Below are 137,392 nucleotides of genomic sequence, written 5' to 3' on the forward strand. Positions count from 1 at the left end.
CTGAAGGGATGGGGGACCCTGCTCCTGACTCCCTGTTCCCCAGCCTGTGCCGGTGTCCGGAGTTGCCGGCGTGGGCACAGAAGGGTGATGGGCTGGTGCAGCCCTGGCAGCCCTGGGGCCCCTATCCTGGTGTCAGTGGGGCTGCAGGTGCCAGGGGACCACAGCACTGGGGCTGAGCCACAGCTCTGCAGTGGGGAGGCCACGTGCTCAGGGGTGTCCTGAACTGAGCAGAAACTCAAGAAGGGGACAAGAGCAGGTGCAGATCCCACATCAGCTGTAACCGGCAGCTCCTCATTCGGGCCCGACAGAATGTCACCACTTGGTTTTTTTAATTGGAAAACTGAATTAATCTGAACCAAGCTTCTGGATTGCTTGCAGAAGGTTTATTGTTCTCAGTGCAGTTGTCATTAGCAACTGTACACTAGCACTAAGGGTATGACTAATAGATCTTCTTTGAGTGATGGCAATGAAGAAGGAAGTGGACAGTGGTCACTGTGAGTGACAAGTTATGTGCCCTGCCCGTGCTTGCCAGGCTGATGCAGGGTGCCAGGATTTGGCATGGCAGTAAAATCACTGAATCACAAATGCCAGGATGATCCACCACTGCCCTGGGCAGCTATGCCGGGGGTTGACTCTTTCCTTTTCCCACTGGCTGTCATGGGAAGCAGCATCCTACCACCTGGAAAAGGTGTGTGGTGGGGCAGCGTTGCTGGTGACCGTTCCTCACCTGCACACGCTTCCTCTGTGGGTGTGATGCCTTGTGAACAGGGCGGCCCCTCAGTGCACCAAGGGCTGTTTGATCTGGGGAGCTGTTTTTATCCTCCACGCTGCAGTGACCAGAGCAGTTGGCAGCGCACGGGAGATGCCAACACTCTTCAGGAGCAGGGGTCTATCCTGCTCACTCCTCAGAAGAAGGGCTCTGTCCCATTCCAGCTGACAGTGGCACCTGCCCACTTGGTCCTGATTGCCATCTCCAGGGCTGGGCACCTCTTCCCTGGGCTGCAGGCGTCTGCACTTGGGGCCTCTTCCCAGTGATGCGAGTGAGTGTCTGAGGAGGAAATGCTGTTAAAAAAAAAAGTCTAAAAAACCCCAACCCCCCTCAAAAAGGTTTCGCTGAAGGTTAAAAGCAGAAGGTTCTGCAGCCACATGGGTGCAGATGTGCTGCTGCCCTGCCCCAGGGAGCTGGGGGAGCCTGGCAGGGCTCCCAGGCTGGGGCTGCCCTGGAGCCATTGGCCCCCCGGGAAATTCCGAGGGTGCTGTTTGCATGTTTGTTTTCTGAGCAGATGCACAGATAATATCTGTGGCCATGCTGGGTTTCATGATGGTGGATCCTGATTCACCTTTCCTTGCAGATTTACCCCTTTGTTCCAAGGTTCTGATCACTTTACCTGCTGCAGTGAAAGGAGAGCGAGGACGAGGGAGGCATTCATTGACGAAGGTAAGTGGTGCGTGGTGGCAGAGAAACAAGAATTTTGCACCCCAAGCACAAAGCCTGGTTCACAATCCAAGTGATGTTACAGGGGCAGTTCACCCTTCCTGGGTGGGACGTGGAACTTGGGGGGAAACACAAGGGCTGTGGTGGCACCTGGTGCTGTGCAGGAAAACAGAGACTTCAGCCTCAGTCAGCTGGTGAGAGCAGGAAGGTGACCCCCACGTGCCAGCCTCTCTGCGTTGGCATACTGGTTTTGTCTGGGGTGGATTCAACTGTCTGCCCAGTGGCTGGTATGGCACTATGTTTTGGATTTGTGCTGAACACAGGATTGATAATGTAGAGATGTTTTTGGTTTTGCTGAGCAGAGCTTACACAGTGTCAAGGCCATGTTGGCAAGGAGACTGGGGGTGCATGGGAGGTTGGGAGGAGGCACAAACTGACCAAAGGGATATTCCAGAGAATATGACATCATGCTCAGTACAAGTGGGGGGAAGAAGGTGGAAGGGGAGGATGTTTGGGTTGGTCTTCTAAGTAACTGTTCTGCAGGATAGGGCCCTGCTCTCCTAGAGCTGAACACCTGCCTGCCCATGGGAAGGGGTGAATGAGCTCCTTGTTTTGCTTTGCTTGTGTGCACGGCCTTTGCTTTCCCTGTTAATCTGTCTTTATCTCTCTTTTACTCTCCTGCTTCTCTCTCCAGTCCCACTGGTGGGGGAATGAGGAGTGGTTGTGAGGGGCTTGGTTACTGGCCGTGGAGAAAACACAACAGCTGGAGAGAAGGTCGTTTAAATTTTGAATTAATCATGAAACAATCCTGCTTCATGGTGTGTTTAAACTTTCTATTGAGTACTAAGCACAGGAGGGACAGAGGTCTGTGACGCCCACAGCTCACCCCCCGGCAAGCCCGGGTCTGTACCTATCGTCAGGTGTGCCGTCCGGGTCTGCTCCTGCTGCCCGCTGTAGAAGTGGAGGTGGAAGAGCCTCTCGGCTCTCCAGTGGGAGAGCAGCCGGGGGTCGGTGCCGAAGAGGACGCCGTGCCTGCCGGGGACGCCGCACAGCCACACGGGCAGGCGGGGGGTGCGCAGCGCGGGGCTCACCTGGGCAGGGCAGGGCAGGGCAGGGCAGGGCAGGGCAGCCCTGGGAGCCCGAGGGGACCGCGGTCCCTCTGCCCTGGCCCCGCTCTCACCTGCCGCTCTCACCTGCCGCTCCGCCGCCCGCTCCCAGCGCAGGAAGCCCACCGGGCCTCGCTGCCCTCGGGCCTCCCCGGCCCCACCGCCGAGCTCCCGGGGGCTCGCCCGTCCCGTCAGGAGGAGGCTGAGCACGGCCTGCGGGGACAGAGCCCGGGGTCACACCCTGGGGACCGGGGCAAACGCCCTTGGCAGGTGGGGTCCCACTCCCAGCTCTGTCGTGCCTGTCGTGAGCAGGGGGACGCCAGGCTGCAGGTGGCTTTTTTGTTATTATTGTTCTTATCGTCATCGTCACCACCATCATCATCACCATCATCATCTGTTTTTTGCATGCACAGCCATGATTAAAATTTGCAAAATATTTTTATATGACCTTATGCTTTTTTTTCTCTGGATTAAAAAGAGAGAATTTTTCTCCTAAATCAAATGTGGGAAACATTTGATTGTGGATTGTAGCTGATCCTACCTCTGTGCAGGTGACATTTCCAGAACTGACGTTCAACAGAGGAGCTGTGTCACCCAAATCCTCTTGGATCCTGTAGGGCCAAACACAGAATGTCAGGGCAGTGCCAGGCTGGTGCTGGAAGTGATGCTGCATGTCCCTGCCTGGCTGATGGGAAAGGGAGGAAAGGAAAAGCCATTTCAGAAGATGCAACCAAACTAGAGGAAAATATTTAAAAAGTGAAATATACCTTTCAAGTGTCCTAGAGAAAAGTAAACTGTATAAAAATAGGATCACTCCATGGCTTCCTTCACACCTGAACTGGAAAAAGAAATCAGGGATCACAGGGAAGAAATTATGGCCAGTAAATCATGTTTAATTAAAACAATTAATCTGCTTCAATACAGCCTTAGGTGAGTGTGTTGAGCCAGGTGAGTAAGGTGTTATTTCAGGAAGATTTTATAACTAATTTTGTTGAATAGGATCAGGTAAAAAAAGAAACTTCCAGTTATTGGCTAAATGGGTTTTGTACATTTTTTTCCCCCAGATTTTTGCTGAGGCTGCAAGGAATCACATCTTGTATTTCAGTGAAATACAAAATGCTGTCCCATTTACCCAGTGTTTGTGGGATGAGAGAGCTGGAATAGTGGCTAAAGTCCCAGGGATTTCAGTGGGAGCAGGATCTCTTCCCAAAGGAAGATCCATGAACTTTACTGTATGTTACCACCACATCCTGCTGATGGTGGCACTTGCCCTCAAAAGGTCTGATTTGAATGGGAAATAAGATGTAATTCAGCAAGAAAATAACTTGGATAGAGCAAATATCCCCACTTACACAGTTTACGTGGTGGGAGATGAACTCCTGAGCTGCAGCTTTCTCCGAGAACTCAAAGAGCCGGATCTGTCGGGGAAGGTGGTGTAAAGGAGATGTGAATTATATAGAAAAGCTGAGCTTTTGAATCCTGTGGTTCCTTTAGCCAAGTGAAAGAACAGTGCAGGGGTCTGCTCTGCCCTTGCCCAGCCCTGGGGTCTGGCTCTGCAGAGAGTTGGGAGCAGTTTCACACTAACTGGATTCTTGTTTTTGCAGGAGGAGGAAGATCGGCCTTTGACGAAGGGGAGCAGCAGCTCCTGCCGTGACGTGGGTGTGTCTTGGGCTGTGTTGGGACCTGGGTCTGGGGAGCTCACCACTTTGGTGCCCCATAAGTGAGGGAGCAGGTTTAGAGATCCTACATTTCAGGCCAAAGGTGTCTTTAAGGCAGGCTCTGTTGGCAGCAGGCGTTTCTGTACTCACTCTGTCCGTGAAGGCGTCTGCTCTGCAGCCTGCGCGGGGCATCGCGGGGCCAGCTGTGGTGGTGAGGCAGACCACGGCTCTGCCACCTCCTCCTGCTGCCCACAGGGTCTCTGCCAGGGCCACGGCCAGGGCCTGCCCCTGTTCCCGCCGCCCGATCCGGCACAGCCTGTGCCGGGAACACCGGGGGCTGTGACACACCGGGGGCTGTGACACACCGGGGGGGGCATGTGCCACCATCCCAAACCACAGGATTTGGTGGGAAGAAGCCTTGCCCAGGGGTCAGCCAAGGCTTCTCCCCTGGTACAAACCCCCGCCTGTAGCTGCACACCTGAACCTGGGTCTGGTTTGGCTGAACCCAGAAGCTGGTCTGCCTGAGTCCAAAGAAGGCAAGGAAATAATTCCTGTGTGTCCCATGGGAAGGCTCAGCATCTTACCTGTCCAGGTGAGTATATTCTGTGTCTCTTGTGAAGAGCAGGTATGTGATGATGTGTGCTTGTACAGCCATCAGAACTGCTCTCGTTCCCCCCTAGGGACAGAAAGACAAATCCCCTGTGTGAGGAGCAGATGCCATTCCCAGCAGTCCCTGGCCAGTAGGAAAACAGAAAGCCCTCATGGAGAGGAAGCTGTGGGGTGGCCCTGGCTGTGTGTTGGGGACAGCAGGGGTCCCATGGGTGCCCTCCCTCCTTCCCTCCCTCCCTTGAAGTGCTCGGCCCCAGGGAATGTCACCCAGCTCCAGACACCATGTGTGCTTGGAAGCCCCACAGTTTGTTTTTTCTCCCCTCTAGTCTCACAGCAAAGGGTCAAGTGTCCCGAGGCAGCCTGGGGCTGATGGGAGGCTGTGCATGGGGGTGCCTGTGCCTGCTCCCTGCTATGCTCAGGGTCAGGGCTGTGGTACCTCCTGGGAGCAGAGAGCCTTGGAATGCAGGGAGTGGTGCCTGTGGTTGTACCCAGCGTTTCAGCCTCCAGGTGATTTAGGGGATTTACAATTTGAGTGTTTATCTTGGGCTTCTGCTTTTTTGGGTGCAGTGTTGTGATGATAAATAAGGAAGAAGAAAAAACCCTCACTCCTTCGGTAAATGACAGTGTAGGTGACTTCACCTGTTGGATGTCTAGGTGGAGCAGGAAGAATTAGGTAAGTCTAATTCTCGGAAAAGAAACAGGAAAGTCTTGCTGCTTTGTGCATCCTGCTACCCCTCCTGAGCCCTCCCGTGTGAACCTCTCACAGAAGGGTATCACAGCCTGTCCTGCAGCCAGCTGCTGGCTCCAGGCCATCCATCCTGCTCCAGCCTTGGGCCAAAGGCTCCCCTGTGAGGGCAGCTGTGGCTGTGAGGGGGCTGTGGCTGGAGCCCCTGCACCCAGCCCGGTGGGGAACACTGGGCCTGGCAGGTGGGCAGGGTGGGGGTGCAGGGCTGTGGGGCAGGGGTGTAGGGTGTGGGGTGCAGGGGTGTGGGCACAGGGGTGTTGGGGTGCAGATGTGTGTGGGGCAGGGATGTGGGGGCAGGAGTGTGTGCTGCTGAGGCTCCCAGCACTGGCTGCTGTCTCCTGTGCATGTCTGAGACAGGGGGGAGCCGGTGCCAGTTGCTGTGTGACACTTTACCTTTCCTGCCTGCAGCGCGTAGGCCAGGTCAGAGTGTGGCTGGCGGAACCTGAAGTGTGCTGCTGCCCACTCGCAGCTGAACAGGGGGGTTGTGTTCCCAAACAGCAGCTTCTGCAGCCCCTGCCGAGGAAGAGCCAGAGGGGGGGTCAGGTCCCAGCACGGGGGTGACCTGTAAGGTCAGGAGGTCTCGGGGTGCAGGTGGGGTGAGCTCACAGCACTGTCACACTGTCAGACCTCACAGCTTCAGAGCAAAGGGGATGTTTGGGCTCAGTCAGGGACTTCATTCAGTACTCGGCCACTCCAGTGAAGCTCAGTCACAGTGTGTAATAACCTCTGTCTGGGTACAGTGCACTTTTTGGGGAAGGCCTGCACTGCTATCACCCTCAGAACCTCCGAGCTGCTGGACAGCGGCACCGGCAGCAGCGCCCTCAGGCACTCGACAGGAGCTGGAATCGCTCACTGATGGTGTAAAAAGCCTTTTTCAACCCAAACGATTCTATGATTCCATGATCCTGACTCCCATCTGAGGCTGTTTGTCAGGGAGGCCCCAAAGTGCAGGTAAACATTTCCCCTTGTCATTTGACTGGTTCTCTCTAGAGAATTATTGTGGATCAGCTTTAAGGTTGCGTTGCAGCCGTGTTCGTTAAGAGTCTCATAAATAATGCATCCCCATCCCATGCCCTGTTCAGGGGACAGCAGGCTGAAGCCCGCAGCCGCCCGAATGCCGGGAAAGGCTCCCAGACTTTCTCTTCAGGAGATTCAATTACAGCTCATGCTTAATTCAGCAGGCAGGCAGCTCACCATCGCCGTGTCCGGGGAGAGGCGGCGGCCGCCCGTGCCCGGAGGGAGCAGGAGGGGCTGGGGGACGGTAGAGGGGGGCTGCGGCCCCGGGGGCTCCCCAGCTCCGGGTGATCCATCGCCGGCTCTGCCCCGGCCTCGCTGCAAGGAGAGGAGCAGACGGTGCATCACGCCAGGGCTGCTGCTCTCATGCACCCGAAGTTCCCTCCTAATATTCCCAGGGGTGGGCACAGTGCCCGGCCGTGGGCTGGCGGGGAGGGGAGACACACGTGCTGCCCTGGAACATGGGTGCCCTTGATTTCCAGCTGTTCTCGGGCATTCCCAACACATCCCCACCAGCTAGTGACTGGAGCAGGGAGTAACACTGGGAATTACAGAGAATACCCTTCAGTGCCTCCCAACCTAAGGGTGCAGCAAGTTTTCCAAATACTTGCATTTTGGAGGTGTTAGCTTGTTGTCCTTCTTCCTGTGTTCTAAAACTGACTGTGGAAACCACTAATTTTAGACAGAAAGGTTAGTTTGTGTTGGACTGCTCTGCCCCTTTGATTTAGATAAGGGAGACTTTCTTTCAGAATACCTGAAGAATACACCTGTTTCTCAAAGGAGCAGCAGGAGAAATGAATCTTCATAGAGACCTGGGCTGCAGGTATGGATGTGTGACCTCCTCAATGTGCCAACCCAGTGGGACAACCCAAAACCCACCAGACAAACACCAAATGTTACCTTTGGAAAGGAGTTACCTGATGAATTGTATTGTTGATTTCCAAGCTGAAAAGGTAAATAAAGCACAATTTAAAAACCCCAACAGAGGCATTGCTGGCATATGGAGAAACCAGAGTCCAGTCAGAAGACAACTCCAGAACAAAGGAAGAGCTGTAGCACTTGTATTATGGAGTACACAAAGACCTTTTGTCATTGGCACATGAGTTTTGTAATAAAACATAACTTTAAAAATTACATTAAATAACCACCTGGAATTAAAAACGTGATAAAAAACTAGAATAAAAATCTTACCCACGGAAACTAAAGATTTCTCTCCATTTGTTCAGATCAGAGATTCTGCTGGCGATCTCCTCCAGCTCCGTCGGCGCGGCGTGTTCAGCCCCCCTGTCACCCATCGCAGCCTCCTGCTCAGCCCCCCTGTCACCCATCGCAGCCTCCTGCTCAGCCCCCCTGTCACCCATCGCAGCCTCCTGCTCAGCCCCCCTGTCACCCATCGCAGCCGCCGCGCTCCGGTCGATGCTCCGGTCGATGCTCCGGGCGATGCTCCGGGCGATGCTGCGGGCGATGCTGCGGGCGATGCTGTGGGATGGGAGCACTGACGCTGCTGGGGGGCGGCTCCCTGACCCCCCCACCGAGCGGCACCGACCCCCCCGCCCGCCCCCCCGTGACTGAAGCGTGGGCAGAGCCCGTGGGGCCCGCTCCGCTCCGCGCTGTGCCCGCAGCATCGGTGTTTGATGCCGGGAGAGCCGGGGGGCTGCCGGGGCTGCTCGGGGGGGCTGCCTGCGGGCGGCGGCAGGAGCGGGGGGCAGGAGGGTGGGGATTTTCCAGCATGGAGCGGGAGACGCGGTGTTTTCCAAAGCGGAGAGGGAGCGGGGCTATTTTCCAGTGTGGGGCGGGAGCAGGGGCACTTTCATGGATGACGGGGGGCCCGGGGTCCCTGCTGGAGCTCCCCCAGGGAACCCCTCTGTCACTTCTGTCGGTCAAACACACAAATACTGTCACAATTTTATTTTGCTCGTAAGAAGTGTTTTTCCTTAGGAACTGAAGGCAAACAACAGCCGTGCTGATGCTCGGGAGCGGGGCGGGGACAGTGGAGCGGGGCTGAGTGACTCCGGTGAGGACACTCGGACCCCGGGGCGGGGCTGCTCTTGCCTGCACAGCAAAGGGAGGGGTTTGGGTTTGCTGTGTAGTAAACAAGACCATGAGATGCAATACAAATTATATATTAAGAACATACATTACCATTAGGAAGAATATGCATATGGATTAAGAAGAAAACTATGAAAAAATGTTGGTGTCGTGGTGACTTGCAGCAGCCCTGACACATTGTCAAAATCCGTGGAGAAGCAGGGGCAGAGCTGCCTTGGGAAAGTGTTTGGGTAGCGGGGATGCAGCTGACAAACCCCTACAAGAACCCAGTAGTGTTTTGCCATTCACTGTAGAAGTACGAAAAAAGGCATCGAAGTGAGTGAGGCCTCGTTGGCTGGCAGTGCCCGAAGTGCAGAGGGCTCAGATATCTGGGCCCGTTTTGCACCCGGGGGATGGATGGACGCGGGGTGGGATCCCTCCTCACCTGCAGCCAGGCGGGATTGCTCCTCACCCACAGCTGGGCACAGCCCCGCAGATAAATAGGTGGCTGGGGCAGGGGCTGTCTCCTCGTGTTTGCTCTGAGCGCCGTTTGTGTCGTGTGAGGAGCAGCTCGTCTCCAAGGCACTCGGGTAATCCCGTGCGGGTAGTCTTTGCTCCCGGCTCAGCCCGTCGGCAGCTGGGCTGGCTCTGCTGTCCCTGCGGGAGGGTCTGTTGTTTTAAGTGACCTGAGGATGTCTCAGGGTGTGAGGGCTGCTGTGGCCGTCTGTTCTGGCTTCCTGCACCAGACCTTGCCGTGTTCCTTCCTTAGTCCCTGCTGAGCTGCAGTGTGCCAGGGAGCCTGTCTGTTGTGTTGTTGCTGCCCTTTCCAAAGGTTCTGACTTGGTTTGTTGTTATTTGATAAGAGTTTGCAGGGCTGCTGGGTTGCAGGGCTGCTCTCCGGGCAGGGCTCTTGGGAGCTCTGGGAGGGGGCAATGGGAGGTGAAGGTGCCTGGGCTCACTCCCTAAACGCCTTTTGCCTGATGAACTGCAGAGGGGTTGTTAGGCAGTGCCAAGCCCAGCTGCCTCCCTGAGGCAAGCAGGATCATGCAGCACATTCCCCGAGTGCTGCTCTGCTGGGACAGCTTTGTCACCGAGCTGCAGCGACCGAGGGGTAACCAGAGCTCCTGGGACTTTGGGCTCAGAGCAGTTTGGTTTGTTAAAACTAAAACCCCAAAAGAGAGCTTTATGGAGAGAAACAGTGTTGTTGCTGTGCATTTGGTGCCAGGTCAGAGTGCTGGTGGTGGGTGCAGGTGTTTGGGTGTTACCCCCCACTCGCTGTAGCTCCTGTTCCTGCCGAGCACTGTGTGTGTGAGCTGGAGCCAGGGGTATCAGGGCAGAGCCCGGGCCTTGTCCTGTCCCTCGCTGGGTGTCTGAGTTTGCTGTGCGTCCTCATTCCCTGGCATGGTCACAGCTGTGTCCTCGCTTCCACCAGGGCTGAAGGGCAAAGCTGCTGCTGGTGAGTGTGGGTCTCTACTGCAAACCATCTATTGGACTTTCCAGACCCTGTGCAATGCTACTGAGATTTCTAGTTTTCTTCATATCAGCTACTTTTCAGATAGTTTACTGGAAAAAAGGCAAATGTCTTAATAAGGCCTTACCCCAAGAAAGAGGGCATTTCCATCCAGACATTACCATTCAGCATGTCTTCCTTTGTTCACTGCATACACTATAGTGATGCTTACTTGAAATCTTTTTTGTTTTACCTTCTTCAGAGCTAATTGTTTGCAAGTTGGTACATCTGGTGGTTGTTGATGTAGTAGTGACAAATCTCTTTGCTTGAAATGTTGTTAAATCCTGTAATTCTAATACATCAGGTCAACTGCTCCTGTGATCCTCCCTGAATCTTTTGATTTTGAAAAGGGAAATTCAAACCCAGCAAATCGGATTAGCAGGGCATTGAGGAAGTGCACCAGGGAGCAAACCAGGATGGTCCAGAAGGAATTTGCAAACTGTTCACTGTGAGTCTTGAATGTAAAGGTTCCCTCCTTGAAATTAGCGATCTTCTCTGAAAGGTGATGGATCTTCACCTCTGAGGAGAAGAGAATCATGATGAGGCAGCCGCAGGAACCTGAAAGGGAGGGGGACATGCTTGTCACCTTGGCAACCCCTCAGTCATGCTGTGTGTGTGTGTGTGTGCCACAGCCAAAGACCACACGCAGAGTGTTCTTGTGGCCACTGTAACTTAGCTTTAACAGGGATTATTTTTGGAATCCAAGCCAATGGCTATTGAAATTGGTAAGCTTTTCTAATTGAATTAGGCTCAGGACCAGCAATATTGAGCATGGCTGCTTTAGTGCCCCGAGCCAGCAAAATATCCGTGCTCCTGTTCAGCTTTAAGCCACTCATTGTCCCGTTGAGCATAACGGAGCTGTCTGCACATCTAAAGACATACCCAAGTCCTTTATTAAGTTATGATTGCAACATATAATACCTTGTAAAGTCAGGGTAAACCTACTTGTCAGCCAAGCCAGCAGCCTGGAGAGTGGGTGTTACCCTCCCTGGGGGCAGAGGGACAGGGGTGCTCTGTTACCCCTGGGGGCAGAGGGACAGGGGTGCTCTGTTACCCCTGGGGGCAGAGGGACAGGGGTGCTCTGTTACCCCTGGGGGCAGAGGGACAGGGGTGCTCTGTTACCCCTGGGGGCAGAGGGACAGGGGTGCTCTGTTACCCCTGGGGGCAGAGGGACAGGGGTGCTCTGTTACCCCTGGGGGCAGAGGGACAGGGGTGCTCTGTTACCCCTGGGGGCAGAGGGACAGGGGTGCTCTGTTATCCCTGGTGGCAGTGGCTCTCAGAGACCACCCTCACACCCTGCTCAGCCCTTCAGTCCTTGGCAAGGCCATGCTGCTCTAAGGGGTGACCTCACTTCCACTGTCTGGAACCCTCCTGTTGTGGGAGCAGTTGCACCACTGACATCTTTTGGTTGTTTTTCACCTGGTTCCTGGTTATGACTGTGTGTTGGGTGTCGGTGATGTAGCACCACCTCTGTGTCCCTGGGGCTTGTGCACCTTTCTGCAGCAGCTTGACTGTCCCCATCCTGCCACCTGCCCTTGGGGGGGTTTCCCCATTGTATCTCTTAACTCCAATTTAGAGAACATGTGATTTTACACAGCAGAGTCTTCCTGCCTGCCTTGACTTTGCTGGTTTAGAGTCAATGCAGCCACAGTCCTCAACCCTCCTATGGCAATAGATGGGTCACTGTGAGTAGCAAACTCAGAGCAGAGTCAGCCTGGCAGGACAGGGCTGCTGATACTCACAGGCAATGAAGCTCCAGAGGTACAGCCCGACAGGACCGTGCAGTGTTTCGTAGGGGCTGCCAAAAGCATTGAACATGAAGAACCCTGCTCCCACCAGAGCAAAGATGATCAGTACTGTACAGAAGAGAATGACACTAACATGGATACTTGCAGGGATAATTTTGAGCAAATCTGGAAAAACTGGAAACAAAACAACAACATTATTATGTACATTAGGCAAAGCTGTCTCTGAAATCAGGCTGGGGGGGTTCCTGCTGGTTTGTGGTAGCTGTTTTAATCCTGCTCTTCTAAATGCAACCAAAGAAGTTATTAACTAGAAACGGGTTTTCATGGATGTGTTGAGGCAGAAATATTCTGTGAAACTCAGAAGCAGAGACTGGTCAGGAAAGAAAGCTCCAGGGGAAGCCTCTCCTCCCTTTCCTGGAGGTGGTATTTTGGTTTTTTGTCCTTAATATGAATAGGATATTTTGGGGAAAAAAAGTGGGAATCCATATCTGTGGAGGCAGGTCTGCCTTGTGAGGTGGCCCAGAGGGCTCTCACCCCCCAGTATTATGGGCTTGGCCACCACCTCCTCTTTGGGGATGGGGGAAAATAAATCCAGAAACAAACTTCCTGTTTTCATTTATGCTTACAATGTCCCACGGAAGGATGTGACATTGGAAATGAATTTTTACTGTGATTATGAATGCACAAATTCAGGAATAATTTATTTTAAATATTTTTATGCAGCTTTTTAGCTACTATTTCAAACTGTGATCCTGCTTGGCTAGGGCGTAGGGGGACAGTCAGTCAGAGAGCATGAGAGAATGATTTTTAATCCTTCCTGTTTGTTTGGCAACAACAAGTATTGTGGAAGGAACAGTGAAATACACTTTACTGCTCCTGATCCATGGGGTAATAATGCCTCACATCAATTACTTCTCCTTGTAAAGGCTTTACCAGCAAACTGCTCCACAGCTGGAGCCCCTCTGCTCTGGAGCCAGGCTGGGAGAGCTGGGGGGGTTCACCTGGAGAAGAGAAGGCTCCAGGGAGACCTGAGACCCCTTTCCAGGGCCTCCCTGTGCAGATTTCCTACAAGGAATAGCATTAGTTCTGTGATACTACTTATGTTTGGGGAAAACACGCAGAACTGTGGATTTAATAATACAATTTTGTATTGTTTATTTTAAGAAAACAATATATGGCATGGTTTGGAATCCTTCCCATGGCACCTGCATCTAGAGCTGTTTGTCATTGAAATTTTATATGTGACATACCAGGAAAAATTAAATCTAGCAGCAATGTTGTCTTGAAAGGAAAACACTGTATGAACCTGTGTGTGGCAGCAACCTTTAGAAAATGAACTGCTGACCCAGAAACTGATGGGAATGAGCAGGAACAAATGGAGCAGAAGCTTTCCCCATCTGAACTGGGTTTGCTGGCAGAGCAAATTCATATTATAATTAAAAGAGATATAGTGGTCAGAGGGGAGCATTTAATGGGAACAAGCATGGAACTAAATCATTTAGCCTATTTTCTGATCTCCTCAGACATGCTTAAGTGCAGTGAGTGCATTAAGCTATGGCTATGTACTGTGTGTGTTTGTCCTGCTTTCTGGAGTGCTCCTGCCGAGCTCCTGGGGCACTGATGCGATGGGATGGGGCTGCTCCAGCCCCAGGGAGCGGGATCAGCCTGTTGCACTAAGTGCTCTCTGAGGTAAAGGCTCCTGCCTCGGCTGCAGGTTGTCCCCTTCCAGCTGTCACTGACCGAGCCCTGATGAGTGTCAGCTCCTGTGCTGCTGGTGGCTGGGCCAGCCCTGGGTCACAATAGTCTCCCAATCCCTTGGGATTGGATAAACCTCTTTGAAAATTCACTCAGGGTGAAATGTCTGCACGCGGTGATGGCACACAAAGCGACTGAGGAGGAATTTCAGCTGTGTAAACAGAGTAGTGATGGAATTTAGAGACAGCAAATCTTAATATAACACAAAATTAACTTGGTCACTACTTTGGGAAACTGTTACATAATAAATAATTTCTGGTACCTAATCTGGTAGCCTTCCCCAGCATTCAATCACTGGCGTGAGCAATTTGCCAGTGCTGTTGTGGCAGAAGCTCATAAGCTGTCTGCTGTAGTAACTTCGGCTGACACATTGTGCACACAGCAGTGGGCTGTTCCTTACCGCTTGTTCCACGTGCTGCTGGATGCAAAGGTCTCACTTGATCATTTTATTGATCTTATCCTTGAAGACAAATAGATTTTGAACGTAAAGCAAAGCCATTGCTAATGCTTTGACATTCTGTGCGTCAGGTACCCAGTCAGCCAGCCTCCCCCAGCCCTTCCAATTAGTGCTGCAGATTGAGAACTTCAGGGCTGCTTTGTTTCTCGAGGGCAGCCGGTGCCCCAGCTCGTTCATTAGATCCCTGCTGGTTTAGTTCATTCTTGACAGCACAGAGGGTGTAATGTTGACACAGAAAAAGATGGCAGAGGTTAATTAAAACCCCAAAATATTCTTTTTTTTTTTTTCTAAAGTAACAGTATAAAATATTTTGAAATGTGGATATCTGTGTAACTGCAATGTAGATTCTTGAAGACATTAGCCAGGCTTTACTAGCATCAGAAAATAAGTTACTTGGTTCTGAGGACCAGAGCACTGTAAGGGCAGCGTTGCTCTGTGGCACGTCCCGTGTTGCTGGGCTCGGTGTCCGAGCGAGGGGCCGTGCGGGCAGCCCCGTCCCGTGCGGGCAGCCCCGTCCCGGGTGGGCAGCCCCGTCCCGTGCGGGCAGCCCCGTCCCGTGCGGGCAGCCCCGTCCCGTGCGGGCAGCCCCGTCCCGGGTGGGCAGCCCCGTCCCGGGTGGGCAGCCCCGTCCCGCTGCCCCGCTGTGAGCAGCGCGCTGTAAATAACCCAAACGCCATCGCTACTCACATGAGAACTGAAAGGGTCTCCCCCCGAGCCCGCACTGCCGCACACGCTGCCCGGAGAAGAGCCCGTAGTGGATCTCGCCGATGAACTTGTGCAGCTCGGGGCCGGTGGCGTTGACGAGCAGCGCTCCCGTGGTGCAGAGGGTCGTGCCCCTCACCCAGAGCTGGGTGCCCACGGCCGCCGCCGTGCCCAGCGCGCAGGCCAGGCTCAGCACCCCGGCCGTGCAGAAGATCAGCTTCTTCTGCGGGGCTGGCATGGTGGCACCGGGCACCGCCGGGACGCGGCTGTGGCAGAGGCGGTGCCGAGCTGCTCAGAGCCCCGGGCACCCGGCCAGCCCTGCCCCGAGAGAGCCCCCGCGCCCGGCCAGCCCTGCCCCGAGAGCTGCAGCCTCTCCGGAGCCCCAGAGCCCAGCCACGGGCAGGCACTGACTGGAGAACGCTGGAAAGAGTCTTTTTCCCCGTCCCCTTCCGTACAGCTTCGCGGAGAGTTTCAGTGCATCTCCTGTCACTTGATAGCGAGGGTTTAGGATGACTGATCTCTGTAATTTGATGAGTGCTCTGCTTGTCCCAGCCCCCGCGGGAGCGGGGGGTTCAGAGACGGCTTCCCTGGTGCATCTGATTATCTGCTCTCCATAATGGAAGTTCTCAAAAGGTTTATTTTTCCAGGTTTTTTTCTAAAGCCAGCTGTGCTGGTTTTTTTGGTTTTGGTGTTTGTTTTTTTTTTTTTTTCCTCTTTTGGGTATATTTCTCTTTTGCTGTTCCTGAGGTATTGCCCAGCCAGGAGGCCCCTCTGTAGTATCTGGTTGCTCTTCACACAAGCTAAGTCATAGCATAACATAACCCATCCCTTGAAGTGTGGCTAACTTGGAGGCTTAGTGAGGGCCAGAGGTACTGTCTGCATCCATCTACTAACTGCCAGGGACTTCAGTAAACACAGGGTTTGTTTTTTTTCTCAACCAGATCAACTTAGTGCTTTGGTTTGTTGATTTGTTTTGTTTTGTGGTTTTTGGTTTTGGGTTTTTTTTTTGTTGTTTTTTTTTTTTTTTGTTTTGTTTTGTTTTGTTTTGTTTTTTTAAGCTAATGCCTATTTAGAGGAATCAGATTTGTTAGTCCTTGCCTTTGGCAAACACAGCTGCATGTGTGAAAGTAATTCAGTAACCAAAGATGTAGTAGAAGATGTGTTAACAAATATGAGACAGTGTAGGCCAGTACCATACTGGTATTGTATGACTATTGGTATTGTCTAGGTCAACCTCAGCTTTTAAAACGTGTGGTTTGCCTGTTCTTGTCTATGCTACATAAGCTCATTTGGAGAGTATGGTTGTTAATTTTATTTAGACTTATTTGCAACCCACTATCTAATCTTGTATTTCCAAAGAACCTTGTGTTTGTACTGTTCGGGAGATGTAGCACAAAGGGAGGATCCGGCACAAGTACTAGGTAGAAAGGGGAGAAGTTCTCGTGCTTTCTTACTGTAAATCTGATAGAGGAATGCACCCACCGCTCCAGCACCTGCGGAGAGGACAGCTCTGCTGAGCGGCGGGAAGGTGTTCTGTGGAGCAGGGTCGGTCGCAGGCTGTAGTCGCGGCTGCAGCCCCGCCAGGAAGGTGGGCAGGTGTGGGACGTCCACTGACGCTGGAAAAGGGCGCCCTGACGCTTTCATGTTATATTGCTTGTGTTTTGAAGATTCGTTAATCAGAAACTGCACTTCTGTTGACATCGCGTCTCCTGCCCTGCTTGCCCCACCCGCTGGGATCAGTGGATCCACTCGGGTGGTACAGATGGGCCCCTGGGAGCATCCTTCGGGATGAGCAGCGTGCCCAGTGGCAGCTGGAAGGCCGCGGCCGGAGGGACTCAGGCAGGGCCAGCCGAGGCTGCAGCCCCCGGGGATGCGGTCACTGCTGCCGGAGCAGCACCGCGCGTCCCCACAGCCCTTCGGTAGCTCCGGGAGCGGGGCGGGATCCCTCAGCCCCCGAGCAGGGAAGAGAGGGAGAATGCCCTAGCTCCTCCGCTCGGCCTCAGGGCGCTGAGGCTTCACCCGGGAAGTGGGGTCTCTGCTGCTTCCCCTCCCCAGCCGGGAGCTGCGGAGGGCGGCTCGGCCCGGGACCGGGACCGGGCGCTGCTGCCGGGAGCCAGCGGCGGAACGTGCCCCCGGAGCGCGGGGACTGCGGGGCGGTGTGACGGGCGGGCGGTCGCCGCCCCGAGGAATTGGTTTCTCCGCTACAACGACGATGCTAAAGATGGGGGAGGCGACAGGGTGCGGATGCCGCGTCCCTGCGGCTGCTCGGCCGCCCCGCTCCGTTCCCCGGGCGCTGCCCCAGCGCCTCGGCCCCGCCGGCCCGGGGGCAGCCGGGGGTCCCCCCGCGGCCGCCCAGCCCAGCCCAGCCCAGCCCCGGCGCGGTGCGGGGCGGCCCGGCCGGCACCTGGCGCGGGAGATGCGGAGCGGGTGGGCCGAGCCGCGCCGCCCCCGCCCGGCCCCGCAGCCCGCCCCCGGCGCGGGGTGAGCCGGGGGGCCGCCCACGCCGCTCCCGGCGCTCGGGGCCCGCGAACATGAGCGATGATGGCCGCCTTCGGGCTCCTCAGCTATGAGCATCGCCCGCTCAAGCGCCCGCGCCTCGGGCCGCCCGACGTTTACCCGCAGGACCCGCGCCAGAAGGAGGTGAGACCGGCGGGACCCCGCCCGCGGCTCCCGGCCCGGCGCCTCCCCCCAAACTTTTGAGCGGCGCCTGCGGCCGCCGAGCCGCCGCTGACTTGCATTTTCTGCGGCGAGGAGGGGCGGCCGCCCCCGGTCCCCGCTCACCGCCCCCGGTCCCCGCATCGCTGCCGCGGCACCGGGCTCGCCTCTGGGGCGGCGGGGAGGGTGTCGGAGCCGGGGCAGTGAGGGGCACCTCTGGCCCGTGAGGGGTACCGGCATCTGCATGGCAGGCACCCTCTGCCCGTGAAGGGCATCCCTGGCCCGGAGGGAGTGGGGTCCTGCTGAGCTGCCCACCATGTGTCTGACCTAACAGCAGTGACCCACCGTCAGAGGAATAAAAGGGCTGGAGGGTGTTGGAGGTCGGGAAATGCATCTGAAAACAGGGTGGAGGTGAGTGGGGCTGTAGGTTGTCCTCTTCCATGAGGCTGTGGCTGTCCTGCTCTCGGGTACCACAACCAAACCCACGGAGACCTGCTGTCACTGGAGCTGGGGCAAGCGTGTAGCTCAGGTGGGTGCTGTGATGTGGCTTGCTGATCCAGCAAAGCCCCACAGGGCACTGCTCTCCTCAGCTTGGCTTCCCAGTCTTGCTTCCCAGCCGCTTACCCTCCACAGGGGGGGGTGGAAGGAGCCTCTGGGAAGGTTTTGTGAGTGGGATGTCTCCCAGTAAAGTCAGTGGGTCTCTCTGAGATCGGCCTTGCGTGTTGTGTTGTGGCTTGTACGCAAAGCTGTGTGTGCAGGTACCCCTGACCTCTGGAGTCTCCTGTGCTGGTGTTCCTGGCTGCCTCGTCTCCCAGTGACTTTGGTACTCGTGGAAGTCATCAGGCTGGCAGTGAGGATGAGCTCTGGTTGAAGGGAGCAAGTACAGCAGGACAGCCATGCAGCCCTCTGTGCTCCGCTCTCTCCCTGGTCTGTTGTCATGTTGATGAAGCTTCCAGCATGGAGGCTAATTAGTGTAATTTGTTAGCTGTTTATGAGCATCATCATCTGGTTTACATAGGCTGGAGAGCGCTCATCAAAGCCACACTGTTGGTCAGTGCTGGCTGAGAGGGGCTTGGACAACAGGCAGTAGAAGATGTGGATTCAAGTCTGTTGCTGATCCTTGGAGACATACCTCAGTGTTTGTGACCTCTGGCATCTTTCTGTCTCATCACTCTTGTGCCACCATGCATCATACTTACAACCTTGATGGTAACAGTAACTGGAAATAGTCCTTTAAGTGTAATTTCTATGCATGATCCCGGCCAGGCTTGCAGAACTGCATCTGGACTCGGCTATGACAATGTCTAGAGGTGAATTTTTAGCTCTGAACTGTTGAATATTTTTTGTCAGGTGGTGGATTGATTCTTGCAGACACGTTTATAAATATGCAGCCCATTACAATAAGAATGGAAGTGGCAAGTGCCCAAATGGTTAATATTTAAAATAGGTTTCATGGGTGCCTTAATAAGCAGAAAATAACTGCAGTAGGCTTACTGTTGTTGGGCATGGTGGGATTGATTGAGATGTAGTTTGAGGGAAAGTCTTCATTGCACCTGTGTTGGTGAGTTTTATGTGGACTTCTTTTACAGTTCTATTCTGAAAGAATATTTTTGAGGTTGGGAAGAAAAGGCACATCTGTCAGAGATCCAGGTAGTGGTGGTATAACTCTGCACATCGTCTGTTTGCACAGCTCAGATGTCAGAATGAATTGGCCAGTTCCCAGTTTTTCAGAACCTTGACACATCCTCAGCTCCCTGCCTTTATCTCAGTGGCCTGGTGCTGCAGTGAGCAAGTGTTACTGCAGACATGGGGAAGCAGGAGAATACTTCAGTTGAAAGAGCTTGTTCGTATTAATTAAAAGCAAATGAATATGGAATTATACAATCCAGAATAACAATAACCCAACAATAACACCATGGTGCTCTGTTCTAACACTGTGCCCATTTCTTCTCATGTGGATCTGAGTGCACTGATGCAGCTGGCTGGGTAAGTGCCACAGGTGACCTCCTTGTAAGTGCCACAGGTGTCCTGCTCAGAGCAGTGCTCAGAGCTAAGGACCACGAGCAGGCTGCCATCAGGGTCTGCTGCTTGTGGAGCTGGTGCTGCTCAGCTCCTGGGAACTTTGTCCTGAGCTTGTCGGGCTGCCCTTCTCTACAGGTCCCATCTGTACATGTTGTATTCACACCAGGCTGTGTGGGGGGCTTGCATATCCCCCATAAAACAAGTAAAATTCTTTCTGAAAAAAATTAATGCAAGTTGGGCCTGAATGTTCACTTGGCTGTTGAAAATTGCAGAAGGGTTTTAAGCCTTGACTGGGGGCACCTGGGGCCCTGCTTGACATTTGTAAAGGCAGCTCCTGGTCCGTGCAGGAGCCCAAGGAACCAGCGTGTGTGACAGCAGCGTGTGGTGCTGCTGTGCCTCTGCTTAGCACAGGGCCAAGTCAAGTGTGCTTGACCCTCGTAGGATCAGTGTGTACAGCTGAGCTGTGCCAGTGTTCCTGCTGCTGTGCCAGGAGCTTCCCCTCTGCCATGGAACAGCTGTGGTCTGCAGAATGATCCTGAGCTGATACTGGAGCTGGTGCGAGTGAGATGTAACGAGAGCTCCTGCCAGTACCCATTTTATCATTAATTTCTTTGTAAAGGTGTCTCTGTGCCTTGTGTTCGAAGGGGACTTGTCTTCATTTTCAGGTGATGCTTGGTTACACAGCTGTGCCATGCCCCAAGTTCTGCTGCTGAAGCAGTAGGGGAAACCTGAGCTGGTGACTGAGCCAGACAAACCAAACACTGATGTGTTTGTGTTGTCAGCCCCTCACAACTTGTTCCCACAGTGGTGGTAGGTGCAGCAGCACAACAGACTGTTCTTGGTTATTTTTAGCATAATGCTATCTAGACAGCTTGTTTGAAAGAGGAAGTTTAAAGATAACAGAACGAGGGTCAGCCCTGGAAATGGCACTAATAGTAACATATGTCTCCATCTGTTTGCCATTTACCTTTTATTTATTTGCTTATAATCTCTTTGATCACTTTCAGCTCTCCCTGAGTCTGTGTTTTCAGGGCTGGCTGGGGGATAGTGTGGGTGGAGGAGTGTTCCCGCAATTCTGGTTGATTTCATTTAAAATTAAGATGAGGTTTGCTAAGTTCAAAAATCCTGGAGAGCTTAGAGTTCTTCTAAATATGTTTCAATCTGCTGTGTTGCTCTCAAACTTTGGAAAAATACTGAAAAGCATAATGCATGGCAAAGCATAAGAGAAGAAACCAAATGGAAGCTTCTGGGTCACTGTTTTTGGGGAGGCATGTTGCCCAAAACTAGGAATAAAATCTTCTAGTAAAATGGTGACATTCTTAACTTTATTTTCTGTTCTTTGCTTGGTCCCAGCACAGTCAGTCTTTGCTTTTGTAGGTTGTTTCACAGCCATCTCATGGGTTGTTCCAATAGCTCACTATTGGTGGACCACCTGAGCTTGTGTAGGGTTCCTGTGGTTACTGCCTGTGGTGGCAGGTAACTGCTTCCTTGGGAGATCTGTGCCTTCTCTTCAGGGGGAGATCAAGAAAATCCAACAAGTTCCCATTCATCTGGTATAGGAAAACCTCTGTCTGACAGGCAGGTACTCCTGAATTATTGAATAAATGGCACAGCCTCCATGGAAGAATATTAACTTTGGTGGAGGTATAGAGTGAAGACAGGGAAGCATGGGGCTCCCTGAGGAAGTCTGTGAAGACTCGGGTGTGTGTTTGTGCCTAATGCTGCTGATCCTACACCTGCCTGTTCTGTGTCCCTGCTGTGAACAGACCCAGCCAAGCCTGCTGAAGCATCAATCAGCAGCAAAACGAAGGGGAGTTGATAGTGTGGTAGGAGACTAGTAATGCTTCCACTGCAGAAGTAGCTCCAGAAGAAAAGGGTTTAGTTGCAGCAGGGGTGGATGTTCAGCTGACATTACTTTTGCTACAGGTGGTCTCGTTCCTATTTCAGTAGATGTTTCCAAATGGGGGTTATGGGTCTGCAAACCAGAATAGTAATGTTTTAAACATCAACAAAACAATGATACAAACCTGTTTTTGTTCTGGGGAATGGACTTGTGGATTCTGGGTGAAAGAAGGGGCACACAGCAGTGTTCTACTGTGGAGTGACACAGCTGCTTCCCAGGGTATCTCAGGAGAGAAAGGTGTGCTGCTCTCCCACTGCTGCTCAGGGGGCTGTGGACTGGCACCACTTCCATGAGGAAGATTTCAGGCTGGGTGCTGGGGACTGCTCCAGGTTTCACAGAGGCTGCCAAGGTCTTGTTTCCTGGGCCCTTCTCCTGGGCAGAAATCTGTCAGCAAAACCAGCAGCACCCATGAAGTGATGGCCTCAAGCCTCACCTCAAGTGAGGGGAGCACCCGAGGGGGACAGTGTGGCAGCAGTGGCATCACGTTCTCTTCACCAAAGTCCTGGGAGTGTGCAGAGCGTGATGTACCAGCAAATGCAAAACATTTCCTTATAAAAACATGCTTTTCTTAACTTGTCGTTTCATCTTTTGCACTTCCACCCCTCTTTGCAGGATGAGCTCACGGCAGTGAACGTGAAGCAAGGCTTCAGCAACCAGCCCACCTTCCCCGGAGATGAGCACGGCTCTGCCAGGAATATTGTCATCAGCACCTCAAAGGTAAGACAGGGCAGTCTGGGGGCACTTGCTGAGACTGGAACCAAGCTGGCAGTGGTGGTACCTGGGTCTTGAATGCTTGGCTTTCTAGTCAGAAATCTTGATATGAAAGTTAATTACACAATGAATATCAGAATGCTGAGCTGTGCTTCTGCTGCCTGCTGCCATCAGTCTTCACAGGAAAACATGGATGCCAAGGACAAAATGTAATAAGCACATTTCAATGCACAGGAGACATTAATTTTTGCTCTTATTCTTTTATTTGCTTGGCTTACAGAGACAGTAGTGACTCCTTCCCTGGAAGTCTCTGACAATTGCACATCTTTAGCTCTGTCTTGTATCTGTTTCACGAGACTGTTTTCTGCCAGGAGAAACTGGTCACTGTGTTCCAGGTCTCTTGGAAATATAGACTTGGATTGTTTAGTGAAACTTAGCTTAGCTCTCCCATGGTTCTTTTTGAGAGTCAAAGAAGTGTGAGATACACAAGAGCAATAAAAATCACTAAAATATTAGTTACTATACTCCAAACTGAAAATAATAACTGTTTAGAAAGAAACCGTCCCGTATTTCCTCTAGAGATCTGTCTAGATTTATGTACTTTTTTTTTTTTTTTTTTTTTTTTTCCTTTTGGGAAAGCAGGAAGAAAGGGTTTGGAGGGAGAATGTAATCAAGAAACTTATTTTCAGACAAAGTAATTTTCTGGTATTTGATTCTGAAAAATCTCTAACTTTTTACAACTTATTGGAAAACATGAAATTATGTATTTAGTGATGCTCTTAGTAGAAGAAGAGATGCAAGTAAATGACAGGGTTGCTGGCTTTGAAATTTTTAAGGTTTTCCTGTTATATTCTTCAGAGTCTTTTTTTTTTTCCCCTCAAATATTTACCTACTGGCATTTTCTGTCTTCTATATTAATTATTTTTGTTTTTACTATCGAATAGAACTGTTTGAAAAGTAGAACAGAAATTCACAATAAAGTGCTTATAGGTCCTTGGATATTTAAGTGTACAATTACCAAAACAAGTTCAGTATCTCCCAGAAGCTTCCTGTATATTTTAAAATTACCCAACTATGAATGTATTTATTAGAAAATCAAGCATTTTATTCTGACTAACAGGCCTAAACATTCATTCCTATTGTAGTCATTCTGAAAGTGAATAAGCTTACAATGGGAGTAAAACCTCTGGGGTTTTTTTCATGCTGTTTTGTGATTGAGAGTACTGGGAAAGCAAACCTTGCAAAGCTTTTCCTTGTGGAGGTGCCGAGTGGCAGTGGAGGTCTTTGGATAAAAGTTGGACCCTTCTGAGCTTCCCTGAGTCTTTGAAGCTTTGCCTGCTGTAGCTGGTGATGGACAGACGGTGGATGTGGCTCCTGTGACAGTGTGGTTTCATCTAAATGGAAGTGAAAGGTGTGCATTTACCCACTTTGTGCTCTGGCAAAGGGCAGAAGGGCAGAAACGTGCTCTGAGAATGCACTGACCCGGGGCCTGGATCCCAGGCACGCGTTGGCTGGAGGCACGTGGCTCTGGGCACGCAGGGACTGTGCCAGGGGGCAGCTCAGCCCTGGTGTCACTGAGCCCTGGGCCCTTTGGCTGGTTTTCTGACCTGCAGCCTCTGCAGTGACAATGCAGTTGTGTGGTTTGATCTCCTGAGCCTGCCTTTGCTCCCTGCAGGGAGGCAAAGCGTGATCCCATCAGACTGCTGGCCTGCCCTGGAGTGAGCACTGCATCCCTTCAGCTGGAAATCCTCCTGCATTAATGTACAGTAGATACTTAATTACTGGCTTGTCACGTGTTGTGCTTTCCCACACCCCCAGATCGGCGCTTACTTCAGCAGCATCCTGGCAGAAAAGCTCAAACTGAACACTTTGCAGGACACGGGGAAGAAGAAACCCCAAGTAAATGCCAAAGACAACTACTGGCTGGTGACTGCTCGATCCCAGAGTGCCATTCACAGCTGGTTCACAGATCTGGCAGGAAGCAAGCCCCTGACTCTCTTAGGAAAAAAGGTATCAGAATACTCCTTCCTCTGTTTCTTGGATATTAGATTGTGCTGAATTTGGCTGTAAGAACAGGGCAGTATTTTGGAATGTGCTGGATGAGGAGTGGTGCTGGAGGAGCTGCTGCTGTGCAGCATTTTCCCTCTCTGCAAGGAGGGGACCTGGGCAAGGGGAACTTCTGATCTAGCTGACATAAACTTCCTTTGAATAACTATTTCATCTCAGGCACGTTTATCCTATTGAACCCTTACACCAAGCCTTGCTATAGCTCTGTTCCTCAGAGGTTCTGAGGATCAGCTCGCAGGATGGTTCCTGCACTTTGGATGTCAATGGCTCTCAGAGGTTTGCTTGTGGCCCTGTAGGCATCTCTGAGCAGGGGGAGGATGCTTCTGATGAAGCCTGGGGTACTGTGGGGCAGTGTCTCTTTTTTGTGAATCCCTTAGTTGCCATGTGCCTGGACAGTGGGTGTTGTTGGTGCAGTGGGTTCCTGGGCTGAGGAGGTTTGCTGTTCTGGCTGTGCAGGGTTGAGCAGAGGAGGCCTGGGCTGATCTGCCAGCTGCTGTTGGACTGTGTGCTGTAACTTGCTGCCTGTTTTCCCTCCAGGTTCCTATTCTCAGTAAAAAAGAAGATGTTTTTGCTTACTTAGCAAAATACTCTGTGCCTCTGCTGCGAGCAGCATGGCTGATCAAAATGACATGTGCCTACTATGCTGCTATTTCTGAAGCTAAAATCAAGAAACGCCAGGCCACTGACCCAAATATTGGTAAATAAACTTCTTTAATGTCTCCATGCATGATAACAGCATGATAACAGCTCCTCTTGTTTGTAGCTTTGGTGTTACTGGGTGTCCAGAGAGGAATGTTTGTGGTGGGAACTGAAATAAAAATGCTTTTAAATCAGTTTCATTTAGAAATGTGTGTCAGAGTACAAAGAGCCATGGAGCATAACTACAGCTGCATTGGCTGCTTCTGCTTCCAGCTGTTTGCTCCCAAAATGTCCAGGTGCAGCACCTGAGGAGCGTTGGCTGTGCTGTATTTCAGCACACACAGTGGTCACTGTGGGGCTGGCAGGAGTGGCACAGGCTGTGCAAGATAAATGTTGCCTGGGAAGGAACAGAACTGCTAATTTAGAAAGCCTGTATTTTATATCTGTGCCTCTGGTACCAGAAAGGTGGTTGCATTGTTTCCGACTCAGTGGCACAGACACAGTGGTAATTGCTTTTTGAATTTCAAATGAAATACATTTGAAGTAGTGGATTTGAATTTTTTTTTCCTAGAAGCAAGTGAATGTTTAATGGAAATGTGGTTAAACTGCTCTGTGAAAACACTGAACCCCACTAGCTTTATCCAGAAATTCCAGTGGATTTGGGTAGAAAAGCTTCCAATGTATAGTCTGTATATGTTGACAGAGCTGCCAATTACAAATGTAAGAGGAAAAAAAAAGGAATGCACTAGCCAGAGTCTGAGGTGAGCAGTGAACAGTGAAAACAGTTGTGTTTGAGAGTGGTGGTTCCTGTAACTGACAGTCACCAGCCCCAGTTGTCAAAGCAACTGTGATATGGAGGCAGAAAAGAGGCTGCTCTTGTGTAACCTTCTGCTCCTGATACACACAGCTCTGCCAGGGGTTGGTCTCTGAGATGTTCACAGATACCTTGGGTGGTTCCAGTTGCTGCTGAGAGAATTCCTTTGTTACGAGTCCTCTTTTCCTTTCTCACTGTGCTGTGCAGACCTGCTCTGTCCTGCTGCAGAAACTGCTGCTGAGTTGCTGCAGCCCCATCAGAGTGAAAACCTGGAAGAGTTGGCAGTTTGAATGGTTATAGAAGGAATAGCTTTATATTCTACTGCTTATGCAAAATCCCATTGAGTTTTATGTTGGCTCTATTTGGAGGGGGAAGAGGGAGGGCAGTAAAGTTCCAGATGGAAGGAAGCAGTGCAGTATATTTATTTTATCTATTTCCAGGCTGTTTTGTGGCTGAATGCTGAAACCTGATGAGACTGGCAGGTGGTTCCCCAAAGGCCCCCCTGTCAGTGCAGGCTGCTTGCACACCTGAGAGCACCTGTGCTCTGAGGGCAGGGGCACAGGGAGACAGCCTTGAATTCACCACAGGTGCAGCACTGTGCACCTCGGGGGCAACATTTGTGATGACAAAGATAGTGCAACTTTGCTTTGAGTCCCACTGTGAAAGGAACCTTTTATCACTTGGAGTATTCTAATTGCAAACTTATTTTGCAGAATGGACTCAAATTGTAACCAAATACCTCCGAGAGCAGCTGGCAAAGGTTGCTGAGTTCTATCATGGGACTTTGAGCCAAGGCAACGGCTCTGTTGTGATGCCTCCAGAGATGGAACAGGCCCTGAAGCACTGGGAATACAATGAAAAATTGTCATTTTATATGTTCCAGGTAATACTTTTAGGAGTGCATGGATTTTTTTTTTTTTTTTAAGGTTACTATTCTTGGAAAGTTCAATTTTAGGACTCAGTGGTAGCTTTTGTCATGAGTCTTGCATAAATTGTAAATGCTAATTCCTTTTAGAGATTTGCTGGCTGAAAAAGCTCTGATTTTTCTCAGTGTGCCTGATTGCAATTGCAGTAGTGCACTCAGTTATTCCCTCTTCTGTATTATCCCATCTTTTTAAGGGTGTTTTTAGTGGTTGTGGATCAGGCTGAGGCCGCTGGGGCAGGAGGCCTTGGGTGTTGGAGTGGTGTCTGTCTGTGGGTTCCACACAGTTCCAGCCCAGCAGAACTCTCTGGTTGTTTCTGCCCTGGAACAGAAGATGCAGGAGGGTTGCTGGGAGGGGGTTACCTGTGGGGGTTACCTGTGGGGGTTACCTGTGGGGGTTACCTGTCGGGGTTACCTGTCAGCTGCCTGCTGAGCTGGAGCTGTGCAGAGCAGGGGGCTGTACCCAGGTGCTGCCTGCCTGTGGCACTGCCATGGGGGTGGTTGGCTGCAGGGCTGTAGCAGGCTGAGGGAATTGGTGTCTCTGTGCTGACAGGGGTAACGAGGGTAAACCACAGTGAAATAAACTGTGGGATTACACCCCTGTGTGTTGAGTGCTCCCAGGTAACGTGTGATGTGTTATTGGAAATCCTTTAAGGAAGGAATGCTCGAGAGACACGAGTATTTGACGTGGATACTGGATGTTTTAGAAAAAATCAGGCCCACGGATGATGATCTTCTGAAACTGTTGTTGCCGCTGATGTTGCAGGTACATGCAGGTTTTAAAGCCAAAATCAATGTCAGCGTGATTCATACCTGTTAAATGGTTTTAATATTTGTGGTGGTAAAATCTACTTAAACATTTTTACTTAGGACATTTGACAAAATATATTGAATGGTGCATGTTTGGAGTTTATAAACACCTTTAAGATGTTCGTGCTTTATAATCCTTGACTCGATTTGGCAGAAGGATTCTCTTACTGTGACTGGTCCTGGAGGGCAGATGGAATTTTTAAGAGACAGAAGTACAAATTTGCATATGAGCTGCTCTTTTCTTTTATAACTTTTGGCGTCCTAAATATTGGAGGTGTTTCTTTCCAGTTTGTGCATGTCCACTGTTAGATTGTTAAGGAAAATGGATATATGGAGTGTAATAAACTGTGCATTTTTTTAAATTTCAGTATTCAGAAGAGTTTGTTCAGTCAGCTTACCTGTCCCGTCGCCTGGCTTATTTCTGTGCCAGACGCCTGTCCTTGTTGCTCAGTGGTGGGCCCAGCCCTGTAGCTGCCCACTCCCCTCCTCTGATCCTTGGACCAAGTACCCCTGCCCTGGCCGTGCCCAGCCCGAGCACCCCTGGCCCCGGGGTGGGGCTGGCACAGCTGCCCTGCTCCGACCTCCTGGCCTGCCCCCAGCACCGTGCCCTGGTGTATGGGCTCAGCTGTGTGCTGCAGGTAGGACAGTGCTCTGCTGCCCTTTGCTCTCAGGGCTGTAACCATTTTGCTTGTTGGAAAACACTGGGGTTTGAGTGGGACAAGGTGTGCTTGCCGTGGTTTGAAATGTGCCGTGGTTTGAAATGTGCCGTGGTTTGAAATGTGCCGTGGTTTGAAATGTGCCGTGGTTTGAAATGTGCCGTGGTTTGAAATGTGCCTGTGCCCGCTGAGGGGTGTGGGGGCAGCGGGATGGGGGGTGTCTGTGCTGAGGTGTGATGGAGGAACCACCTGGAGAAGCTCCTGGAGCCAGATGTGTGTCTGCACCTCTGCTGAGGGAAGGAGCTGCTCCCCTGCCAGGGATGGCCAGGCCTTCCCTCTGGGATGGAGGGTTTCTGCTCTGTGCATCTCATCCTGTTCTTGTCACCTGTGAACCCGTGTGGTCCTGCCACCCCCTGTGCCTGCTGAGCGTGGCTGGGCAGGGGCAGCACTGACTGTGAGCTCTGACCTAGAGGAGCTCAGAGCTGCTTCCAGCCCGGCCCTTGGTGCCACTGCAGGCCACCCTGGCTGCAGTGCCAAAGTAGTTCCAGGGTTTCTGTGTCAGCATTTCCACGCACTGGAATCTGGACATTTCAATGACTCCTTTGTGCTTTAAAGTCTTGACTAAGAGTTGATTTTAATTAATCTCTTAATTTTTCATATCTAGCTTCTTTCTGTAAGGTGAACACCAAATGACTTTTTTTTTTTTGTAAAGTCCCTTCATATTCCACAGAGAGGATCTGGCTGAAACTAACCTTTGGTGCTGTTCTTTGATGGTGTTATGAAAGCAATACAAATGGGAATTGAACATGTGTATAATGAAGTAATTTTTTTAATAACAAAGGAGGAAAATAAAACAGTAGTTGAATTTCCTCAAATGTAGTTGTGCATAAGCCTGTCTTCTTGTTTCTTTCACTGTAGCAGTTGTTTTTGTCTATTACACGTGTTTAGAAAAAGGAATTACTTCTGTTTTGTACTATTGCTTGCAGACTGTAACTCTTTGTTGCCCAAGTGCCTTGGTGTGGAATTATTCCACAAATGAAAATAAGAACGTTAATCCAGGCTCACCTCTGGATTTACTTCAAGTCGCTCCATCCAGTTTACCTATGCCAGGTGGAAATTCGGCATTTAATCAGCAGGTAAGATCTTTTTCTTGCCAGATTATTAAGGTCTGGTTTATATCCCAGTAATGATTTGTAGTCATTAGGACTTCAGCCAAATTTGGATATTTCCATAGGCCTATTGTCAAGGCAAGTGCTGTGCTGATGTTTGATCTTCATTCTGGGACTGATTTTGGGAAAGTATCAGGACTTTTATTTATGTTCCAGTGTTTTCTGTTATTAAACTGAAATTATTTTAAGATGTAATATGAAAAATAAGAGGAAGCTTGATGTATATTTTGGGAGATGTGACTTTTCAGACATGTTGAAAGTTGAGTTTTGCTGGGTGGAATGGAAGGAAGAGATGTTTTACTGTACAAGATGATTCTTAGCAGACAAGATGATTTGAACAGAACCTTTTCAGTTTGTTGTTCCCAAATGTAGGGGGTGTTGTGGAACACTGTAGGGCCCCTTGCCCCTGCTGAGAAGGCTGTCACAGGCATGACAGGAACACTGACCCTTCCCCCAGCAGCTAATGAGGAGCTCTACTCGTTGCAGGTTCGGGCCAAGGTTTATGAAGTGGAGCAGCAGATAAAGCAGAGGGGCCGTGCTGTGGAGGTGAGGTGGTCGTTTGACAAGTGCCAGGAGTCAACTGCAGGTGAGAGAACCCCAAACAAACGCTGGGAGCTTTAGGGTTTACGGGTGTTCTTCCTTGGGTCTAATCCTGTTGCACTGTGGTTAATCCCAGCAGTAGATTGGCAGGTGAATGTGATGCAGTGTCTTCTAATGCAAACCTTTTTGTTTTCCCCTCCTCTCTGACTCCTGTCTCCAGGGGTGACCATCAGCCGGGTCCTGCACACCTTGGAAGTGTTGGATAGGCATTGTTTTGACAGGTCAGATTCCAGCAATTCCATGGAGACACTTTATCATAAGATCTTCTGGGCAAATCAGAGTAAGGATAACCAAGAGGTAATGGCTGCAATCTTCTCTCAATTTGTAATCTATAAACCATTTTTATTTATGTAAATTGTGTGTGTGTATTTGATAGATATTTTGTGGGAATATTTTTTTTCTTTACAACTGACAGCTGGTTTATTAGGAGACAACAGCTCTTTGCTGTTGTAATTGTATTCTTCAGTGTACTGCATTCAGGAGAAATGATCTAGACAGGTTTGTTTTTTGGGGTGATGCCAAGTAAAATTCCAGATTGCTTGATGACAACTTTTGCATATATTGTAGCAAGTGCTAACTTACTAGGTTATTAATATAGAAAAATATTCTAAAACTACATATTCTTGGGATTTTTGATATTTTTGCCTGTGCTCCTAAAACCATTTCCAGCGATCATGAAATTTAATCAGAAATCTTTAGCATTTTTAAATCCTTTTTGTGTGTGCACAGTGCAGATGATAGTATTACTGGGTCTGTGTATAATGTCAAACTCCTGAATTTCCTTGGGAAATGTTTTGGAAAAAGAAGAAATATCCGACTTCAATAATACACTGTTGGAGTAAAATTTGAAAGTGGGAAATACAAGTGGATCTGTCATAGCTGCTTATGTTAATACTTTAAAATTTGAGTGCAGAGTGGCTTGTTCTGTGGCTCCACCTGTGTTTTGTTGGTGGCTGTGAGCTCAGCCATTGATGGTCAGGGTTCAGGACTCTCTTTGCACAGACATTCTGTGCAAAGTCATAACTGCCAATCAGCATTTTAATGGCTTTGCATTAAACAAACAGAATGTAGTGTTGGGGGAATGACAGCGCTGGAAGCATCTCCAGAGACAGACCTGGCAACAAACTGGAGCTCAGAGCAGGTAGGAAGGAGTAGAACAGTTGCCAGAGTTTTCTTTGTGTTTCCAATACACTTTTCTGGTATTGAGGGAGAAATGGAGGAAGGAGAATTGTAACAGCAGGCAGGACAAGTCCCTAAAAGTTCTTAACCCTCGAATGCCCAGGTGCCATCAGGAGTTCAGCACACAGGTGTGCTGTGTTTTTGAACAGGTAGGGTGTGATATTCTCTATCCTTTGGGTGCTGGCTTTTTGTATTCATTTGCTTTTGGAGTTGAATTATGTGGTTCTGTGCTGTTGCAGGTGTATTTGTATCTTTTTTTTCATTCTTCCTGTCTGTATTCCAGAGGTTTTCCTGACTTCCAGCTACAATTGTAGTAATAGACTCTTTCTTTGTGTTTCAAAAGGCAGTGTTGATAGGGAGACTTCTGAAAGTTATTATTCTGTTCTCACTGCAGGTTGTCTGCCATTATTGCCTTTGTTTTATGGTAATTCATGATTCGAAGTTGGGTTGCCTTGAAAACATGCTGCTTTGGTTGCTAGAGAGCTCTTCAAGCCGTGCTCCCCAGTTTGGAGTACCAGACATTTTCATGAAGGTCTGTCCGGTTCATTTGCAGGGCATCCTCTGACTGCATCTTTATCACACTTTGCCCTGAGGGGAAGAATGCCGGGTGGGAATAAAGCACTGTCGGAGGTGAGGTCAGTGTTTGCACAGCAGGCACAAGAGATATAAGAGAGGGCAGAAGCAAAGAAGCTGCTGACTTCTTTCTGAGAGAAAACTTAGCTTGGAAAGTTTCAGCCTTACCTTACTGCGTTTGGAGCTGATAAGAAATTAGCCGTGCCCGTCCCGGAGCCGGGGGCCGTGCCCGTCCCGGAGCCGGGGGCCGTGCCCGTCCCGGAGCCGGGGGCCGTGCCCGTCCCGGAGCCGGGGGCCGTGCCCGTCCCGGAGCCGGGGGCCGTGCCCGTCCCGGAGCCGGGGGCCGTGCCCGTCCCGGAGCCGGGGGCCGTGCCCGTCCCGGAGCCGGGGGCCGTGCCGAGGCTGCCGAGCCGCTCCGTGGCCACTGGATGTCGACGCCCGCCCGCCCCCGCCGCGCTCCGGTCTCGGCACTGCGGGGATGTCACCACGTGCAACGCTGTTTGTCTTTTTTTGCCTCTTTTTCCTTCCCAGTTAATAAACTTCTGCTTTTCCTTGGCAGAAGAGGCCAGAAGTCACGAAGCTGTGTACACTGTGTTTAGCTGGCACATCGTGTAAGCCTAGAAGAATTTTGATTTTGTAAATAGCATGTCCATCACTAGGATGTCTGCCTACTGACATAATTGTTTAAAGCACAATGCTCTTTGAAGGACAGCTATCTGCTGCTCATGCTTTGCTGTGAACCCAGCTGGAATTTGTTTGGAACCTGTTTCCTGTCCATTTTTCCTGTTGGATTGCAAAACCTTGTCGTGAAGGCTGCAAATGATGCCAGAGGCAACTGGCATCAGTGTATGAGGCTGGCACTCCAAGGCACTGGCACATGCTGGAAGGGAGAGAAGGTGGCTTCTGCTACAAAATACTTGGGTTCTGACAGAGACTGAAAAAAGACACGTATTCTCTGGATGCTGTTTGCATACACAGTACTGATTCCTTCAAAATTGTTTTAATATAGAACTCGTGGCTTCCAAGCCTCAGAGCAAAAGTAGGACTTGGGGAAAGGGGCTGAAATGAGGGAGGGTAGGTGGGTAGACAGGGTAGCTGCAAGGTCAGTTGTCCTGGGCCCTGCAGGGGCAGGGGCTGCTTTTCATCCCATGGCAAGATGCAGAGGAATGGTGCTGAAGGCTGGAATCTGGTAACATTAGTGAGAGAACATGAGAGAGCAGGACAGAAAAACATGTCATAATAGCAGTTTTTGTATTGTTCTGGTGGGAAAGTCTGATGGCCCATAAAGATGTCACATCACAATGATTATGGGAAGAGTGGTGCTGCCTGGTGAGCATGGCCATGTGCAGTGAGCAATGAAAGGACCTCGTCTCTGCTTCTCTTTGCTGACTTGTTTAGAATCCACGATGTGACATAAACCAGTAAATTCACTTTCATTTGAGATGGGATTGCAGAGAAAACTACTGACCTTTTTTCTGACCACAGGTATTTTCCACCTGACATTTCCTTGACTCAGCTCATCTCTTGTGCACAGCTGCAGAATGATTATCACTGTGGTGGTTATTGTGGAGGTGTAAATGCAGTAAACAGTCTGCATTGCTACTATACAGCTTTAAATTGGAGTAAAATTGTATTGCACTTATCCAGACTTGGAGCACCCGGGACTCCTCTGCAGCCCCTCTGAGGGATGAGTCCCCTGAGGGCAGGAGTTGATTTGGGCAGAAACAAAATCTTTGGCAGGGTGAGCTGGAGGATGCAATAGTGACCTTGTGATGTCTGTGACAACTCGTCTGTGAGTCACTTACCTTCCTGGGGTTTAAACCCACTCAACTTTCACCTAACATTTGAACTACCTGAATTTTATTATCTGTCATTGTCTGTCACAGATACCACTAAGGAAGGGAACTGAGAAAGGATTGTTTTTTTTCACCTCCTTATTTGTTTTAGTTTGGAATGGTTGGTGAGACTTTTTAATTTGTCAGTCTCCTGTGTAGCAAAATACAATTTGTTTAAGTATAACTTGCAATACACCTCAGCAGTTGGGGGCATACTTGGTAAATGCAACTTGGTACCAGGATTTTCCAACCAGTGTGCAGTAGTGAATGGAGGGAAGGAGTGAGTGCTTGATTTTTAAGGCCTAATGTTGAATTTCCTGAAATCACTATGTGGAATCCTGAAACTCTATGGATATTTTTGCACTTGGGTTGCTTTTAAAGTTTAGGGCTCTATAGTTGTATTTAGGTCTTGCTTCTCATGAAGCATGAATTCTCATGAATTCAGTTCAGCTGAATTCTTATGATGCCAAGAGATGCTTTTCATTTCAGAATGAAAAACTCCTGTTTTGAACGCGGTTCTCACGAGTGGAGCTTGTGACAAAGGCAGAGAGTTGATATTTGTCTTTCTGAGATCACTTTGCTGGAAATGAAACAAACAAAATCCCCCACCCCGCTGTGAGAAAGAAGCTCTGGCAGGCCCTGGAGTCCCAGAGCTTGGATTTAACATTTGTGACTATGTGAGGGACCCAAATCTGAATGTGTTGGGCTGCACGACAGGAAAGAGAGACAAGATGAGCAAAATAATCTCTGCAGAATCAGAGTTTGTTTTCCCAAGCACTGAGAAAATAGAGCACTTTCTGAGTGGTCTTGTAATAGTTTTAATAACGAAATTAGCATTGGTTCAGTTGCTCGAATTGCTTAGCTACCTGTGTGGGTATTTTCATCCTTTATTATTTCAGTAGAGCCAACAACAGATTCTTGCTCATCTTAGTGTCTGAGGGAGTTAAAGTACAAAATCTCTCTGGAAGGGAAAAACTTATTCTGTGACCGAAATAACTGATGGGGTCCTTAAGAGGAACACAGCTTGCCTTCTGTGTTTATATGGGACCATTTCAAAGCAGGGGTTAATGTTTCGTTGAACATGGTCTCATCCTTTAAAGAAATGTGGAAGTTGTGCTCCAGTACCAGGGTTTCTCTTTGGGCTGGTGTCAGGGCTGCTCTGTACGTGCCTCTGTACTTGCTCTGTACTTGCCCACCTGCCTGTGATGCCCTGGGCCCTCCTGGGCTGCAGTCATGGGTGGTTCATACCCCCTCTTTCACTCTGCACTGCTTGGGGCAGTGCATGTAGTTGATTTTAAACCCCCAAACACTTGAGAGCAGTTTATCCATAGAGCAGTACACACTGAGAGCTCTGGTGTGGTGGGGATACGCAGATGTGTTTCCAAAGGGAATGAGCTGGCCTATCTCCAAACCCATCAGGAGCAGAAATGTTTAATACTATCCTTTTAATACTTTCTTTTGTTATTGTGTAACTTTTTTAAAAACATCCAAGCCAAGACTTTTCTATGTCACCCATCTTCTCCTCCAGTTATAAGCTGGTAGAAATGAGACCTTTGGTTTTCTCTGGAAGGGTCTGACTGGGGCTTTCAAAATCTTATGGCTATTTTGGATCATGGCTAAATGACAAACGTTGGCAGTGAGTTATCTAAACTTCAAGTCTTACTTCAAAGGTGTGTGTGCTGCATGCTGTAGATAATTTCTCCCATTTGATGCCACCTTGATGTGTTTTTGTCACATTGGTACTTGTGGAAGGTTCGAGAATCTTGAGGAACAGTCTTGTCTGTGGGAGAGTTTCCTGCCATCCCAGAGCTGCAGTTCCTGTCTGCCCACACCTGCTCCAGCACCTTGTGTACTGGCTTTCCTACAAAATGTACCCATTAAGTAACATGTGAACTGATCTTTTTGTTTTCTTGCCCCTGAAATTTTTGGGGTAGAAATATGACCTTACTATGTGTCAAACCCAGAGCCCGGTTGCTCGATGCACTCTGAGTGTGTGACTGAGCACGGTGTCGGGAGGGAGGAGGCCCTGAGGGGCAGCTGTTGGGGCACAGGAGGCTGTGTGGGTCCACATTTTGTTAGTTCAAAAGCAAAATAACATATTTGATGGTCAGCCCCCTCAGCTTTACCTGTCTCAGCTGCTGCAGGACCCTGTGCTCCAAGAGTCCAGTGTGTGGGAATGGCTCTGGGGATGCCAACTTGCCCAACAAAAGTCTGCATCAGTGGAGATCAGACTCTTGGGTGTTCTGCATTGTCTTCAGAAATCTGTAGCACCTCCAGCTCTGTGGGTAGCTGAGTGCATCTCACCACAGCAGAGGTGACGTTGCTGTGTTTCTTCATTTGGGTAAGAGAAAAGCCTTTCCCTCCTCCCTCTGCTCCCCCCCAGTCGGGTAGAATTTCTTGCTCGCCATTGAAACATATTTACAGGAAACCTCTCTGACGTGTGTACACAGCAGAGCAGCCTTGTTCCACACACCCTTGTGTTCTGGTTTCCTGAGAGGGACAGCTGGGACAGCTTTGAAGAAGGAACTTTACTTGTGGGTCTGTAATTCCCAATCACTTTGAGAAAAGTGTTCATTTTTTGAGGGTGCTGTGCTTGGCTCTGGCCCTCGTGATGGTCACTGCTCAGTGTAGCTTCCACTGACCCTGAGAGAAGAAGAAAAATCACAACTCTTTAATTTGCAGGTCGGTATGTTGAAGTGTTCAGAGATGGTGACCAGCTTGGGAGGGATGGGCAAGTTCAGCAGAACCAGCTCAGGAGCACACAAGGCAAAAATACTTCCAAAGTGTGGGTGGTTAGTGAGAACAGAGATGGGATGAGCACTCACACTGCATCCCATTGTCCTGAACAGATGGGATTCAAAAGACATATGCTGTTTCTTAAAAATGTCAGAAAGAAACAGAGCTTTTTGGGAATTTTTTTACCTTGGTTATCTGACAGATAACGCCTTTAGATGTGGGAGGATGTTTGGTTTTGTTTGTTGTAATGTGTCAGTGGGATGCAAGTCACAGTCTGGAAACAGATGGAGGAGGTCTGGAGGAATTAAAATAAGGAGCACGTAAATCCCTTGTGGTTAGTGGGCTGGGAGGCTCTGTGGGTGCACTGCTCCTGTTCCTCTTGCTCACACAGCACATCACCCTTCTCTGCTTTTGTGAACTTGATGATAAAGTGAAATTTTGATTTGAGTATCAGCAGTGTGAAAACTGGGATTTCCTTATGTGTCATGTGCAAACACTGTGAATGAAGCAAATGTGTGCAAATGAGAGCAAGTGTGTGCCTCTGTCAGTAGGGAAGACCAAGCTGCAGCTCGTTTGGGTTTTCCTGCTGCAGAGCTCTGGCTGTGCAGGCTGTTTGCTCCGAGCTCAGCCTGGGGCTGTGTGGGTGAGCTGCTTTCTGTCTGTTCTGCCCTGCACAGGTTGCCCCAAACGACGAGGCCGTGGTGATGCTGCTCTGTGAGTGGGCTGTGAGCTGTAAGAGGTCCGGGAAGCACAGGGCCATGGCTGTGGCCAAGCTTCTGGAGAAGAGGCAAGCAGAGATTGAGGCAGAAGTAAGTTGTTTCTACTTGTAGCGTAGTGTGACAGTTTGCTTAAAGAGTAAGGTGTTTCTGAGGAAGCCTCACTTTAATCTCATCTTGTTACAAAAGGAGTGAGTTTGGAGCACTGGTAATCTTTTCATCAATTAATATTTTTAAAATTCTAGACAAATTTAGAATGAAAAAGCCTTCTATTTAAAGTAAGTAACTTCAGCCTGATTCAGAATGGTCTATGGTAGCCGACTTATGTCTCTTTGAAGTCTCTCACTTCTGTGAGCTACTTGTCTGACTAAAGGGGTGCCACAGGAACTGGAGTCCCCTTTTAGAGGGCTGTGGGTCTGGCAGGTGGGACAAGGCCATCAGCTGGAGCAGGGCAGTGTGTCCCTGTGGTGTATCCCTGTGGGGTCACACAGCTCTACAGCCCTGGCACTGCTGGGAGCCACTGCCTTGGCCTCAGGGCAGGGCCAGCTGGGTCTGCACCACACGGGGCTCTGCTGGGGAGGTTTTCCTGGCAAAAAGGGTCCCCAGCAGTGGTGTGTGACTGTGGTGTGTGTGACTGTCAGCCGGGTGTGGGGGGAGCGCTGCAGCTGCTGAGGACACACGGACAGGATGTGCAGAGAGACTTTCGCTTTGCAGAACCTCTTTGCTGTGTCTGCTCTCATCACAAACCAGAGACTGGGGGAAGGGACCTGCAATGTTCCTGCCTCACTGCACCCAAATCCACCTTAAGCAGAGGGGTTTGCTCTGCTCATTGTTCAATTTGGAATTTACACAGGGGAGAATTTTCCTTTTGTGTTCACAGTGTCCTGGAAGTTCTGTATCTTGAATTTTTGGTTTTCTGTGAAACTGTGTCGTTGCAGCTGATGGAATATGTCTCAGGCGTTCCTTTCCACTCAGTAAATACAAAGTGATTAAATAAAACACCTTAGAAATAACCAAAGTAGGTAATGAGAAAAGCCTGTTGTTCTAGAGCGAGTCTGGAGTTTGTGCCGAGGTAGGAAACAGGCACACGTGTGGTGGCCTCAGATGCAAAGGGTGGGAATATTGTGTGCATTTGGGTGCAGAGACATGCTTTTCTGTTTATTTAACTGTGCAGAGATGTGGTGAATCTGAAGTCCTAGATGAAAAGGAATCTCTGTCTTCAGCCTCCTTGACAGGTTCCAGTCTTCCTGTTTTCCAGAATGTCCTGCTAAGGTTTTTGGATACACAAGCTCCCTCGTTATGTGAGTATGAACTAATTTATATTCCAAAGTAGGTCAGAAGCAACTGGTCTTCTGCCTGGCTGCTGAAGTTACTGGTTTGCTGTTGGGGGTGTTTCAGTTTCTGTGATTATCAGCTCATGTGCCCACTTTTTAAATCTCTTCTCTTGTTTCTTTTAAATCTCCTTGGTCCTTGTTATAGGATCCTTCTATGATTTTTGATTTATTTTTTTTTCCCCCAAAAGGAAAATTAACAGAAACTGTGTTTATTTCTGTTTAAGCTGTTTGAGATTTGGGGAAATTACTTGTACTCTGTGCATATTTAACACCAAACACTTGTCTCTTTCTGACACATCCATGCTCTAAGTGACTGGCTTAGAAATGACACTCAAGTGTTGCAGCTGAAAGCTGTTGGCTGACAGATAGTGGATTGAAAAAAGGATCTTTGTTCATTGAGGGCTGCTCCATGACATGTCTTGGTCTGATAAAACTGATAGCATAGCTTGTGTTTCTGGCACCTCCAGTACTGCTGGTTAGGGCAGATTTTAAGAGGTTTGAAACACAGTACTGAAAACTCTCAATGTCCGAAAAAGGAGAAATTTCTTAAAATGTGTTTCAGACTCAGAGATATTGGCAGTGCTCTGCTTTCGTGCCAGTGATGACCCTGGTTTTAATAAACCATCCAACTATTTGTGTTACTAAGCCTTGTGTTTCTGCTGTGCTTCCTTCAGATGTGGTATTGTTCTCCTTGGCCCAGGGAGCTCTGAAAGGCAGGGGAAGGAGCTGGGGATGTTTCCTGTGTTTGAAATGTCCTTTGGTGTTTTGGAACACTGGACAAGTTTTGTGCTGTTTTGTTGGTCTTGCAGTGGTTGAGCTCCCGAGTCTCCAAAAATGAAAAGCAGATACTGGTATATTTTGAGGAGGGCAGCTCACCTGGGCTCAGGTGTGTGTTTGGGATGCTCCACCAACCCCACACCTCATTCCTGAGGGGTGTTGGGGGAGCAGGACCTGGGGCTGCAGGGGGTGGTCAGACCCCACTGCTCCTGGGCAGACTGAGAGCTGCTGTGCTGCAGCCCAGTGAGGATGGCTGAACACACTGTTACATGCTGGGCTAATTTGAACTCTAGAGCATAATTTGCTTTTAAATAAATGGTGATAATTCAGGTTTGGTAGTTCTTTTGCTGCCCAATAGATTTGGCATGATATAAAGCTATTTTCTGTTAACCACACTGTTGCAAACCTTTCTGTGATAAAGAACAAGTCAAATTAAACAAAGCTGTGACAAATGAAAACTTAGTGACAACATTTTATATGTTGTACTTCTCTAGGCTTTGCTTAGTCCTGACAAAATAACATGCATTTATTTTAATTATTGTTTTCCTGACGTGCATGAGCATCTCTAATAGATAAACTACACTACACTGTCAAGCTTTAATGAAAATATTGCCTTTATATCTTGGAGGCCTGGCATGCAGATCCCGAGTTCTCTGCAAATATTTTATAGGATTTTCTGCTATAAATGCAAAAGTGCTGTAGGTAAGACAGCACTTGGGAGGAAAGGCCAGCTGTTTGAACAGTTCAAACCCAAAGATTTATAAGCTGAAACTACAGTTTAACTTCTGTTTTTTTTCTTGCTTGTGTAGCTGACTCAAGCAGTGACCATGAGAAGACGGAGTTTGTGAATTTGGTGCTGCTTTTCTCGGAATTCACTCGGCATGATGTTTTCTCCCACGATGCCTACATGTGCACTTTAATATCTCGTGGGGACTTGTCCATCACTGCAGCTCCCAGACCACGCTCCCCTAATGGGGAAGCTGTAGATGAACATTATTCAAAGGGTCATGATGTGAAACTGGAGGTAATGCTTTGTTCCCATGTTTGGGAACATGGTGTTCCATGCTGTTCCCATGTTTGTTATTGTGTTTCATTAAATGTGGGTTCCCAGTGAAGCATTAGTATTTCAGGTGTGAGATACTGGGGGTCTTTGTGTCTCCTTGTCTCTTCCTCTTTGAGAAAGCTGAAAAGGATCCCTTAACTTTGTTGCTGTGTGTAATTGTAAATATTGCTGATTTGGTGCAGATGGATCAAACTAGCAGCTGTCTGGTGATCTGAATAACTTGGGACAAACTGAAAGACACAGTTCTTAAAGAGGCACAGTGCTTGAGTTTGCTGTGACTTATACTTGTTTTTCTCCCTGGCAATTATTAGGATCATGGTATTGTGGAACATATGGGCATTGACTCAGGAACCACTGGTATTTTTGATGATGTAGAAAAGAGTGACTTTAAGGCAGATTTTGGTTCAGAATTTCCAGTAGGTTTGCCTTTGATTTTCTGCATGCCTGCGATGCCTTTGCTGCCCGTGGCTGCTGTTGTGTTGCCACTGAACATCCCTCCATGCCCCAGCACCACCCTGCTCCTTCCCTCGGCAGCTGATGGCCTTTGGCGTCGTCTCTGTGTCTGTCAGTGCCTCACCTCTGTTCTCTGCATTCTGCTGCTGCTCCCCTGTGCTGCCCTGCTCATCCTCCTGCAGGCACAGACACCCCTGCTCTCCCCCCTGCCCCATCCCCGGTGTGTGAGCAGTGTGTTACACTGAGGATGAAGAAATGTGCAGAGCTCCCCACTTGTTTGACATCAAGGACCCTCACTGATGCCATCTGCTTCTCCAAGGATGGTTCTATGTTTTGGCTCTGTTTTCAAATCTGTTTCCCCTCATTTTCCTTTCTGTTCTGCATGACTCTCGAATCTCCTGTTTCTTCCTTTGGATTTCCCCTTGTTTTGCATGGACTGCCTAGACTTATCACTTGCAGGATATTGGGACCCCGTTTCTGCCTGATAACTGTCATGTTGGTGGTTTCAAGCACGTCCATGCCTACCTACAGTGTCTCTTGTCACCTCCCACTTCCCCTGTCCCATTATTTTCCCTCAGTTGCTGAAACAGCTCATTGTGGTTTCTGTGTCCCAGCAACATGAGGAGTGTGCAGATTGCTTCAGATCAGAATGCTTTTTTCCCTGACTGAATATCTCTAGGTTAAAACTTGTCTAATAACCACGGAGATGTGCACAGGGATATAATATGTACATTTATCTTAAATCTCAGGCTTGAATGCAATTGCCTTGCTTTGTCTGTCTCTGAAAAACCTCAGATGTTTGACAAGTAGCTGCAAGCAAGAGCAAATCCTGTCTTTGTCTGCAGCTGCTGGATTTCAGAAGCTGGAGGTTACACTTACCTTACACCTTTGCTTTACACGTCTCAGATCTCTTCTCCGACGCCTGGGGAGTCTCATCAGAGTGTGACCCCTTCCCTCGAGAGAAGGAGCTCAGTCCCGAGCGGGAAGTCAGCCAAGAGGGAGAGGCTGAGAGAGCTGCTTGTGCCATCCAACTATCACCTCCTTCGGCACCTGCAGTACGCCACACACTTCCCCGTGCCCCTGGTGAGTGACCAGTGACCTTGCCCGTGCCCCTGGTGAGTGACCAGTGACCTTGCCCGTGCCCCTGGTGAGTGACCAGTGACCTTGCCCGTGCCCCTGGTGAGTGACCAGTGACCTTGCCCGTGCCCCTGGTGAGTGACCAGTGACCTTGCCCGTGCCCCTGGTGAGTGACCAGTGACCTTGCCCGTGCCCCTGGTGAGTGACCTGTGCTCGTGTGTCGTGGTGCTGCCTGGTGGGACAGCAGAGCATTTCCAGGGAGGGAAGTGTGGTGGTCACTGGGGTTCAGGGACAGGCACCACAGCAGCCCACCATGACCCAGGCTCTAACAAAAGCTTGCTAAATAGAACGTTTTGGGCTGGAGTTGGGCAGATGGATGAACACCGAAATATCTGAAAGAAGTAGCTCTGAACTGTGTGACAGGAGGTGTCTCTTCTTCCTGCCTACTTGGTGCTGCTTCCAGCACGGATTTTTGGCTGCTGCTGCTGTGCTTGTCTGTAGGCTCATGAGAACTGGAGGAAGCCCCATGAGTAACACTCTAGATCCCAGCCCTCATGCAGATGGGTTCTCATGTTTTCCCCTGTGCTGGAAAAAGGCCCCAGACACTGAACAGGCCTCAAACTGGACTGTACCTACTTAAGAGTTCTTATTATATTTAAACAATGACAATTTTTTAACAATATCAAGTCCTTTCAGTCCATGAAGCTTCATGTGAGTATCATGTGATAATTCCAGTTTTCTTTCCTTTAAATTTCTTAGCCCACAAAGTTTGGGTTGTGATTTATTGCAGGAGAATTGTTATGAAAATACCGAATGAACCATTTTGAATGCTTGCTTTGAGCAAAATATGAATCATGTTTTTTTTTTTTCTCAAGGATTAGAAAAAAGATAATTTGGTTTTGTTTCTGAAATAGTTTTGATTTGCAGATGGAGCTAATCTAAGTAGCTGGATTTTGCCAGTGCAAATTGATTTTTAAATTGATTATTGATTATTGTGCATATGCATAAGTTTTGGAAGTAAATATATATCAGAATATTAATAAACTTAGCTGCTGTTTTATAAATTTTTATGAACAGAAAACAAGCAAAGAGAACAAGCTGGATACTTATACTCTATCTTTGTTTTAAAACTTGCTTGAATTTTCTATAATAACATGTTAGGTTTTTTCCTATTCACTGAAGCAGCAGCAAGGAGAGGCAATGGAACTTGGTAAGAATAAGAAATTTATGTATAAAAACTGCAGGTATGATATAGGCAGATACAATAATTTTTAATCAGTGCAGTTTAAAATCCCTGTCTGGAGTAAATAATGCCCTCTGAAATGCTTTTGGGTTAATCATGTGTGTGAAAAAAACTTGGCAGCTGAAGAACTTCCATTCAGTAATTTCTTCACTTGATTGCACCAAGTCATTTAATATACTAAATACACAATATTTAACTTAGAAAAGGTGAGTTCAGGTGTTTGCCATAAATAATTCTAAAGTATGTTTGAGTCTGAACACGTGTTGTTACACATTGCTGATGATCCCTGGTGGGTCACCACTGCTCACTGAGCAGAGTGGAAGGCTCTGTGAGCTCAGACCCCCTGTGTGAGTGTGGAACACAGCCATGGGCATTTATTGATCAAGTATTTTCCTTCTGCTCGGGCTCACGAATCGTCAGGAGCGTCGTTACCCGCGGTGTTACCCGCGGTGTCTGCGCGCACAGTCACCGAGCAGCTGTCACTGCTGCTGGTGGGCTCACTCTGTGCCCGTGTTTGAGAGCTGGGGAGGTGTATCTGCTGTTCACTGCTGCTGGTGGGCTCACTCTGTGCCCGTGTTTGAGAGCTGGGGAGGTGTATCTGCTGTTCACTGCTGCTGGTGGGCTCACTCTGTGCCCATGTTTGAGAGCTGGGGCCGTGTACCTGCTGTTCACTGCTGTGCTGCAGCTCCACGTCTGTGAGCGCCTTTGTCTGCTTGGGGGCTGCAAACGCCTCTGTGAACTTCAGCCGGAAGGATTTGGAAAGGTGGTAATAGAGAATGGGGTCAAAGCAGAGGTTTGAGACTGCAAACAGCAGGGTGCACTCCTTGGCTTTGAAGAGGGCCCGCCTGAGGGGGCAGCTGGCCGTGGCGTCCCTCTGGCTCAGCGTGTAGGGGATGCGCACGGCGTGGTAGGGCACGAAGCAGAGCAGGTACCCGGCCGTCACCAGCAGGATGTGGGTCAGCGCCGTCCTCACGCTGCCGTAGCTCTCGCTGTACTTGTGGCGGTAGAGCTGCCTGACAACGAGGAAGTTGGAGATCAGGATCACGGCTGAGAAATTCAGGAATATCGCTGTGCATATGAAGTTAGTGAACACGTGCCAGTCTCTCCCAAACTTGGTTTTGAAGTCGATGCATCCTGCGCCGGGCCTCTCCTCGATGTGTTGTATGGGAATAGCCATGTTAGGCACGGTTATGAGGAGAATCATGAGCCACACGACCACGGACAGTGTCTTGGCAAACCCCGGCTCCTGGATGCGGTAGATCTTAGAGCTGTGCATCAACTGCAGGCAGCGATCCATGCTCACAAATCCCAAAAATATGATTGATAAATACATGTTCAGATAGATGAAACAGGCTGTAACTTGGCAGTGGAATATTCTCAGATTCCAGGACGCAATTCCTAGGTCAACAATAATCTTCATTGGCAAAGTCAAAGTTAATAAGAAATCTGCAGTGAGGAGGTTGATTAAGTAGATGTTCATAGGCTTGTGTTTCTGATGCTTCTGTGTGAATGCCCACAGTGCAAAAAAGCTTCCAATAATTCCCATAAGAAAAATCAAGTAGTAAAAATAGGTAAAAGGTTCCATGTCTTCATAGATATGGCATTCTGAAATATTGCTTGACATTGTAAACTCCTGTGTGAGTTGGCTTTGCTGACTTGAGGTATCAAGGACCTACGAAAAGAACTGAGAGGACATCAATGACATCTGCCTTTCCTAAGAGACAGTTGTTATTCTCTTAGAATTTTGCTTGATTAATCTCAAGGAAAAATGCAATTAGGAAGAAATATTTTTCTTGCTCTTCATGCTGCTTCCCAGATACTCAGGAGGGCTTGGTTCTCATGTTGGAAGACTTAGGAATATATTAGGATTTGTTCCTGAGCCTTCTGAGCAGCTTTTCCTCTAGAGTAGCCTTTCTGGGAGGGTTTGGTTCGACACTTGCCCTCAGCCAAGGTGCCAGAGAAAAAGGTTTGAATCTATTTAAGCATCTAGTTAATAATGCTAAAACTTCATAACTTTTTTTTTTTTAAGGATTGAAACTATGCCTATAAAAAAGTAATCTTTGTACCAGCCTTGTTCTATAAGAATGTGTTGGGAGTTCTGAGTGAGTGCACTGGCAGACCAATATGGGTATGTCTAATGGGTGAGCAAACGGTTCTGATCAGTCCTGAGGTTTGCACACTGCTCTCTCTTCCCACTTGAACAAATTAATTGTATGTTTTTATGAAACTTTTAGGAAAAGCACATTTTGAAAGAAGCAGATAATAAGTAATGTTGCTCACTACCTTTGTAGGCTTCACTAGAAATTAAAGGGAAGAAAAGTAAAAAATATTGGTCCTATTTCAACTAAATATATGACTCTATGACTGAGGGGCTTGTTTGATTGCCACACTGCAGGCTGCTGCATAGAATGGCTGTGGGAAAAGCTGTTCCTTCGAATTTCTTGGAATGAAAACCAATACGTTTATGTCTTGAGTAGCATCAGAATGCAACAATTCTATTTCTTTATATTGTTTCTAATTTTAATACACAATATAAGAGAGCTACTGCAACTGCACGTATGATTTCTGCTGTAAAATATGTATGCAAAATTTGTAAAGCAAAACGATTGCAGATACTCCAGTGGTTTGAAAGGGGGAGGAAGCAGTTTACTCCTGGCTTTCTGCAGGCCTCTGTTGTGCTGAGCACAGGTACCTGGGTGGAATGGAGCGTGGTGTGTGTGGTGAGGAGAGGGCAGGCGGTGCTGGGCTCGCTGCTCCCCGGGCACTGGAGCTCCTGCCCTGCCCTCGGTGCAGCCCGGCTCGTCCCGTCCTGGGCGAGGAGCCCCCGGCACACCGAGCCCCGAGGGGCTGCCGGACCGGAGCCCCCGGCACACCGAGCCCCGAGGGGCTGCCGGACCGGAGCCCCCGGCACACCGAGCCCCGAGGGGCTGGACCGGAGCCCCCGGCACACCGAGCCCCGAGGGGGGCTGCTGGATCGGAGCCTCCGGCACACCGAGCCCCGAGGGGCTGCCGGAGCGGACCCCCGCGGGCACAGCGTGGCTCCGCCCGGGGACACTGGCACCGGCAGCCAGGCTGGTTTGCTGAGCCCGAGCCCGGCCCCGTGCGTGTGGCACAGCCGGCTCTCTGACTGAACATCCATGGCATCGAAACGGGCTGAAACAGAGACCGAACCCACGTACCTGTCCCTGTGGCCTGGGCTCTCCTGGGCATCGGTCTGCAAAGGTCTGATGTGTCGCAGCGACCGCTCCCCCAGCCCGGTGGTGCGACCTTCTCCTCCGGCTGCCTCTGCGGGGATCTGAAAACGTGGCTGTGGTTTTTAAATGAGGCGACTGACGCAGTTTAACCCAGAGTTCAAATGGCTAAATCACGTGGAAGTTACCGAAAGAGTGGGACAGAAAGACGTAAGTGCTCACTAAGTGCTCACGGAACAGCCCCGGGCCCTCTCTTTCCTGTTCCTGGGGAGCGGCAGGCGAGGCTGTGCCCCGACACCCACCCTGCTGCCCACGGGCACTGGTGGGTGGGGAATGGGCTGGGGAACAGCCGGGTCAGGCGTGGTGCTGGGCCAGTCTCAGAGGTCTGTGTGATTCCCATTAAGCTTTTGTGGAGGGCAGATGGTCAGAGGTGTTCGATCTGTAGGTGCCAGGGACAGGAGCTGTCCGGGATGGAGGCTGGAGCTGTGGCCTGGCTGACCCCCTGGCATTGCCCTGTGCAGTGTGTCCTGCTGCTTTCAGGCCTGAAGGTTTAAATGTTTATCATGTGTTTACATATGTAATGGTCATGAGATGTGTGGCTGGGTCAACCTCAGTGTGTGGACTTTGTTGTGTGGTTCCCAAAAGTTCATCTGCTCAGTCCCAGATCCCTGACGTGGAGCTGTGAGTGTGTGACATCAGTGGCTGTTTCTTTGCTTTTGTTTTTATAAATCTGAAACTCTGTTGCACCCTGCCTCCCCTCCTCCATATATTTTACATTTAAAATCTGTCTGGAATCAGGATTTTGCAATGTAGTTGGTCCTCGCTCATTGTGATATACCTGCATGAAATTCCAGGTTTTGGGAATCTCGCGAGTGTTTGCTTTAGAGTTCCACTCTAATTTGTGGATTTTAAGGCATATAGGGATTCTGTTGATCTCAATTAATATTCTAAACCTTTGGACATTTACCAAGCACCATTAAAAATAAAAATGGCACATTAGGGAAGTAGGGGAAATATTTTTATTTATTTTTGGTATGCCATGGGAAAAGGTCTGACACCATGCTGGGGGTGAGGGACTGACAGCGACACTGAAACTCTAACTGGTGGCACTTGGTTGCAGTTGAGAATCCACAGGAATTTACAGACCCTGTACCAGAGCTTTGGGAAGGAACAGATGAAGAATGTCTGGTTTTATGTTTAGTCATAAGCTGAAAGTTCAGACCATATTTGTCAAAATGTTTGCAAAACGTCGTGATCCGGCATGATCCCATGTCCAGTTGTGAGCAAACATGGGCTCATTTTATGGTGTTCTGCTTATGCAAAGCTGATCTTGCCATACTTATAGGGTTTTTTTTAAACCCAAACTGCAGCAGTGTTAGTTGCTTCTGTCTCTGTGTCTTTGTTGTTCTCCCCTTTTCAGTAGTCAGTTTACAACTCGGGAAACTTCCAGGTCTAAACAAAGTATGTGATAGTTGGGTAAACCTTTAGTGTGAAATGGTCTGCCCTTTCCGTAGAGGTGTTTTAGGAGGAGAACAGATATGTGAATATGAGTTACCCGGGTGTGTGAGGAGCTGGCTTGGGGTGTCTGAGACATGATGTGCTGGGAAAGATGTGAAAGGATTAATTTACCCAGTGCTGAAAAAAATTGGCTTCAGTTCATCCAGCGAAGTGAGGAGCAAGGCTGGGGAGATGGAGCACGGGCTTGGTTTGACACTGGTCTTATTTGGGACTTGTCACTCACAGGGTGGTTTGTAGCAGGAGCAGGGGCACAGGAGCGTTTCTTGACTAGTGAAGCTCTTGGAGGAGGAGTTTTTCAAAGTGAATTATATGTAGCATTCCTTTGAACAAGGGTGTTGATCACCACCCTTTCCCTGGTGCCTGCATGTAGGTTCTTGTTGTTCTAATATCAGTGATCTGCTGGGGTGAGGAAGCAATATAAATAATGTTTTCAAAGCTTGCAAAGCAATTAAAAAGTTATTCAAATATATATTGGGGAAGAGTTTTCATCTGCCTATGCCAGTGATCTTTCGCGGCCACAATTATGTAGATTTACGTAGGCAAATAAATACCAAGCCCTGCCATGCAGGGAACTGAATGTTTTTGCCATAAATGACAAAAGATCTTCCACAAAGCACCAGATTCCCTTTCCCAGCAGGTTGGCTCCCTTGTTTAGAGGGCAGAGCCTTCAGAGTCTGTTTAATGGAGTTGGGGAGCTCTGAAAGAACCACATAAATAATCTTTTATGTATTTTCTTAACAAACACAACCAGAACACAGCCTTGTCCTGTAGTCCCTGTGGGCAGGTTTGGGCTGGGGACCCCCAGCCCCTGCAGTCCAGTGAACACCCAGGCTGGGGTGCTGGTCCTGCTCTCCAGGCAAGTGAGAAACACGTGGAGGTGGATTTGCTTCACAAAGGTGTGTGTGAACCCAGCAGAGGTGTCCAGACCTTTAGCTGGAATACAGTCCTGTGGGATGGTGGAATCCTGCTGCTGCAGACCAGTGATCTCGGGCCAAGAGAAGTTACCCTGGTCTTGGAGAAGGTGCAAGGACCAGATGTTTGAAAATTTTTCACTCTTATCTGTTAGGACTAAAATGAAACACAGTGACAGAAGGGTGAAGCACATGTTATTTCTCTTCCTGTAGTTTCTTTGTTAAGTAAAATGAAAGCATTCAGCCTCCAGAGCTGCTGCCTGAAAGCTTTAGTGGAGACTTTATGCCCTGGTGGGTTTTCCCTGTACGATGATAAAATCAATTAAAAAAAAAAAACCGCACTGAAAAATACAATTATAAAAGATATTATATTTGTACAGAGCAGATTGGTGGCTTCCAGCTGCTACCTTGGTACAGACAGAAATGCTTTATCACTGTGTCAAAAGCATGGGAAAACCAACGAACCATTCTTTCTGGATTTAAATGCACCTGGATTTTCTAGACAGTGGTACCTGTGTGTTCACAGACGGCTCTGTGATGTTCTTGCCTCTTCCTGCACCAGCAGAGTTTCTGCAGTTTGGTGTGGATGTGTTTGTGTTCATGTTAGTTCAGGGAAGTCCTGAGGAAGACTGTACAGTGTAACTGTGCTCCTTACTTTATAGAAGGATCCTCTTGAAACCCTTGCTTAGATTGAACATCACATCTTATAGAAATATTCTGACATTTTTTGCCCAAGGGTGACAAATAGTTATGTTTAGTTCTTAATTTTATAGAATATGTCCCTTAAGAAAACTTCTATATGTTTATATGTGTGTATATATATATAACCAAAGATATTTCAGGCTTTGTATGTACCTGTGAGGATTTGCTGTGTGGTTTTTTGATTTTTTCTTTTTAAATTTATTTTATTTGTCATCTTCCCCCCCACCAGTTGTTGTCATAGAATCCTTCCTTAAGCTGTGCATTGCCACCAACCCTTTGCTCTGTGACCCAGGAGATACACGAGTGAGATTCCCAGCACAGTCTGGGTCCCCTTGGTTGGGCTGGTGGAGGCCAAGTCTGAGAGACTGGTGCTGCCCATCCTCGTGCTGCCTGCGAGGGCTCTGCCTGCTCGAGGGGGAGCTGTTGGGTGTTCCCAGGGCTGTCAGGCTGCTCTGGTGGTTGTCGTGTGTCGTGCCTGGCTTTGTGAGAAACAGCAGAAAATTGGTTTGGTTTTGGGTCTTTTGGATGATCGTTTCAGAGACCTATGGCCTGGAGCTCTAGAACATGCCATTCCAGGTACTCCTCTCTGTGTTTTGAAGATCCAGGTGGGTTGTGTCACATCCTAATGCAATCACAGCGTCAGTGAAACAGCACATAGTGAATACATTGGCACATGCAATAATGGTTATATACAGAGAAAGAGCACTTGGTGTTTTGTGTTGAAACCTCTTTTGTTTGTTGCTGGTTCTCATCTGTTGTGTTTCTTTGGGACATTTGCATTCGTGAATGACTTCCTGAAACGTGCACAGTTGTACAGACCTGAAACTACAAGATGTTTATACTTTCCCGAAGTGTATTTGATCTTCTGGACTTAGAAATTTCAACCTCACTCGAAGCTTTCAGCTTGAGATGCAGTTTTTGATACAGCTTTTCTTTAAAGGGGAGGCAGAGGAAGAAATAAATAATGGGGTCAAGGCAGATGTTCGCAGCAGACAGCACCAGAGTGAACTCCTTGGCATAGTACAGTGATTTTTGGGACTGGCAGGTGAACTGGGAGCTGGTCTGGCTCAGGGTGTATGGGGTCCTGCAGAGGTGGTAGGGCACAAAGCAAATGACAAACACAAACATGATGCTGAATATATTCCGGCTGGTTTTTCTCTTGGCCGTGTCTGAGCTCCTTCGGAATTTTTTGTAAGAGCTGTATATTTTTTTGGATATAGCAGTGTAAAATATGATTAGCAGAACAAAAACAACCCAGAAAATCCCTGTGCAAATATAAGTTGTCGCTGTGTGCCACTGTCTGCCAAGCTCACTTTTAAGACCTATACATTTTCTGGAATAATTGTCTTTAGTGATTTCATTAGTTAGAATCATATTTGGAAATGATATAAGCATTAACGACAGCCATATGATTATAGAGACCACCTTGCTGTAGTTCACTGTGTGAACAAAGGAGGTGAACAAAGGTTTTACAATTTTGTAGTATCTGTCAAACCCTATGAGGCCGAAAAAGGTGATCCCAATGTACATGTTCATGTAGAACATGACTGCAGAGTATCTGCACACAAACAGGTTGAGCTCCGGAGGTGCAATCTCTGAATCAGCCAGGATTTTGAAAGGAAACGTCAGGCTCATGAGGAGATCGGCCACGGCGATGTTTTTGAGATAGACAATAAAACTCTTTGTGCTGGAAACGTGCAGGAAGACCCAGCCTGCCAGGGCGTTCAGGGAGAGCCCCGTGAGGAAGATGAAGGAGTAGAGCAGTGGAATGACTGTCGTGGTCACTGCTGTGCGGGGGCTGCAGTTGTTTCCCGAGGAGTTTGTGCTGGTGTTGAACATCCTACAGCGCCTTCGTTCCTAGAAGCAGAGAAACAGTATCTCAGTAGGACAGAGTGATGCTGAGCTTTCTGTTAGTTACTGTAAGTTTTCTACTCTTGCTTCCAAATAAACGTGGCCTGCCTCTCAGAAATGACCACGTTCCCACACCACGGCTCCCAGCAGTGGGGCAGAGTATTTTTCCAAGTGGTGCCACTTCACTCACTGTCTGGTGATGTTCAAGGGCATGCTGCTGCTTTGAACAGAGGATCCATTTGCTTCTCTGTTTGACTTTAACCCATTGCCTTCCAGCCCTGGGCTGCCTCTTTCCTGGGCATGAGTCCAATTTGGGGTGATACTGCTGAAATTAGAAGGACCTCCTGAAAAGGCACCAATAGCAAATGGCATTTTTTATTTAAATAGTAACACACTGTGTTTAAAAATTATTCTTTCTGCTGTGTCCCTGTTCTTTTCCTCTTGCCAGACTGTCTCAGCAGGATCCTCTCTCTGCATGTGGTGTGTTTAGAACTTGTTCCTGCTCTGTAGGGTTTTCTAAAGTGAGGAACCCGTAGGTGGGTCTTTCTATGCTTGGATTTGGAAGCAGATACTTAATGAACTTCCTAAGCCATTTAATATGTTTTGTGCTGAGATTATTTCAGAACTGTGTCATTAGAGATGTGGATATGAAGTCTTTGTAAAGTCTGTTGTGTCTGTGCAGCATGGAGGACACCCCAGGCAAATTTTACGTTCGATACCAGCACATTTAGCAATGTCTGTTGTTGAGAGGCAGCCACAGTCCCAGCCAGACTCTGCACATCTTTCTGTATCATTGCAAGTCCTTACCTTTTCTGCCTTGCCTGCTGTGGAGCTTTGCTAAGGGTCTAGAGCACTGTCCATTCTTGGGCACGGGGCCTCTGCTCTCACTGTGAGTCCTGTGGGAGAGACAGGAAGACAGTCTTTTATTGTGACACAGGACAGTGTGACCCCACGGTGCTGAGGGGCTCCTGCAGTGCAACACTTGCTTAGACCACCTCAGAATCAGCATTCAGCCAAGGCTTCAGACCTGTCAGGACTTGGGAACTGTTGGGGGCAGAGCCATGGAGCTCACGAGGTTGAGGTCATACCCAACCTCAGCCCTCACTGCATGGGTAAGGCTGGAGGCCCCTGTGGCCCCTTGCAGCAGTTAGGTTCATGGTCAGTGTTACCTGCTCTCTTTGTCACCTCGCCACACACTTGGCTCTTTCTGGAAGGCCTTGTCCTGCTGCTGTGAGTGGTTCAGGGGGCAGGGAGCACTCTCCCATCACTGGCCTGTCCCCGTTAGCCCACAGGGTGGCTCCTGTGGCTGCTGCTGGTGGGAGGCAGAGGGCACACGTTAGTGCCAGCTTTTGGGACGGGTGTCACAAACAGCCTTTTGTACTCGAGCAGCAGTTCTTGGCCCAGAACACCTGGGCCAGCATGAAGTGTATTGATTTGTGTAAATAATGTCGACTTGTTGTGTGAACCAGCAAACTTGATTCACTGGATGAACGAGATTGATTTGGTAAAATATAGAAAAGCTTTGAACTTCCTCAGCTTGCAAATGGTGTTGTCTTGGCAAAACACACAAAAAGGGAAGTAGCATAAACCATTAGAAGTGCTCAGTCCCCTCTGAGCTCAGACTCTTGCACTGTCCCCTGACTGTCTCCAGTAGCATTAAGGCAATTCTTGAACTTAGCTGTCAATTTTCAAAGTTCATGGCTGATTTACTGAATGTAGGAATAATCTTTACAAGTTGTGTTTCTTTTATTTTCCCTGAATTTACCAAAGATTCTGTAGTACCAAGTGCACATCTGAGCTATTTATGGAAATGAATGCAGCTGCTTGATAAATAAATAAGCAATGCAATTAGGAACTGGTGACAGTGGTGAATTTCACCAGAAATCTTTTTTGAACTTCGAAATGGAGTTAATCAGGGCAGATGATCGTGCCTGATGGTACCTCTGATGTTAGGAGGAAGCTAGAGATGGAGGAAGCACAACACACACCGCAGCTATTGCAAATTGTGCTGAGTGTGCTAAAAGAAGAACCTTGGTTTAAGATTTTCTCTCTAGTGTGGTGGGAATGTGGGTACTGGGCAAGCTTGCAGTGCTGGCCATGCTGGTGCAATCCAGTGAGAAAGCTGCTGTGGGTCTCCCTGGGGGTCTCAGAAGGGGCAAGGCTCAGGAGCACAGGCAGGGCCCGGGAGCTGTGCTGTGCTGTGGGTGCTGTCCCCGCTCCCACGTGCCTGGCTGGGTGTCTGGGGCTGGCTGAGGGGAACCCTCTCCCCCAGGCACTGGGACACTTCTCAGTCTGTGCTTGCTCAGGGCTGCTCTGACCCTTCTCTGCATCCCCACAGAGGAGCCCTGCCTGGCAGCCTGTGGGGCGGGTGCCAGGTGGAGCCGCTCAGTTTGTCACAGAATGTAGTGGAGGGAAATGAGATGAAGAGTGGAATTAGGATGACGAAGGATGAATTAGGATGAAGAAATAAAGTCGTGTTCCCACTGCAGGAAGCAGTAAGGGAGTAACTACACTGGCACCAGACGTGGTGCTGGTGCTCCCTTTCTGCATGGCTCTGGGGAGGGGGGTCAGTCAGTGCAGTGTAACCTCTGCAGTGCCTCAGTTCCTCACTGCTGTGCCTTCCAGACCCCTCGGGGCTGATGTGTAAGGACAGAGGGCCGAGCGAGCCGTGTCTCTCCTCAGCTGCTCCTCGGGGTGCTGGTGAGGACCGTGTCCCCTCTGACAGCAGCTGAGAATGGATGTGTGTCCTGGGAATGTCACTGTGGCTGTGGCCCTGCCAGCCTGGTGACACTGTGGGTGTGTCCTGTCTGCAGCTGCAGTTACTAAGGGGAAGAGCAGAAGTGTGAACAACTCTATACACATTAACAGATCACTTTGAATCCAAAAAGGCAAAATCCAGGATGCTGTAGTGAGGAGGCAGCAGTCGGTGACCGCAGGTATTGCATTGGCTGGATCATAGGGGATGTTCTCCTGGCACGTGTTCTGAAGGACATGGCAGGAGAGCCAGCAGGTGCACAGAGCAGAGCAGATCTGCAGGTGCACAGAGCAGAGCAGATCTGCAGGTGCACAGAGCAGAGCAGATCTGCAGGTGCACAGAGCAGTGTGTACAGGTACATGCAGCAGTGCAGATCTACAGGTACATGCAGCAGTGCAGATCTACAGGTACATGCAGCAGTGCAGATAAGGGGGTGTATTTCCTGTTAAAGCTCTCAAGGGCAGCGCGGGCTCCTTTGGCCACAGCGTCTGGACACCTCAAGGGCAGAGTTGTATTTCTGTCTTGCAAAACCCTCCAGTAATTGTTTCATTTCTCTTTACTGTCTAGCAGTCCCTGTGCTCTCTTGAAATCTGAAATTCAACAGCTTCATTTTTCTGATAAGCTAAATTTTTCATTCCCTTTTTGTTTCTGATTTTTTAGACAAGGGTCTGCATTATTCTGACCCCATAAGCTTTTAGCATTAAAAGGTTACACTGTGAAGTCTCTGTGCAAACCCTGATACTCACATGGAAACTCAGACAATGCTTTGAGCTCTTTGCATGTAGTATCATTTTCAGATCTAGCTTAAATATTAATTTTTTTAATTAAGCCTCAAAATTTCCCCACGGAGATCCTTCCTATCTCCAAATTACCATGTCGGAGTGGTGGATACGAGGGGAAATGTTAGGATCAGATAAAAACAGTTTAAGAACTGAAATATAATGACAAAAAGATTGTAATGAAAAGAAGAATAATAACCAAGAGAGAGATAAATAAACCCCAAGAAAAACAAGTGGTGGGTCAGCTGTCCTGGCAGTGCCCACCCCAGCTCCTTATGCCCCTCTGTGCTGGCAGGGCATGAGAAGCAGGAAAGTCCTTGACTTGGTGCAAGCCCTGCTCAGCAACAGCTAAACCATCAGGATTGTTCTCATCCCAAACCCAAACGCGGCTGTGTACCAGCTACTGGGAGAAAATTCACTCTTCCCTAGCTAAAATCAGGGCACTAGGTCAATAAAACATTTTAATAATCAGTAATTTTGTTGTCCTAAAACTAGATTTTTAAAAGTAGTAAAATGTGTTTCAGATAAAGAAATTGTTCCCTTTAATATTCTATTTTAATGGTAAAATTTGTCATTTAAATATTTTACTTTAAATTCTATTTCTGATGTTTTAAACTATGAGTTTTATATAGTTACATTTCGTCAGTCGTAAATTAAAACAAAAGTAGTTGCTAAGAAAAGATACTTTTCTTAAGACAGAGAAGAGGAATCCTTGCCTGTGTGTCCTCCATCTGTGCTGGCTCAGCCCCACAGGTGTGGAGCAGTTTCTGTACAGCTTTCTGTAGTTAGTTACAGCTGCTGCTTTGTGCTCTGAGTTGCGAGTGGTTTGCAGAAAGTATGGATGTTCACCTTATTTGCCAATTTAAGCAATAAAATCGCAGCGGCAGTTAATTGAGAGCGTTGGCGGGGGGCAGGAGCAGGTGATGGAGGGCAGGGTCTCACCTGGACAGAAGTGCGGGATGGCGCCTGTGGTTCCTCCTCAGCTGCGACACACGGACAGACGGACAGGACGAGCCCTTCGCAGCTGCCCTGGCACGAAAAAGGGCCGGGAAGCTGCAGCCTGGGAATGCCAGGTCCCGGTCCCTGTCCCTGTCCCGGTCCCTGTCCCGGCCCCGGCCCCGTGCGCGCTCCCGCGGAGGCTGTGCCGGGCTCGGCGCTCCCGCCCCGGGGGATCGGGGCAGATCGGCGCTCCCGCCCGGGCGGGGGATTTCGGAGCAGGAAGGGGAAGGGCTGGGGGGCCGTGCCCTGCCCTCCCAGCTGGTGCCGGGCTCCGGGAGCTGCCGCTGCCCGGGCCGGGCCGGGGACGCTGAGCGGCGGCCGGGAGGGACACAAGTGCAGCTGGCACCGACAGCAGGGAGCGTCCCAACTGCGCGGCTGGAGCCTGCTTTTCCTAAACTGTTCCCAGGGCTGGCTGCGACCTTTCCTGTGACGCATCCTGCCCCGGGACTGCTGCTCCGTGCATGGGAGGGCTCTGAACTGGAGCCACGGGCTTGCGTGGTGCCTGCCCAGGGCGTGCTCAGAGTGGGAGATGGATGCTGGGGATACCTGATGGGTCTTTGGTGTTTGGCTGCTTTTTTTCCTCTTCTTCTTCTTTTTTTTTTTTTTTTTTTTTTCTTTTAATCCTACTCACCTGCCTGGCTTCCTCCTTTTCTATTCCTCCCATAGGTTTACTGGCAGGCTTTGAAATCAAGCACAGAATTAGTGAAAATGTGTGGTAATAGAAAAGCTAATATCTTTGTGGATGTGGGAAAGGAGTATATTCTGAGAGGGAGCTGAGGTTGGGGGAGAGAAATTGAAATTTGAATGTTTATTTTAAAATAAATGAAATATGTAAATTGTGTATCTTAGAGCTGATAAACATCTAGTGCATGACTTGAGCTCTACTTGACAGTGTGTTACCCAAACCCTCCAGTAAATATACAATTCCTCATGGGCATTCCTTTTGTGAGGATTTATCTGTATACAAGGAGGGCCCAAAGGCACAAAGAAATGAATGTACCTTCTGTGATGTGTTGATGTCGTGTGAAGTCCTTCCCTCAGGGCCAGTGCGTGTCAGCCTGAACCTCCAGTTCCTTCCTTCCCCCCAATTTCATTGAATCTCTCAGTGCAATGGGGGATATCTTGAGAGGTAAAACTGTCTGTACGTTTTTGTGAGCACTCTTGCCCCTCTCTCATTTCTGAGACTCCCAACTCGAGCTGTGGTGGTCAGTTCATGGCTTTGGGGTGATGGATTTGGTTGTTGGTTTATGGGTCAGGCAGGACAGTGCACGAGGCTTCTCAGGTCTTCCCCAGAAGGCACCAGTCAGCCAAATTTTCCATCTCTTTCTGTCCACCCCATGGTCATTTCTTGAAGTGAGGACAAGAGGAATAGGTCAGGTAAGGCTTTGGCTTTAAAAACCTTTGGCCCTCTGAGACAGAGTTTGTAATTAATTCTAAAAACCCCAAAACTTTGACTTTTTTTTTTTTTTTTTTTATTTCTGTGCTTCCTTTCCCCAGAAACAGCAGCAGAAGCCTCAATATCCCTTTTGGGACCAGGGTCAGCTTTCAGAGTGTGACCTACAACAAACTTTTTCCAACAGCTTCCTCATCTAAGCCTAAAATTAAAATAAGCAATGTTCCAGTTGTGTCCAGATGGAATCCTTGCAGGAAAGGAAGAGAAGTGCAGTTTGGCCAAGACAACTGAGTTTGAAAGAGGAATATAAAATAAAGGGTAAGAGGAACTTCTGGCAAAGCAGAATTGTCCCCCAACCTTGATGGAATCTTTCCCTCCCATGGGCACTTCTGTTGAAGGTCATTGTTCAGAGACTTAGTGAAATTTGGAGAAAATAACTGAAACATTCAGAAGTTCTTGCCATTATTTCAAGTGTCTGAGAATTTAGCCAAGAGCTGATTATGCTTTTTTGCTGATTCATCAGAAAAATCATGACTTGACCCTGCAACCAACACTTTAAGTCAGACTGCCAGCCTCTGTGTGATGGAAGTGGCCTTTGCTGTGGTCTAATATGGTAAATGTGTCGCTGCAGGGCTGGCCTCTGCTGGGGTGACATCCATGTGTGGTACATCTTTGGGGTTTGATTGCCTGTTTATTATTCCCTGTTTGAAAAACTGGATTTGAATGGGGAGTCTGACTTGGAAAATTCCACCTGGCTTAAAAGAGGTTCTCAGTGGTCTCTGATACCCAGTTCCTTTCCCAGGGTTTTAGATCAGATTCTGAGTTGCTCTTGTGCCACCTGGAAATGGGGCTGGGAAGTTGTAAAGTAGATAAATCAGTTTGGATCGTAGCGGTTTGGATGTTCTTTTCTATGCCTCCCCCTGCTGCACTCTCCGCCCAGGAAAAACCAGAGAATGCTCCGAGACAGAAAGTGTGGCCTCTTGTTCTTGTCAGCCCTGGTAACCTGTGTGGCTGGGCTGGCTGCTCCTCTGAGCCGTGGGACAGCTCGGGCACATCCCTGCTGCCTCTGCCTGGCTTTGTGCTGGAGCTCTGGCAGCGAGCACTGCGGGGGTGAGCGCTCCTGGGGCTGCTGCATGGGAGCCCTGCTGGGGCTGGGGGGTGGGAATGTTGAACAAACTGCCCCATTGTGCTGACGTTGTTCCTCTGAGGAAAACACCACCAGTGCCGTATTCATGGCTTCTTTAGAATGTGATGTCACTCATTTACCTGAGTAACTTGGATCGACGTCAGCATGTGCTGCAGTGGATTCCCAGCAGTTGCTTTATGGGGGGCTCAGGTTTGTGCTGGGAAGGCTGGCTGGCTTTCCAGGGGCTCAGGTTTGTGCTGGGAAGGCTGGCTGGCTTTCCAGGGGCTCAGGTTTGTGCTGGGAAGGCTGGCTGGCTTTCCAGGGGCTCAGGTTTGTGCTGGGAAGGCTGGCTGGCTTTCCAGGGGCTCAGGTTTGTGCTGGGAAGGCTGGCTGGCTCTCCAGGGCTCAGGTTTGTGCTGGGAAGGCTGGCTGGCTTTCCAGGGGCTCAGGTTTGTGCTGGGAAGGCTGGCTGGCTCTCCAGGGCTTAGGTTTGTGCTGGGAAGGCTGGCTGGCTTTCCAGGGGCTCAGGTTTGTGCTGGGAAGGCTGGCTGGCTTTCCAGGGGCGCAGCAAACACCGGAGCCGACACTCCAGGGAAATCTTGTGCCCCTTCTCTGCATGCCTTCCTGTCAGTCCTGGTTGCTGTGCCTGGTCCCGTGACTTCCAGAACAATTCCCACTGACATTTTGTGAGATGTTTTTAGAACAATTTGTGTTTGGCTCTGCTTATGTAATGGTGTTGCCTGCCCGGGATGAAGGGTCGGGGCAGCTGCTGGGCACAGCCTGCCCCTGAGCAGAAGGGTACGTTCCTTCTTCCTAGAGGGGAAATTTCTTTAGGTTAAAGTCAGAAGTTGGTATTTAGTTCTGGCACAGTCCAGCATTGTTTTCTGTGCCTTGCAAAACAAGTGGAACCCAGTGTGGAACCCAGGCTATTTTGAAATAAATGGAGTTGGGGTCTCTGAATGGGCCATGGGACCCTGCTGATTAGGCTTGCAGCAACTCTGTAACTCACCAACTTCATTGCCCAGGAGGAAATACAGATAATGGTGTTTGCTTTGAATGGTGTGTGAAGAACACAACTTTGTGTGTGTTAATGCATTGAGGTAGAGGAGGAAAAGCTTGAAATGCACCTTTCCATGTTAAATGTCCGGGGCTGTAAACAGCCATCCCTTGCCTGGCCTGATGGGGATGTTGCCTGTCTCCCTCACACTGTGCTTTCATCTGACATATTATTTTTCAATTTTTGTTATAGTTTGGTTTTTCTGATGACAATCCTTTTACTTGAAACACAACCCAAATACAAATGAAACAAAACACTTCATGTACTCTCAAGCTGGATACCTGATTTCAACAGTGCATTGTCTGGACAGACTGTTGGCAGTGGAGTTGATCAAAAGTTGTGTGTGTGTATGTGAGTAGCTTATGCTTTAGATGTTCATCCTTTATATTTTGAAATTCTGTTGTTGTAGGATTTCCTATAGTATGGCTGTGCTTTTTGGTTTAAAATGGCATTCTTGGTTGAAACTTTTTCAGAATTGTTGAACTAAACCCAAGTGTGTCAGTCAGAGTGCTGCCTGCAGTGAGGAAGGGAAGGGTGCGCTCTGAGCAGCGTGGGGAGCCCCAGAGGAAGGGGCAGTGCAGTGTTTGCCAGTGTCAGCTGCCGTCCTGTGATGGATTAAACATTGCAGCACAGATAATTTTTTGCAGTGAGAAATAAGCAGTTGTCCAGGGCAGAGGATTAAGAGCTTAAGGGGCGGGTGGGGCTCCTCAGCTCTGTGTACAGCTTCACCCTGCTGGAATGGCTCTGGCCACCAGGGCAAACCGTGGGCTCGCTCTGTTATACAAACATGGGATTTTTCCAAAATGCCAGCCAAAACTGAGTGTTTAAGGATCTAAAGATACTGCTGCTGTTTCCAAAGGTTTAGAAAGCAAGCAGTGAGGGGGGTTGCCAGAAGACCCTGTTCTGTACCATGTACTTTTGGTGGCTTAAGAACAAACTGATAAGACATTTTACCTTCAGCCATACAAGTCTGCTTCTTCCTCCAAAATCCAAAATTCCCTTCTGCTGGTTGTTTTAGTAAGAGAAACCTTTTAATGCTTTGTCTGAGCTCAGGGCCTATGAAACAAATCCTTTTGTATGGTCCTGCTGATGGACTGCTGTCCCAGAGCCTGAGAGGGAGAACACTGCCAGTGTGTCAGAGCATGTCTGGTGACAAAAGGGTTGGGGGTGATTTGGTTCTTCACACGTGGGGTGGCAGCTCTGCAGCCTTTGCTGGCAGGAGTGGGGCTGACAGGTTCTGGCACAGCCAGGTGTGAGTGATACCTGTGCCTGGGGGTGTTACCTGGGCCATTGGCAGACCTGCTAACAGAGCTGGCAGTGCTTCCAGCCCTGCTGAACGGGAAATCACAGATCCTATTGGGTTGGTGGCCAAGCTTTGGGAAAAGCAGGATGAACAAGACAAATATTTTACTAGGATAATCCCCCTAGAAGGCTGGCTAATTACAAAAGTATTGTAGGACTTCTGGTTGGGGTTTTTACCCTGCCAAACCTGCCAGCAAAGCTTTTCTGCTCAGTTTTGTTTGGCTGATGAGTGGATGTCTGTGCATCCTTGTGGAACAGCCTTCTGGTGCCTTACAAGGATCTGTCTGGAACTCACTCACCAGGCCTGTATCTGTGTTCAGATGGCACCACTGCCACTCCTGGAGCAGATGTTCTGCCTTTTGGGGGGCACAAGGTGCAGCAGGGTGCTGAGGGATGAGGCTGTGCTGGTCTGGGTTAGAGAGTGCTTCATGTGGGATTTGATCAAGTAATTTACCTAGCCTTTCCTGCAGCTGTTCTTCTTGTCTTTCAGCCACAGACAGTAGTATTTCTAGTTGCTCATTTTGATTTAGAAGAATATCTATATAATTTTTCAATTTCTCCCATGTCTCTTTCTTGAAAGGCAATGATGTTTTAACTACCTCATTTCTGACTTCAGAGTCTGATATTCTACATCTGTAACCTTTTCAGGAAATGGAGAACTTCTGATTTCCTTTTTTTCACAAGATAAACAAGCTCCCAAAACTGCACAGATAACTCCTTTATGTTTTCTTCTTTCTATTTTCAACTGATTTATACACTGTTTTATTTGCTCTAATATATTTGTTCTCATCCTTCCAACATTTCTGGGCCTGTTCTATCCCTTCCTGGGTCGGTGCACACTTGTAACTCTGCAATAATTTATCCTTGGCAATCCTGTGACTGTCAGTTTAATGCTGCAAGAACAAAACTAGGTGTGACAGCAGGTGGATGAATGGTCTGTGAACTGCAGGTCTGGTCACATTCAAAAGGGCCACTCGAGGTCACCAATAGCACAGGTTACTGAATGCAACATATACAGTTCTTTTAGATTGCTGGTGATAAATACATTAACTGCAGAGTAGCTCTATGGAACACTATCAACACAATTGCAATCACAAGTTTAATAGCACAGGTTTAATATCTGGCAGCACTTACCAAGCAGTGTCTCTCCTGGGGAGGGTGAGCAGGACAAACTCAGAGAACTGTCCCAGCAATTTCCTGTCGAATTCTCATCCCCCAGTCAGGTGCAAAACTGGGGTACTTTTTGTACCTTATTAACTACTACTGTGCAAAGTGCTGTGGGTGGGATTGTGGTCCAATCTTCTGTTCCTTGTGGGTGCATTGTACAGAATATATTTAGGTGAGTGGTGGACTCAGTTTGTACAGAGCATTTCTGGGTAACACAAGCCACAAGACCTCCACCCTGTTGTCATGTTTGCACCATGGGCTCTGTCACATATTGAGTTCTGCATTGTTTTCCCTGTTTGATGCTTCCAACACCAGTGCCTGGCTTCCCTGGCTGGGTGAGCCCGTTGTGCCCACGCTGGTTATGGTTCCCTCTGCTTGATCCATCAGGAGAGCCTGGTCAGGGCCACTGCAGAGATAGATATTTTTTTTTTTATTTTTTTTTTTTTTTTAGAACTTTGGGTGGGTTTAATTTCCTTTTTTAGGATTTCTGTGAAACTCCACTGGTGGAAAGCCACAAGAAATGTCATTTCTAGAGAAACCCCAGAAGTAGAGGGTATAATGTATGTAGTGACAAAAGTCCTGCACCAGTTGAGGTCTGGAGCTGGCTCTGAGGACGAGTTCAAATCACACTTCTACCACAATAACCCCCTGGCATGGAGAGTTCTGCCTGGGCTATTCAATCAGTGTATGTGAAATATAATTAAATTTGAATTTCAAACACTGTAATGCCAAGTTTACTGAATGAAAAAATCCCAAGTGTCCATGAATTGTTTAGTTGTTCAAGAATTGTTCTTTACATTCTTATGTCAGATCTGCTGTTGTGCTTCCAGCCAGAAAACTGTGTTTCCTGTTAAAAATGGTACTCTGGGACTGCACAGCCACAGTTCACATCTGTGTCTGCCCTGATGTGGCTCTGAAATGACAGTGTAGGCTGGGGCCCGAGACTTTCCCTACAAGCTTCCTTGTACCTTTTTCTTTCAAGATGGACTTTTAAGGACCAAAATTCCATGTCAAATCTGGACAAATTAAATATAGTTATCTGGTATTTGGGGATTGGGATGTTGTTGCATAATTCATTTTTAGCCCTGGGAAAATATTTCACAAACCGCATCTTCAAAGAGCTGTTGTGTGTGAGAGTGTGTGCACAAACCAGTGATGGGAGATTATCACAGATACACCATGTCCAGATAAAGTAAACTGCTTTTGGGTGATTTTACAGTGAAGGCTTGTCTGCATACAAGTTGTCAGGCTGCAGAGCCCAGGCTGGTCCTGGCTGGCCTGTGTGCTGGGAGTGTGTGGCCGAGTCTTCCCTTCCCAGATTTCATATGGATGCCCCACTCCTGGGACCACACTTCCCAGAAACTACCCATTGCTTTATCCCTTTAGTCCCCTGGAAAGGGGGGACTGTTCTTCAGGCTGTTCTTTGAAGGGCGTGGCCCCAACACCCGAGTGTGGTTGCTTTGTGTAATAGATTTTTTGGTGTAGAGTTCTTATGAGGAAGCAGCAGTACTGTCTCTCCTAGGAGGAAATCCTGTGTAAATCCATCCTTTAGCTAAAAAAATGAGTGTGTAGTGGGAAAGGTGGGGTGTGTGCATCCTGTCAGGAGGGCACACAGCCGCTGGAGGGATGGGGGTGCCCATCTGGTGGTGTTTTTGCAGCCATCCCTGCGCTGCACCATCAGCTCCACGCTGTGCCAGGGTGGGTCCTGGACCCTGCATGCCTGTTCTCCACCTCCTCACCTGCCCTTAGTGTCCCTGGCGAGGGACACACAGGGATTTTTCCGCTGAAGTGGCTCTTTGGGCTTTGCTGGTATCGTGTGGGAATTCCACCCTCGACCTGGGAAAAGGTCACTGTGAATTTAACACAGGAATTATCAGGCACAACTTAACAAACCATAAACCCTTGGTGCTTTACAGCTGTAAAAGGGAGACCAGAAGAACTTGGTCTTGATTTACTTTAACCATATAAGACCTAAGAGGAAAGTCTTTGGTTAGGAATGTCTGTGTACAGAACTAAATATTATCATTCCATTCAATTTGGTGCTCGTGAGAATTTAAACTATGAAACCCAGTCCCCAGAATGGTTCTCTTAATATGAGTTTGTATGTGCATGGACTCCTTAGGGTACTAAATGGCAGATTTGGTCCCAGAACTAGTCTTTGAGGGTGTGTGTGAACAGTTTTCTGCAGAGCTGATTAGGAAACAGGGTTTATCTGTGGTATTTTAGCCATTTAAAGTATTTTTATTTAAAGTAGGATAAATATCCAAAATATCCTGTCCTCCTTTCCAGAAATGTTCTCCCCTGGACAATGTAAGTAGTTTTATAATACTTTCATTAATCCAAATATTATCATACTTACATTTCAGCTTTTTAATTATTCATAAAACAAAATCTAAACCTAAACTAGCATTGTAAAAAAAAAAAAAAAAAAAGGAAGAAAGAATCCTTGTTTCAGCAGAAAACTTCATCAAAGATGTTCTTGTGCAGAATTTAATCTTGTTATTTGAGTGCTTCATTTTCAGGGTTTTCTTGTCAAACACTTTTTTCCTGTATTGAAGGAAAGTCCTTATCTGTGTAAGGCACTGGCTGATGGACTGTTGCCATCTCCTGCCTGTGCAGCTGCACTACAGCCCAGGACTGGCTGTGAGCATGGATTGCTCAGGGCACCTGCCTGTTCCTGCCAACCTGCCTTTTTTAAGTTGGTTATTTTTTGTCTGATCAGCTTTTGATCTAAACAAGTCTGCTTAGTCCCCGATGAGTCCAGGACAAAATGATCTGTGTGAATGTTGTTGGGTTCAGAGGGTTCACACCCTGGGTGAGGTGCTGCCACGCTGCTGTTTGGGCAGCCTGAGCCTCACCCTGTGCCAGGCACAGCGAGGGACCCCCAGGGCCTGTGCCCCCTCCTCCCCTCCCGCTCACCTGCCACCATCCACCGGACCCTGGGGGTGCTGACCCCTCCTGTTGGATCCTGCTCTGAGGCCAGAGTGTGTCCTGTCCATCCTGGCTGGAGCCTCCTGCAGCTCTGGGTTATTTTCTGAGCTGAGGCAGCCTTAGGTTGGCCTTTAAACCAACCAACCTACCTGCCAAAACAGCCCCAAACCTTCCTGGAGGGAGCCTGATCCCTGTGGGGATGGGATTTGAGATGGATGTGGGTGAGCTGACACAGAAGAGCTGAACATGTCTGCACATTCCTTAATGAGCTTCCATGGTCAGATACTCAAAGAGACGTTTTATTTACACGATATACAAACAATCTCACAAGTGAGCAGAGTCTCTGTGGGTGCCCTCAGACATCAGTGTACTCGTGGTAGATGCGCACCTCCGATCTCCTGACGCTCTGCAGGGACCTGATGCTCTCGCTCCTGGTTCTCATGTTGGATTTCCTGAACAGCCTTCGCGAGAACGACCGGCACATGAAAAAGTAAATGATTGGATCCAGACAGACGTTGCATGCGGACAGGAACAGTGTCATTTCCTTACAGTAATACAAAATTTTATGGGCAGAGTCATCTAAAATTTTGTCCAGGTGACTAAAAGTAAAGGGTATTCGGCACAAATGATAGGGCAGAAAGCAGGTAAAAAACACAGCCACGACAACCCTTATGCTCTGGTTGTGCTTCCGCTTTCGGCTGGACGAGCTGATGAACTGCTTGCTGGATTTGTAAATGTACCTGGATATGGCAATGTAACACCCTATCAGCACTATCAGCACCACCACGAACATGCAGGTGTTGATGTAGATGACAGCCGAGTGCCACTTGACCCCCAGGGGAGACTTCAGCTTGAGGCAGTCGTCGATGTTCCTCCTGGTGGGGTAGCCGTTGGTGAGGATGAGGTTGGGCAGTGCCAGGAAGGCCATCACCACCCACACGCAGGCCGACAGGATCTTGGTGAAGGTGATGCTGTACATCCTGGAGTCTCCAAAGGGCTTCACCACCTTCAGGTAGCGGTCGATGCTGATGAGCCCCAGGAAGACGATGGTGGTGTACATGTTGGCGTAGAACAGCACCGTGGTGTAGCGGCACAGGAAGGAGTTGAAGTGCCACGGTCCCAGCTGCGAGTCCTGGATGATCTTGAACGGGAACGTCAGTGTCATGAGCAGGTCTGCAACCACGATGTTTTTGAGGTAAAATATAAAACTGGTTTTATTTCTGATGTGGAAGAAGATCCACACTGCTAGGCCGTTCAGCAGGAGGCTGGCCAGGAAGATGACAAGGTAGAGCACGGGCAGGACGATGGTGGTGAACTCGTCGTGTGGGGAGTTCCCAGGGGAGCTGGCGTTGGGCGAGGTGCTGTTGTCTGGGCTGAGGTGATCGTCTGGGGGAAGGAGGGAAAACAAGTTTAAAGCTTTTTCTGCTGCTTTACAAACGGGGCCATTTTAAAACTGTCCTCTTTAAAACGGGCTCTCCCTGGGCAGTCCGGAGGCTGCTCGGGTGAGCCATGAATCAAAACTGCAGGTTGTCAGCTCTTGGCTTTCCTGACAGAATGCAACTTGTGAGCTGAGATGATGTTTGTCAGGAGACAGGGCTCTGGAAGGACTCCTCAGGTTTATCAAAATGCTCATTTAAAACTTAGTTTACTTAAATGCACTTAAAAATCACGGTCTCTGGGGGATTCTAATATTTCTTGTGTAAATGTTTGCGAAAAATTTCAGACTTACAAACTCTGTCATAAAATGACAGTACATTTTTTTTCATGTTGTTTATGCTCTGACCTTGGCTGGTGAGGCAAACCAGGCTGGCCCACGCTGAAATGACTTATTTCTTTTAAATGTTGGTAGGAACTGACAGTAACAGGGTAAACACTTCTCAGTCACTTATATTTCCATTGTTATTTTACCTGGCAGTTTTCCATAGGACAAATTGTACCCCATCCTTTGTGCTGCTGTAGGTTTTCAGTGGAAATGCTCTTCAGGAGTCCCACTGGCAGCTGTGGATCCAGGATACGGCAGGGCCTGTGCCAGGATGATGTTCTGGGGAAAAAAAAGTCAAATTAAAACAGAAGAGCCCACCTTCCCCTCCCTGGCAGGGAGAGGAACTTTCTGAAAGGAGCTGAGGCATGTTGAGGGCCAATCTCTAGGTACTGCACAGTGGTTCTGCTGTCAGGGTCTTGATCGCCCCATCCCCACTCATTTCAGTGATGAATGACAAAGAGTGGATTTTTTTTAAATTTATCATCTCTCAATTCTTGAAGGAAAAAGCTGCATCCATAATTATGAGATAAATGCGTATAACTTCCTAATGCATCCCCCAGATTGGGGTGGAAATGGCAAGTTGCTGTTTCTTTCTCATGATTTGAATAAAGCACATCAGAACCCAGCACATGGGAGACACTCAAACCTGCAGAACCTCACCTATGCCATGATGGCATCACAGTGTTTGACATTGTTCAAAGGGATTTTGCCAATACCTGTTTGTAAGGCTGTGCTCCAGACTGGGCTCTCTTTTACCAGTATGCAAATGCAATAATTTTTCTGTGCTTCACTTTCTGCTTACAAGTTTTGATAGGAAAACTGGCAAAACGGTTCAGATCTCAGCAATTCCACCAGACCTGACTGCTCCCTTGGGAATGTGGAGATGATGGAATTCCTGCAGCCCTCTTGCAGATCTGAACCTGTTTTTAGGTGCCATCCCCACGCAGAACCTTGCTGTGTGGCACTAGATGGCACCAAAGCAAGTCACTGAGTATGAAAGCATCAGTAAGAACTTTAATTCCAATATTTTAACCTTTTTATCAGTCTGGCTTCTTGCCTGGCACTGTTGGCTCTGACAGTAACAATACTTGTCAGGGGTGTTGTAGGTATTTTGTTTTCTCTGGGTCTGAGCAGCAGTTACCCATCGTGTTTTGCTGTTGTTGAGGATTTGCAGCTCTCCTTTCTGCCCAGGAGGCACTGAGATCAAAAGAATACATGATTTTGTGAGAAGATGCATATCTAACTCCTTATGCAAATAAGGTACTTACTTCCCTGCTTTTCAGAGTTCCTTTTAAGTCTGCATAATTCCTGGTCCCTGGAAAACTCCTTGTTCTCAGGCTCTTCAGGCAAGTGCTATCCTAAATCCTCAGTCCAGAGAGGTCAGTGAAGCCTTGGATGTGTTGCCTGGGATTGAGGGAGAGCAAGTGGTGGCTCCTGTGTCCCCCGTGCTGCAATCCTGGGAAATGCTCCAGGATTCGATGGAACTGCATGTGGATCTGTGTGGAATGGACTGCTCATGTTCTGGTGTTATCTGGTCCCAAAGGGTTTTGCTCTAAATCCTATTAAAAAGGGCTCCTTTTTCTTTTTTCCACCTTTGCATCTGTTCTTGTAGGTGGGTGTTGTCACTGAGACTGTAAAAATCCAACATCAGGTGGTATCAGTGGATGCCTCTTCCTGCACAGGCAGCCCTGACACTCTCCAGAACTTCTGTCTCTTGTTTTACATAGAAAACAGGTGACTGTTTTGTGGTGCTGGTGGAAAGCTCCCTGCTGCACAGATCTCTGCAGAGAGGCAGCCCCTGCAGCCCCCTGCCCTCGTGGCACCCGTGATGCTGCTGCAGTCTGGAGCTTTAAAGGCTTCCCCAAACAGGTCTGTGCAGAGCTGCAGGGCAGCACTGGCCCCGTGCTCCTGCTGCACAGACCGGTCGTGTGACAGAAGGTGGGATGCACAGTGATGATCCTGCTCAGACTCACCTGTCCAAAGGTGTTTCCATAGTTTCCTGTCTCAGTCTGTGGGGCTGGGGTTGCTGTGGTGGGCAGAGCACTGGGAGCAGTGTGGCTTTGTTACAGACGTGCTGGGGTAGGTCAGCAAGGCTTGTCTGAGTCAGAGCTGGTGTATCCCTGTGCTCCGGTTCTTTCTGGTGAATACCACTACATTGCAGGCTCCAGGAGAGGAACAAAGTTATCCTATATAGAGAATTCCCTGTTTTTCATATATTCTCTTGCAACTGTCCTGTCTTTAAAGAGTGTGGTAGGTATTTTGTAGTTGCTCACTGACTGTGTATTCTGATAGTGGATTTTTTTTACTTTTTGGAATGTGGTATTTCCATGCTCAGCAGGGCTTTCCTCTCCTCGTCCAGTTCTCTGGATACTTTTCTCACCAATTTCACCTGAAGCAGCTGTCTCAGTCTGCTATACAAATATATTCTGCTTGGATGGCTTTGAAGATGCACTAGAAGCTGCTCCTTTTCTCAAGTAGCTTTGTAAACCAGCATATATTTTACTTCTTGTAGCTTCTGCACTTGGTTGGTGGTTGATGAGGTAATCTCTTGCTGCTGATGTGAACAGACTGGTTTATGTGCATGACTGTAACCCCAGAGGAGAAATGAAATAACAGGCTGCATAGCAGACTTCAGTGTCAGGTGGGCAGGGAATGACTATAAAGTTTTTCTAGTGACTAAGGCTTGAAGTTGCCTCCCTGTTTAAAGAAATTGTATATCCTCAAATCTAATTGCTCATTCTTCATCTTATTTACAACTATTTAAAATCAGAAAACTCTTTACAACCTAGACCAGCTATTCTAGGTCATGGAGCTGCAGAGTCTTAAGTGATGGTTTTTATTTGAACACACAACTTGTTGATATGTGGCTTCTCGCCAGTCCCTCTGCATTCATCACCATAAGGGTGGGTAAATGACAGGGTTAATGCAGCAACAGACATGTGAGGCAGATAGTAAATCTGCTGTTGGCTGGCTGCAGTCACGTTCTTTTCTGTTGCCTGTCAGAAACAAATCATGGAGTTACTTGTAAAGATTTAGGGGAAAAAAGCATCGGTGCAGCTGCAGGGTAAGAGCCCACATCCATGAAGCTGCTGCAGGGAGAGACACGGAGCCTGTGTCACTGCTCTCTGTGTCAGCCTGCTCCTGTCCTACATTCCCTAAGCCCTGAGTCCCCTGAGCCCACTCCTGTCCTGCATCCCCTGATCAAGCCTTGATGCTGTGTTTTCCTTTGCCTGTGTCTGCTCACCCTCCTCAGTGCTTTCCCTTGCTCACTACAAGCCCAGTCCCAGTAACTAGGGCACTGCCACCTTTCCCTTCCTCGGAGGCCTCTGTCAAAAATAGTCCATCTCCCTTTTGGTAAAGGTGTATGTTAATGTGCTGGTAATGCACGGTGGAATAACCTGAAATTCCTGTTGGAATTGCTACTTACATCAGTGAGTTACACCTCTTGCTCTCTCATGCTTTGCACACTGCATCGTTTTTGGCGTTTTTGCAGCCAGCACATCCCAGTCCTTGGCTCTGCCTGGGGTGGGGTGGGAGCTCCTGGGGTGCCCCTGAGTGCCCACTCCTGTGTGCCCACTGCTCCTGGCTGAGCCCTGGGGTGCCCAACCCCGTGTGCCAGACCCAGCTGGCTGGACCTGTCCCTGCTCCCTTCTGCTGTGGACAGGGTGCCACAGCCCTGAGGGCTTTGTGCCCTTGGCCCTGCTGTCCCAGTCCCTGGGATGAGGCAGGGGGGTGTGCAGCTGTCATGGGCTGGATCCCTGGGCCAGGAATGCTGCCCTGCTCAATGGCTGCATTGCAGAGGCTGAGAGGAAAGGACTGGTGTGTAGCTGTCTCCTGCTGTGCCTTACGGTGCCCATCTGCTCAGTCATAGCCAGAAACAGGAACCTGCCTCTGCTTAGAAAGCTGCTCGTCTGCTCCAGCATCTGGCATAAAACCCCCTTCTGGGCTTTCAGGTTCCTCCTTAAACTTCCCCTAATTTCCAGCCTCCTCTCACGTCTCAGAGCAGCACAGTGTCCTGCCCTGGTCGGGCTGCAGTGCTACTGGCTTCCCTCTGCTGGAGCAGTTTCCTGTGTCTCCAGGATCCCATCCTGTGCCTGCCCCGTTCCATGCATTTGTCTTCAGAAGGAGATAGGTGAGGCTTCAGGTGGTGGTCAGGCTGCTCCCTGAACCCTGAGCTGACATCCGTGTTGGAATGCGCGTGGGAGCACTGTCCCTCTGCTCCCCCACACTGGGACATGCTGCTGATGGGACACCATCCCCACGCTCGCTGTGCCCAAGAGAAGGGTCACTGGAACCTGCAGAGCCCCCAGATACGGGCTCTGACCGACAGGGTGGGTTGGTGTTCCTCGCTCCTCTGCTGTGACAGCTGCAGTGCCCCGGGAGGCTCCGGTGCCTGGGCTGGCTGTACCTGCTGTCAGAGCAAAGAGCTGACTGTGCTCACTCCCGCTGTGCCTCAGTGTCCTCCCGTGCTGTACTGGAATCTCACAGCCTGTTTGTGCCTGTGACTCGTGCAGGTGCAGGAGTGGCTGCACTGGGGGAGCACAACTTGAGCTGCACTCCATAATACCATCTAATGTGCAAAATTCTCGTTTTGGGGGAATGTGCCCTTACGATAATATGATTTCCTCACTTTAAAAGAAATAATTTAGACAAATCTAATTTTCTCAAAGCCAGTTTTGGAATACCTTATCCAAATGTAACCATCAATTTTTTTCTCATTTCAAGTGCATCGTTTCAGCCTATATTATCCCCTCTGTTGGGGATACTGCCTGAGCTATCAAGTTCTTACTTTCTCCTGTCTTTTGAACAGATCAAAAGTTCAAGGATTGTATTACATTGAATCAGATTTTCTATGCAGAGGTTACAAAATCTAGTAACTGTTGTTAATTGTTACCATAAGACTGTTCTTTAAGCTTCTTGCAGACCCTAAAGCTGCATGAATTCCCTTTCCTCTGGCACAGGCACCGTGGTTCCCAGATGATGCTGCAGGAGTGCTCCCCAGTCCCTTGCTGCATTAATGACCAGCCCGTGCACTGTTCATGGCCCCAAAGCAGCAGGGACCGTCAGCAGTGCCCTGGGTCCGCTCAGGTGTGCTGGCCCTTTGCTGGCCAAGGTCCTGTGGCAGGAGGGGCTCTGAGGGGGCCCAGCCCCTCACTGCCACCGCTGAAGGGCTGTGGAAGGAGTGCTGTAGTGCCAAAGTACAGCTCCACAGCTCCCATGGGCTGCAGTGGCTTTTGCATGAGGAGTTAGGAGAGATCTGCCAACAGAAGTGGTGTCACTGGGGCAGCAGGTGAGTGGCTGCTCTCAGTGCAAGAGGAGCTGGGTTGCAATTGCTGGCTGCTCTTTTTACTCTTTTTCTTTAAAAAAAAAAAAAAAGAGAACACTAAGCAGTGGTTGGCAGAGCTGGGATAATGAATGTTTTCTCAGTAAGGCAGTCTCTAATTAGCAAGGAGGAAAGGATTATCTCTGGAATGTTTCCTTCGCTTCTTTCTAGAAGATGCTGCTGCCATTTTTTTCTGGTTGCACAAAACCTGCTGGCAGTGGGAGCTGTGCTGTAGCCCTGTACAGCTGTGCTGTGGGGAGGCTTTCCTTGAACCCCCATCAAGAATGTGCCACGTGAGATGCAGTTCCTGTGTGCACCCTCAGCAGGGTCAGGTATAGGTGGGGGTCCCAAAGCTCCTGTGCAGGTGAGCAGCTGGGTCCTTGGTGGTGCCAACTGCCAGTGCCATGTGCCACTCCTGCTTCACTCTGCAGCCCACCAGCAGGGCCATGGCTCACTGGGGTGCCAGGCTTGATTTGTTGGAGCTTTTTGCTGAAAATATCAGCTTTTAGGTTTGATTATTGGTATTATGCAATGAAAAACATTAAGTAAAAAAATCTCACAACGACACTTTTAAAAGAGTCAAGATGTTGTCTGAGGCACAAAGACAGAAATGCAGGTGTGTGATTGGTAGCATTGCACCTTCATCCTTTGGAGCTCTGGCTGTTGTGCATTGATCAGGTCCCTCAGGGGACCCTGTGAGAAAATATCTTGGGAAATCATAATAACTGTTGGTATGTGCATGTAGCCAGTGCCATTTAAACCTTTCAGTAATTCCAGTCTCACTTTAAGGCATTTTACTTGGCATTGAAGCAATTGTTTTTTATATGCAATCCTAATTCACATCACAGAAGGACCAAAAAATCCCGATCTGCTGTTGTCAGCCTTTTACTTGTGCTCGGGTATATCCTGCTGTGGCACAATCAACTGTGTGAGCTACTTGCAGCAGCACCACTGCTTGAAAGAGGAAGGAAAAGGACATGGGGATTTTGGGGTACATTTGGGAGAAGTTCTGCCTGGTGCAACCCTGGTTTTTCATGCATAGCCCAGAGAGTTCCTCCACTCTGCTGCTCTCGGAATGAACAGGCTGCCAGTCCCAGGCGGGGCATCGGGTCCTGGCAGTGAGCGCTGCTGCTCCTCCTCCCACCCAGCTCTAGCTGCTCTTGGCTCCTTGTACAGCAGCAGTGGCTGCTGCAGTGAAGTGATAGAAGGTGATAGAAGTCCAATTTGTATTGCTCAGCATCAGTTGTCCCTTTGGTATGTCACTGACATTGCCCTGAGGAAAATCCAGGTGCAGTGGTTGCTGCAGAACCTTGTGAGAGATTCATTGTTGGTCAGGTGCGGAACTCAACTCCTGATAATCGACAGCATGATGTTTTAATTTTTTTTTTTTTAAGATGTTGTGGTGTTTTTTATTTTGGAAAGGTCTGAGACCAATGAAAAGCAGGAATTAATCTTGCCTCCTTCCTCTAATGCTTTCCTGGCAGCCCTGGGTTTGGTGTCTGCAGCAGCCTGGGTTCCTGCAGAGCTGACAGCTCTTGGCGTGTGTCAGGTGCACATTCACTTAGTTCCAAACTGTTGGTAAATACTGCACAGTTCAAGTTTAAGGCTACAGTCGTATCGCAGGGACCTCAGCTGGCATCTCCTGGTGCTCAGGAGGTTCTTTGTGAACTTTGCTGTCTGAAGGTGAGCAAGGGACTTGTCATAAAATGAGAAGGAGTGTCCTCCATCAGTGGTTCCCGGTCTGTCCCATGCAGGGCTCTGTGCTGAGGGCAGTGGGAAGGAGCACGTGGCCTCTGAAGGGCTGTTTGGTGTCAGATGTGCTCTGGACGGTGCCTGGCCGCCCCTGTCCCAGTGCTCAGTCCCTGTCTGGTCTCCCTGGCTCAGCCATGGATCCAGGGGACTCCCAATGCCCCGGAGCTCTGGAGCTGCTGGCACGGGTGTGTGCTGGAGCAGGATGGGCTGTGGGGTGCAGGTGCTGGGCCAGCTGGTCTCCCTGCTCCCTCCCTGCCCTGGAGGGGCCCCGGCAGCCTGGGAGGGAGCAGAGGGTGAGACACTGGGCTGAGCTGGGACGAGCAGCCCTCGGTGGGGAGGGAGGAGGGACTGATGGCTGATGCTGCTGAAAATTTGCTGCGTTTTTCTCCCATCTCCCTAATGCAAACAGATGGTTTCTGTATCTGAGGTCCCCACACACCCTTTGGCCTCTCTCCTCTCTCCTCCCTCCTGCAAGAGCTGGGGTTGTCCCAGGTTCTTCCAGCCCCCTCCCCGTGGAGTGGGGAGGCACGAGAGGGTCTGTGAGGTGCCCCAGGGCTGTGGCCCACCCACAGAGGGAGGTGAGGAGAAGGTTCTCATAACTGGAGAAGCACTGGCGGCTTCCGTGTGTCTGGGGCTGGTGCCTGGGAGTGAATAAGTAACACCAGCCAGAGGTTGCCTGAGTTTCCTGGTTTCCCTTTTTAAAGATTGCAGAATCTACTTTAAAAAGATGGAAAAAAGTGTGAAATGCTCCCAGTTTACAGATGGAGCACACGTAAGGACAGGGCAGGTGGCTGCAGGCCCTGTACTGCACATACAAGTCATTTTTTAACACAAACCCTCAAGTTGTGCTGCTCTGTAACCAAGAACAACCTTTTCAGTCTGAACTCTCCTTAAAAGACAAAGGTTTTTGCAAGCACCTTAGATATTTCCCAAGCTGTGAGACTCACCAGATCTCTAGTCTGTAAGTTGCTCATTCGGAGCTATGTGGTTTTTCCAGTGAACCTGACAAGTTTTAACACGACCTGACCAAACTATGAAGGAAGAGAACCCTTATTCTGTTAATATAGTGAAAAGAACTCAAGTTTGCTTTCCTGTACTGCAAGAGGTGAAAAGGAATATGGTACAAACCCTTTTATAGCAAATTCAGATCTTGTAGTTACTGAATCTTACTTTATGTGAGTTAAGCTCTGCCAGGAAGCGAGTTACTGAAACCATGGACCCGCCTCACTTTGAGTCGTATCTTAGAAGGAAAGATTTAGTAGAACCCCATTTTTTTGCCATTGGGAATAAGGTAACAAGTACCATGTACAGAATGAATAAAAGGTTGGTAAAGTCGTGCTATTTTGAGAACTTTTCATACTTTTAATTGATCCGATATTCAGTATATGGTTCCAAGTCTGGTTTTCAGCAACTGCATCTTAATTCCTGTTGTCTTTTCACTCAAGGGTGGTTAAGAGCAAGTAGAGTCACTGAACAATTTATCGAACGCTTTCCGCCGGTCGGAGCTCACTTACCTGTCACCATCATTGCCTTCGGCTTGTCTGGGAGCTGCATCCCGAAAATGCCTCAGAGTCCTCCAAAACGCATCTCGAAACTACAGCAGGCAGGAGAGTATTTCCTGGGAGAAGGTAGCTGAACAAACCATGTCTGGCAGTAAGATTTTTGGCTTCCGATGGCTTTTTTTTGCGATACCTGATCAGAGAGTCAAAATTCCCCTGGCCAGGAGCAACTGGAGCGACTGGCTTTCTCATTCCCGGGAATGACTCACATGCCAGGGTAGGAGAGCGCGCTCCCGCTCACTTCCTGGCTCCAGAGCAGCTGGGGCGCCCGGGACACAGACGGTGATTCACCTGGAGGTGGGTTCGTGCTGGGGAAGGCAGAGCCTGGGCGCGGGAGACGCCGGGAGCCTGCAGTGGTGTTCTGCTGCCCGGGCTGCCCTGCCTCTGCCCTCCGGGGCAGGCAGGGGCTGCGGGGGGAATGGATTGAACGGGATCCTGAAAAATCTGGGGCTGGAGAGATGCAAATATTTGCTAATCGAGATTATCATATCAGTTATTAATTTGACTGTATTTAGACATCTTTGTGCTCTGAACAGATCCTCTCTTCTCAACAGCCTGTAGATCAAAGCAGAACGCTACGCCGGTCACTCAGTATTGCAGCTGAAATGACTGGAGTGTTTCCTGCTGTGATGATCCTCAGGACTGACCAAGCCCACTGCCTCTCACAGCACTGCCTTCAGTGGTCCTGGCTCTACACACACTTACAATCAGGCTATTTAGTGCCTTAAGAGCATTGAAACAATCATGGGACAAAATTGGGGCAGTTCTGTTGGGACACAATTCTGCTTTGTGTCAGTGGAGGATCAAGTGGCTAATTTTCTATTTCTGTCACCTTCTTTAAAAGAAAGCAAATACCTATCTCCCTTGTTAAAAATTATGAGAAAACAAAAAATAATATTTTTTTGTGCTCTGAGAGCAGTGGCTGCCGAGGCCCTCTTCTGTGTGTCCTGTCTGCACTTCTCCAGACACATTTCTCTTATTTTCCCCCCGAAGATCTGAGGGACTGAGCCCCCAGCCCCTCTCTGCTGACACTGGACACCCCTCGGTGCCCCATCACTGCAGGGAGCCTGCGAGGGGCCGAGTGAGCAGGACCTCCCCTGCAGTGGTGAGCAGCTTCCTCTGGCCTGGGTCCAGGGAACCCTGTGCTAAATCCCAGGTTTCTGCAGTGGGCAGACTGTAACATTCCCTCTTGCCTCAGCACCTCTCCCTTGAATCAGGCACAGTCACTGATCACAGGAGGCTTCTGGCACAGCTTGCCTTTGCAGACTGGCTTTTGCAAGGCAAAGCAGTCCATGCAGATGAAGTTGTAGGAACACGGGTCCACTCTGTTATGTTTTCAGCTTTATTACCACAAGCTGCCAAACTCATCCCAGGAGCTGGATATTCTGGCATTAGGGGATGGTCCCTGTTGCAGGCATCCCCTGAGGATGGAGAAGGCTTCCTCTGTGGTCAGGAAGAGGAGACTTTTCCTCTCTCAGACCTTGCAGGTGACTGTGTAGGACCGTGTGTGCCAGCTTCCATTTCAGCTGCTTTTGGCTGTCCCTTGTGCTTCAGGGTTTGGCAGGTGCTTCTGTTTTGTTCCCCTTCCAGCTGCTTGTTGGAGATAGGGGAGCAAAAGTCAGAGGGTATGTAGGGGGTTTGTACCCTCCTGGAACAACCTGCTACACACTTGCCTTGTGCTGTGCGTGAGACCGTGGGCTCTGGAGGGAGTGCTGGCTGCATCCTGGCTGTGGAGCACAATTCCTGCATCCTGGTGGGGGGCACAGTTTGGCCTTGGTGTGGTGTGGCTGCTCCTGTGTCCTGAGGCCTGTGAGCTGTGATCCAGACACAGCACAACAGCACATGATGGCTACATTCATGTTGTCGTTCTTCAGGCACTTGCCGGTGCTGGTGGTCCCTCAGGCTGGGCTCTAAGAACCAGCTCAGCAGGATGTGCTATGGAGGAGGGAAGAAGTTGGAAGTCAGAACTCAAATCTTTAAAAAATATAACTTAATCTCTTATAGAGACCAAGTGTTTATGAGCCAGCACTCTGGGAATGAAGTGCACACACCAAAGCTGGTGTGTGAGTAGTGGTCAAATAACAAATAAAATCTACACCAGAATGGGGTTTTGGCTTGTTTGATTTTTTGAATGCTGTGCAATGACACATTATTTTGTCTTTAAAATCCCTGTATTTTGGTGCCTCAGCAAAACTCGATGGGTTAGAACCCAGTGCCCTGGCATCCCCAGGCAGGCTCCAGCGCAGACGTGTTGTTGGCTGCTCCCAGGCTGGAGCAGGTCAGGACGAGCTGACACATGAAACGTGGGGAGTTTGTCGTAAAAACGGCGTGGGAGAAACGCGAAGCTCTGATGTAAAGAAAAGCTGAAGGTAACCTGTAACTTCACTATTGTTCACGTTATTTAAAGGCTGGATGTCCCTTTTTGTGTTCTGGTGATTAGAGAGCAACTCTCAGATTTCATAAGAACCTGAACAACGTTATTACAACAATTACTGTGTTGCTTCATTCTAAAACTCCTTCACTGCCATATTTAGCAATACAAACTGCAGGGTTATGTTAAAGCAGATTCACCACCTGGGTAATGCACAGGACAGGCTGTTTCTGTTTTTTAAGCAGAAAAGTGGCAGCAGGGCCAGAGCTTGCGACACAGGGAGGATTCTCCAGCATTACACGTGCAGATGTGAAGGTGCTTTTGTCAGGGGAAGTGTCTTGGAAGAGCTGATACTTCTCCTTTCCTGTAGTGGATTACTCCAGTCACTGTGTGATGACTGTCACTAACAGGGAAGGAAGGAGGAAAGGAGCTAATTCAGAACTGACTTTAAAAGCTCAGTCCTTTTTCTCTCGATCCTCAAGTTCCTCACAGCCTGAAGTTCCCGGCCTTGGCTGTCTGATTCCAGCTGTAGGCTCAAGCCTGTCCTGGTGCCTTCAGTCCTCCCATGCTGGCTCTGTGCATGTGCTTTCACGTGGGTCATGCCTTGACTGCTCAGCTTGGCTTCCCAGCTCTGATTCAGGATGCAAATTGTTTGTTTGCATTTCTAATTAAAGCACTGCTGTGTGCTATGAGAGCTTTCTCAGTACTCAGGTTGTAGGCTGGGGGGATATGTATTGCTGTGCTGAGGGTCAGGACATGGATGAAGAGCTGAGTTTGTCTTTGGGCACTCAGGAATTACTGTGCTGTCCCATGGAGGAGAGGCAGGCTGAGGCCTCGATGGTGTGTGTGTGTGTTAGGCAAGGGTATAAAATACTTCCCTTATGTGAAACACAAGTAAAGTGCAAAATACAAAGAAATTTATGTAAGCCTTTGTGTACCCAAATAAGTGATTTCCTACCAAACTTGACTTCTCAGTGCCCTGTAGCTTTCCTTTGAATGACCTGTAGAGGTGTTAAGGACAAGTGTCAGTAGTTTGTGTGTGAATCCTGGCCCATGGGAGCCTGGGACAAGGGTCATCTCTCCAAACAGGTCGAAGGCCTGGTGCCAGTTTCCAGTTTCTAGGTTGTCTGGAGTGAGGGCAAGCCATGCAAGGGAACATCTATGGCTGTGGGAAGGGTGAGCCCTGCTGCTGCCTCCTGGTGTGATGGGCTGGAGTGAGCACAGGTACGGTGGGAATGGTGTGTTTGCTGTCCTGTACAGCTGCTGTATCACTGAACACAAGGGTTTCTCTTGGGTCAGCTCCAGCCTCTTCTAGTTGGGTTGGGAGAAAAATCAGATTTGGAAAAATGGTGACTGTTGTATTGAAGACACTGGTAAACTCTGCTGAATTCTATAAATCTCTTGGCTGCACTGAAGGAATCTGAGGAGCCTAATGAAGCAGTTCTGTGGCATGCTGCTGTACTCCCTCCCTGTGCTCTGGGGCTCCTGGTTCCAAGGGACGTCTCTACTCTAAACATGTCTCCCTTTTGGTCAGGTGTAAAACATAAAAACGTGTAAAACTGAGTATTTCTTTGAGCCTTAAAAAGCAGAGACCTAAACTGTGAGGCATTTTAACTGTTGTGATTTTTACTCCATCTGGAGGCAGGGATCTAAAAATTTGCAGAAAAACATGCAAAATCCCAAGTCTTAGAATTCAGGGCCTTTTTTTCCCCTAAGTGGATCAACAGGTGTCCTGTCCTTGCAGTCACCTTCTATTCTCTGCTACAATTTGGTAACTTTGGCTCCCTTTTACCTACCTAAGAAACAGCAGCTGAAAAACAGATGATTAAGACTCCTCAGAAACCTTTGGCACACCCCTTATTTACGGAGCAACTCAGCCCATTTTGAGGTCACACCCACCCTGCTCACAGGCTCTCAGCACAGAGCTGGGGGAGCTGCCAGTGTGTGTGTGCAGGGCATTAGATGGGCATCAATCAAAGCAGTAGAAATCAGAAAATAAAAGACATTTCCACACTGGAATAAGTTTTCTTACTTCACCATTTTCTTATTTTCTCCCTGCCACACTGCTCAGTTTTCCACTGTAAATGCAGAGCTGGATGTCAGTGCTGGGAGTGCAGGACCTGTGTGTTGCCTGTGCCAGTGGGATTCAGAGGGAAGAAGGAGGACTGAGCTGCAGAGGTTTGTCCTGGATTCTCCCCTCGCACATCCAAGGTTCAGGAGCACAGATTTCAGTGGGCACCTGCCTGGTGGAAGGTCACAGCTGTTTTACAGACCCCTTCTCCCAGTGTTTAGCTCAGGCCCCTCTGTTCATTTCCACACTGTGTCAATAGGCTGAGAGGAACATCTCCAGCCTCCTGTATATTCCTTTAAGCAGTTGCTAAAAGTGATGACTATTTCAGCAGCTAAGAATTCAATGTATTTACTTTTCCTAAAGGAGCAAAGTTAGTTCTGTTAACACTGTATGTGTGTGGGGAGAGAGGAATTAATTCCTGAATAGCATTTAATCCCAAGAGCAAGACAATGGCTGAGATAACACTGATTTATGGGGAAATTCATAGCCAACTGGAAGCTGACTGGGGATTAGTTCAGTTTCCAGCTATAAAAGGGTGTTACAGCTGTGGATGGTATGTAACACGCCTGGTAGAGGAGATGTAGTGGGTAGGAGTTGCTAAATAAGACATACATCTCCCTGTGTGGCAGAGGCTGGGGAACCCCAAAGGCAGATGTAATTAATGCACAGTAATCTAAAACAGCTTTGAAAAAAGCAGGCTGTATGGAGCAACCTGCTGGATTGGATTAGGCTGCTGTAAATAATGAATTTCTAAAAATAGCAGTGAAGTGGTGATCAAAGTGTCTGGCACGTGTGAGAGAGCACAAAGCTGTCAGGAGAGCTGGAGGAGAAGGGGTGGTTGGGGATAGGTGACATGGCTGCTCTGCTTTTGAGAGTTGGAGCCAGTAAGTGGTTGGTATATATTTCATGTCTTAAAAGAGTGCCATAAGTCCCAGGATTTTGTGTTAGAAAGTAGTTTCTCTCCAGTCACAGCCTGTGTGGGATAGCCAAGGAGGAGCTCTGTGAGTGGTGCAGTGAGCTGGGTGGGGAGGGGTTCTCTGGGTGGGGAGGGTTCCTTGCTCCCTTCTCTTGCTCTGTTGTTGGGACTGGGAAGGGTAAATGTGCCACCAAGGGGGACATCTCTGAGTGTTCCCCTCTGGTGAGTGGTAGGGTGGGGGTGAGCACCAGCAGCTCTGGGATGCCCTTTGTGGGGATGCAGTCCTGGGTGCTCTACTGGCCTGGATGAGGAGTGTGCCCTGGGGGGACCTGGGTGTTGCCAACACTGTCCTCCACCAAAGTGCTGCTGGGAGCAGAGGGAAGAGCTTTTTGCCCACTGAGGCTGACCAGTGAGTGTACATAGAAAACCCATTTTGCTGTTTTTATTAAGTATTAATATTACAGTGCAGCCACCCTTTTGTTTTCTCCAACAGAGGTAAACCAAAACTATTTTCCAAGTTCCCTATGAGCACGCAGAGTAGAGTGTGCAGCTTCAGAATCAGGACTCGGTAGGAGACACTTGTGTGTCCAGTTCAGTTTTTGGGTTTCTATAAAATGCTCTCCGACGGGTCTTTACTCTCCTGCATAACACCTTCTCCACGAAGGGCTTGCACAGGACCATGTAGATCAGGGGGTCCATGCAGACGTTGGTGGCCGCCAGCCACAGTGTGCTCTCTTTGGCCACGAAGAGCTGCTTCTGCAGGGCACAGTCCACGTGGGCAGTTGTTTGGCTCAGAGTGTAGGGGACCCTGCTGAAGTGGAAGGGGGCAAAGCACAAGAAGAACACGGTAAAAATGATGAATACTTTCCCCTTGATCCGTTTTTCCCTTTTGTTGTCTTTCTTCTGCGTTTTTACGTATGACTCATATACCTTTTTGGTGATAATTATATAAAATAGCAACATGAGGATGAGGACAGTCCAGAAGATGAACTGACAGATGTAGCTGACGGCTTCATGCCACTTGAGTCCGAGGTAGCTCTTCAAGGAGGCACACTTCCTCACGGACTGGGGCGTCGCTGTCTTGTTGGATAAGATTGTGTTGGGCAGAGAGAGAACAAGGAAGAAGAGCCAGACCAGACCTGTGAGGATCTTTGCTGAGGTCGGGTTTTGCACCCAGAACTTCCCAAAAGGTCTCACAATCTTGAGAAATCTGTCAAAAGCAATGAGCCCGAGTAGCACTATGCTAATGTACATGGTGTCATAGAACACGACGGCTGAGAAGCGACAGACAAAGGCTTTGAGCTGCCACGGTCCCAGGCCAGAGTCTGTCAGGATCTTCAGAGGAAGCATCAGGGTCATTATAAGATCTGAAACTAAGATATTTTTCAAGTAGACGATGAAAGTTGATGTGCTTGGGATGTGGCAGAAAGCCCAGCAAGCCAGGCAGTTCAGTGTGAGTCCCAGGAGGAAGATGAGCGTGTACAGCGCTGGGAAGAGCAGGCGGGTGACGCTGGTGTCGCGCTGGCACGGCGGGGAGGAGGGGGCTCCGCCGGTGTAACCCACAGTGCTCGTGTTGGCAGGGTCTCCCATCGCTGGAAAAAGACTTGGATGAAAAGGAGACAGAAAGCACAAAACATAACTTTCTGCATTTAATGTTACGTGCTCCTTACGGGGGTGGCAGGTTTGCACGGACAAACAAAAAACCTGAGCGTGCGTTACGCAGACTGGCCAATTTCTCCTGTGGTTTACAGAAAATCTAAATATTTGCCCAAGTCTAGGTTGTTTACAAACTAACATCCACTGAAAAGTTAAAATGGTACGTACTCATTCTGGAGGCCTAAGGTAATGTTGTAGCAGGGTATAAGTGCAGATTGCCTGGAGCACTGTTTGTCTTTCCTGGAGGGATATTTTAGCATTAAATAGAAATGTCCCCGCTGTGGGCCAAAAGCCAAGCACTCCTGGGGAGGTGCCTTCTGGTGTTTTTGTCCAAGCACACACTGTTTTGCTTTCTCAGCACACCTTTAGATAGCGTTTCCGAGGTCAGATGCACACTGGTGGTTATCAGCCCCGAGCACCCCATCACGCCCCCAATGCTCCGGCCGTGCCAGTACCTGAGCAAACCTGCAGCAGCTGTTGCAGAGGCCTCCGTGGCTGTCCCCGGATCATCCACTGCTCCTCCGCCAACAGAAGCCTTGAGCAAAGTATTAAAAAAGGGGAAATGAGTAGAAAGAAGAGATCTTTTTCTGGTGGTGTGGTGTGTGGTTTCCTTCCTCATTTTCATGTGTCACCAAGTTAGTTAATCATGCTTTCTCTCTTCCCTTTGCTCGGCATGAGAAAGCACACTGCCTTCTCCTAAACTGGTAAAGGAAGCGTGACCCCGTCCCTCGAGACAGACACATTTCTGGGTTTGTGTGTATGCAGGACAGACCTGTTGCTCCTGCTCTGGGCATTCTGATTTGGCTCCTTTAGAGATGTGGGATGAACAAATGCAGAGTATTTCCTGACAGTTTTCCAGGATAATCCTCAAATGTAGCTCCAAGTTGTTGTTTGTGTGTGTGAATTCGCTGTTCTGGATGGCACTAGTTGTTGTTAATGTGTGACCAGAGTCTGCTCAGAGCCACCTTACAGTGGGTACTCTGTAAATAAACCAGTAAAACTGGTTTATTTTGGTCTGTGTAGCCAGATGATGTGCTGTGCTGGTTACAGCCACTTTCTGGTCCTGGCAGGAGGTACTGCTGCATGCAAGGCTGTGGATTGATGATGTGTTTGTTAGGTGTAATGCTGGAGTTTGGTGCATTTCTCTGTGAACAGAGCTGTTTGTGCAAGCCTGTTCCTGCCCACTGATGTGACAGCTCTGGCTCTGTGCTCGCTGCAGTGTGGGAAGTGCCTCATGGTCAAGCTGTCCCTTTGGGGCAGGCATGGATGGATTCACCAGATGCTTGGGCTGCAGCTGTGACAGGGAGTCTGTGCATCAGTACCTGATACACTTTGGCTAATGTGGGGGCTGGTGTCAGTGTTAAATGGCTGGGGAGGTTGAAGAGCCTTGAGGATGGCTGGGATGCAGCTCACCCTTGCCACTGCCATCAGTGTGATGTGTCCCTGGCTGCCCAGCCCGCCTCCTGTTTGCCCATCAGTGACAGTGTGAAGGTGACACAGTCCACTGCAATGCTCCAGGACTGATGTCCAGTGCAGTGCCTTCTGTGTTTTCTTCCAAACTGAGCTCTTGATGCTGTTCCCAGCTGTCAAAGGCAGCAGGTACCAGGTACCTCTGTGTGGGTCACAGTGTCTGTGGTGTCTGTTCTCTGAACAGCTCATCAGACCAGGGGAAGCAGCTGCCAGGTGATTGCCACTCTGCCCCTGGGGGTAGGTGCAGTAAATATGTGCAATGGGTGCTGGGTGGGAGTGGGGCATCTGGCACATCCCTCCTGGGCACTAGTGGGAACTGGTTGGCCTGGGGGCCTGTGGGCTGCTGTGGGAGCACACTCCAGGGTGACTGAGCACTGTTTCCAGGGAAATCCTGGTGCTCTGTGCCCTGCGGTGGAACCCCGTTACTGATACTGTGTCAGCTGGGGCAGGGACCAGCATCAGCAGGGCACAAAAGGGTTGGTGGAAGGTTTAACTCATCCTGAGGTTATTAGAGATGCTCAGTGTGGCAGTGAGTGAGCAGTGAGTGAGCTGTCTTTTAACTTTGGAAGTTGGGGTTCAGTGGCAGAAGTGCCCTGGCAGGCAGGGACACGTCCTGGGAAGGGTGGACAGGCGATGGCTTGGGCAGGCCTGAGCTCTGGTGTGATGGTGACACACACTGATTAATTACAGCTGTTTGCAGTGCTGATAAATGAACCACAATTTATTCCAATAGCCCACGGGCTATTTCATGTGTTGTTGTTGTGATACCTGCAGATGTCATGTACCTGAAAATACTTCCCTGGTTTTTTTTCCAAGTTTTCCAATTGCAAAAGGGGAAATGGTTGAATATTTTGTATAGTGCAAAAAGTCTTTGCGTATTTTCTAATATAATATATCATTCTCTGTAAAAGTGTACAGTTTTGTTTATTTATGTAGTAAGGGGAAGAATTTGAGGATATAAGTCATATTAAGATAAGCCTGATTATGAAATAATTTCCTCTGATGTACAACTGTTACAACTATTAGTTATTGGTCAATGGATTAGGAATTGCAAGCACAGAATGAGAAAAGCACAGTGTTATTCTGTTACCAAAAATCTGCACAGACAAATGGCTCCTGTACATCCGGCCTAGGTTTGTTTGTCTGCCAGTTGTGTACCAGGTGACAGCTCCCTGTATTGAAAAATTACATTTAATGTGGATTTTAGCTGCATTTCCCAGATCTTGTGTTGTCATGGACTTTACTCTGACCCAAATTTATCTATTTCTGCAAAATCTTGGCAGTTTGTGATCTCATCTGTAGCATTTCATGATTCTCTTTGAAGTTTTCCTCACAGTTCTACCTTTAAGTTCAAGCTACTTCCCTACAGTTCTGACAGGCATGGTGGTTGGGGTCACAGGAGTTCCTTTTTGGCAAGGATGGAGGTTGGGGAGACTCCTCTGTTATTCAAGCTTTCTGTTTCTGCAGCCAGTGGTGGTGGTTCCAGGGTGCTCCCGCTTCATCTGCAGGACAATTTCTAAAGAGGTCAGTGAAGCTCTGGATACTCTCCACAGGATTTGTGCTCCTTCCCCCCACGATGAGGTGGAAGGGCAGGAAGGGGCGTGGGGACCCCTGAGCTCTAGACGGGCGTCTCGTCCGTGTCATCCCCTTCGTTCTGCTCCTGGGTGCGTGTCCCGAGCCCCGACAGCGCCGTGTGCCTGCGCAGAGTGCCCAGCAAGGACTTCCTGAAGGACTTGCAAAGGAAAAAGTATATGAACGGGTCCAGGCAGGCATTGAGGGATGTCAGCCACAGCGTGGTCTCCTTCAGGTAGAACAGGGTGTTCTGAGCAGAGCAGTTAAACACGTCTCTCGTTTGGCTCAAGGTGTAGGGGATCCTGGTGAAGTGGAACGGCACAAAACAAATAAAGAACACAGCGATGATGATGAAAACCTTCAGATTGACAGTCTTTTTGGATGCCTTCCCTGTGCATCTTGTCCTTTTATAGGATTTGTAGAGTTCCTTGCTGATGAGGATGTAACATACCACTATGACTGCTAAATTGACCCAGAAGATGAGCTGGCAAATGTAGTTTACACTTTCGTGCCAGATTAAGCCAAACTCAGATTTGAGGAGAGCACACTTCCTCACGTTCTTGGGTGTTCTCTTCTTGTTAGTTAAAATCATGTTGGGTAACGAAAGAGCAAACATAGATACCCAGATTGCTGTGGAAAGGATCTTGGCAGCCAAAAGGCTCCGTGGAGTTGATGTTCTGAATGGTGAAGTGGCTTTCTGATAGCGATCAATAGTTATCAGACCAAGAAATAAAATGCTGATGTACATGGTGAAGTAAAACACAACCTGGGTGACCTGGCACACGAACCCTCGCAGGACCCACGACACCAGCTTTGCATCACTGAGGATTTTGAATGGAAAAGTCAAGATCATGAGAAAGTCGGAAATGACAGTGTTCTTGAGGAAGATGATGAAATTGGATTTACTGGATATTTTGAAGAAGACCCACATTGCCAGGCCGTTCATGGTGATGCCCACCAGGAATAGAAATGTGTACAGCAAAGGGAAGATGACTTGGCTGATCCTGCTGTCGCTGGTACAGTTGCTGTAGTTCCTGGGGGAGCTGAAGTGGGTTGTGGCTTTCATTTGCACTCTGATGTCCCCCCTTCCCTGGAGAAACAAACAGAAAAGAGTGAAATTGTGAGCCTTGTCAGTCTGCTTCTGATTTTGTGTTGGGAACAAGTGCATGCAGCCGGTGGGGCCCGAGCTGGGCTGGGGTGACTCTCAGGTGTAGTGATGCAGTTATTTACATGACTCGTTGTCTGAGCTCTGCCTGTGTAAAACAGGCACTGGAGGAGTTGATGTGCTGTCAGCTCATGCTCAAATCCCTGACATCTGTCTTACAGAGCCACAAAGTTTTATTTCTCCCTCTAAGATAGACAAAATTGGCTTTTGCTCTGAAGCATGTAACAGGTTCAGCTGCCAAGTGCAATCCCAACAGAACAAGTACTCCCTGAGCATGGACATGTTCTCCCCCCAGAGCCAAGGGAAGTTACCGTGGGCCAAGGGAAGTTCCAGAAGTGGTGGAATTCGGGTGTTCCCTGCCGTGGAAACTGTAAGGGAGGGTCCTTGGCAGTCCTTCCAGCTCTTCACCGTGGGAGTGGGCAGCAGTGTTCCTGTGGGATCCCTCGGAGCTGGGAGAGGCAGGAGGAGCAGCTGAGCATCCCAGTCCTGAGACTTAGGCTTTCCTCTGGCTGTGAACTGGTTTCTCAGCCAGTGACAATGGCAGATTCCAACAGGTGCACTCAGAGCTTCTGCTTTCTATAGAAGAGAAAGAGAAATAAATAGAAATTTAAAAAATAGTGATTTACTTCCTGCCTTTGACTGGCTTCCAGAGACTATTTATAAAGAGAGTGGGTATTTGTCAGATTGTGCAACTTTTCTGAGCATAGAGCTGCGCTCCTGTCTGCCCCTTTCAGCCTTGTGATTCTTTAGTGTTACTTTTGTACACAGCCTTGTTTTTTAAAACCTTTAAAGTATTTGAAAGAAGTAGTGATTGATTGCTTTGGAGGAGGTTATCACCGAAGGAAATATTTATATCTTATGTAACTTGCAGAGCAGTGCTTCGAGTTTCCAAGTTACATACAGTAACATCAACATTATATGATATATACATTTTGTTGAAAGGCCACTAACAACGAAATAAACTAGACATATTTCAATTTCTTTGGTATGTGCAAGACAGAATTCTAGGACTTGGACTGCATTTTTTTTCTCAGTGGATTTGTACATAGTAAGTGTCACACAATTTCTAAACGTCTGTCTTCCATTTACTGATCTACTGTGGAATATTGATCCAGGGGACAGTGTGGAGGGTCATCCCCTGGTTCTGTCCTTGTAGATACACACAGAATTCATAACATCTGACTGAATTTCCCCTCTGTGTTTTTACCCCACTCTTCAGTGATCCCTTTTGGCACTGTTTGTCTCTACTGACAGCCACAGGAGATGTGTTTGTGTTGGAGTCAGTTGTTGTTTCCTGCAGCCTGGGCTGCCCAGGCCGATGACAGGGATGGCAGGGACAGGCAGGGACAGGCAGAGAGACTTCACTTGCTCTTTTCAGGATGAGTCCTCCAGCCACGAGTGTAACCAGCGCATGATTCTCCTCTATGGCGTGGGTAAGGAGCGGGATGAAGCGAGGCACCAGCTGAAGAAGATCACCAAAGACATCCTCAAAATCCTGAACAAGAAGAGCACTACAGAAATGGGTGGTAAATGCTCTAAGGCTGCTGTTCAGTCGCCTGTAGTGACCATTGTCTGGAGACATGCATGTTATCCTGTAATTTGGCTTCCCTCCCCTTGGCAGCCCCATGGCCCCACAGTGCTTTGGGATGACCAAGGACTGCCACCACTAGAAATCCCTGTTTTCCATTGTAGCAATTGGCTGCAAACACTTGTGTTGGGCTAAAGCCTGGAATGTGAGTGATCCACGTTCTCACCCTCCTGGTAACAGCATGTGGCTGTTTTCAGCTTCTCTGGGGTGTCACCTCTGTGCACTGGGATAACCCCGTGGCAGCTCTGACACTGTTTTGTGCTGTTGTGGATCATTATAATGGAGAACAGGAGCTAATAGGGTTTGTATAGTCATGAGTAAAACTTATTAAGGGTTTTATTGTCTTTTAAATCAGTACCAATGGAAAACTGCTAGGGCTCCATTAAATATAAAATGACTGAAATAACCTTTTATATCTGCTCAGTGGGGGACGAAGGGCAGAAGGCCCGGAAGACCAAACCAGAGGCGTTTCCAACCCTGGAGACTGCGTTCACAAAACTACAGCAGCTGTCCTATTTCGATCAACATCAGGTGACATCCCAGGTACTTCCCTTGTGTCAAATTGTGGCCTTTTAGCTCTGCTGCAGGGATGTCAAATGGGAAAGAAATCCTGTTTTTTATGAGTGTTTTGTATGTATACAAAATAATCTGGTCTAGTGGAAGGTGTCCCTGCCCATGGCAGAGGTGGAATGAGTTGAGCTTTATGGTCCCGTTCAACCCAAATCATTCTATGATGATGTGATAATTTGTTCTGAGGGACAAGCTTGGTTTTCCTGCTTTGTGTTAGGACTCATAAGTGTGCAAGTGTGTCAGCACAGAGTTTCATCATTTTGTATGTGTTACTGGTTTTAAGTATGTTCTAATACCAGAGGCTAATATGTGAAACAAATAAAAGAGGTAAATGTTTGACACTTAATTTATAAGACATCTTTTGGTCTGGTCTTTTGAATAAATTTATTACGAATTTGGTTTATGTGTTTTATTAATGAACTGAAAACCAGTTGAATATTTCAATCAACTGAAATAAATCACAGTGCAGCAAGATGCGAAGAAAAATGATTTTTCTGCTTCTTTGAAGCAAACTGCTTCAGAACAGAAATCAGTGCTGTAGCTGTTGGGAACAGTTTGAGACCCAGCTGTGAAGCAGCAAAACAACCTTTTGTGTGCTGTGAGGTTTGGAAGGAAGGGCACTGTGCCTGGCTCAGGGACAGGGAGTGACGGGGGTGCTTGTGCCTGGTGTGTGAGTGCTTTTACCTGCACAGTGCTGGCACTCACTGTTGCCACTTGCACAGCAGGATTTTCGGAGTGCTGGTGTACCTGAGGAGCCCTCAGTCACATCTGACTTCCAGAATTCCCTTTCCCAGATCTCCAGCAATGTCCTGGAGCAGATCACCAGCTTTGCCTCGGGAACGTCGTACCACCTGCCCTTGGCTCACCACATCCAGCTCATCTTCGACCTCATGGAGCCAGCACTGAACATCAACGGACTGATAGACTTCGCGGTGCAGGTGAGCAGAGTTCATCTGGGGAGGTCCTGGCAGGACAGAGCTGTGGTCCATGTTCTGGGAAGCCAGAAAACCCCCAAGAGCTGGACTGCAAATTCCCTCCGCGTGCCCGTGGCTGTTCCAGTTTCCTGCCCTCTCAGAGTGCCGGACACTTCTCCTTCCGCCGTGCTGTGACCGTTGTGGAGAATCAATAGATGCATTTTATTTTTAAATCTTTCAAAATTAACAGAACTCCAGATTGTTTTAGGACAAAGGATTTTAGGATGGGCTTTGCTGTTTTGGACTAAACCACTGTGTTACCCAGTAACGCACCGGGGTGCCTGAAATGCCGTGGATTTCCAAAGAGCTCTTCTGAGGGATGTTTTTTATACTTCAAGCATTTATTTTGCTCCCTCTTCCCCTTGTTCTGTAGTGAGTAAAGAACTGCATTTTTGTTCACCTCACAGTTTTTCCTTAATGTATTGGTTTTTTTTTTGCTCCTGTTTCACGTGTTTAACTGGGAAATTACTCTCAGTTTGCTGCTCTTGTGTGTGTTCCCAGCTGCTGAACGAGCTGAGCGTGGTGGAGGCCGAGCTGCTGCTGAAGTCGTCGAGCCTGGCCGGGAGCTACACGACGGGGCTGTGTGTGTGCATCGTGGCCGTGCTGCGGCGGCACCACGCCTGCCTCCTCCTCAGCCCCGAGCACACCGCCCAGGTCTTCGAAGGGTCGGTGGCACACACGCCTTTTCAAAGAGGGATTTTGTTCTCTCTTGAGCGAGGAAAGCATTTTGGTTTGGGTGGTTGGAGCGGGTGTTGCAGTGCTGCTGAAGGGCCGTGGGTGAGCTCAGGTGAGCAGGGTGGAGGGCTCAGCTCTGCAGCCTGCACCCCACTGCCAGGGTCTGCTGGGATCCTCAGCCCTCGTAGCCTTGGACAAGGGGGTTGTGCCTCCTGATTTCCTGCCCATTTGCCCCACTGCCCTGGGCTCCACAAGTGCCTCTGCCACAGGTGACACCAAATGTCACACGAGCCCCATGGGGCTGTAGATGAAGGTCTGTCGTGTCCCCAGCTGACGGTGGGTTTATCTGATCTGTGACACATTTGTCAGGTGTGTTGGAACAAACTTGGGGTGCTTTTGCCTTTGCAGGTTGTGTGGGGTAGTAAAGCATGTTGTGAATCCCTCTGAGTGTTCCTCCCCAGAACGGTGCATTCTAGCTTACCTGTACGACCTGTACGTGTCCTGCAGCCACCTGAGAAGCAAGTTTGGAGACCTGTTCAGGTGGGTGGTGAAGGGATTGTTCTCACCCCTGCCCACAGACTGATGTGGGCTGCTGTGGTTTCCCTCTGCTTTCCCCTGGAAATCACTGCTGCCTTTGCAGCTTTAGCTTCACTGATGCAGGTCCCGTGTCCGTGTTTGAGTTTGTGCTTGAATGTTTCATGCTTGAATGTTCAGTTCCTTGATTTTTAAATTTAAAAAACATTAGGTTTCCATAAACTGTGTTTTTGGCTTTTACTTTTTAAAGGGGGAGTGGAAACCTTTCAGATGTAAATCCACATCTTGTGAGACTCACAAACCACCTCAGCTGCTGTTTCCCCTCCTGGTTTGTGTACCTGGTTTGGGTTTGCATAGTTCAGATTTGTGGTTTCATTTCATAGGGAGCAGGAAAGGTGTTCTCAGTAATAATCTTAATATTTTAATAGGTTTACAGATACGTGGAAACAGTAGCATTTAATATGAGAAACGTAATGAAAAAGAAATAAGAAATATAGAAGAACTACAGAAATATCTTAGCTAGCTCTATGTTCATTTTCCCACTTAAAACCTGAAGTTTTAGTAACACAATAAAATTAGCATTTCTATTAATACTAACCTACAATAGCAAATCAAAATAGTATCTAACAATATATAGATATACAAGGTATTAAATCATATATTAAATATGTGATACACAGCGCTTGTTTTGAAACACCTTTTTTTGGACAAATGGACTTAGAAATTCCTGAAAACTGTTAATAGAATTTATGTATACGTTTTTAAACAGCTGTGTGTAAGGTAATAGCATTACATTAATTTGATTATTGGTTTCCTTGCTTCAGTTAAAACACCCAACTCAGCTGGATGTTCACAGTAACATTTTAAGCTCCTTTTTCACCTACTGTAAGCCCAGCTGACTCAGGCAATTTGAAGCAATGATAAATTACGATTCAGAAATGTTCACATTTAGAGACTCACCCCCTGTGCATTGCTGTGCTCTGGTCTCCTCTTCAGTGTCTCCTGAGTGGGTGTCAGTGAGGGCACAGCATGTTTGGTTTTGTGTGCCTGGAACAGTTACTAATCTTCCCTAAACTTCCTTTTTTTAAAGCATTCTTTTCACTTTTTTTTTTTTTTTTTTTTTAAATCTTATCTCCTGACCACTCCCCCAGCACTGCCTGTGGTGCAAGTGCTGTCTCAGAGGCTGCTTTGCTCTGGTGCTCAGTGCTGGTTGGGTTTGGGCCTCCCTTTCTGCAGCCATGGGGTGGCTGTAGGGGGGTGTTGGGGTCAGGGCCAGCCCTGTGCCCGTTAGCACCTGGTGGGTTTGGTGGCAGCTCTTTGTGTTCCACGCACTGGATTTCTGTCTCTGCTGCTGTGCTGGCTGTCAGAGCAGAGGGTTAATGTCAGGCACTGCCCTTCTTCTAATTAATTACCCCATTAATGGCCTCGGGCAGGCAGTGATGGGGTCCCAGGGCAGCAGGGACAAGGTGTCCCCAGGGTTGGCAGTGGCAGGGGGTCCCAGGGCTGCAGGGGCTGCACAGTCACAGGGTGCTGCCCTCCCAGCCCCTGGCCAGACACACTGGTGCTGCTCCCTCAGCTCCCAGCTGCCTTCCAGGCTGCCCAGTGTTTCCTCTCTCTTTTCATCCTGGGGCTGGTGGAGTCCTAAAAAACTCCAAAATTTTCTCATATTTTAAGTTAATTTAAATTAAGAGATTCTTTTCAGTAATGGGGAAATCTTCCCAGTTGGGCTAATTAGTGAAGTTTGTCCATGTGGTATAAAACCCCATCCTGGAGAGAAACACTCCTTAGAACATTTTGGGTGTGAAATCTGCATTCCTCACTGACACATTTTTTCCCCTGAAGAAAACTGCTTCACATGGAGGTGTTCATGGCCTGGAACAGTTCTTGCCCTTTTGTCTAATTATTAATGTCAAAATATGACCTCTAATATCTTTTCTCTATTTACTGGTTTCCAAATGTTGTCTGTTATGTCACATTATTGTCAAATGTAGTTTTAAACTGAGATAAATGTTCTCATTTTGCCTTAATGAATTTCCCCTGCCCCACTGCACCTCCCATGGGAATGGGAGAGTGATGCTGGGAAGTGTGGTTGTACTCCCTGTAGGGCCATCTGATGCCCCAGGAAGATGCTGCTGGGGAGGAGGACACTGGGCCTTACCCAGCTGCTCACAGTGTCCAAGAAGTGATTTGGAAACTCAAGACTTTGTTTGTAGGAAAACTTGAATGAAATTGATATATCAGCCTTGTTATCTGGTAGATGCTCCTTATCCAAAATGAGTTTGCAAGTGTGCCTGGAGTGGTAACCCAACCAGGACCTTCTCATCCCACGTGGTGTGTCCAGCACACTCCTGCAAGGTGCCTTTGGCACCTCTCTGTTTTTGGTCCTCAGTAGTGCCTGTTCCAAGGTGAAGCAGACGATCTACAGCAACATCCAGCCCTCAAACTCCAACTTGCTGTGGGACCCAGAGTTCATGCTGGATTTCCTTGAGAATCCCTCTGATCTCAGCATTAACTACTCGATGCTGGGCAAGATCCTGAGCGACAACGCGGGGAACCGCTACAGCTTCGTGTGCAACGTGCTGCTGGGCGTCTGCATGGGCCACCAGGACCCGGGCAGGTGAGGCCATGGGCCACCAGGACCCGGGCAGGTGAGGCCATGGGCCACCAGGACCTGGGCAGGTGAGGCTGCGCTGGGGCGGGACACAGCCAGCTCACAGGGTGGGGATGAGGTTTCCTTTCACCTTTTTGCTTGGTGTCTTTTTTTTTTTTTTTTCCCGGTTGTTTTCATTTTCATTCCTGTTGCTGCAAATGTGTTGTGTAATTTCCTCCGAGTTCCTTGGTTCAATCAATCTGCATAGTTTAGCAGAAGGGAGGAAGGAGCAGCAGGCACTCGCTGTCAGACAGTCAGGGAGGGTTTTGTACCAGCAGTTGAGCTGTTCCAGAATGAACAGCTCAGCACAATCTCTGCTTACTAGAAGTCTGCATTAGGTCATTGCCTCCTTCTGGTACAATTGGTGTTTCATTTATTAAGTGTGTAATTCATAAATTATGGATTTTGTCTTCATAGGCAAGACATAGGTTTTTGAAAGATGTTTTTTAAGTATTAAGAGTTTTATTGGAAGAATGGCTTCAAACTGTCAAAGAGTAGGTTTATATTGGATGTGAGGAAGAAATTGTTCCCTGTGAGGGTGGGGAGGCCCTGGCACAGGTTGCCCAGAGAAGCTGTGGCTGCCCCATCCCTGGGAGTGTCCAAGGGCAGGTTGGACAGGGCTTGGAGCAACCTGGATAGTGGAAGGTGTCCCTGCCCATGGCAGGGGAGTGGAACTCGGTGATTTTTAAGGTCCCTTCCAACCCAAAGCAGTCTGTGATTCTCTGGAGTGTGGGCCATCCTTGGCAGGGCAGAGCAGCTGAGAGGAAGCAGTTTTGTAAGAGCACAAAAGGGAACATCTAAATGCGGCCAAACAAGTTTCACTGTGGAACAGAGAGAAAATAACTTGCACTGGGATGAGTCAACTCTTCTCTGTTTCTTAAGCTGTTACATAACCCTGAATCATGCCCCAAATCCCATGTTACACAGTATGGGATCTGTGAAGTAAAATTCATTGGTGCCAGTTGGTTTTGTGACTTGTTTCCCTGCTGATGGTGGTGGTGCCTGGCAGGGGGAGGGCTCCTGCAGTGACCTGTCACGGTGGCCTGGGGCTGGGGAGAGGTGCCCCACACACCCCTGTCCCTGACACTGCTGCAGGAGAGGTTTCTGCCAGGCTGTCCAGCACAGGGTAACCCTGGGGTGTACGTACAGTAGCCTAATCACATCAGGACATAAATCCCCACCTGAAGTAAGGAAACAGCAGTTCTGCCAAGCGCTGCTCTGCTTTGACCCAAGTATTTGTGGTGTACAAAATCCGTGGGCTCTGCGTGAGTGTTTCCCTCCTTCCAGGATCAATGACACAGGGAACCTGTGTGCAGAGCTGACGTCGTGCTGCACCCTGCTCAGCTCGGAGTGGCTGGGGGTGCTGAAGGCTCTGTGCTGCTCCTCAAACCACGTCTGGGGCTTCAACGATCTGCTCTGCAGCGTGGATGTAAGTTCGGTATCTTCTGAATGCCTGTGACTCCCATTTACCCCCCGTTTCCTTAGAGGGGTGGGGAGGCTTTGGTTCCACACAAAATGCAGAGAACAAATTCAATCTTGTATCCATTTGACTTTTCAAGGCTTTTCATGAGGTTTCTGACTGATTTTTATTCCTTCCTGCATCTTCAGAGTTAACGTAAATTCGAGCAGTGCTTAGAGTTTTGTCTTTGTAAATGTGTTCTGTTCTCTATGGGGGATGATGCAGAGTGCCAGAGTGACTCCTCAGCAGGAGCAGGCGTGGCCATGTGCTTTTCCTAAGATGCTGATGGATGTGGAAATAACTGTCTCTGTTTTAAGGACCCTGGTTTGGTGTTGGCTCCTTGATTGTAGAATGCTATGGTCAGCAGGGTTACAGTGACTGATGTGATCCAGTACTTGATTCCATATATTTACCCTCAGTTTGGGGGCATTTGCCTTTGGGAGCATGCTAAAGCTGTGTCCATAGGGACCTTCCTCTCCTGAAGCCAAGGAAGGAGTCTTGATGTTACCTAGTTTTATTGAGTGCTAAAATTTTCTCCAATTTTTATAAGACTAGTGTTTTTAATTTCAGAATTTTGATATTTTAGTATTTGAAATTGGTGTTTGTTAAAATTCAGTTAAAAGCCATATTTGCCCCAAGATGTTTGGGAAATGCATTAAAAATGCTCATGTATAACCACTTTATGTTTATTGTATGAATGAATCCCTCAGTACTCGTGGCAGGGCTGTGTGCCCTGCTGTGTGAGGCCTGGCAGTGTTTCCCTGGCAGGTGAGTGACCTGTCGTTCCACGACTCCCTGGCCACGTTCGTGTCCATCCTGATCGCCCGGCAGTGCCTTTCCCTGGAGGATGTTGTCCAGCACGTTGCACTGCCTTCCCTCCTGGCAGCTGGTAAGGGAAGAATTTAAGGTGAAAACCTTGAGACTTCCTAAGCAGTCTGCAGGGGTGGGACGAGCAGCGTGTTGTGCCTGCAGTGCCAGTGCTGTGCCTGCAGTGCCAGTGCTGTGTCCTGCAGTGCCAGTGCTGTGTCCTGTGGTGCCAGTGCTGTGTCCTGTGGTGCCAGTGCCATGTCCTGCAGTGCCCAGTGCTGTGTCCTGTGGTGCCAGTGCTGTGTCCTGCAGTGCCAGTGCTGTGTCCTGTGGTGCCAGTGCTGTGCCTGCAGTGCCAGTGCTGTGTCCTGTGGTGCCAGTGCCATGTCCTGCAGTGCCCAGTGCTGTGTCCTGCAGTGCCCAGTGCTGTGTCCTGCAGTGCCAGTGCTGTGCCTGCAGTGCCAGTGCCGTGTCCTGTGGTGCCAGTGCTGTGTCCTACAGTGCCCAGTGCCATGTCCTGCAGTGCCAGTGCTGTGTCTGCAGTGCCAGTGCTGTGTCCTGTGGCTCCCAGGGAGCGGTGCCAGTGGAGGGCATGGGCTGGGAGGGCAAGATCAGAGCTGCTGGTAGGGCACTGCCCCCCTGTCCCAGTGTGTGCAGCCTCACCTGCTCCTTGCTGCTCCACACTGTGCTCCAGGTCCTGCCACACCTGTGCTGTACCTGGGGTCTTCTTTGTTGGCCACTTCAGACATTTCTTTTCACTTTCTCCTTGGATTTGTGTTTCTTCTTGCTGCTTTAACTGTCAAAAGCCATTACAACCATATATTCCTTTCTGCCATTAATTATGTCTCTTGCTTACAAAAATTCCTGCCATTCTTTCCTGATTTTTAATGACTCAAGGCCATAAATGCTTATTCCTGTTGATGAAATCATTGTATTTCCATCTAAAATGATGGAACACTCCCAGGCCTGCTGCTGGGACTTGTGAGGTCCTGGGCAGATCCTCATGTCCATGTCCCATCTTCCACAGCCTGTGGGGATCTGGATGCTGAGCCTGGGGCCAGGATGACCTGCCGGCTGCTCCTGCACCTCTTCAGGACACCCCAGGTGTGCCTCTTTGCCCAGGAGACAGGTGAGTTGTCTGCTGCTTGGTCCTTCCATTGCAGAGAGTGAACCCAGAATTGGTTTTTGATGGCTCCAGATTTTATGGGTGAAAATATCCACAGTGCAAATTCAAAATTGCACATTTCACTGGTGAGGAGTCGATAGCAACAGTTCTTACTGGTTTGGGAAATGGTTTGGGTGCAGGTAAAACTATAGGATTTTGCTGAAACTTTTTCATTATCAACACCTGGCAGTGATGAAGAATGGCAGTGACAGAGGTACTAATGGGGATACACACTGTGCTGTTAGGGAGCTTAGTGTGGAAATAGCAAGTAAATATGATTTCAAATGGGGTATAATAAAGCATCTTGTCCAACAGAAGGTACACGAGAAAATTAGTTCTCAGGATATGTTAAGGTGGTTCTCTTTTCTTTTAAATGTGACTATTTTCAGGTCTCATGTGTGTGTGTTTGCCACAGAGCAAAAGAGGAAGGAAAAAGGCAAGGAAAAAGCACCCAACAATTAAATGCATATGAGCCTGGTGATAACCTGTGTTATATATGCATGGCTTCTAATATTTGGGCAAATTTGATAACAAGATTTGATAACAATTATATCCATGGGAAAAAGAAATTGAAAGAAAAGTCAACTCTTAAGCGGTGTCAAATTCTTCCATCTAACAGTAATAGTAATTTCTTTTCTGACATAAATTAATGAGCTTTTTTGCATATTTGAGAAAAACAGGCAAGAACTGTGAGAAATACTGACTGGGAACAGACAGATGTGGCTTCCCTAGAAATAGAAGTAGATTTGAATGGATAGGAATAATCATGACTGAACCATAGGAAGTAAATCACGTCAAACACAAAGAGACCACGTTACAGACCCTCCTTACATCTGGCTCAGTTAACTGCCTCACAGAGGTGATGGATTCGTCCTTCCTCTCATCTCTCCCTGCCTTGCAGTCTGTGCCTCTCCTCCTTCAGGTTGCACAAAGCACTCACTGACTTCTGCAGGCTGCAGAGCTGCAGAATTGAGTGTAACTGCAACAGGCATGGACAGCACTGAATTCTGCCTCGTTTGTCACACAGATGAGGTGAGGAAGTAATTTCCTAAATCTGTGAAGTCAAAACCAAAATAGACTTCAATGTCTCATTGTGGTTAAATTCACTGTTCCCATGGACACAGTGAACCAACAGGCTTCTTTTTCTATTTCAATGCCCATAGCTTATTTTGATATGAATCCATCATAACCACATATCCCAGCTGAATTAATGACTTACCTGTTGGGCTGCACTTTCAATTTCAGAAGATTTCAGTTCTTCATTCAGTTCTTGTACTTCTGTCGCTGTTCTAGCTGAGGAGGATTTCACACAAAGGAAATGTTAGTTAGTAAATAACACCCATTTTCTACAAAAATCTGCTCTTCTCTCCGTAGGGAAGTTATTTCCTGGAATTCGTTCTTCCTGTGACCGTCACCTCTTGGCCGCTGCTCACAACAGCATCGAAGTGGGAGCTGTGTTTGCAGTTTTGAAAGCAATTCTGATGCTTGGTAAGAGTGTGCAGTCCTGTGTGATGTGTTTGTACCAGTGTTTGGGTGGAAAACAGCTTGTACTAGTTCCCTTCCCTGGGAATGCTCCTGGGGAGGGAAAACCCTGAGGACAGGGGAAGAATGTGGCTGCTGTCCCTGCTCCTGCAGCATGTGGGGAGTGCAGACTCCAGGTTAAAGACAGATTTTTCCCTGGTGAGTCAGCCCCAGCAGAGAGGCTTTGAGCAGATGTGGCTATTTCAGATGGTGACCCTGACCTCTGCCACTGAGTCCCAGGACATTCAAACTCAGGAGAGTCCCTCTCACATATAGAGAGGAAAAAGGATCTCAGATAAGTTTTCCTGCTTTTTTCTGTGTTTTACCACAAATCTCATGTATCTGCCATTGTGGAAGTTGTAAAAGCATCACCCTGAGCAGCTCTCCATGAAGGGTGAGTGTTGTTTTCCAGACAAGTATCTGCCTCAGAGCTTTGGTTTGGCTCCAGTTCAGCTGAAGTTCCTGTGACCTCTGGGGAGATGTATTTTTGGAGCTCAGTAAATGTCTGCTTAAACAAGCAAGATGTTCCAGCCGTGGCTGTGCCCACAGGGTGTCCCTCCAGCCAGAGTGCCACTGGGACAGTCTGTTGGCTAGTGTCTCAGAACCTTCAAAACCCCTGTGACCCCTAATAATGTGACTGTGCTGGGGAAGGATGTTACAGGCAGAGCTAGCTGGGATAGGCTGGTGGATTGGAGAGAGAGATTGAAAAATGTTTATGGCCATTATCTATGTACTCTTGCTATTTATTCAGAGTGCTGAGATTTAGGATTTTTCTTCATTAACTGTGAGTGGTGTGAACACCTGTGGTTTTATCTCTGCAGAGACATGGTTTGGTTTGGTGCAAGGGAGTACAAGGGAAGGTTTAGGTACATTGTGCATTTACTGCAGCACTTCTCCTATAGACTCAAACTATTCTGTTTGGAGAGGTCTGTTGTTGGCACCCTGCATTAATAATTTAAAAATTGTACTTGCTTTGTTGAGGAAAAACATCAGATAAATGGTAGCTGTTGCAGTTCTGTGCTGAGGGAACTGTTCCAGTTTTATCAGAGCTTTCTGGGATGGCTTTAGCTTCATGTGACCTTGGTTCCACTCTCTTCACTGTATTATTTGCCTGCCAGGTTCTTCCCTCTCATCCTTCCTGAATAGAGATGTGGGCTCATAGAAAGGTTGAGGGGTCACTCAATGGCTGAGGGGCCCTGGGTCAGACTTGTCTCTTGATCTACAGAATATTAATAAATCAAAATAAGAGATAGGACTTGGAAAAGGGGCATCTGAGAAGACCTAATAACTCAACTCTTCCTTACCTGCCAAAGCAATTCCTTTCACTCACCTTTTCCTTTCCAGCACGTGGTGGCTACAGTTGTGTTTGATTTGTATAAATCCTTTCCTACTTCCAAAATACCCATTAAAAAGATGCTTTGCAACATGAAGCCAGAGGACAGTACTTTGGTGATGTTCAGAGTCAGCCAGTGCTGCCCTTTTGCATGTGATGGCCTCACTCCTGCTCAGCTCCCACCTCCTGGTGCCCCAATGGCCTCTGTCCCTGGGGTGAGGGTGTGGGGCTGGGCTGGGAGTTCACCCTGTGCTTCTGCTGGACAGGTGATGCAGAAATTGGCAGCAACAATGTCAGCTCCTTGAAGAGTGAAGAGTTTCATGTGAGAGGCTTCTTAGATGAGCTCAATGAGGAGGAAATCTGGGGTTCCTCTCATGCTTTGAAGTCCTGCAGAAAAACTGTTTCCATGGAAACCGCCAGTCTGAGCGAGTACGCGAGATACGTGCTCAGAACCATCTGCCAGCAGGTAAAGCCCCAGAACTGCTCCTCCATCCTCATTTGGAGAAAGAGCTTTGTTTATTTGAAAAGTGTAACATCTGTTTTGGTGCAAAATTAGTGTTGGAGTATGTCAGCATTTGTGTTCTGTTGGAGTTTCCTGATGTGGACAATTTATGCATGGAGTAGTGAGTTATTTGGGTTAAAAAATGCTTTAGTTAGTTGCTAACATCCCCCTGCACTCTCAGAACTGAGGCGTTTTTCCTACCTCAATCTCAAGTACTTTGGGAAGACAGAAGGACCACTCTATCAGCCTTCTGCTTAAAGGGCTTTTACAGTAGCATTTGTGTTATTGCAAAGTTGCTCTCAAAGTACAGAAGAAATTAATTTTGGAAAACCTGTTAACAGTCTTAGACGGGTGGTTCTGAGTGACAGGAGACATTGCTAATCTCACATGTGGCATGAGCCATAGTTCAGTGCAAGTTTTGCATATGAAACAATCACTTTTCTGTTCAGTTTACCAAAAGTTAGTATTGCCTTGAAACTCTGCTGAATCTGTCCTTTGACTCCTTACAGGAGTGGGTCGGAGAGCACTGTTTGAAAGAACCTGAGAGGCTGTGCACTGACAAAGATCTTATTTTGGATCCCGTTCTCTCAAACAGACAAGCACAGAAACTCCTTCAGCTTATCTGTTATCCTGATGGCATTAAGGAGTGCCCCGAGGGTGACAACCCTCAGCGGCAGCACATCAAGCGCATCCTTCAGGTGAGGGCTGGGGCAGTGCCAGCAGCACCGCCCAGGGACACTCATTTGCAGCTGCTGGTGCAGCCAAGTATTAGATTATTCTTTCAAGGTTCTGGGTGCTCAGGACCTGCAGTCTCTGTAGGGAAGGTGTGTGGTGTGACTCAGGGTGTCTCGTTCCCTCTGATCCCGGGTCAGGGAGGAGCAGCACACCCGTCACCGCCGCTCCTGTCGCCAGGACTGGGGAGCCGCTCTCAGGGCTGCTCAGGAGGAGGGTCCTGCTGTCCCAGGGGGGCTCTGGGACAGTACTGGGCTGACAGTCACTCCTGCTCCATTGGAAAGGCTCAAATGCCTTCACAGACAGTCCCAAGCTGACCATGTCTTCACATTCAGCTGCATTAGGGACAGTTCATTTCCTAAACTGCAAAATGGATTTTCTGTGAATAGCCCTGTGAAAAATCAAGTCTGCAATATCTGGACCAGGACAAAAAGGGTCAATGTCCTCCAAAAAAAAATCATGTCTAGATGGCCTCATGCTAAATTCAGACCTATCCACTTGGATGACAATGCCATGGATTGGTGGAATTACCAATGAAAGAGAGAACTACGTTTTCTGTATTTACATTTAACTAAATTCAGATTTTGCAGAGATTCTTATTCAGAAAGGCTGTGAGGTTAAAAGTACCGAGGAATGCTGTTAGCTGAAAGGTGTGGAAGTGCATGTTCTTTAATGCTCTGATGTTTTGGTGTGTCATTAGAGTATTAGAAAGATCAGTGATTGTGATGATCTGCTTATAAGATGAGACTTCTGCACGTGATGTGTTCGAGTATGAGATTCATTCCTTCAGACCTGTAAAATGTTGACTTTGTGTTAATATTATTAACAATTAGCATGTGTGATGTTAATTCTCCCCTAGAACTTAGACCAGTGGACTCTGCGGCAGTCGTGGCTGGAGCTGCAGCTGATGATCAAACAGTGCACGAAGGAGCCCGTGAGTATTGGTTTTCAAACTTCCTTATCTAAATATTTAATGCAAAAAAGTATGTTAAATTTTAAGGTAGTCCATGAGCAAACATGCCATGAATGTGCTAGTGTACTTGTGTTTCACTGTAGGGTTCTGGGGCTGTGGCTGAAATGAACAGCTTGTTGGATAATATCGCAAAGGCGACAATAGAGGTGTTTCAGCAATCCGCTGAGCTAAACAATAACTCTTCTAACTCTGGTATAGGCCTCTTCAGTCCAAACTCTGTTGGAAATGCTGACACGAGTAATACAAGACAGAATGGTAAAAAGACATTCCTAAGGTATTTTTTGTAGCACCTTTTTAATTCTTCTAGCCAACATGATGCTTAACTGTGTGTAGATCGCCTAGACTGTGTTGTACTTGAACCAGGAATGCACAGAAACAGTTATCTGAAGGTTCCTTCTATTTACTTTTGTTTGACAATAAATGTAGTTACCATTCTTGAAATTTCTGGACACCAGAAATTGTGACTGCTCAGTCCTCACTAGTTACCCCAGATGTACCATGCCACTGCTTTATTGAAGCAGTTCAGTCTTGTAACAGTTCATAGTGGCTGCAAAACTGCCTGCATATTTTGACTGAAATAAGTTTGTTCTGCTCCTAGTTCCTCTGAGAGGCAAGGAGTGTGGCTGGTGGCCCCCCTGATTGCCAAACTGCCCACCTCGGTTCAAGGTAGGGTCTTGAAAGCTGCAGGAGAGGAGCTGGAGAAAGGGCAGCATTTGGGGTCATCTTCTAAGAAGGAAAGAGATAGACAGAAACAAAAAAGGTATGACCTTGGGGAACCCCTGCAGACAGAGCTAAACCATGTTTGTGAGGGAGGAGTTTACTGGGGCCTCAAAATTTTGTCAACTCCAAGGGTTCAGGTGTCAGTTGGGCTGAAGGAATACCATTGGTTCCAAAAGAGGAAATGTAGAAGCTTTGTAACCCATCTGCCAGGGGCTGTGCTGCAGCTCTGTGATGGGAAATGGTAGGGAGGTAAAGCAACAGGTAGAGCACTTGTTGTCTCTTCCCTCATGTGGCATTAGGCCTCTTTGCTCGCATTAAGATCACACCATTGTCACTTCACTTGCTTCCTGCTGGGAATTGATCTTAAGCTCATCTCTAACTTGCCAAAACATGTGAGAATTTTGACTAAATGGTTATTGATTTTCCTTCAGTAAAACATTCTTCCATGGTGCCTGTAATGTTTTTGCACTTCCTTGGGGTTATGCTAGAAGTTCCACTGAATAAAGCCCACGTTGGAATTTTAGACCAATTCAGGCAGCTCTTGTTCTAATCAGAGCTCCCAGGGGAAACTTCCTCGGGGTTCACTTCAGACCAGTAGCATGGATTAGAAACTTTTGCTGCCTTATCTGTGTTAAAATGTTGTCCCTGGTTAATCAAAGTAGTCTTAAATAACCTGCCCTGTTCTTGAGTCAGGCCTTCAGGTGTGTGGGCAGTTCTTGGTCACTCAGGGCCCCCTGAGCCGGGGGTCTCAGTAACAACATGTGTGTCTGGGCTGGCTGGGGCTCTGCCTTCCTGGGGCATGGTCTTTAGTTCCTCTGGCAAGACTTTATTGACTAAAATAGAAGCAGACATAGATGCAGCAGTGCCACTTCAGGGAAGAAAGCGTAGACAAAACAGGAAGGGAGCGAGATGGGAAGTATCAAAATAACTCCACTAATGCAGTGCTGTGTTTGCTTCTCCTAAAGCATGTCCCTGCTGAGCCAGCAGCCTTTCCTGTCACTGGTACTCACTTGCCTGAAGGGACAGGATGAGCAACGGGAAGGGCTTCTCACATCCCTGCAGAATCAAGTTACTCAGGTAAAACAAGCACAGAACCATGAGCACCTTTGTTAGGGGTGTGTGTGTCAGCAGTTTTATGTGTATATGATGGTGTAAAACTGGGAAAATTATAGTGCAGTGGTGTGCCAAAAGGAGCAGTCCAAGGAGGGGATAGTGGGGAGGTGTTTGTTGCTTTTTTGAATGTGAATACATCTTTTTTTTCTAAATTTATTACAGAGAAATACAATGAACTGGAGTCTGATTTCAGTTCTTTCCAGGAAAAACAATAAAGGAGTTAGTCCCGAGAGGAACAATCTTCCCAGTCCCTATCTTGATCCTAAAGAGTTTTTATAAGTTTGAAGATGTCCTTTTTGGGAAAACCCATCACCTTCTCCAGCTGACACAGACTGAGCTTGCATATTTTAAAAAGCACTGTTCCTGGTCCCAGCCTGGCCACTGCCTGCAGCTCTACTTTGGGTTTCTTGTGCTTACTCACAGCCTCTGCTCATCCTGCTCCAGTTCCTGCTTCCACCCAGCTCACACTCCAGCCTCCAGCAGCAACTTCAGGCTGCCTTTGAACTGAACATGTCCAGTGCCCAGAGCAGTGGGTCATGTCTCCTTTCTCTGACTTCAGTTTCTGTGACCTGCTGTGACAGTGAGAATTGGTACCTGTATGACTTTTTTTCCCATATTGCCCCTTGGTCAGGTCAGGCTACAACACAGGTCCACATCCTGGGGAAATTCATTCCTTTGATGGTTTTTTCCCCTCAGTTTCTGCTGCTTGGGCTTTCCTTTCTCTGTGAGGGTTCTCCTCTGAAATGCAGCTGGTCCAGGTTCCTTGAGCTTCTGGTTGTTTCTCATCCAGAGATCCCACTGAGAAGCTGCATCCAGTGCAAGAGATCTCTTGACTTACCTGTGGTGAAATAGGCTGTTTCAAACAATATTGTTAAAAAATGCATATCAAAGCTGATTTCTTTTTTTTTTGCTGCAACAGGAAGATGCAGTCACACCACTGACAGCAGATCATCAGCTCTTTACAAATTAACTTTTTCCTCCCACCACTTTGTTAAATCTGCTCAAAGCCTTAAACAGACAAGAGGATAAAAAGGTCTTTTATGATTCCTGATGGATAATGGTCACAAACACTTAAAGGGAGAACATTACAGGAGGAAAGCAACCTTAATCCAATCCTTTTTCTTAGATCCTCAGTAACTGGAGGGAGGAGCGGTACCAGGACGATGCCAAAGCCAGGCAGATGATGCACGAAGCCCTGCAGCTGCGCCTCAACCTGGTAACAAAAACTCGTGGTTATCCTGATGTTGTGAAAAGATGCAGCAGCTACTCTGGAGGAGGTGGTAAGGAGCAGGGAGCTCCAGAGTATCCAGCATCCGGGGGGCTGAGGCAGCTGTTTATTCCTAAGGGATCCGTGCACCAGAGGAAGCCAAGGGAGCCAGGGGGAGCTGCTCTGAGCCATGCAGAGCCTTGCTGCCTGCTCTGTTGTTTTGCAGGTGGGTGGCATGTTTGACACAGTGCAGAGGAGCACCCAGTGGACCACAGACTGGGCCCTTCTTCTCCTCCAGATCATCACCTCAGGGACTGTGGATCTGCAGACCAACAAGTATGTCTGCACTGTTCAAACAGCTAATTTGTGTCCTTAGGCCTTTAAGTTTAGGTTGCATGTGGGTTATTGTTACAGTTTTTTATCCTGTTACTGCTTGAGTGGGATTTAGGGCTCTGTGCTGGCCTGGGGTAGGGGTACCTCCATTTGGGAAAGCCTTGGAGGTGCCATTCACACCCTTCCTTACCTATCCCATGCCTGAGTGCTCTGAGCTGGGGTTTAGGATGAGATTTGTGTCCACCTCATGTGTACAGTGGGGCTCAGGAATGTGAGCTCAAGGGTGTGTGTGTGTACAGAAAGCCCTGAGAAACCCAGCCTGGCCAAGAGCTTCCTCTGGGGCCTCTGCCATGAATATCTGTGCCTGGGTCTCCTGGCAGTTGTGGTTCCTCAGGGTAACGCTTGCTTTTGCTCCCAGGGAATTGTTCACGACTGTGCTGGACATGCTGGGGGTCCTCATCAATGGGACACTCGCCTCGGACCTGTCCAGTGCCTCCCAAGGAGGGCCTGAGGAGAACAAAAGGGCTTACATGAATTTAGTGAAGAAATTAAAAGTAAGGGTCATGTCTCATTTTCAGCATTTCCTTTGAATTGCTTTCTGCCCTCATCTTTTAATCATGTCATTTCTAGTGTCTGGAAAGGCCTCTTGGAAACACAGGAGAGACTAAAACATACCTAGTCATAAAAAGGAGAAAAAAAAGAAAATACAAATACAGGAGTGTGGAGGTGGGAAGATACTTCTAGGATTTTCTTCATATTCAATTAAAATTGGGGATTCTGCAAGACACTCAGTTGCTTTTATTTACGTTTGAGATACTAATTTTGTTTTATGTATTTTCTACACTGTGTTTAAACAAGAGATGAAAAGGAAACTTACATTCTTTAAACAAAGAGAAAACCCAAAATAAACCTCTTGCAAAGCCACTTGCTTAAGTTTAATAAAAGTACAAGGAAATGATTCATGCAGAAACTGGCCATTTCTAATAGTGACAGCAGTGCCATGTTCTCTGCTGTCCCTGTGTCTGGCTGACGGGTGTGTTTGTTCCCCAGAGGGAGCTGGGGGACAGGAGGTCCGAGAGCATCGACAGGGTGCGGCAGCTGCTGCCGCTGCCCCGGCTGACGTGTGACATCGTGGCCTGTGAGCCCGCGGGGTCCCTCATCGACACCAAGGGCAACAAGGTCGCGGGCTTTGACTCCATTGACAAGAAACAGGCAAGAGCCAACGTCCGTCTCGGCCTCCCTTTCCCTGGGTTCGGAAGCGCGGGAATTGCGCGGAGCAGGCACAGCCTGTGCAGTGCAGGTGTTCCTGGGCAGGGTGGTGAAGGCTGGGAGACACCCTCCCAGTCCCCCAGCAGTGTGGGCCCTTGCACAGATGGGCTTTCCGTGGGCAGTGCTGCCAGCACTGAGGAACACTGGGCTTGTCAAATAACACCTTTGAAAAGAGTTGCAGGTGACAGGGTGTTTGGCATCAGATGCAATTCTGTTCCAGATACTTCAGCCTGGAGAAGAGAAGGCTCCAGGAAGACCTTACAGCCCCTTCCAGTGCCTAAAGGGGCTCCAAGAGGGTGGGAGAGGGACTTTGGACAGGGGCCTGGAGTTGCCAGGACAAGGGGGAATGGTTTCCCACTGATAGGGAGATAGATAGGATATTGGGAAGGAGTTCTTCCCTGTGTGAGTGATGAGGTATCAGCACAGGTTGACCAGAGAAGCTGTGGGTGACATGTCCATGGATAATTTTTTTAAAGTGAATTTATGTAAAAGAGAAGGATAGAGCTTAGGATAGAACTCTTCATTCTACAGACTTGGCAGGCAGGTTTTGGTGACATAGTGCTTAGGCTTCCTGCCCTTATTTGTATATGTAAACTTTTAGCAAGAGTATTCTCTGATCAGCAGATTTTTGATAGATATTTGACTTTTCCTCCCAAATATCATAGATGGAACTTGAGATTTTTAGCATGGCTATAAGCAAATGCTCCTATAAAAATATAATTGCTTTCCTCTAATGGCAGCCTTGGACAGAGGTTAAAATCCCACTCGTGTGCATTTGGTACCTTTTGTGGAGGGAAAACATCCTTACTGGATTTTTCTGACTCAATCACATGTACAAAAGCAAGTCTATCGTTCAATTTTCTCAAATCTTGATTTCCCTTTGCTTCTGAAACAGGGTCTTCAGGTGTCATCCAAACAAAAGGTGTCCCCTTGGGATTTATTTGAAGGTCACAAAAACCCTGCCCCTCTCTCCTGGGCATGGTTTGGGACTGTTCATGTGGACAGGAAGGTGATCAAATACGAGGAGCAGCAGCACCTGCTGCTGTACCACACACACCCCAAACCCAAACCACGCAGCTACTACCTCGAGCCCTTGCCCCTTCCTCCAGAGGAGGAGGAGGAAGAGCCCACCACACCTGTGTCTCAGGAACCAGAAAGAAAGCTGGGAGAGCTCTTGGACCAGGGAAAACACGCCACGGATGGCGAGAAGAAGGCAAAGGGCAGGAAGCGGAAGTCAAAGTCGAGCTCCAGGGCTGAGGTGAGTGGTTGGTGCCACACAGAACCTGAAACACCTCCCCAGAGCAGCTGGTGTGGTGTGGTTCTGCCTTTGGAAATGGTTCTGCACCCGGAGGAGTCAGTCCCAGTGAAGGGAGGGAATGGAGATGGCCAGGAGGAGATCAGACTTGTTGGTTTAAACCCAGGTCCTGTTCAAATGGAAACCAATTTGGAAAAGGCTCTTTCACACAGATAAACTGTTCTACTGTGCAGTTTGGTCTGGTTTCTGAGATACTTTCCTTTTTATTGTATTGGGGTTTGAGTAGCAAGTTCCTAAGCTGCAGAGTCACTTAGAACAAGGGTTTGAAAACATGTCTGGCACCACCTGAATGATAATAATTAATAATAATAATAATAATAATGATGATGATGATGATGTATGTTTCCAGCAGCAGAGTTCTGTGTGGTTGCAGCCTCTCCACACTGCTGCCAGTGTGGCCATCCCTGGTGTGGATGTGCTGGTATTCCCTCAGCATCCAGCTGGTTTGTCCAAGTGTTGTGGTTTGAGTAGCTGTAATTTCAAGATAATTTTCTGGCCTTTTTGATGTTTCAGTGAAGTTCTTGCTGTTACTTATATCCTGGTACAGTGAGCTGTCCTTGTGCTCCACCTGACCATAGCCTGCAGAAGGTACCTGCTAATCAGCACCCCTGGCTGGGGTGTGCCTGGAGCTGTCCGTGGGAATCACCAGACTTCATCTTGTTTTTACATCACTGCCAGTGACAAAGGAACTGTCTCTGTCCTTCAATAATTCAGTAGGAAAATCAGCATTATTTATGAGTTAGTAAGGGGTGAGTGTCAGTAACACTGCCTTTTGTGTGTGTTTTAAGGACTATCCCCAGCCCAGCCTGTACAGAGTGCCTCCCTCCTGCTCCCCGCCGCCGATGGCTCACGCAGCCCCCCCGGCCCTGTGGGGGTACAGCCTGGGGGGGCCCCCCCTGCAGCCTGGCTTCTTCCTGCAGGGCCAGCCCCTGGCTCCAGGTACGGGCGGCTCCGAGGGCACAGCCCTGCGGGGGGACTGGGACAAACCCCGCTTGGGACACGCTCTGGTTCTCCCTCTCTCTGGTTCTCCCTCTCTCCGGTTCTCCCTCTCTCTGGTTCTCCCTCTCTCTGGTTCTCCCTCTCTCTGGTTCTCCCTCTCTCTGGTTCTCCCTCTCTCTGGTTCTCCCTCTCTCTGGTTCTCCCTCTCTCCGGGCTGTGCCGGTGCTGTTTGGGTGATTCCTTCAGCAGCCGAGGGTTCTCGAAGGGCTTTGCTGCCCTCAGTTGTAGCTCTGTCTCTGTGAAGGTGTTGAACTTTCTGGGCACATGAGCCACAAGGAGTTCCTGTGGGGGCAGTGTAAGAGAGCTGGTGGGGCGACACAAGAGAGGGACGATTGAAAGAACAAAAGTCCTGTGGGTTATTTTCTTTTTTGATTAATACCAAGAGCCGTGGTGGCTAATTTACCATCTGCTAGATATGGGCTCACATTTTTTCCAGCATTTCTGATATGTGCTTAATTTTGCATAGGATTGTCTTGTTTCTTCCAGTTAATGAGTTACAGTTTTATAAGGATTTACTGGCTCCAGAGGGCAGCAGTTTGTTATGATTTGAGAAACACTATCAAGGCTTCTCCAAAATTATGCAGGAGAAGTTAACAATTTTTTTTCCAGTTATAAATGTTAAATATTTTTTTTCTGAAGCTGCGAATACAACTATGCTGTATTTTAACTGTTTAAAAGTCTTCAGAATATACCAGAAAGTGGCTAAAAAGTTTAAGGAAATGCTACTTTTGAGAACAAATGTGTAAGATCACCTTTGTAAGTCTGATGGAAAGATACATGATTTTTATCAAATAGCAGAGAGTGCATAAATTGCTACCATCTCATAAAATTAACTTGACATATTAAGCTGTTCATATCATGCTTTGGATCTGACATGCAACTTTTGTTCAGTGGTAATAGTGAGATGTTTTGTGTGGCATAGAACATACAGCAGCCCATAGGCTTTATACTTTTCATTCTCATTTGCAAGTGGCAGTCTTCAATTACTTTTCCCATTAAATTTTCAGACCAGAAATGTGGTTTAGTCCAGACTTTGCCTTTGCAGAGATGTGTTTATCATGGTTGTGTAGAGCTGCTGGATTAGCAGTGCTCTGTACCAGCGATGCTCTTAGGGAAGGCAGAGGATACAGTCGTGTTTTGGGTGGTTTTCAGGTGGTTCCGGGGTGGACTCAGCGGGCTCCTTTGTGCCAGTGAACCCGAAGCAAGCTCTGTCCAACATGCTGCAGCGGCGCTCGGGCTCCGGGATGCAGCCGCCCTCGGTCCCTGGGGCCCCACCCCAGCAGCAGCTGCTCCAGAGGAAGCTCCTGCAGGAAGAGCAGCAGCAGCTCCTGCGGCAGCAGGTGCAGGCACGGGCTCTCCAGCAGGTTTGTCCAAGCCCTCGGTCTGAGGAGCAGCACACTGGGTTTGCCCCTGTTGGGCTCTGTGCCCTGCCTGGCTTACAGGGGGGAGCCAGCTCATGGTTACAGCAGTTCCCCAAATATTAGTCTAGCAGGGCCAACTACCTTTAAATGTCATTTGATGTCTTAGTCCCTTTATTTTTCCTGTGTTCCATAAACTCAGGGTTTGCTCCTGCCCCTTGATGCTGCCCTTGTTCCCTGTTGTGTCACCCAGGCTCTCAGAGGATCACAGGCACCAGGTGCCACCAAGCTGCCAGTGAGTGCACAGTGAGTGCCCAGGGAGCCCAGCAGGGCTGTGCCTGTCCCTGTGTGCACACAGGTGCCTGTGTTGCCCAGGAATGTCTGTATTGCTGCAGGGTACAGGGGCTGGGTGCCAGACCACACGCAGCTCTTGTGCAGTGCCCCTGGGAGCCTGAGCTGGTTCTCACTGTGGTTACAGACAGGCTGATTTGAGACTGATGGTGTAAGCACAGGCAGTTGGGGTTTGGATCCTAAAGAACCAGCACTGTGTGTGCAGTAGCTGGTGGTAAATCCAATAACTTTGTCTTTACTCCCAAGCCTTTCTGTATCCTTTCTTACCCCACTGCAGTATATAGTACCTTACCCTTTTGCTGTCTTACCTCCAAACTCTGTGCCGTGCCCTCTTTGTTCAAAATAGTTCCTAATTTCAGCAATATCCTTGTCATTCTGCCAGCTGTCTCTATTTTGTTACAGCTTCTCATTATCCTTCTCATCTCTCTCTGATTTCCTGCTGTGATCCATGCAAAGGCCTCTAAAGTGCTTAAATTGCAGCTGAGTGACAATAGTTTTATTGGAAAAATTATTACCAGCTTGAAATCCCTGGCAATGGTGGGGACAGTTCTGTAGAATCCATCTAGAGGGACTCTGCTCTTTAGACCTGTACTCTTGGAAACGAATAGTTGTGGTGCGAGGTCTTCGACAATATGACCTGTTAAAAATCGTTGAGTATTCTGTATAGAATGAGTGGTGTCTGTGCAGGGTGAGGGGTCCTCTCCACATTTAGAGTTCTTGCACTGAGCAGTGGTGCTGTCCTGAAGGAAATGGTCATCACTCCATGATTCTTTAGGGCACAACTTGGTGGGGTTTGTGTCCAGAGCCAGACTTGTTCAAGGGGTTGTATCTGATGGCTGTGTCTTGCAGGGGCAGCCGATGGACCAAGCTGCAGTTTTCGCTCCGCAGGCTCGACCCCCGTCCCAGCTCCCGCAGTACCCGGGGCTGCAACAGGCACAGGTACTGCCTCATCTGGGAACCCCTGCATGGGAATGCTGACAAACAGGGCACCCTTCCCCAGCCTGCTCCCTGTGCCTGGGGTGTGCCTCTGCCTGTGGCTGGGGGCACCAGCGAGGCCTCCTCCTGGGATGCTCATGGCCTCCACGTCTGGTAGCTCATGAACGTTTTTGGTGTGACCACTTCCCAGTTTTTCCTGATGTTGCTGGGAATAAGCATATTTCAGTGTTAAGCTGGAAATCTGGCCAGTTTTTGGTGAGATGATAGCAGTAACTCTATTATGTCATGGTTATTCTGGTACTCGGGATTTTGGGGGGATATGAGGAAAATAGAGATGGAGTTTTGGAGCAGAGTCCTGTTCCTGCTCAGCACCTCTTGGGAAGGCAGCACAGGGAGGGTTCCAACCTGCACATATGGCTGTGTGTGACAGCGAGTGACCACGTGTGGCCGTGTATGACATGTGTGGCCACGTGTGACAGGGAGTGACCACATGTGGCCGTGTATGACATGTGTGGCCACGCGTGACAGGGAGTGACCACGTGTGGCCACGTGTCAGCTGCCTGAACCCGCAGACAGAGGGGGGTCCCACCAGCGTGGGGGACAGGTGGGTCGGTGTGTGGGGACAGCACTGCAGCTCTCGCTGAGTTGCCTCTGGGTCTCCGGGCTCCTCGGCGAGGCCGCCTCTCCTGCAGCTGGGCCGTTCCCCCGGCCGGTGCAGTCACTCGTGTTGTTCTCTGCAGAGCCTGCCCCACGGATACACTCTGTTCGGCAGCGCGGTGCCGGCGCAGCAGCAGCAGCAGCAGCAGCCTGTTGTGGGGCTGTCCCCCGCTGTGGGGCTGTCCCCCGCTGTGGGGCTGTCCCCCGGCTGCCCCGCGCTGATGGAGCTGCGGCAGGAGCGGCACCCCGCGTACCTCCCGCAGCAGCCGCACACCTACGGCCCCGCCGGAGCCCCGCGGTGAGCGGGAACCCCGGGAACAGGGTGGGAGAGCCGGGGTTAGAATAAAGTCTGTTAATAACAGAATCATAGAATGGTTTGGGTTGGAAGGGACCTTAAAGACCATCCAGTTCCAATCCCTGCAGTGGAAGGGATGCCTTCCACTACACCAGGTTCCTCAGGTTGCTCATTGACCAAAATGAGGTTAACACCACATCTAATTAGCAATACAGATGCCTTTCTCTCCAATTTCCCTGTGATTTCCCCTCATTTAACTTTGATTTCAAGTTGATCTTGGCACATCTTTTAGTCCAGCTGTCCTGTGTGGTTGTAGAATATAGAAATTCATTTAAAGACGGCTGTTGGATCCTATTTCCCTACATACACAGATCTGGAATCCATATTATGCAAACACGTGTGGGGTATTAAAAAATCAATATTCTAGGTTTGCCAAAGAGTCTGTAGTCAAGAAAGCACAAGACCAAACTGGTAATTCAACTAGAAAGAGGCAAATGAATTTTGCTAAGCCTGAGTAATGGGATTGCCTTCAGTTGAGAAGCACAGCTGAGTTGCAGTGCCTATGAGAAACAGGAAAAATTCATTGGTAAAGAAACGTGACCAAACAGAAGGCAAGTGAAGCAGGAAAGAAATCTGTCAAAGGGAGTGTCATGGAGCTGGCAGAGTGGAGAACTGGAGTTTCCAATGACAGCCTTGATTCAGATTTCTTTTCTAACAGCCTAGTGCAGTCCAACTAACAGTCCAGCTATGTTGTCATAAGCAGAATATGGATTTGTCCTGTATGGAGCTGTGCAATTCTCCTTCAACCCCTGGTTTAGTTTAATGAAATCAATGTTTCAGGAGCTGTGAACCTTAGTGTATATTCTGCAATAATCACTGATTCCTTAACTTCTTCTAAATTCTTGCAAGTTTAAGAGTATTCCCAGCTTTGAGTATGCTTGCATGTCTTCAAAAAGTTTGGCCTTGGCTCAATTGACAGCCTTGTGTGCAAACCTCCAGGGTGCCTTGTGTTAGGAATGAAGCTGCTGGCCTGGATTGCCTTGTCTGTGCTGAGCTAACCAGCTAAGCTAAATTGATAACATATTAACATCTTTCAGTATTCTAGAAAAGGACTATTAATTTCAGGGTTTTCCAGTATTTTAGAAAGTAAAAAGTCCACTTGTAATAGCTCATTTTCAATTATGGTGATGGAACACTGAGATGTTTTGGGCTGGAAAATATTTTAGTCTTTATGTGGAATTGCTTGGGATGTAGAAACTCATCACTGTTCCTAGACAAGCAAGAGGTGGATGCTTGGGTCTGTTCCCGTTCAGGGGAAGGTGTTATTGCCTCTGTCAGTTACTGGGCAATAGTATGGCACGGTTTGTTGTGCAATGTGTAATGTAACAGCTTGGAAATCTATGGAAGTCTGATGTCACAGCTACAGTCGAGTTCTCCCAGACCACTGTGCTCTGTAAATGAAGTTTAATCTGTCATTTTTCCCCACCAGACTGAGCCACCAGCCTTTGCAGACGGGTTCCCTGGTTGGAGGGGGAGTGGACGGTGCCTTGGCCGTGGGGCCACACCCTGTGCTGGGCACGGGGCAGCCGCTGGAGCCGGGCAGGCAGAGGCAGCAGCGGCTCTTCCAGGTGAGGGCTGTGCTGAGGCTGGGGCTGTGACAGAGCAGGGGCTGTGACAGAGCAGGGGCTGTGACAGAGTAGAGGGTGTGAGCATCACTGTGTCAGTGAGAGCGTTACACACTCGCTCGCACAGGTCTTCGAGTCTGAAACTCCAGAGCCTGGTGCTACAAACCCCACCTGCCTTTCCCTGAGTGCAGTCATTCATTGTTTACTTTTGGGACTTCCAGAAGGGAGCTCTGGACATACGTGTAAAACTCTGTACTTGGATTTTCTGGATTAGGGAATACCCCTGTAGAAGGTAGCTTTGAGAATGGCTTGGCTGGATGTGCTGGGCAGAGGTGGTGGTTGCACACTCCCTGTCTGGCCTTACAATGTCACTGGCGTTAAACCAAAGGGCCTCTTGCAGGTCTGGCCCATCTCCTCTGTTCTGGTTTGGTGATATTTTTTAATTTGGAGGCGAGTCCCCGAGGCAGTGTGGGCCATGTCCCTGTTGTTCAGTGCCCACCTTCTCCCAGGTGCAGCAGCAGCAGCAGCTGGCTCTTGGACTCCAGCCCCTGCAGGCACAGCAGCCGCTGGTGAGCAGTGTTTAGGGTGTTTGGGGGGTGTGGGGAGGGACAGGGTGGGCTCTGTCACTTGTGCACGAGGAAGGGTTCCCTTGGCCACGTGAGGTGCTGATGGTTGGCACTGCCCCTCGTGCTTGTGCTGTGTTTGTGGAGCACCCCCATGCCCTGGCAGCTCCACCACGGCTGAGCTCCAACCCCTGCCATGTCCCATCACAGGTGCCTTTCCCACCTTGGATTTTTAGGATGTACTGCTAACAGGCTAGGGGAAAAATGGGGTTTATTTTTTGAAGATACTTTTAAATTATATAGTTAGTCATAAACCAGAGCTGCATGAAGACAGCTGAACAAACTGAATTACTTTTGAGACACAACTTTCTGCTTGATTGGAGCCCTTGATAATTTAGGGAATGATTTGACCCAATCACCATCACTACCAAGTAATTTTTCTGGACACATCCACTGAATTTACAATCTCATTATGCTTGTTCCCTTTATTTCCACAGTTTTTCCAAACATATTTAAGGTAGATGAGGATAACTAGAAAAGTAGAAAAAATACAGTAATGGTGAAATTGCAGCCTCCAAGTTTAAAAGCATTAATCTTAGATAATTTTCATCCATTTTTGAGTTTTTCTTAATAGGTTTTATATCTTGAACAAACTGCTGGGAGAGTGTCACAGCAATGGGCACCTGCTCAGCACAGGCTCCTCTGCCAACATCTGCACAGCAGAAGGTGCTGTGGGTTGGGTTTGTGTTCCCAAAAACCCCGGTGTGGTGGCTAATACCTTTGACTAACCTAGCACTTACTATGGCCTGGTAGCCAGGAGATTACACAACATATTTTAAGTGAAGGATTTGGTTTCAGAAAGGGAAAAGATGCTGAAGTCTTGTAAAATGCTGAAACTGCCTTCAGTAAGCACAAGGTTTTGCTGAGCAAAGCTCGGGCGGTTTCTGCAGCGCCCACAGAGTTATTAAGGTATGAGATTACTCAAATTTTATTCAGCACCTCAGGTTTCCAAACTGCATCATGTATCCCTGTGCAGAAGAATCACTTAATTAAAATTAGAAGCGTGTGCATTTGCACTAGACCTAATGAGAAAAACAAAAATTGGGATTTAGGAGGCAGACCTGTTGAGCTGAGAGACCTGAGGGTGAGTCAGAGATGGGTGATAGAGGCTGGGTTTGAGGTGCTCATCACACTGTGCCTAATGCCATGGCCACGGCCAGTGAGGGCTCCCCAGGCTGAACAGTGTGAGATTCCAGGGCAGGCAGAGAACAGATGTTCTGTGAGCTCTGAGGGTGCTCCCCGTGTCCTTGCTGTGCTGTTAAACCCCAGCCAGGACACCCACCTGCCCTCGCTGCCCTCCCCACGGCCTGGCCCCTGTGCCGGGGTGGCACCAGCCCAGCACCCTGTGGTTCCTGCCGTGGCAGGGGCACCGTGTGGGTCCCTTGAGCTTGGCTGTTCCCGTTGCAGTTCCCACGGCCGGGCCTGCCGCAGACCCCGCAGCAGCAGCAGACGGCGGCGCTGGTCCGGCAGCTCCAGAAGCAGCTCTCCAGTAAGTGTGTGCACAGGCTGTGGAAATGTGTGTTTGAACAGGAAATTATCTTTCTGGAGATCTCCTGCCTATTTGCCTGCTGCCAGATGTACACGGAGGTCGTTCACCCACTGGCAGTGGGTACCTGTCCCCGTCCTGGCGTGACACCAAAGCCCTGGGTTTGGGGCAGCCCATGGGGTGGTCCTGTCACTCCCAGCACAGGGCTGGGGCTGGGCCCCCTCACCCTCCGCAGGAAAGGTCCCCGGGGCAGTGAGTGCCTCTGGCCTCAGGGGAGGAGGGGTGTGCAGCCTGGTTTTTGCCACCGCTGCAGCAAATACAGGTGTTTTTCTGTATTTTGGTACAGTCACCCCCTTTGCTTCCTCCACCAGGTAACCAGCCACAGCAAGGTTACCCCACTTCTGACCGTGGCTGGGGGGGGCCCAGGGGACCTTTGCACTGAGGAACAGGACTCTGGAAATTCAATGTACTGCTCATGGTTAGACAGCAGACTTGAGCTCTCTTCTTATTTCCATCATTATTTTTTGTGCTGCAATTGATGTGAATATGTAACAAGGTGGGTTTGGGGTTATTTTTGCATTTAACTAGATTTCAATGTATGGACTTGTGGGCCTATTTGAAGAATGTTATTGCAGATTTTATGGATTTGGTGCTTTTTAGGTCCTGTTACTTTTAAAGAGGACAAAGAATGCTGGATTTATTTATTTATTTGTGGGGAAAACTTTTTTTTTGCAAAAAAAAAAAGAGCTACACTGGACCAAACTACTGAACTGAAAGGCACTTCAGATTTTGGCATAGAAGTTAATTTGTTCATTAAAATGTTCACCTCTTTCTTTGTTGGTAGAACAAGCGTCAGTTCAAATCGTGTTTATTTGACTGTGATTTTCACATGCACTTTATAAAGTTCTTTGTTTAAAGTACCAATTCCTCATGCTCTTATTGTGGTAAGAAGGTGCTGAAGTGGGTTTACTGCTTGTGTTAGAACTTCTTAAAGTTTATATTAAAAGCCACAGTGTCACGTTAATAAACCTTCTGGAAGTAACTGTTCTCATCTGGGGTCTGTCACCGAAGCTCCCAGGGGATGGTCCCGGGGTGATGGGGACTGAGTGCTCTGGGGGGCTTTGCTCCATTCCCGTAGGGAGTCTCTGAGTCCTGGTGGGAGGTGACCCCCCGTGTCTCCCCCGTGCCAGCAGGGACTGGTCCCATCCCAGCCCTCCCAGCGTGAGTGTGGCAGAGCCCCCGAGTCTTTCCCGTGGGTTCAGCTGCCCTGGAGCCAACAGCCTTTGGATGATCCTCCTTTCCCTGGAGGAGCTGTTCTGTCACCTGTGTCAGTACCAGCGGGGCACGGCAGGAATTCCCAACCCCAGGTGGGAATCAACGGCTGGCACGAGGCATTGCATCATCAGTGAGTCCAAATCCACAGGCAAATTATCAACCAAAATCACCACAAACAAATCATTGTTATTCAGACCTGTGCAAATAGATCATAATTTTTCCCATACTGGAGGTGAAAAACCAGAATAAATTTATTATTACTTTATGTCATTTAGGAGCTATTGGGGTTTTTTAATGCATTCATTTTGAAAGTGGAACTTGAAGGGCATTTAAAATACTCTGGGAATATTTTTCCCTATTTTTCACTAACTCAGTTTGCTTAACTGACCATACAAGGAGGCTATGGATGGTGTCATAGCCAGGTGTTGTGTGGGGAGGGGGGAGGCTGCACCTCACACGCTTCAGAGGGCCTGGGCCAGCACAGCCAGCTAATGATGCATAGTATATCTATATCTATATCTTGTATACATCATATATATGTAATATAAGAATAACTCACTACACGGAAATCTGTAGATTTTGATTGGCTTTTACAACAGTCGAGTCTCATTCATGTAAAAGTTACTCCTGTCCATTTTTTTAAAGGATATTTACTGCTCTTTTTAGTAGCTTAAGCTATTACAGAGATTAACTGTTGAGATTCATGTCATCCACCCCCTCTGTGGCCACCAATCCATCAGTGCTGTGGAAGGAGGGAACAAGGGAATACTGACTGTGTGTGGCTGATGTCAGGGATGGATTCACTGAACCCTTTGTGCCCTGACCACACATAGATTCCCAAATTTAAGAGGGGAATTTGTGTGTGTATTTTGAGCCCTCTGTCCTGCATGAATGTATTTCTTAGGAAGAAAATAAGAAACTCTGAACCTTAGTTACAGGCTTAAATATTTTAAAAATTGATTTGAGCAGTCCACTCTGTGATTGGTCAGTGTGAAATGGGCAGGTAACCATTTCCTACCATCACAAAGGGATTTTCCCATCAGGTACAGAAGTTCCTTTTTAGGCCTATGTGGCTGCTGAACTGAGGAATCACAATTCTAAATTGAGTCACAAATTCAAGCAATTGTTTTCTAGTGAGAAACTTTAAAAAAATGCTTTTGTGGCAATAAGAAAATGATGACAAGCTGCAGTGGTTCTATACCCAGTTTGTGTGCAATGGCTTAGCAGTGCTGAGTAGAGCTCCCTCTCTTGTTCCAAACTGAGTGCAAAGCTGGCCTGTGTCATACCACAGCTCTGCAGAAAAGACTGTGGCAAGCAGAGCTATGCTGTTAAAAATACTTCACTACTTGTTTCACCATGAAATATTTATTTAAAAAATATACTAAATATTAAAACACATTAAGAAGGTGATCTGCATCCCAATAAACCTGCTCTTTAGTTCCCAGATGTTCTTGCTCTCTATGATCTGTGCTTATGACAATCATACCGGGTGGGCAGTACTGAAAAAGTCTGTCCATACAGGAGCTCTCTGTGTGCATTTCCAGAAAGTAAATTGTGTTTGATGGTCTATGTTTGCTGGCAGAGTTTGCTTTAATTTAAATCCCTTGAACATGGAGAGAAGCAATGCTAGCTAACAATGCTAGAGCTAATTTTCCCCTTCCTCTCTCCTTTTGCCCAGTCACTGCAGACTGAACATTGTAAATGTTTTCCAGGCACTCGGTGCCTCTGGATGCCTTTGATTAAACTCATTCCAAGGATGACCTCAGTCCAGCTGCAGCCCATGTTCACCATCATTCCTGCTGCACGTCTGACTTCAGATGACGTGGACGTATGTCACTGCGAAGTCACTGCCAAGGGGGTTCCTGGCCGTGCACTTGTACATGCCGGAACTGGAGGGGCGGGGGTTCTGGAGGAACAAAGTCCCGGTGGGGTGCAGCAGCTCACCCCCAGCCCCTCGGCCCTGGTGAGCTGTGGAGAGCGTGGAGCGGTCAGGTAACTCCCAGGTGATGTCCGGTTTGGGTGTCCCCAGGGCGGTGCAGTGGAGCTGCAGGGCCGCCCCCGGCACGGTGTGCAGGGCGGGCGGGGGCCTGCCCGTGATGCGCGGGGCGTGGGCGGCCACGGCCACGGCCACGCTCACGGACGAGTCGCCGGCGTCGTTGCGGGCCCGGCACACGTAAGTGCCCCCGTCGTGGGCGGTGGCCGCCCTGATGACCAGGGTGCCGTTCTCCAGCAGCAGGAACCTCCCGCTGACCTGCGGCCGGTCCAGCACGCGGCCCCCCGGCAGCGTCCACGTGGTGCTGGGCTTGGGGCTCCCCTCGGCCAGGCAGTGAAGGGACAGCGGCTCCCCGCTGACGCCCTTCACCAGCCCCACGGGGTGGGTGAGGATATTGGGCTTCTGGGCAACCTCCAGGACGATCAGCTTTTCAATATAGCCAACCTGGTTCCGGGCAGCACAGCGGTACCGCCCGGCTTGGTCTCTCCTGGGACTGTAGATGGTCAGGGTCCCATTGCTTCCTGTGAGAAACTGGGACGTGCTGATGCTGCTGGAAAACCATGTGCCATTGGGCAGCATCCAGCTTATGTCTGGGGGAGGGTTTCCATCCACAGAACAGTTCAGTGTGATAGTTTTCCCAGGTTTTGCTATTATTTTTTCGTTGAATGGGTTTTTGAACATTGGTCGCCGTAGCATTTCTGTGACCTCCAGCTGCACCACCAGCACACTCTCTCCCGCGTCGTTCCGTGCCACACAGATGAAATCCCCCGTGTCCGAAGGCCTGATATTCCGAATCTCAAGTGTCCCATTTTTGTGCACCACGATCCTGCTCCCATAATACGGGGCTGTTAGGAAAATGTTATCAGGCATGACCCACATAATCTGAGGGGCAGGTGTCCCCTCTGCCCAGCAGTCAATGTGTTTCTTTGAGTGCCTCACTGCTGTTACCTTCATGATTGTTTTGTTCCTGTATAGGCCGTTTATGATGGGGGGTTTACCAGCCACATCCAGCTTATACAGTTTGGTGTCATCCCCACCAGGGTTCCGAGCCACACACATGTACTCCCCAGCATCCAGCAGTTTGACGTGGCTGATGGAGAGAGAGCCGTTGGTGTGCAGGGAGTGTCTGCCTGTGGACGAGGAGATCATCTCACTGGAAGGCAGCAACCAGAATATCTGTGGCCTGGGATCTCCAGCAGCTTCACAGTCCAGCAGTGCCGTGTGTCCAGCTGACACTGTAACGTATGTCTTGTAATTGTGCTTTATCTGAGGTGCTGCCACGATGACTGTGACACGGATCTTCATCTCATCCCTCCCCAGAGTGTTTTGGGCATAGCAGGTGTAATCTCCTCCTTCTGTCACCCCAGCTTTGTTGAGGTACAGAGTCCCATTGTCAAAGAGGACGTACCTGCGGGACCTGTGCCCGCTGTCATCCGCCAGCATTGCGTTGTTGACCAACGTTCCATCTGGCAGACCCCAAGATATTTCTGGCGTGGGCGACCCTGAGGCCTTGCAGTCCACTCTGAAATCCTTGCCATATGGCACCAGTTTCTTGAAGTGCTGCTTGTGGTCAATCTTGGCAGGTTTCATTGTGATGCTGACTCTCATCAGGATCAGATCATCCCCAAGTCTGTTTCTTGCGACACACAGGTAATCACCTGCATCCTTTTCAGTGACTGCCTCAATAGCCAGGGATCCGTTGGGGTAGACATGGATCCGACTTCCCATTCTGCTGGGGGGGGAGAGAGAGGAAAAGAATTATGGAACCAAGTGCTGGGGGTGAATACCGAGCACTGGAAGGGATTGAAGGTGTCAACAGCACGATAGGACACAGGCGTTCTCTCCAAAGGCACTGTGCCCACACCACCTGCCTGCCCACTGGGTCCTAAGGTGATGTCATTGTCACTTCTGGTGTTACATGGATTTTTGCATGTTAACTCTGCTGGGAACACCCTGAGCTAGGACTGTCTCCCAAAGCAAAGGTGAAGTGTTACTGTGGGAGGGGGTGGGGGGAGACCCCCAAAGGTAGACTTATCAGAGGCTACAGAAGCCCCTTCCTCCTGAACCCTACTTGGCAAATCTGGTACATAAAACTTCTCCTCTAAACTGGCAACAGTCAGCCAGGGCATGATAACAGCAGTTCCCTTAATTCAAATATGACTTATATTTGATTTGGGGAGACCTCACCCACTTATGGCAATTGATAGGATCTGTTACTAGACATATAACAACGAGCCATTAGCACAGATATTTTCACCGCTGCTGGATGTTTAAAAATTAATTTAGTTCACAGTGCTTTAGTGCTGCAACACACTTTTACATGACCACCAGAGGAGACAGTATTTGAAGTTCCAAAGAGGTGGAAAAAAAAAAAGAGTCGTACCTGTGCCACTGGTCCACCACAGCCTTGGAGGGCAACCTCCACATGATCCTGGGCTTGGGCTCCCCGGTTGCTGTGCAGTTCAGAAGCAACTTATCTCCATAATTCAGGTGAGTCAGTTCTTGAGAGGTGATGGCTATCTTTGGAAGCGTGTCCCTGTGCTCCACCACGAGGCTGACCACCCTCCTGTCCGAGCCGCTGGAGCTCGTGGCTATGCACTCGTAGTTCCCGCCGTCGGAAGGGCCGATGCTGCCGAGGTGGAGGGTGCCATTGGAGAACAGGAACAGCCTCGTGTGTACCAACTGCAGAGGCTTCACTGCTGTGCCATCAGGGAGGACCCAATGGACAGTGGGCTGAGGGTTCCCTTGCACTGTGCAAGGGAATTTCAGGCTTTCCCCCATCTTTCCTTCCATGCTTTGTCTCTTCTCCTCCAGAATGGTGGGAGGGGCCACAACGACCTGCAGCCTCAGAGCCAGCGTGTCGGTGCCCGCGGGGTTTTTGGCCAGGCAGGTGTAGAGGCCCCTGTCGTACACGGTGACTTCCCGGATGACTAAAGTGCCGTCTGCTTCCACGTGAGCTTTGTCATGTCCTGCGGAGGAGCTGGAGAGGTGGGTGTTATTTGCCAGCACCCAGGAGATGGTGGGAGGGGGCCTGCCCTTGGCCTTGCACGACACGGTCACGGTGTTGCCGGCGTGCGCGGTGAGGAGCCGGTGGCGGGTGCCGGCGATGCGGGGCGGGTAGGCCACCACCGACAGGGTGAGCAGGAGCCGTGCCGTGCCCAGCGCGTTGGCCGCGGTGCACAGGTACTGCCCGCGGTCCCCCAGGCCCACCTGGGGGATGGACAGCGTCCCGTTGGCAAACACCACCCACCTACCGGCACCGCCGCGCCCCGGAGCGTCGGGCCCTGCAGGAAAGGGGACAGTGGTGACGTGTCAGAACCTTCCTCTAGTTTAATCTTCTAGTTTAATTCAGTCCATGAATACCTGTTCCCTGCCCTGGTCTGCATTGCCCCAATAACCAAGACAATAGTGATAAGACAGAGAAAATCAGAGTATTTTGCATATGGAGTGACAAAGCTGAGTCCCCAGCAGAGACAAAATTTGGATAAAAGAGATGGGGCTTTGCGATCCAAACCCGGCACAGCTGTAACTGGATTTGAGGGTTTGTTACCACAGATTTTTCTTTTCATTTGTCTCACTGTTCTGGAATAGCAGGTAACACACAACAAATATTGAAATCTTACCACAATAAGCACAGAATTCTAGTTAAATATAGATTATTTTTTTATCCTTTCCCTGCAGAGCTATTCCAGAATCAGCACTCAGACACTCCAGCAAGTGTTGGATCTCTGTCTTTGTCACTGTTTCCAAGTTCGCTGTTCACTGGTATTCTATAGTGCTTTAAAATGAAACAGTGTTTGAGTTTGGCACACAGAACAGCTGTCAAATTTTAGGACTCTAGTGGAATGTAAATCCTATAGAGGTTTATCGAGCTCACCTGACGATATCTTGGTCCAGTGTATTGCTGGGCGGGGGTTCCCAGTAGCTTCACAAGGAATAAAAGCGTCAGAATTTGCCAGCACAGTGAAAGCAGCCAATTTCCCTCCAACTATTCTGGGCTTTGCAAAATGGTTTGTGCTTGCAGAGCCCAAGACGATGGGACTGGGGGGGGGGGGGGGTGGTTTCTTGATCTTGTCTCCATTCAGACCAGCCTCTGGCAGAGCTGTCCTTGTCCCTTCCCCACAGAGCTGCTGTCTGTGATGACTTTGGTGTGGTCAGTGTCCCGACAGTCAGCGTGTTGCCCCTCTCTGTGCCTTTGGTACGTGGCCTGGGCCAGAACTGGACATGCTCCCATGGAGGCAGGTGGGCTCTCACAGTAGGTGCAAGTGGCACAGCTGCCATCGGGGCTGGCAGAGGGGTGGGATGCTGAGTGCTGGGAATGATGATGTCTGTGAGTGCAGCAGGAGCACTTGACACAGTTCTTGCTGGGAATGTGGGCTGTGCTGCCTGGTTTTCCTTGCTAACTGTCTCCCCCATTTTCAGGTGGAATTCTCCTCCTGCCATGGCAGTGGCTCTGATGTGCTGAGCAGATGCTGCCCCTGATGTGGCACTGACTGCAGCAGGTTGGGCACTTGCAGCACCAGGAGGCTCATCCAGCCATGGTGGGGTTTGGAGAGCTGTGGTGGAGGTGTGGGCAGGACTGACGGGTGGTGCTGTGGCCAGCTGGGTGTTCCTTGTTGTGACTGGTGTGGTTTGGAGTGCCATGGTGGGGCTGTGAGCAGTCGGACTGGTGGGCAGTGACGTGGCCAGCTGGGAGCTCCTCTGTGTGACCGGGGTCACCAGGGTCTGTGTGGCTGCTGTGGGTACGTGCTGAGGTGACTCTGGGGTGTCAGAGATCCACAGTGCTGGTGTTTCGGTTACAGCGACGGCGCTGACGCTCCCAGGGAGAGGTTTTGCAGGTGTAAGACTTGGAGACACAGCTGGTGATGTACCTGCTGTCACCACGGGGGTGGCTGTGCTCACGGGGGGGGTGGCTGCAGTGCTGTGGGCTGCAGCCACATGCTGCAGGGCAGATGTTTTAGGGGGCTTCTTCCTCCTCTGACCTCTCCTTCCTCCCACTCTTAATATTTTACTTTTGGTGATTCTAGTGTCAGATCGAGGAGTAATAAAAGATGTGACTGTTGGCTTCAAACCCAACAGTTTGGTAGGGTTGCAAGTAGTAGCAGTGCCCTTTGTAGTGACAGACATGACTGTGGTAGCTTTTTGCCTTGCACTATGTTCGTTTTCCTCTTCCTTGAGGAACAATGTGTTTTGAGGGGTACCCATTTGCTCCAATGGCAAATTCATGGTGGAGGGGGAGGACAGGGGGGCTTCTGGGCTAAATGAGTTGATGGAGCTGCTTAAATTATTTAAGGTTGGTACATTTGATACATATTTCATATTCAGTTGAACACCTGCAGCCACAGCTGTATTTCCTCTGGCAGACCCTGCCCTCCCAAAATTGTATCGGTGCTCTTTCAAACTTGGGATACGTCCTGGTCTCACAATCTGTCTCCGACCAGAAATTTTCCTTCGTCTTCCATACTGCTGCTGGAGCTGGGGTGTGTGAGTTGGAACGTCCTGGATAACCCAAGCTGGCTGATGAGTAGTGATAGTTGAGGCCACTGCTGGCCTAGGGGTTCCTCCTTTCTGAGCAGCATGAGAATAAATGGGACCAAGCTCAGGGCTTGGTGCACTGACTGTCACCACAGGGACCTGGTGATCTGTTTTGGTGGAAACCTTTTCAATAGACTCAGTAAAAACATGTATCTTGTCAATTGTGTTTTGGGGAGCTACAGCCTTACTGGTGTCTGTAGCTTCTGTCGTGGGTGTCGTGGGTGCAGATTTTAGATGCTGGTTATTACTTTGCCCAGAATACACCAGCCTTTGCCCAGCAGGGAAGACTGTGGATGTTCCACTTGCTCCACTTGATACGGTTGATTGTTTCACACCATTTGCTGATATTTGACTCAAATCAGATCTTTCCCCTGAGTCTGTAGGTTTTGGATATGTTTGTGGCCTTCTGCTGCCAGGTGACACAGACTGTGGAAGAGGAGAGGGTAGAGGAGTTACTGCCTCTGTGACCAGGAGGGAGGTTTTCCTGGCAGGAGTGTGACTCACAGTGCCCCCGGGCCCTGCAGTGATCACACGTTCCATTGGTCTCCCCAGAGCAGGTACTGGGGCTCTCTCTGTTACTGGCATCATGAATTCTTCCTCTGGAGATCCGAGATCACCAGAGGTCTCCTCGTCAGCCCCAGGTACCTCTGAGAACTTTTGGACTTGAATGGGTGGTTCTGTTGCAACTTCTCCCCGTTTGTCTGTCAGTGTTGAGTTTCTCTTAGTTTTCTCCCACAAGGCTGCCCAGCGCTGTGGATCGACTCTCCTGCCTGAGGAAACAAACTGTCTCCTGTGCCCCCTGAGCCGCCTGAGCCTGCCTGTTCTGTCCCTGTAGGGCCTGTGAGGCATTTTCCTGTGGCTGTTCCTTTGAGGTGCGCTCTGTGTGCCCCGGCTGCCGGATGGTGATGCAGCGGATTTCGGATGAGCTGTCAGGGTGGTTGGAGTGGCTGAGGGATGTGTCTGTGCTGCAGCAGAGCCCAGCAGTGCATTACCAGAGCCATCACCCTCTTCCCACTCTCCCACAGCTCCAAGCCTTTTCTTTGGAGCAGTTTCATCCCGTTTCACTAGCACTTGGAAAACCAGAAGGTCGACACCGTACTGGTTGGCTGCAATGCATCGGAAGTACCCTCCATCTCGCTCTGTCACCCCTTGTACTCTCAAGGTGCCATTGCCAAAAATATGTTTGTTTCCTACAGAGTGACGAAGAACTGTGAGCTCAGGCAACACCCAGGTAATGGCAGCGTCGGGAGCAGCCGTGGCTGTGCAGGGCAGGTGCAGTGTGCTGCCCACAGCTGCCAACAGCTGGGCTCCGTTTACGCTGTCGTGTTCCACGTGAGGATCCACCACCGTGATTCTGAACGTCAGAGCGTCGGCATCGTTGCTGTTGGAGCCGATGCAGTGGTAGAGCCCCGTGTCAAACACATCAGCCGTGCGCAAGGTCAGTGTTCCGGCCCTGAGGATGACGATTCTCCCGTCCTCGCTGATGTGAGGAGCTCGCACTCTGCTCCCATCGGCCAATATCCACTCCACGGCAGGGGCTGGCTCCCCAGCTGCCTGGCACCCCAGTTCCACGGTCCCCCCGACGAGCACAGTGTGCTCTCTTTGGGTGCTGTTGTCCCTGTAGATGATGGCCCAGTTGTTGCTGCCCTGGCTGCTGTCAGCACTGGGCACACTGACCCGGGCACGGGTGGAGTAGTGGATGCGCAGCGTGCTGAGTGTGGTCGCTGTCCTGTCCAGCTGCAGTGCCACCACGCTCTGCATCAGCCAGGCTGGCTCAGCTCTCAGGTCAGCCTCAATATTGGTGAAAAGTTCGTCTTTTTCAGTGTAGACCTGTTTATATTTGTAACTAATAAAAGGCACATCAGTTGCCTGGGCAGTCCGCTCCAATTTCAAGGGAGAATTGCTGTACAGTGCCAGGATGCTCCACAGCTGCTGGATGTGTCCGTGATCGATGCCACACACCAGGAATGCTGAGAACGAGGTTTGGAGCACTGTGCTGCTGCCATCTTGGTCAAATGAGGTGGGAGACATTTCTTTAGGTTTTTGGACATTGCAGACCACGTTGCCTCGATTTCCTGCTTGGTCAGTCATGTTCAAAACCACGGATCCTATCGGAGCTATGAAGTCCTTGGGAGACACGGAACCGAAATCCCCATCGTCTGGCACTGTGAGGTTTCTGGATTTCAGGGAGTCGTGTATGACTGGCTTATTGCAGGTGACAGATGCAGAAGGAAGATCCATTAAGCTCTTCCCATTATGATTTCTGGGACTAGCACAGACTGGGCATTGCTGGGCACCAGAACTTCGGTCTTTTCTACACTTTATAACATCTGAAGAGAAGAAAAGTGGAGTCAGCTTCTGTGCTACAAGTTTTAGTATTAAAAATTACATACAGGTACTAACAAGTGGTTCTTTTGAATAAAAGAAAAGCAAATCTTAAAGTAACATATGAATGGCAGCAGCAGAGATAGTCCTCGAGTCCCTTGAATTCCTTATCTCCTTTTTGAAGAATTAAGTGCAAAGTGGCACTTGTTCTTGCCACTTCCATAAAAGTTAGCTTCATTATTCCCTGTGGATTCTCCTGGTGCACAGAATCTTTGGACTGTCCAAGGAAAGCATTCCATTAAGGAAAGCTGCACTTGGGAATTTGTTAAGGCCACTAGATACATTTAATCTGGGAAGCTGAGTGGTATTTACCTCTTTATCCTGATTACACACACCTACAAAAATCCTGTCTTCCAGTCTTTTCTGGTAGCATAAATAAATTAATAAAAGACAATTACTTGTATCAGCAAGAAAAAAGAGGCTACAGCAGGATTAAGGAGCATAAACAAGGCCTTGAGCTCACCTGGTCTCTCCTGTGCCCACTCTGTGAACCCCTGCAGGCTGCAATCACAGGACCAGAGGTTTCCATGCAGGTAAATGCTCTCGAGCTCGGACATGTAGGAAAACATTTCTTGTGGAAGTGAAGTCAGCATATTGTCAGACAAAGAGATGTGCTTCAGGAAGGATATTTTGAATATTTGGCTATAGTGGAAGGTGACAAAAGTGTCTGGATGCAACTGCTGAAGTAAATTTCCATCCAGGTGGACCAACCTCAGGGAAGTGAGTCCATAGAAAACATTGGGATTTACAAATTCAATTTGGTTGTGGTCCATATGCAGCCGTGCCAAGCTCTTCAGGCCATAAAACACACCCTGCTGAAGCACCCTGACCTTGTTGTAACTCATTTTTAAGACCTGTTGATGCAAAAGTAGAAAATGCATAATATTAAACCATGTTATAAGAACTCTAACAAATGCTGCTGATCTTTACACTGTACCTGAGTGCCCACTTGGGAAGGAAAGCCCTTTCCCATTAGGCTACTGGATCTTGAAGGCCCTCGACTTTCATATGGACAGGATAAGAAACAGGAAAAGGAAATGCTGCAGCCAGTTACTGTGGGGCTGTTTACCTCTATCTCTGAAAGTTGTTTTAAGTGGTAACAAAATTTAACGTTGGCTCATTTAGTTCTCACCTGTAGTGACCGTAAATCACTGAACACCCTCTCAGGGATCACACTGATCTCATTGCTGTGCAGCATCAGTAACTCCAGTTTCTCCAGGCCAGCGAAGTCTGTAGGGCTCAGTTTTCTCAGGCTGTTGTAGCTGTAACAGATGGCTTTAGTCAGCCACACTTCACACCTTTTAAAAGCAACCAACCCCAAAGAAAAGAACCACTCTTTGGGAATGGCTGAAGGTAGGCAGCACTTCTGCTTGCCAAGACAAAATTCTAAGTCATGCCTTCGTGTTAGCACAAAACATGGTCACTTTTCCAGGGCAGCGTTCTGACACCTGAATTCCCATGGACGGGGAGAGTAACAGCAAGCACGAAACACATCTGTTTGTCTGACAGCGTGTTGACTTCCCTACTGCCTCTGTGAAAAATTCCTTTTAGATTTTCTGCAGACACATCTGGATGATTCAGACATTATGTGTATTAAGAGGGATACCCGGACCAGTCAAATATTGCTGATGGGTCTCGTCGTTTGATTTATGACAGAGGACACTTGCTGGAAACTGCAGGAAGGGGCTGGATGAGCCTGGGCATGTTCCATCCCCTGCTCCTTTAACCATGCATGGAACAGAACCCTCGTGGAGGCTGACACGGCCGGACAAGTGTGACTTCCCACGAACCCAGGAGATGAGAGCACAGACACTAACGTTGTGGGACATTCTCAACTCACAGCACAGTCTCTGCTGAAGATTTTAATACACGTACTCTTTTTCACCGAATTCCCTCTGTTTCAGACTCCTCGGTTCCACATTACAGATGCAATTTTTTCAGGTAATACAAAGGAATTCATTTAAGTTGAAAACTTTCTGAAGTTCTCACCTCCCCTGTGCTAGATCCCCCGAATTTCCCCTTAGTGTGGGTGGTCTCAGGCTTCGCTAGCTGTGACTGCAGCCACTGCTGAGTGCTGCAGACAGAACATTAAGCTCTACAGACTTATTTATTGCTTTGGTTAATTTTTAGCTCTAAATCTGGAAACTCTTAATTATTGCTCCGCAAAGTGTTGAAAGCTAACCGGTCAGAGCGTTAAAAGCCCCGCTGTCCCACCTACCCCAGGTTGATGCGCTGCACGTCCGCGGGGATGCGCGGGGGGACGGCGCTGAAGTAGCGGAAGGTGCAGTGGAGCTCGGCGGGGCCGTGGCAGGCGCAGGGCCGGGGACAGGCGCTGATGACGGGCAGGGTGGCCAGGCAGGCGGCCAGGAGGGTCCCCAGCCAGCGGGCCCGTTCCCCGCGCGGGGCCTCCATCCCGAGGGGATCCTACGCTGTCATCCCCAACAGCAGCGGCGGTTCCTGCGGGGGGAACAGAACACAAAGGCATTTATAGCGGCGGCCGAGCGGAGCTGCTCGGGTTTACGCCATAAGCACGAGAGGAATTTTTAACTTGAAAGAAAAAACGACCCACGCCGCAGCCCCCCAAACTCTCGGGTTTCCCCTCAGCGATGTCACGACCCAAAGCGCTGTCATTTGACAGCTGCCCCACGGTGCCCCGGCCGGCGCCATGTGCCGGTAGTTGCCGCTCACAGGGAAAGCTGGAATTCCGCAGGGATTCGCAGGAGCTGCCGCCGGTGCCCGCGGTGCGTCCCAGCTGCGCGCCCCGTCCCGCCTGTGCGGAGCGTTCCCGGCTCCGCCGGCGGCTCATCCCCGGGAGGCGTCTCCACACGTCAGCTCCTTCCCTGCCAGGAACCGTTCCAAGCAAAATTAACTCCCTTCGCAGCCCCCGCCCAACCCCGCGGCGCTTCCCCGGGGCCAGGACCGGCCGTGCCCCCCGCGCCGGGAGCGCCCGCCCGGACCGCGGCCCCTGCGGGCAGGGGACACCCCCGCCACCCGCTCCTCCTCCCGGGGGGCTCTGCCTGCCCGCCCGGGCCCCGCAGCCCGCCCCGCCCGCCGTGACCCGCTCCCCCCGCCCCGGCACGGCCGCTCCGCCGGGGGCTCTCGGGTGCCTGGGCGAGCGACCCGCAGCCCCGCCGGCCCTCGCAGACAACGAGCGTTTGCCGTCGGGGGAACTTCGTGCGTGACCCCTCCAAAAAGCGGCCGATGACACCCGCAGTTCGCTTTTGGAGGGACAATTTCTCTCCCCTTGCAGACCGAGTCCGTCAGTACCTCAGCTCCTGTTCGGCGAACGGTGCCTGTAACAGCCTCGACCGACGGCGTGTTTCTGCTGAAATGTGTCATTGTAGGGCAAACCAAATCTGTTCCACTTGAGATGTCATGGTAAGATAAAACTTCAAAGATAAGATAAAGCCTCAAATATATCTTTTAAAAGTTCTAAAGCTGTTCAGACAAACCCAAAATCAAAGGCAAGCTGTGGGAGTTCAGGAAGCTGGCGGGAATGGGATGTTCTGTGTAAGCCAGCTAGAACTTTACTCGTGGTGTTCACTGGCTGATGTTTGTTATCATCTCAGGAGCTGGCTCTGTGCAACATGGATCATCTCACTTTGATTCAGCATGGGAGCTTGTGCCAAGAAACACTGACCTGCTTGTGCAACTGGCACTTTGGGTCTCAGAAAAAATACCACCACCTCAGCTGAGCCCTGCACTAAATCCTAAGGTGGCATTTTTAGGTGCTACCCTGAGATCAGGGAGCTCACTCTGAATTTTGTTCCCCTGAGTGATAAAAGGGGAAAGGGCGGGCAGGTCAATCCTTAGGTGCATTTTCTCCATCCTAATTACAGTCTGAAAGGCAAAGCATCAAGTGCTTTCGTAAGTTTTTTTCTACTGGAAAGGCTTAATGATTTGTACTAGCCTCAATAATTTGTGGTAGAAACAGGACTGAAGTTTCTTCTGAGAATGTTTTACAAAAACACATACCTGAAAATCTGCATTAATGTTAAAAAAATATTTTAAATGTACAATGGACCTTGCCAATGTTTTAAGAACAGAGAATGAAGGGAGCTTTTTGTTAAGTAGAACTATACTTTGGCAAGAAAGTGTGACTGAGTGTGAGCTCAGAAGTGCTGTGAAGAGGAAAGCTGAGCGAAGGAAGTGCTCGTGAAGTGGATCTGCACAGCAAAGTGTACATACCAAAACTGGGGCACAAGTTCAGGTCATTTTTCAAGTTTCTAACATACCTCTCTGTGGTATGACCTGGCTTGTCCGAGCCAGGAGGGAGGGCAGCCAGTGCTCCACAGCTCATCCCTGTGGTCTGTGAGCTCCTGGAAGCACGTGCAGGTCACAGGGGGCAGGTCAGTAGGAGCCTGTGCAGGAGAGCATCAACACCTGAGGCAGCACCAGGGAACAACCCAGCTCTGCCCAGCCTTGGATCAGGGTGTCACTGTGGCACTGGATTCAAATTCAGTACCGAGATCCATTATCCAGATCCTTTATCCAGGCAAAGCTTCCCAGGCCCCGGCACTGAGCACTGTCCATGTGTCACATCCTCCAACATCCCCCACAGCTCGGGGCTGTTCCCTCAGGAACACCACGGCTCAGGTCCCCCAGACTTCCCAAGCACACACTAACCTGCCTGTCAGAGCCCTCACTGGGGCTCTTGGTTTAATTTGCAGTTTCTTTGTTTGCTTTTAATAAGTGTTTTCTTTTTCTCCTTCCTCAGCATGAACAAATCAGTGGAAAATGACTCGAACTTCAGGGAATAAAGTCACAGAAAGCAAATGATGTATGGGAGGAACGGTTCCTTATTTTTTCTTGGAAAATAGGAATAGCCTCACTTTTCAGGCAGGGATTCTGCATCTCTAATGGGCAGCCCTGTTCATTATTCTGGTATTAATAATGATGGTGGTACTCCTGGGGCAGCAGCAGAGCCCAGCACAGGGAATCTGGATGTGGTTTGTGCCCATCAGGGGCTGTTGTGGGAGGCTCTGGATCTTCAGGCGTGTTACCAGTTTCCTTCAAGCAAATTGTGGTGGGGCTGATCCACAGAGCTGGAATCTTGAAGGAAATGGAGGATGATCCCTTTATTTAGAGTAGTCAATAGAAATGTCATTAATGGAGCAGAACACAGCTTTGGAGAACACCACCCTGATGTGTTTCATGCATCAGTGTCAGCAAAAAGGGTTTTTTACACAATGCTAATCTGAATTAGGTACCTGAATAATGTACCTGGGTTTTGTTGGATGACTTTTGCTTTTTAGTTTGTTCTTCCATTGCAGACATTCCCTCCCAAATCACACTGTTCCCTTGTCAGACTGATCCAACTCTTTCCCAGACCAGCACTGCAGGTGCCTCTGTTCCTGCCACACAGCATTCCCACTCTGCCTCAGTTTATCCCTCCTCATGCTCTCTCTTCTCTGTGTTGTGCCAGTTCTCCTTAAAGGCCCTTTGCAAAATGTTTTCATGTTTTTCTTTTCCTTCACAGCTTCTTGCTGGCCAAATTCTTTCAATGCCTCGGTGGGTTGCTGGACGCCTTGAAAAGGATGACATGACCCTCCAAGTGCCTTATTGGGAATTTTCAAAATAACACACTTAGGTACAACTCTCCTGTGGCTCGAGGTCACAGTCAGACACTTTAGTTCCATTGTAATGAGCTGGACAAGCTCCCAGCAAAGCAGTGATCGACCCTGGAATCATGGTCAGTATTTGGAGCTGCCAATGAATTTGGGCAAATACTCATTTGAGGATGGTCAGCCCTGCCTGTGTGCACAGTGCAGTGAATGCCACACTCTGGGAAACCAAGCAGTACCTCAGAGGAATACATGTGAAGAGGACTGGGCCATGGCTGCCTTCTGTCCCCTCCTGTCCCCTCCTGTCCCCTCCTGTCCCCAGCAGTGCCTGCAGCCACAGAGCTCTGTGCTTCAGATTCCTTCTGTCCTCCCGGGACTCCCACTGACTGATGGGAATCTCAGCTGGGCTGGAGGCAATCCATCTTTCCTGGGTGGGATGGGCTGCTGTTCATGTCCACGCTGGGTTGGGAGGGCCAGGGACCCCCACTGGCTGCTGCTTTTGAACTCCCTCCAGCCCAGATGACCTGGGACACTGTAAATCAGCCACAGCATGGGCAGCCACAGCAAGAGCTCCTGCTTGCTGCGTTTCACACAGCCATGCAGACCACAGACTATTTATGTGAGAAAGGTCTGCATTTTCTTTCTTGGAAAGCTGTGATACTGCTGATTTTTCTTTCACCTGGGCAGCTGTTAGAGGTGGACATGAAGGGAGGGGTTGTCTGGCACCCCAGTTTAGAGGACAAGCCTGTTTAACACTCGGTGAGCCTGGGGAAGACCTGCTCTCCTCATTACTGGAGCAGATCCTCAACCAGAGTAATTCTGTGTTTGATCTGCAGTGCCATGCCCCGTCAGTGGTTCCTGTGCTCTCAGATCTGTGCTCTGCTGTCAGACCCCCTCCCAGGCACAGACAGTCACCTGCAAATCCACTCCAGCAGCGGCTGAACCGGAACACAGACACTGCTGCTAAAGCACTTGTGCAGGTGCAGGCTGGGGGTTTTCATCTTAAACATCAGCTGGAGTGTTTTCTCATGGTTGGAATTGCAAAAGCAGCACCAAACCAGATTTTGTAAGTCTTTGTCTTGCTCTGTGTAGGTGTTTTGTGAGGATGTTTAATTGGGCACATCCGTGTTTCTTGATGGCCACTACACACCACGGATTTACATCCATAGGGTACAGGCAGCAAGTTTACAGACCTATTGTCCCCATAACCTACAGGTTTGGTGCAGTGGTTAGAGGGAAATGTTCTGCAGTTCATTAACAAGAACCTGAACACCTCCCAGCCAGCTGAAAACAAACCAAAGCATGATCCTTGCCATGGATAATTTTTGTTTGTGATGGAATAAGAATTTGTCATTTCCTGAAGGTGGCCCTGCACACTGGCCTTTAATTGAGCTTTTAAATAGTTGAAAAAAACAAACAAACAGAACCCCCCACCGAAACAACCAACCCCTACCCTCACCCAAGGAAGCCAACAGATAGCTCTGGGTAAGGAAAAAAAGGCATGGCTGTTTATTCCCAAGCTATATGGGAGAGTGTACTTCTGAATTACATTTTATTTCCTAATTACAATTAAATAAACCATTTTTAATCAGAGTGGTTTAGCTTTGCAGATCTCAGCTACAGCCTCTCCCCTGCCCACCTGACTGGTGCTGCTCTTCAGCCCCCTGATCAGCCAGAGACCTGCACTGTTGTCAGGTGTGAGAAGGGCAAGGCTGATGCCAGGACACAACCCCCAGGGACTATTTAAGGCAGAGAGAGGGGCAGACCTTGTTTGGCAAGGCCAGGTGTTCTCTGCTCTGTCCCACTCCCTGTTTTGAGGCTTGTGACTGAAGACTGGCAGTTACAGGATGTGAGAAGCCTCATGAAGGCAGGAATTCCTATATGAGTTCAGGTATAGGAATTCCTATAAGTCAAAGGTCAAGACTGAAAAATGAGAGGTTTTCTGGGTTGAAATGTCAGGAGGAGCCTGTTCTGCAGGTAAGGAAGCCTGAATGCTGCTCTGGGATGTTCTTGTTCACAGCAGAGGGAGTAAGAACCTTTTTAGCTGTTACACATTATTTTACTTGCTGACCTTGCCAGGTGGGTCACATAAAATCAGAACTATGTTTTCCTGTGTAAATTTAACTTGCATTAGAAGGCTTTTCTGCTATAGCTGTGCCAGAAAACGTGTAAAAATGTGGATTCTGGGGCTACGTGTGTGAAATGAAAAGATGTTGGGTTTGTGGAGAACTGGCATCAGTAAGGTGATGAAGGCAGAGGGGGTGGTCACTTGCTGGGACCTTTTAAAACCTTTGGCTCTAAACGATGGAATAATTTCCCTCTGAAATAGCATGTGAAGAGTTGTTTGGGAGGAGAAGGCATGTGAAAGTGTGGTATGGATTGAAAAGTGAAGAGCCTAAACTTGTATTGTCACTTTTTTCTCCATTTGTATGTTCAGCAGAGTAATTCTCAACCTCCTTCAAGTGTAGAATACCTAATTAAGAACACTTTTAAAAATTCTAATTCTCCTACTTGAGATCATTATGTTATAGCTGGGTAATGATCTCCCAGTGTCTTATCTGCTACTTTTGTCTCAATAACACTGTCTTGTGGCTTCTTTGATGGCTCACAGGGACTGCTGTGTGGCTGTTGGCTTTCAGAAGCCACGGTCATGGCTGTGTGCTGAGGAAAAATTAAATGCTCACTGACTGCCCTGCTTTGAGCTCTGATGTGGATGTGGTGTGGTTTGACATTTAAAACATGTTGTGGTGTCATTTATTAGATTTAATGTGTTTATTGTGTGTTCTGATTTAAAGTGCATCACCCCAGGGAAAATCAAGGTCTCGTCCAAACATCCCCAGATGAGGTTTCTGAAGTCTGTGTTGGTTAATTATGTTCCAGCATTGAGTAATAGTGTGCAGTTTCTTTCTCTGTGTCCTACAAACTAGTTGTCCAGATCATGTTTAACCTCATACTTGTGCAGGAAAGTATTTGAACTCTTATACAAAGCAACGTGGCTCTGCACATAAAAAAAATTGATGTTTTTGTTTTTAACTGTAATGGTAAAAATGTCTGAAGTCTGATGAAGTGTTTAAAGAAGTTCAGTGTAACACTGTGACACAATTTGAATACTTCATGTCTTGGGGAGCAGTGACCTGGGTAACATGAAGGGGGATGTACAGGAGCATCTGCTGCTGAACTGGAATGACCATCTCTGGAATTCCCAGTAAACCCAGCAAAGGTGCTGGGTAAAGGTCTGTGCTATTGACTTGCTGATTACAAGGAAAGTGGAAATTTTGAATTAATTATGTGACTAAAAGTATTTCTAAAACACTTTGAGCTTTATCTTGGGGTGGCTCTGAGCTATGGATGTATGGGCAACAGCACAGGTCCAGCTCCCTTGGCCCAGAAGCTCCTACAAACTTGTTTTTACCAGTGAAGTGAATTCTCCTCCAACTCTGTGAATCCAAAGTCCAATCTGACACATCCAATCAAGTCTACAGACTCATATTTGTAGCAGCATTTATTTCCCTGGGCAGGCCTTGGGTGGTGGTTGTGCTCTGGGGCAGGGCTGGAGCAGGGCCTGGCCCCGGCACGGGGGTGTCTGTCAGCTCTCACCCTGCTGGGGCTGTGGGGCTGGCACCACGGCTGGGGGATTACTGGGACACCAGGGAGAGGGGAAGGAAATGCCATCACTGCACCAGCTGTTCTGGCATAACCTGCTGGTCCTGAGCTGGATGGATGAGGCCAGGCACTCATCGCAGCGCTGGGTGGACAAAAGATTTCTGTGTGGGGTACATGTAAGGCAAGAAGGGGCTGGTGGAGAGCAGAGTGTTTCCTTTCTGGTTCCCTAAGGGACTGCTCTCGTGTTCTGTTTGGTTTGGAATGTGCTGTGTGTTTCAGACCTCACTGTTGGTCTGTGGGGGACATCAGTCGGTTTGAATGTCCTTTCCATTACTGAATGTAACAGACTCTCCAAGGATAAATGCTGCAAACTACTCCAAACCACCGTTTTCATCCATAAAACCTCCTATGGAATATCCAACTGCTGTGCTGAAAGGCAGGAAATCTGATGCTTTCGTACAGATCAAAATACAATAAACCTCCCTTTATTTTCTCCACATCTTACTCCAGTTTCTCGTCTCCCTGCTGCTATTGGCATAACCCTTAATGCAAATTCCATCCTTTTGGGAGCACGGGGGAGGGCACTGTGCTGGGACAGACCCTGATGCCACGCTGGGGGAGCCCCCTGCTCCTCACCTGCAGCCCCTGCCTGGCATTTCCAGGGGCAGGAGGTGCTGCAGGGTCCCCTGGGACACCTGGGCAAGCAAGGATCCTCTGCTTGCAGTCAGGCACTGGGATTTGGGATTCCTTGCATTCAGCCCAGCATAATCTGGTTTTATTTATTCATTTTCTGTGAGGGATGTGGGATAGAGAGAGAACTTGGAAGCAACTCGACAGCCACTAAAATAAATGTTCTTTTCTGTTTATTCCTTGGCTTGCATCTGGAAATTAAATGTGCTGCGTTAGGAATCTCAAACTTTGACTGTCTTACTGAGTCCTTAATTGAATACAGGTCAAAACCAAAAGCATGACTGACTTTTGTTGTTGCATTGGGCAAAACCACTGACTTTAGAGAGGCTATAGGTAAATACATCACTGCTGTACAAATAACCTTTACTTTGGTTAGGACGTTGGCAATGGCCCTGGTTTTGAATGGCTGAAACAAGTACCTGGAAATAATCAGATCAATAAAGATTTTAATGCTGGTCTTGGGTAAAACTACAGTAGGTTGTAAATGCAGGCTGAGAGCTTTCTACTTAAACCTGGTAAGTCTCTGCTAAAAGCTGGTAATTCTTTTCCCTTTCCAC

At 48.8% G+C, this 137,392-nt stretch overlaps 9 protein-coding genes across 13 annotated transcripts; 1 reads left to right on the plus strand and 8 right to left on the minus strand.

Moving 5' to 3' along the window:
• Positions 1 to 800: 800 nt before the first annotated feature.
• MINDY4B (MINDY family member 4B) lies at positions 801 to 7,934 on the minus strand. The gene is made up of 12 exons (XM_051781293.1): positions 7,759 to 7,934; positions 7,485 to 7,512; positions 6,748 to 6,885; positions 5,947 to 6,066; positions 4,784 to 4,875; positions 4,350 to 4,515; positions 3,894 to 3,959; positions 3,309 to 3,379; positions 3,083 to 3,152; positions 2,629 to 2,754; positions 2,346 to 2,526; positions 801 to 1,048 (listed from the first exon to the last, which is right to left on the minus strand). Exons 1-12 carry the CDS (start codon positions 7,926 to 7,928, stop codon positions 906 to 908), a joined length of 1,371 nt encoding a protein of 456 aa, XP_051637253.1. The 5' UTR covers positions 7,929 to 7,934; the 3' UTR covers positions 801 to 905.
• A 473-nt stretch (positions 7,935 to 8,407) lies between these two features.
• Positions 8,408 to 15,236, minus strand: CLRN1 (clarin 1). Of its 2 annotated transcripts, none has more exons than XM_051781571.1 (3): positions 14,753 to 15,236; positions 11,848 to 11,961; positions 8,408 to 10,663 (listed from the first exon to the last, which is right to left on the minus strand). In XM_051781571.1, the coding sequence occupies exons 1-3, from the start codon at positions 15,003 to 15,005 to the stop codon at positions 10,398 to 10,400; spliced, it is 633 nt and encodes a 210-aa protein (XP_051637531.1). In that variant the 5' UTR covers positions 15,006 to 15,236; the 3' UTR covers positions 8,408 to 10,397. The 2 variants fall into 2 exon arrangements, with proteins under 2 accessions (XP_051637531.1, XP_051637530.1); XM_051781570.1 differs by having other exon boundaries at positions 11,848 to 12,027.
• A 1,940-nt stretch (positions 15,237 to 17,176) lies between these two features.
• Positions 17,177 to 116,801, plus strand: MED12L (mediator complex subunit 12L). Of its 2 annotated transcripts, XM_051781971.1 has the most exons (44): positions 17,177 to 17,407; positions 21,960 to 22,064; positions 23,877 to 24,068; positions 24,663 to 24,822; positions 26,292 to 26,461; positions 27,156 to 27,266; positions 27,679 to 27,948; positions 28,953 to 29,102; positions 29,622 to 29,721; positions 29,896 to 30,032; positions 36,736 to 36,867; positions 37,949 to 38,075; positions 39,695 to 39,909; positions 40,260 to 40,364; positions 41,308 to 41,484; positions 87,399 to 87,546; positions 88,033 to 88,151; positions 88,973 to 89,116; positions 89,654 to 89,817; positions 90,236 to 90,367; positions 92,751 to 92,978; positions 94,299 to 94,440; positions 95,239 to 95,359; positions 96,305 to 96,406; positions 97,817 to 97,930; positions 99,563 to 99,762; positions 100,308 to 100,496; positions 101,390 to 101,464; positions 101,587 to 101,777; positions 102,102 to 102,263; positions 103,189 to 103,300; positions 104,463 to 104,552; positions 104,770 to 104,879; positions 105,295 to 105,430; positions 105,927 to 106,088; positions 107,041 to 107,403; positions 108,249 to 108,399; positions 109,612 to 109,823; positions 111,018 to 111,107; positions 111,845 to 112,059; positions 113,546 to 113,684; positions 114,191 to 114,250; positions 115,712 to 115,793; positions 116,162 to 116,801. In XM_051781971.1, the coding sequence occupies exons 1-44, from the start codon at positions 17,306 to 17,308 to the stop codon at positions 116,230 to 116,232; spliced, it is 6,477 nt and encodes a 2,158-aa protein (XP_051637931.1). In that variant the 5' UTR covers positions 17,177 to 17,305; the 3' UTR covers positions 116,233 to 116,801. The 2 variants fall into 2 exon arrangements, with proteins under 2 accessions (XP_051637931.1, XP_051637932.1); XM_051781972.1 differs by lacking the exons at positions 108,249 to 108,399; positions 109,612 to 109,823; positions 111,018 to 111,107; ... (3 more) ...; positions 115,712 to 115,793; positions 116,162 to 116,801 and adding an exon at positions 108,008 to 108,221.
• On the minus strand, positions 42,472 to 46,209 carry GPR171 (G protein-coupled receptor 171). 3 transcript variants are annotated; one of them, XM_051782006.1, is made up of 3 exons: positions 45,901 to 46,209; positions 43,383 to 44,393; positions 42,472 to 43,256 (listed from the first exon to the last, which is right to left on the minus strand). In XM_051782006.1, exons 2-3 carry the CDS (start codon positions 44,343 to 44,345, stop codon positions 43,128 to 43,130), a joined length of 1,092 nt encoding a protein of 363 aa, XP_051637966.1. In that variant the 5' UTR covers positions 44,346 to 44,393; positions 45,901 to 46,209; the 3' UTR covers positions 42,472 to 43,127. The 3 variants fall into 3 exon arrangements, with proteins under 3 accessions (XP_051637966.1, XP_051637965.1, XP_051637963.1); XM_051782005.1 differs by having other exon boundaries at positions 42,472 to 43,319; XM_051782003.1 differs by having other exon boundaries at positions 42,472 to 44,393; positions 45,901 to 46,204.
• On the minus strand, positions 48,703 to 55,782 carry P2RY14 (purinergic receptor P2Y14). The gene is made up of 3 exons (XM_051782013.1): positions 55,371 to 55,782; positions 51,702 to 51,790; positions 48,703 to 50,900 (listed from the first exon to the last, which is right to left on the minus strand). Exon 3 carries the CDS (start codon positions 50,880 to 50,882, stop codon positions 49,869 to 49,871), a length of 1,014 nt encoding a protein of 337 aa, XP_051637973.1. The 5' UTR covers positions 50,883 to 50,900; positions 51,702 to 51,790; positions 55,371 to 55,782; the 3' UTR covers positions 48,703 to 49,868.
• On the minus strand, positions 64,759 to 66,441 carry GPR87 (G protein-coupled receptor 87). Its single transcript, XM_051782011.1, has 2 exons — positions 66,312 to 66,441; positions 64,759 to 65,789 (listed from the first exon to the last, which is right to left on the minus strand). Exons 1-2 carry the CDS (start codon positions 66,343 to 66,345, stop codon positions 64,759 to 64,761), a joined length of 1,065 nt encoding a protein of 354 aa, XP_051637971.1. The 5' UTR covers positions 66,346 to 66,441.
• Positions 80,501 to 83,583, minus strand: P2RY13 (purinergic receptor P2Y13). Its single transcript, XM_051782007.1, has 2 exons — positions 82,269 to 83,583; positions 80,501 to 81,760 (listed from the first exon to the last, which is right to left on the minus strand). The coding sequence occupies exons 1-2, from the start codon at positions 82,436 to 82,438 to the stop codon at positions 80,716 to 80,718; spliced, it is 1,215 nt and encodes a 404-aa protein (XP_051637967.1). The 5' UTR covers positions 82,439 to 83,583; the 3' UTR covers positions 80,501 to 80,715.
• P2RY12 (purinergic receptor P2Y12) lies at positions 83,717 to 86,589 on the minus strand. The gene is made up of 2 exons (XM_051782012.1): positions 86,332 to 86,589; positions 83,717 to 85,945 (listed from the first exon to the last, which is right to left on the minus strand). Exon 2 carries the CDS (start codon positions 85,919 to 85,921, stop codon positions 84,902 to 84,904), a length of 1,020 nt encoding a protein of 339 aa, XP_051637972.1. The 5' UTR covers positions 85,922 to 85,945; positions 86,332 to 86,589; the 3' UTR covers positions 83,717 to 84,901.
• A 1,681-nt stretch (positions 116,802 to 118,482) lies between the features above and the next one.
• IGSF10 (immunoglobulin superfamily member 10) lies at positions 118,483 to 129,785 on the minus strand. The gene is given in 7 exon segments (XM_051782020.1): positions 118,483 to 120,787; positions 121,442 to 122,342; positions 122,936 to 123,107; positions 123,109 to 126,923; positions 127,442 to 127,832; positions 128,111 to 128,240; positions 129,197 to 129,785. Coding segments are annotated over 7 exon segments (7,512 nt in total). The 5' UTR covers positions 129,391 to 129,785; the 3' UTR covers positions 118,483 to 118,878.
• Between the last annotated feature and the right edge of the window lie 7,607 nt (positions 129,786 to 137,392).

The sequence above is a fragment of the Manacus candei genome, unplaced genomic scaffold, assembly GCF_025592945.1.
Source record: "Manacus candei isolate 608988 ecotype Guabito, Panama unplaced genomic scaffold, ASM2559294v1 h1tg000015l, whole genome shotgun sequence".
NCBI classification, from domain to species: Eukaryota; Metazoa; Chordata; class Aves; order Passeriformes; family Pipridae; genus Manacus; species Manacus candei.

Bases quoted from the DNA above. Each gene is read 5' to 3' on its own strand.
- MINDY4B (XM_051781293.1), bottom strand. From the start codon at position 7,928: ATGGGTGACAGGGGGGCTGAGCAGGAGGCTGCGATGGGTGACAGGGGG. The intron at 4,516-4,783 runs GTAAGATGCTGA...TTCCCGGCACAG, and splicing joins GAATATACTCACCTGGACAG to GCTGTGCCGGATCGGGCGGC. The intron at 3,153-3,308 runs GTATATTTCACT...TTGGCCCTACAG, and splicing joins TTCTCTAGGACACTTGAAAG to GATCCAAGAGGATTTGGGTG.
- CLRN1 (XM_051781570.1), bottom strand. From the start codon at position 15,005: ATGCCAGCCCCGCAGAAGAAGCTGATCTTCTGCACGGCCGGGGTGCTG. The intron at 12,028-14,752 runs GTGAGTAGCGAT...TTTTGTTTCCAG, and splicing joins GAGACCCTTTCAGTTCTCAT to TTTTTCCAGATTTGCTCAAA. The intron at 10,664-11,847 runs GTGAGTATCAGC...CCTCCCTTTCAG, and splicing joins CCTCTGGAGCTTCATTGCCT to GTTCCTGCGGCTGCCTCATC.
- MED12L (XM_051781971.1), top strand. From the start codon at position 17,306: ATGATGGCCGCCTTCGGGCTCCTCAGCTATGAGCATCGCCCGCTCAAG. The intron at 39,910-40,259 runs GTAATGCTTTGT...GGCAATTATTAG, and splicing joins GTCATGATGTGAAACTGGAG to GATCATGGTATTGTGGAACA. The intron at 88,152-88,972 runs GTACTTCCCTTG...TCCCTTTCCCAG, and splicing joins AACATCAGGTGACATCCCAG to ATCTCCAGCAATGTCCTGGA.
- GPR171 (XM_051782003.1), bottom strand. From the start codon at position 44,345: ATGTCAAGCAATATTTCAGAATGCCATATCTATGAAGACATGGAACCT.
- P2RY14 (XM_051782013.1), bottom strand. From the start codon at position 50,882: ATGTTCAACACCAGCACAAACTCCTCGGGAAACAACTGCAGCCCCCGC.
- GPR87 (XM_051782011.1), bottom strand. From the start codon at position 66,345: ATGGGGTACAATTTGTCCTATGGAAAACTGCCAG. The intron at 65,790-66,311 runs GTAAAATAACAA...TCCTTCCCCCAG, and splicing joins GTCCTATGGAAAACTGCCAG to ACGATCACCTCAGCCCAGAC.
- P2RY13 (XM_051782007.1), bottom strand. From the start codon at position 82,438: ATGAAAATGAGGAAGGAAACCACACACCACACCACCAGAAAAAGATCT. The intron at 81,761-82,268 runs GTACTGGCACGG...TTTTCATCCAAG, and splicing joins GCTGCTGCAGGTTTGCTCAG to TCTTTTTCCAGCGATGGGAG.
- P2RY12 (XM_051782012.1), bottom strand. From the start codon at position 85,921: ATGAAAGCCACAACCCACTTCAGCTCCCCCAGGAACTACAGCAACTGT.